Here is a 118,509-nt window from a genome sequence, read left to right as displayed (position 1 = left end):
AACAGTGGAATGCATAGAAGAGAGGCAGCACTGGTTAGCATATAGAGTCTTGGGTTTTTTTTTAAGAACACAGTATAACGCAGACGCTCACAACGCACGCATATTCCCCCCGAGAACGCACGCACGCAAACCCGACCCCTATAAGCACCTCTGAAGACCGCCGGCAAGATCTATAGAACAAAATCTATAGAATAACGAAGTCACCACGGGCACCTCGCTGACGACGGGCACGTCTTCTCTCACTGAAAGCACAAAGCCATTAGAATCCTGGAAAATTCGCTTTAAAAAGGAGACGAACCCAGGACCTCAAGTGCTACTAAGACCTTATGTAACCACTATGCTACAGTCCCTTTCGCATATAGAGTCTTGGGGGTTGGGGGTGTGCGTGGGTGAAAAATACACGTGTAGGTGCAATGTTATGATTGGATTGGATTGCTTTGCACTGCGTGTAGACGGTGTAACGGTGTGATTCTCCCTAGCATTTCCCTATTGATACAAGGGTTAGTCTCGTCCCTGTTCTACTAACTCCATTATCTTTATTCAAAAATATGAATATGTATACACTATTTACTAGAGATTAGGTTAAACATAATACAAGAGTGTCCCTCAATAAATCAGAGAGTTAGGATTGATTCAAATAGAAAAATGGTTAGAATTTAGAAAAGATAGAAAGTTTTATGATATGAAACAGAGCAAAGGCAGTACATACTAGTTAACATACTAGCATTACTATCAAAGTTTGGAGGGGAAGGCAGGAAATAGCTGTTCTTCTGGCGATGCAGTGAACTGAGACATATACAAGTCGATAATATATAAGATACACTGCTCTTCTACTTTGAATTTGTCGTAGGTTAAATCTCTTTAAATTTAATCAAGTTTACAGATAAATATTATTCAATACAAAATAAATATATATAAAAATATATTTAATTATATATTTAATAAAACTAATTTGGTGTTTTTTTACAAACATAACAATATCTTACTTCAGACGAACCTTAATTGAATAAAATTTACTTTATAAACTTCTCTTGGAATCTTTTCACTACAACGGCTAATAGTTAGAGCATTTATAAGAGAATGACTAAAATTTTGATTTTTCAAATCCAAATTTAGCCACTCATGTCAATTTTAGTATCACAAAATCCGATGTGCACTCCAACTGACTATTCATCCTCACTCTCCAAATTTGGCACGAGGGAGGATGATCGGTGGGTAGTCATATTTAGGAGGCAGACTACCCACGGATAACAATATTGTTAGTAGAAGAATGACTTGCTAGATTTGGCTATTGAGAAGCCATGTTTAGTCATTTAAATAGCATAGAAAATCAAATAAATAGTCTCTTAGAGGATATTTTTTTTTACAAATGAACAAAATTTAGTATGTCAACTGAAACGAGTAGCCTCTTGAAGATGCTCTTAGAGCGCAATTTCACAACGTATGTCTCCAAATGAGTTTCTATAATTCTGAACTCTGAGTTGCACATTGTACTTATGTAGTTGTAGAGAGGATTTGGATACAATGCATTTTCTATCCTGACCGTAACTAAATACCCATGCTAACTGGTCGATGGAAATCTAGGAGTTCAAATATTAGATTATCTTCAAGAGATTACTTATCTCACGTATCATACTAAATTTTGATAATTTTATAAAAAAAATCCTCCAAAAGACTACCTATTTGACATAAATGACTAAACATGACCCCTCAATAGATAAATCTACACTAACAAGATTGCTATCTGTGGATGGATAATATGTTGGAACGAGTGTATATCAAATTTAGAGTTACAAACCTGACATGAATGGCTAAATTTAAATTTGGAGAGTCAAAGTTCAGTCGTTCTCTTATAGATACTGTGATGTGATACTGTTTTAAAAAAGGGACGCTAAAATGGATAGCTGATATTTCGTGCAGTACTCCATAATTAACGTGCCGGCCGCTGCAGTTGAAATTACATTAGAACTCAATTCAGTTGTATATAGCAGTACCGATGATAAATAAATTTAAATTTCGATCAAGATCATCAGTAATGCAGAATATCGTAGGAAATAAATTTAAATTTCGGTCTATATCAGGTAAATTAATATCCTGCGCCATTTATGCTATGCTGGCTTGCACGGCACAACTCGAACAAGTAACAACCAAACTTGGCTGTCGATCTCCTGGCTCTCGAGTTCTTCTGGCAACTCCAATCTGCTGCCCAAAATGTTCAAACACGAAACCCCAAAATTGATCTCGTATCAGCAGCTACTCGCCTACTAGTACCACCACCGCCACCACCACCTCCTCCATCTCTTCGCGGCCATGGCCGAACTGGAAATGGCGAGGCTGCAGGAGGAGAAGGCGGCAGAGGAGGTGCGGAGGGCGGCGGCGCAGGCGCCGTGGGTGATCCTAGTCTGCGTCCCGCACGTGGTCCACGAGGAGGGCGACTTCCCGCCGGGCAGGGAGCTCCGGTTGAGCCTCGCCGATCCTCCGCTCGCCTCCCGCCTCACCGTGCCGCTCCGCATCGCCCCCGACTGCAAGACCGCCGAGAACTACCCCTACCTCGCCGCCGCCGGGCCTCACGGCCGGCTCCTCCTCTACGCCACCCAGGGGCCCGATCCGGAGCCGCCAGCCCTCGATGCGTTCTACTCTCGGCCGCTCGGCGTGCACCACGGCTTCGACAAGGCCTACTTCGTCCTCGACGCGTACACCCGCAGGGCCTACCGCCTCCCCGACCCCGACGATGACAACTACTACGACACCACTCTGGCTATCCTCCACCCAGGCAACGTCGGCCTCCTCAGCTACTCTACCTGCTACTACGTCGCCGAGCTCCAGCCCGCGCCCGCGGCCGGGACCGCCACGCTCCTCTTGTACTCCTCACTGCACGATATGTGGGACGACAAGGACCTCATCTACCCGCTGGGTGATCGGCCGTGGGGAAGCAACGGCGTGGTCACATACCAGGGCATGCTTTGGTGGGTTGACCTCTCCTACGGCCTCCTCAGCTGCGACGTCGTCTACGGCCTCCCTCCGCTCCTGCACTTCGTCCCGCTCCCGGAGGGCTGCGAGCTCCCCGCAGGCACGCCGGACCTCGAGAAGATCCGCTGCGTGGGGGTGGGCGCTGCCCGGCTGCGGTACGTGCAGATCGAAAAGCGCGACGGCGACCATGTGGTCACCATGTGGACGCTGATCGATGAGCAAGTCGGGACGTGGCATCTCGACTGCGAGGCGAGCTTCAAGGCGATCTGGGACGACGAGGGCTACAAGGAGACCAAGCTGCCGCGGGAGGTCCCCACGGTGGCGCTCATCCACCCCGCGCACACCGGCGACGTGGTCTACTTCTTCCTGCATTCCCGTCTCTTTGCCGTGGACTTGCAGACTTGCAGGGTCCTCGAGTGGCGCTTCTTCGCGATGCTTCAGCCGCCGATGGCTTACCACTCCTCCCAGTTCGTCCGTGCATGGTGGACGCCACCTACGCTTTACTGGGATTCTGGTATGTTTAGCCATGTTGCAATGTTGGTTCGGAACTTGGGATACTAACAGCGTGCGCTGCGAGCAAGCATAGTGCAGTTATCTTGACCCTTGAGCAATATTGGTATCTACTGATGATGAGTTGTTTTGACCTGTTAATGAAGTTAGTTAAGGATGAAATGTTCCATGATTCAGTATAAAAAAAAATCGAATTCATGCACTATCTGCAGTCTCCGATACATCTTCATAGATCATCTGATTACTCCTGTTGTTCTTCATTTGATCTGGGCCGTTATATGTGACTGCATTCACTATACTTTTTGGCAAATGTACTTGAATACTGATTATGGTTTATCTTTCCCCTGTTTTTACCCTGTTTTGTTGTTCATAAGCTCATCATTATCCTTCTACAATAATCCATGTTAGCTCCAGCAGCATCAATCATAGCAGTGGTCGATGAAATAAAATGGGTTGCTGTGTGCTGTGTATATACGCCCCTAGTAAAAAATATCATTTACAATTCAGCATGAATTATCTGCACATGTATGTATGTCATACATTTTCTTACGCCGAATTGATAATTGTGTTGATCAAGAGTTAGGGCCCATTTGTATTGAGAGAATTTTGTAGGATTTTTGGAGGATTGAAATCCATATAAAAAATCATATGAATCAATGTCCTAAAAAAATTACACTACATTATAAAATTTCCTAAAAAAACTTATATATAAAAATTGTCGATCAATTGTATATCGTACCAAATACTCCCTTCATGTTATTGTTGACTTTTATATTTAAAAAAATATAATTATTAATTATTTTATTATAATTTGATTTGTTATTATAGAAACTTTAAATATGACTTATAGTTTTATATTTAAATATAATTTTTAAATAAAACGAGAGGTTAAACGTAGATCTAAAAGTCAACAAATTCATATAAAAATATTAAAAATATGGAGGGAGTACATGTGAATCAATTGATCCCAACAAGCTGCCCAAGTTGATATGTGCGACATTTCCATCCCTGTTTTCTCCTTTGAAGGTTTCAGTGCTCATATATTTCATATGTCAATCTTACTATCTTAAAATACATCTACATATGCCAAAATTTATATTTAAAATTTTGTTATCTTAAAGTACAAAGTATTATTAGAAGGTATCAAATTTTATATAAAAAATATAGTATTTCCTGCTAGTTTTAAGAATAATAAAATTGCTCATATTCATACGAAAGGATTGCTTTTGAACTCTAAGGATCGGCATTCGTCCTAGAACAGTTCAAGGTCACTTACTCCTTGATGATCCGCTCTGAACATCTAATGGCTGGATGGACATACTCACCACATTTCTGTCATGTTGAAGTTCTTGGACAACGTCCTATTCAGCCTAGTTGACTACAAACTTTTACACGTTCACGGCCGCATCCTTTGATGTACAGAAGTAAGGCTCTGTTTAGTTTCTAAGAATTTTCCCCAAAAACATCATATTAAATCTTTAAACATCTAAATAGAGTATTAAATATAGATGAAATAAAAAACTAATTGCACAGTTATGTGAGAAATCCTGAGACAATCTTTTGAGCCTAATTAATCCATGATTAGACATAAGTGCTATAGTGACCCACATGTGCTAATAATGGATTAATTAGGCTCAAATGATTCATCTCGTGGTTTCTGGGTAAGCCGTGAAATTCGTTTTTTCATTCGTGTCCAAAAACCTCTTCCGACATTCGCTCAAATGTCTGATGTGATACCCAAAATTTTTTATTTTCTCAACTAAACACCCCCTAATTGAAAAACTCGTACTATCCTGTTGCGCTGTTTTGGCTGCTGCGTAGCGCGCGGCTAGAGAACACGGCCCCATGGCTGTGTTCTTTGGAAGGTTATTGAAAAAAGATAAAAGATTATATAATTTTGTGATAGCTATTTAATAGTATAAATAATAAAATTAAGGGTACCTATTAGTCAATGGTTTGAAAAAATTGAATCCATCAATCGATTTTGTAAGACGTTGGATTAAAATCGAACGGTAACAAAGAGAAACCAAACAAATTAGCACGTGGGCAACCAACACAAATCTTCAAGCAAATCTAATGGACAAAAAATTCAATTGATGGATGAATTTTTTTTTAAACGAATGACATATAGCAAACCTGTAAAATTATCTACTACAAAGTTTAAATTCTACTTTAAAATATGACCTATGAACTTCTCTACCAAAATATTTTACAAAAATACACCGTTTAATTATTGGAAAAACATGCGCGCAAAAAGACCGTGAAAAATTCTGGAAAAAAATCTATCCTAAATTATGCAGCCTACGAGAGAACTGGAAAAACGAAGCGCTCCAGATATGCCTGACGGACAGCCAATTGAGGTGTCTGCGTCTGCGTCGTCGGGGTGGACGGCTCGACCTCTAAGCGGCCCCCGCGTCGTCCAGACCCCCAGCCGCCCCGCTCTCGCGGCGTGCGCTCCGTCGTGCTTCTCCGCCCATGACAATTGCACGAGCTTTCAGAGCGCCGGCGCGCTATCGGCTCCCTTGCCCGCCCTGTCCATGCCGTCGGCGCCGTCGCGCACACCCAGTATCGCGGACTGCATGCTCGCCCTCCGCTTCTCCCGTTGCTGACTGCGCGTTCGGTGTTCCCAACCCTGACCATTGCGCTTGCGCTCGCGCGATGAACCAACTGCGTTCGCTCCACGAGCACCGCCACCAAGTGGGCCGGCTCGTGCCGTCCACACCTCGACGGGAACGCCACTCCGAGTAGACAATATATATATGACCCGCTATACGCAGCGGCGACACAGGCCGATTTCCCCTCCGTCTCCACGGCCCGCCTATCCCCCAAGCCAAATAGTAAATCCATTCCGCTGCGAAAGAAAATTCCCAAACACCTCCACGAATCTCTCTTTCTCCCTCCCTCGCTCTCTCTCTCTCTCTTCTCTCCGGCCATGTCGGCCGAAGCGGCAGAGGAGAAGGTGGACGCGGCGGAGCCGGAGGAGAACAGGCACTGGGAGACGAAGGACGGGGAGCAATGGGTGGTCCTGGCTTGCGTGCCGCTCGTCGTCCGCGGCAACTACTTCAGCCCGGGCATTGAAAACAAGATCAAGGCCGCCAAAGCTCCGCGCGCCACCCGCCTCGTCGTGCACCGGAGCATCGCCCCGCGCACCAAGACCATCTACGACCACCCCTATGTCGCCGGCGCCGACTGCCATGGCCGCCTCCTCCTCTACGCCACCCTGGGGTACGAGCTAAAGCCGTCGCTCGTCCTCGACGCCTTCTACTCCAAGCCGGCGCCGCCGTTCGACCACCGCGGCGTACCCGAGGCGTACTTCATCTGCGACACGCGCACACACAAGTCCACCCGCCTCAACGACCACGGCTTCCACAACTTCCACCCCGGGAACGCTGGCCTCGCCAGCCTCACGGAGGACATGTACGTCGTCGCCGATCTCAACCCCGGGGTCGGCACCGACAGGGCCTCCCTGCTCATATACTCCTCGGGTTCCGGAAACTGGGAGGAGCATATGGTGGACTACCCGCCGCACCACCGTCCCTGGGGCAGCAACGGCGTCGTCGTGCACCAGACGATAATCTGGTGGGTGGATCTCTCCTACGGCCTCCTCGCCTGCGACCTCCGCATCGAGCCTCACAACCTGCGCTTCGTCCCTCTCCCGGAGGGCTGCGAGATGCCGCCGAGCACACCGGACCTCGACAGGCGCCGGTGTGTGGGGTTCAGAGGAGGCGACCTGCGGTACATGCAGATCCACGAGCGAGTGTTCGACGGCAAACCAATCGTCAGCATGTGGACGCTGATCGATCAGGATGCCGGGACTTGGCGCCATGACTGCGAGGTGCTCGTCAAGGATATCTGGGACGACAAGGGCTACAAGGCGACCAAGCTGCCGCGGGAGGTCCCCACGGCGGCGCTCATCCACCCGGAGCACCCCGGCGACGTGGCCTACTTCTTCCTGCACTCCCGTCTGTTCGGTGTCGACCTGGCCGCGCGCAGAGTCCTGGAGTGGCAGTTCTTCCAGATGCTGCATCCGCCGTCGGCTTACCACTCGTCCCGATTCGTACGTGCCTGGAAGAGGTCGATCTCTTCAGCCAACGATGATACTGGTACGTGATCGTATAATTTTTCCTGATATTTTGTCTTTACTGCCCTTGTGATCTGCTAGTTCGTTCTTTGGCGCCACCTTGAGCAACGAGTCGCCAAATTTGATGGGACATGACTACACGAGTGTCTTGAATCTTAATTAAGCAATCAAATAAAGTACCTAACGATTCAACTAGATTAAGTATCTCTGCTAGGCCTGGTCATTACAATTTTATGCTAATGCACTGGTATATATATGCCATTACATTGTCCGTTTGTGTTGTTCATTTTTGGAATGTTTGTGTCAATAAGTTGACTATATTTTGTTAAAATAAGTTGAATTTATCGCACAATTCAGAGTTTCATAAATCAAGAGTTCTTTCTGACTGACAAGCTGACCGCCTAACATATGTCGCACAATTGAGAGCTTCGGTGAACGCTAGATTATTATCGCCCAGTCTTGCCCTGTTTTCCTGTTCATATTGCTCGTCCTGACTCCGTTTTAGTGACCAGTAGCTGCATCAGAATCTTTCATCGTATCGTTGACATATCAAGGTAGATTAGTGCCTTTTGTTAGTTTGAATCTGTGCTTAGTCAAGCCAAGCACAATTAGTTTGAGTATATATTCTGGATTCTGCCTATGGATTAGTTCGTTAGCACAGAGTTCAAAGTCAGTTTAAACCGGAATTCAGGGTTTATATCAAGTCTCACGCACAAATATGTTGTCTAGCACTCTAGCTTTAATTAGTTTGTATAACAAAAGTTTGCAGTGCTTGAACCAATAAATTATAAGATACTTGAGGAGTTACCGCACCCACTTGAAACTCTTCAATCATACGTTCCATCTTTTCGATTATAATTATAAGCCAAAATTTACATTTCTAACCTTAAATTTGACCTAGATTTTAAGGTTTTTTTATTGTAGTTTATTTTCAGCACTGGCCTTTAGATCGTTACGAACATGTATATAAAAATTTTATTTATAAATTATTTTTTATTTGTAAATATATCATTTGGTTTTTTTCAAAAAAAATCAAACAATCCCATGAAAAATTTCAAGTACTTTGAGGAGGTACTCCGGGCAAGGGCAGGGCTGTGTTCTACGTAAGGGGTTCCAGGAACCTAGTCCAGAATTTTTTTACATAGAGTTTATCTATTTCTATTATATATAATTCTAAACGCATACCCCGTAATAATCTAAACTTGATTCAAGGCATTAAAAGCAAGTGAGTGACATATTCTTCTATTTTGTTATAGGTCCGCCCATGACTGTGAACATAGCACTTCCCGGAACCACTTCATGAACTTTTGAATCGCTTGTTGCGTAAGTTTGTGGCTAGATGCATTTTCTTACCAGGAAGTATTGATTTCTTGGTTACTACATGTGAGTTATTTTTACATTAGGATATGTGATTTTTTTTTTGAATAACAAACGTGTAGAAGACCTCAATTGAGATGCTACTTCCATGGAAGCTAATTAACCTCGTGTGACATTTCCATCATTTTCTTGCTTTTCTTGAAGGTTCTGTCGAACAGAAAAAAGACGATCCTCCGCCTCCAGTGCGGCGTACAAGGAAACGACCAACTAAGTACTTGTGGATCAGGACAAGGGATACACGTTTAAAGGATCGACGTCGAAAAGATCCACGTTGTCGTGGAACCAGAAGGCCATGAGTGTTGCTATAGGGAACATGACGTGTGATCTCTTTTGTTCGTGTACCTTGTATATATATAGCATTGATCATGGAATCGTGTTGGGATATATGTCGTAACACCATTTTTGTTTCCAAGTGTGCAGATCATGTAAACATCACAAAATGTGTGTGGATTATCAATCCGCTTTATATCTGTTGACGCTTTTACTGTTTGCATGTAATCTTTTGCGAGTAGAAAGCTGGTGGACCAAAGGGCGCCGGGGAACTGCAAGTTTCTGCAACGATGCTGCACGGGCATCCCAGATTCCCAGGTTGTGAAATGGTACAGGTCATCGAAGTACCGTACAAACTGCAGATGCATTATCGAGAGGTTTGGGAGAGGTCCATGCCATGGCGCGCCGTCGCGCACTCACGTGTTCGCGTCAGTGCCGCCGCGCTCGCTCGCCATCCCTCGGCCTCGTGCGTGCGGGTTCCAAACGACCCCTTCTCAATTCTAACAAGCTGCCTGCAACAAACTGAGTTCCCTGTACCGCACTTTGAGCTCGAAACGAAACATGCACGACGTACCACTGACTCGCTGAGTCGCCAACAATAAGTACACGAGTGTACGTAACGAGACAGAACGTGACCACCAACACCAACCCCCGTCGCCTCTCTCTCTTTTTCCACGCTCCACGCACGCCAAGATACCCAAACACCAACCCCCCTCCCCCTCCAAAATCGATCCCCCTCGCCGTCCGGTCATGGAAGCGGCCATGCCTGCAACGCCAATGCAACAGGAGGTGATGGCGGCGACGGGGATCAACTGGATGACGGTCACGGAGGACGGGGTCGAGATGTGGATGGTCTTAGCTTGCGTACCACACGTAGTCCAGGACGGCTACTTCAAGCCGGGATACGACAACAGGTTCAAGCTCCGCGTGGCCCCGGGCGCCACCCGCCTCGTCGTGCACCGGAGCATCGCCCCGAGCCGCAAGACCATCGGCGACCACCCATACGTCGCCGACGGCGACTGCCACGGCCGCGTCCTCCTCTGCGCTACGCAGGGGCCCGAGCCGGAGCCGCCCGTCCTCGACGGCTTCTACTCTAGGCCGCTCGACGTGCACCACGGCCTGAGCAAGGCGTACTTCGTCTGCGATACGCGCACGCACAGGTCCACCCGCCTCCCGGACTCCGGCCGCCCCATCCTCCATCCCGGCAACGCTTGCATCGCCAGCACCTCGCGCGACGCCTACCTCGTCGCCGATCTCCATCCCACGGCCGGCGCAGACCACGCCATGCTGCTCTTGTACTCCTCTGCATCTGGAGCCTGGAGCAACCTCGAGCTCAACTACCCGCCGGGGGGCCGTCCGTGGGGCGGCCACGGCGTGGTCGTGTGGCCCAAGGAGATCTGGTGGGTCGATCTCTCGTACGGCTTCCTCGCCCTGGACCTCAACGTCGCACACCGGGAGCTGAGGTTCGTCCCGCTCCCGGACGGCCGCGAGCGGCCACCAGGCACGCCGGACCTCGACAAGACCCGGTGCGTGGGGATGAACATCGGCGAGCTGCGGTACGTGGAGATCGACGAGCGCGACGGCGACCCGATCGTCAGCATGTGGACACTACTCGATGAGGACACCGGGACGTGGAGCTTCGACTGCGAGGCGAGGTTCAAGGCGATCTGGGACGACGAGGGCTACAAGGCGACCAAGCTGCCCCGGGAGGTCCCCACGGTGGCTCTCATCCACCCGGAGCACCCCGGCGAGGTGGCCTACTTCTTCCTCCGCTCCCGGCTGTTCGGCGTGCATCTGCGCAAGTGCAAGGTCCTGGAGTGGCGGTTCTTCGAGATGATGCACCCGCCGATGGGTTACCACACGTCCCGATTCGTGCGTCTCTGGAAGCACGTTCCGGCGTCCCGGTGAACCTAGCTTCTTGCGTAATCGTACGCAAGCCAGGTTCTCCAAACGGCGGAGGCCTCCCAGGCCATCGCCCAGCGGAGCACGGGTATCGCAGTTTTGTGCCATGATATTCGCGATAACTGTGACGGAGAAGCCATCGGTTTGATGATTCATGAATCTGATTGAACGTTATTTCTTTTTACTATTATGATCGAGTTGTCTTAGAAGTTTTGAACAACGAGTAGCCAAATTTGACGCAAAGCGAATTAAAGTGCACATGCCTAAAAAATACCGAAATACATAGACACTCATTTTTTTACTCCAATTTAAACTAGAATTCGATTTCTAATTTTTAATCCTTATGTTTATATACCTATGTTAAAAAATTATATGTGTAAAGATTATATACTTAAAGTTTATATGTGGAGTTTATATGTGGTAACGTTTATATGTGTAAAGTTTTACATATTAGTTAAATAAGTTGTTCGCATGGAGACAATCCGCACGAACATTCGCTAAATAAACTCACTTGGTGCTGTGACCTGCGACTATTTTGGGGTTTATATGGAACATTAGCACCTTTATCTTTTCGCTTCTGATTATACTTACAAACCAAATTTAAATTCTTAACATTAAATTTAGAGTTTATTTCGAGGGTTTTATCTAGTTTATTTTTAAACTTAGCTTTTAAATCGCTAATAACACGTATATAAAAATTTTATTTATAATATTTTTTAGTTGTAAATATGTCATTGAATAAACCAACAAATCATTCCTGTGAGACGGAGGTGCGCACCTGTTAAAGCAACGACGGTTTCACGTCCCGGGTTGCCCAGGCTTTTCGGTGCCAAACCATCATAGGATTAACAATTATGTGATACAAAACACTGCTGATTAAACAATTAAGAGTATATATTATATTTTAATAATAGTTATGCTTGCCTGTCACCCGAACTTTAAATAATTTCGGGCTCCCCCGCTGCGTTAAAGAGCATATTCTATCAAATTTATAGCAGGTTGATGGCATCACTTCATTCGTTCATTTTTGGATGCACCGCGATTACATTGCACAATTTATCTTCATGAGTTGCGTCACTGTGTGTACATATCGATGCCTTCAAGACTTCAAAGTTAGATTCCGCATTTTTTTTAGCTAAAGTGAGATACTGTATACATCATGTTCCATGTCTACGTGTTCATTGACTCTTTGCAATTACGCTTTTATGGGATGTGTAATTGCGTATTCTGACATTTTTCTTGGGCGCATTTGAAATGCTTATTGTTTTCCTGACAAGTTAATTTCCCGATAATTTTGAACAATGGATCTACTCCCAGTTTACACTTTTCAATCTCCCTTAATTAGGGCCATGTTTAGATCTTTCAAAATGACAAAAGTTTTGATCCTTCAAAATGGCAAAAGTACTTTTTGGCGGTCGAAACTTTAGACAGCCTTCGCCATCTGGTGTCTGTGTACAAAGAGTTTTATTTTCACCCCTTTTTTTTAGTTTTTCCCGTCCTGGTACCCAGAGGTACCACTGTTTTTCTACGTAAAACTTGGTATCTATTGGTACCTACTTAAGGATGGTAAAATTGTCTTTTTTATCTTAAGGTACCGGTAACTCGCGGTACCAAAATAATTTTTGATCATTGAATCAAATAGTACATATCCTAACTAGCTAGATCTAATAGTGAGAAACGAGCAAACCCAAACAACCTTTTCGTAGGCGTCCTCGGATTGGCCCGGGGGATCTGGTATGTCGAGGTACCGAAACAAACGAGGTACCGAAACAAAGGACGAGAGTAAAACTCGTGTACAAAACTACAGAGGACGAGAGCTCGCGGAACGCCGTGCGGCGCGGCGGATAGCTAGCTGTTAATTCAGCCAATAATTCGGCAAGCTGTTACAAGAGTATATATGGGTAGATAAGATTTAACGAGCACCAGCCTCTCCTAATACATCGGTAACAACCTATTTTATCCTTACTGACTCACTCACACACGGAGAGTATGCCGTGACCACCAACTTGCGCGTTACTCCAAACCCAACACGCAACCGCAGTCTCTGAGAGTATAAGAACCCCTCCGCCAACTGCCCACAAGCCAAAGTGCCAAACCAAATCAAATCCATTCCCATCTCATCGTTCTCACCCACCACCGGCGACGCCACCGCCGCCACCACCGCTGCTCCGAGCGTGCGTGATCTGGCGAAGGAGCCCATGGACGAAGACGTGCCGTCGCGTGATCCGGAGAAGAAGGGAGATGATCCGGAGGAGGCACTGGCGGCTGCGGCTGCGGCGGCGCGGTGTAGCTCGCCGTGGGTTATCCTACCAGCCATACCGAAGGTGATCCAAGACGAGGAGAAACACCTGGTGCCGGGCACTGATCTGTCGCTACAGTTCGCCGACCCGCCGCGCTCCACCATGCTCGCCGTGTCCCAGCGCATCCAACCCAACCCTTCCCAGTCCAACTTCATCATCCCCTACGTCGTCGACGTCCTTCCCTCCGGGCGTCTCCTCCTCTACACCACCCACGATACGGTCTACAATGGCGCCTACTACATCTGCGACGCGCACACCCGCGTCGCCACCCGGCTCCCTCCCTCCATCGAGAATCCCATCTGGCCGCAGCGAAGCGTCGGGTTCATCGAGAACCCCCGCCTCCGTGGCCACCACCTGGTCGCGCAGCTTTACCCTCCGTATACCACCCAACACAAGACCCTAGTCTACTACTCCACGTTGAGCGGAAAGTGGGACGTGAAGCAACTTGCCTCCAGCCCAAAGCACCAGCGATGGCGCTGCAACGGCGGCGTACTCGCCCACGACGGGAAGCTCTGGTGGGCGGATCTTCCCTACGGCTTCCTCACTTGTGACCCCTTCGCTGACGACGTCCACCTGCGCTACGTCGCGCTTCCGGAAGGCTGCGTCATGGTCGGAGTGGACACCATCGACTCCGACTGGCGTAAGAACCTCGACAAGCACCGCTTCGCCAAGGTGAGCGAGGGTAAGCTGCGGTACGTGCAGATCCATGGCCTCCCGGACGAGCCGATGGTGAGCATGTGGACTCTGGTCGATCCGGAGGGCCCGGCGTGGCAGCTTGAGTACGGGGTGCGGCTAGAGGAGATATGGGGCGATGATAGCTACAAGGAAGCCGGGCTGACGCCGGGCAAGGTCCCCTCGATCGCCCTCATCGACCCCAACAACCATGGCGTGCTCTACTTTCTGCTGGGCGGCTTGCTCTTCGCTGTGGACATGCGCGCGAGCACGAACCGGATCCTGCACTGCGAGGAGTTCCTGCTGGGGGATGGCCTCGAGGTCTGGGACGAGTACAACAACTCCCGATTCGTTTATGCTTGGGATCTGCCTACGACGCTTCTCCGATTGGAGCCTTCGAGTGGTACGTTGTTGGCAAGCATTCCTTTACCCAATTCTGCTTTGTCTCTGAAATGATCATTGCCTTTGTTTGAATTAATGGATGTGTAGTCTTACACTGCTACACAGTTGGAGCCTCATGACCTAATAAAACGAACACTCGCCTAACTAGGATTCCTCGGCTTAGTATCATATTTTTATCATGCGCTTACGTTTCCTAATTGCATTTATATTGACATTGCCATGTTATGTTGCATAGCCATCCTGAGTGGTTGAGCCTACTCTTTTACAGTTTGTCTGTTCTGCAGCATGTTGCAACACTGGCTAACATAGGCCAATGCGTTTAGGCAGTACATCTAATTCAGTGTTCATAATTTTGCAGCATATCGTAGTCGACTGCTGTACAATTTGAAGCCATAGAAATTTTTAAATGTCTTGAATTTTCGATATTCTGTGGTCTTAAGTTGATGGCTATACATGAATATGTATAGCTTCTGTAGAAAGAGTAAACATGTAATTAAGAAGCCAACACAGTTCATGTTCTTCACTGCTAGCAGAATACATTCAAGATGTCACATACTGTTTTTGGTTAGGAATACTGTAGATGTTCAGTGGTTAGACGTGGCCAACTGATGAGCGATGATATAGTTGATTATATGTTCTTCTCGACTCAACAAGCTATAACTCCTGGATTTTATATTATAAAATATTTTGGTATATCTAAATTTATCCATAAATCAATATATATGTTTTATGTATGCATCTTATTAGCATCTATATGTATTTAAAACTAACTAAAAAAATCTTATAACGTGTAATGGATGTAATATTATTTAATTTTCATGGACAACATGTCCATCACCTTTTGACTTACGTACACCCTTTTTTTTCTTCTGTTTGTGCTTATAAACCAATATTTAAATTTTCAATCTTAAATTTAGAGTTGATTTTAATATTTTTTTATTGTAGTTTATTTTTTAGCCTTGACTTTTATATTACTAAGAACACGCATATAAAAGTTTTATTCATAAATTATTTTTCGTTTGCAAATATATCATTTAGTTTGTTTTTATGAAAAAGTCAAACAAATCACCCGGTAAGCTTAATCTGTGTATACGGTAACTGCTCTATGATACTTTCACTATAGCATCTTAATCGGTAATACTTGTATGGCAACATTTTTCTTTGAGCAATTTTACAGGCCAACAAAAAGTAACGAAAAGTACCTCAGGTACCAGTACCTCGCGGTACCAAATTATTTCTGATCGTTGGATCTAACAGCGCATATCCTATTGAGCTAGATTCAATGGTGAGAAATGATTTGATACCTTGAGATATCGGTACCTCGAGATACTTTTTGTTGTACCGGAGCGAATCTCTTTTTCTAAACTAGACATGTATGCTTGTGGTCTTATTTGATCTGTGCCATTATGATACATTCTGCGTACAGTCGGTCAGGTACAATTTTACAGAACGATAATTTGCTGTCATGCATATAGTTTGATTTGATATTTTTATTCGTGAATCTAATCAATTGAGACGATTAACCAAATAAATAATAACAATTTTACACTTCTTAAAAAGTACCAAGAGATACAATTTTTTTATGTAAATTTTGGTACCTCCTAGTACCATAGGTACTAGGTACCAAATTTTATATTAAAATTTTGGTATCTCAGGTACCTTCTTAAAGACCGTAAAATTACTTTAATCGGTTTTAATTATTCCTTGGACGATGCAGATTACCAAATAAAAACCTGCTTTCAAATTAATTACTCCTACTATTGCTATTTGACGTCGTTGTTTTCAGTTTTTATGGTTCTCTGATTCTCTATGCGCAGGCTTCTCACATTTACTAACATAATTTAACAATTTGTTACTTAAATGGAGTTATTTCAAGGAAGTTGGTCATGTTTGACAGGTGATGAGATGCCAAAATTGACTAAGGAGATGACGAGTTTGTCTAAGGATTTGGCTTTCATGATGAGTCTGGTGAAGTCGATGAAGAATATCCAGGTATCCGCTTCAGGATCTGAATCATCATCTCAGCCGTCCGTTGATGCGAGTGACCAGAATGAAGAAAAGTGAATAAAAGGTTAGATTGGTGAGGCCGTGCTACCGTTATATACCAGGCTGGTTTATCTGGAGAGTATTCTCCTTCTAACGTCTGCTTACGAAATGCTATTGTTTTCCAGATTACACTGGCTTGTAGCAAGTGATCAAGATCTGTATACTCATCTGCTTTGTTGTCCGCCTGGAGCAAATGGCGTATCAGCATGATCTCTTAAGGAACTAGAAACACTCAGCACTGCTCTCAGTTACTGAATTCTAAAATGGAAATGTGATCGAAGTTTTGTAGCTTTTAGCCTTTCTCAGCTCTCTTAGGGATACTTTGGTAGCTGGCGAGTGTTTCTTTCCTGGATGCGTTTTCTGCCTGTGAATTGTGAATGTGGATGAAAACGAATTAACCCTTCGTATTGTATTGTCCCTCTGGTTATATGTTTTTCCAGTCGGTTGGAATGTTGCATTTTGTCTTTTGGTCATTGGTTTAATTTGTTGCATCGTTCTCGTTTCCTGTCCTTTTCTCTCTGATCTATCGTGTTGTTGGTGGCAGTGACAGATTGTATTCTACGGGGCAAAAAGATGGCGTTGGTGACGTTGATTTGGACTAAGTACAGTCTGTTGCGGTGATCACGAGCTACACTGAGACCGAGGTATTTGGAATAATAAATGGTCAACGACAAAAGTTTTAGTGGTAAAAATTTTGGTATTGCATTTTTGTAAGTTACTGTTTAGAGAGGCATGTAAAAGTTACTATTTTTTGGTAAAAGTGAGAGATGGTCCGCGTCCCTAGACACTTTTTGGTGAAATTTACTACTCTAGACTCTCAAATGCCAAATGCAAAGTTGTCATTTTCTTACCTTAGTGTTTAGATCCATTTTACCCAAAAATGCTTCAAAGTGACAAAACTTTTACCATTTAAAAAGATCTAAACAGAACGCAATAAGCATCGGCAATCTAAACCTTTTTGCTCCACGCCGCATGCAGCAGAGCACACCGGCGGCCACGAGGCCAATGCGACAAAAATGAACGACACATGGGCGTGGCATACTGGCATGGCACCCCCGACGCTTGGAAACCGGAAACTCATCCCACCGCAACTAGAGAAACGCAGCAAGCTGATGTCACATGGTTTATATGTCAATTAAATAGCTATCAAAAATATATATATATAAAATATAGATTCATATGAGTTATATCACTTCACAAATATAGTTAAATTTAATTTCTATCAATAATTAACTACAGTAAAAAATATAAAAAAATAAGATAGATTAATATAAATTATATCATTTTACTAACATATAAATTTAAATTCAACTTCTGCCAATAATTAACCACCGTGCGCACCAACGCATGCAACCCACTCATCACCCGGGTTACAGAGCAACACCGACTCACCGAGCGCGGAAGGCTGCCCCAGGCCCACGTCTCTGCACGTACAGACCAGACTGCACTGCATATGTACAGTAGGATACGAGAAATTGTTTTAAACTCTCGAGGGATATCTCTCACATATTATCTAAATATTTATAAAAATGTGAAAAAATTTATGAAAATAGGTTAATATGTAATATATCGCTACACAAACATACAAGTTAAAATATAACTTTTATGATCCATAGTAACAATAACAAATATATGATTACGAGGATGTGTTTATTATTCATAGTTTAATTTATTATTTTTGTTATGTATTGTAAGAGTCATATTTTAAATTACACGTTTGTGTAGTGATATATCACATATTAATCTATCTTTATAATTTTTTTAATATTTTTTAATAATTATTTAAATAGCATGTAATAGCCGATAAGCCGATGGGACGCACCTCAAGAGCTTGGAATGCACGCTCCGTGGGATATGGGAATGGTGCCGCGCAAGAGAGGAGCTGCCCCCTGCTCCTCGCTTGGCGTGCCTGCTCAAAAATCTATTTTTAATGAGCACCTTTGTGTGCACTGACCATTTTTAGACCATTTAATATATCTTAGATCTTATGGTTGATAATTTGTATGGGAAAGAACTTATAATAAAAAATAAATAGTATGTCTTGCATGGTATTAATATAATGTTTTGAATATGCATGGTGAATATTAACATAATATCATATACTACAGTGCTTTATAAGTTGAATGTGACGTGAAAGAACATATTCATGCAAATTCCACTCAGTAGAACATAATTATTCACAAAATTCTTATCTACCATTTTTCTAGAACAAAATTTAAAACTTTCATGAGACCTTCTCCTAATTTTGAATTAGACATCAAACAGAAATTCTCATATGTCAAAATCAATGATTTCTAATTAAAACTACACTTGAAATGATGAATAAAGCCAGATATTTGAATCATATTTCTTTGACTCTCATGTTTTACAAAGTTTAAGAATTTAAACTAAAATATATGCAAACCATTAATGATATAATAGGCTAATGTTGCTAATATGGTTATCTTGATTTCTGCCATGTGTAGTCATGTTTGGAAGTGCATAAGTGCATGTACAAAGGTGATGTGTTTATTAGCTGACGCTACTAATTATCTCGCAAGCAAATTTGGTGACGTGTAGGAAAGAGAGAGAAGCACAGAGAAAAATTGTTCTTATGCATGACAACGGCTTAAAGTTGACTCTTAGCATTTATTAAAGCAAATTTTGTTGTATGAGTGTGAATAAAAAGGAAAGTAGTGTAATAAAAATATCTTATTGTATTAATGAACAAAGCATTACTGACTCTATCATTATATGTATCATTATAAAATAGATTCTTGTTACTGATATGCATTAAACAAAAGTCCATATTGGCTCTACTTTTAAACATGCCCTAATGTGTGGTAGCCCTTTCCTTTTGTGCTATTTCCTTATTAATTGAGACCTAAAAGTATATTTTTATTATAACAATAATAATAATAATAAATTGTTGAGATTAGTTTGAATCTCTTACCTCCGTGGAGGCACTGCACGTACATCTGCACGATTTATCATTTCTACGTTTGCATAGAACCCCTGATTTGGTTTGCTACCAATACCGTACCAATGATAGCGATCCAAAGTTTTGCATAGAAACCGCTGATGATTCGGATTGCTAAGAGTGGTGGCAATTACTACATCCGTTTTATATTACAAGACTTTCTAGCATTATCTAAATTCATTTATTTATGAATGCATATAATTTATATATGTGTCTAGATTCATTAACATCCGTATGAATCTAGACAATGTTAGAAAATCTTACATTTTTAAACAGGGTGAGTACCAGTAAACTGCTTTTTTTACTTATATAAGAACTATTGACTCAGACCGTTATTACCGGTGGTGGTCTAGTTAAAAAACATGATTAATTAACTAATACATCTTGGATATCAGATCGTATTCCTGTGGTAGGGACCCCAGTACAGCGGTGTCTTACATCTGGTTTATCATGAAATCCACACAAAACTAGAAAAAGATTTTGTAAAAATAGGACTCTAATTGTGATGTTTCGTAAATTTGTCACCGAGCCCGTATTTCATTATCTCATGCCGTACATCTGTAGATTATATTGTGCGTAACTCCTTGGAATGCCCATTAATTATTCCATGCATTGCACGGTTCAATGTTTAACTGCATTATCTCATGTGAATACCTGCGTTCGAAATTTCCGGTTCTTCGATCACAAAAAGCCGCATGTCTTTTTTTTTTCTTTTGTGGTGGTGCCAATTTTGCGGAGTTACAGTGCACCTCATGTACGAGCTCAAACATTGGTTGTATTTACCTCTGTATTTTCCCTGTTCACTGCGTTTGTGTGATGAGTGCTGGAAGGGGAATTTCACGGGCTGGAATCAGACTGACCAGAGAAAATTAATGTGAAGGCTTGTTTTGCGCAACTTTTTTTATACTGCGATCTTTTTCTCTCCGAATCACGGTTGAAGATGAGATCGAAGGCTTGTTTTGCGCAAGTTTTTTTATCCTGCGATCTTTTTTGTCTCTCCGAATCACGGTTGAAGATTTGCACACTTCGACACTTGCACACAAACGCACACAGCGAGAGAGAAGGGAACCAACTGGGTACAGTGCGATTTTGTTGTTTGGTTCGAACTTGGAGCAAATCTTTTTCCCTTTGTCGAAAGGCTGCCATCGGTGGACGGAGACGGCAGGTGCTGGAACAAGCATCCATCGGCTGGCACGCTGATACCGAGCGCGCCAAAGGGAAGAAGGACCCATGCGTTGCGTTGTGACGCGCGAGCCTTTTGCTGCAACGTCCCAACAAACGAAGGCCTGTTTGGTTCCCAACAAAATTTGTTTAAACACTAATTAAAAGTATTAAATATAGATTATTAATAAAATCTACCTTATATTTTAGACTATTTTACGAGACGAATCTATTAAGTCTAATTAGTCTATAATTAGAGAATGTGATGTTGCAGTAAATATTTACTAATCATGGTTTAATTAGGCTTAAAAAATTTGTCTAATGAAATAGCTTGATTTATGCAATTAATTTTGTTATTTAATACTTCTAATTAACGTTAAAATATTATAAAAAAATCTCTATCTAAATAGCCACGAAGTCTATGCGTTACGTGTCCTGCCGCCTTGAAAAAAAGAGCAGAAGTCCTGCAAACTGCAAGGCTGCAACCTGTCAAGTCAGCAGGCTTCTCTGAAATCCCTGCACCAGCCAGCCGTTGTGTGGACACCGTAGTACAGTGATCTTCCCGTAGTCCGAGACATTTTATATTTTATTCATGTACTAGTCCCTGTTTAGAGTCATTTCAAATAATAAATGATAAATAAAAAAAGTTTTGGCATTATATTCTTTTAAGCTAGTGGTTAGAGATATGTAAAAATTGCTATTTTTTTGGCAAAAATAAGAGGTGGTCCGCGCCCCTATGCACCTTTTGGTGAAATTCGCTACTCTAGAGTGCCAAGTGCCAAAATACAAAGTTGTTTTTTTTTTACCATAGTGTTTAGATCCATTTTACTAAAAAGTGCTTCAAAATACCAAACTTTTGACATTTTGAGAATCTAAAGAGGGCCTCTGTTAAAAAAAGGTATTTTATACATAGACCCTTCGAAAATACTTAGGCCCTATTTAGAGGCATTTAAAATGTTAAATGACAAATGACAAAAGTTTTGGTGGCAAAAGTTTTGCCATTTTGGAGTACTTTTTGGTAAAATGTATCTAAACATTAGGGTAAGAAAATGGCAACTTTGTATTTGGCATTTGGCAATCTAGAATAGCAAATTTCGCCAAAAAGCGCATAGGGACGCGGACCACCTCTCACTTTTGTCAAAAAATGGCAACTTTTGCATGTCTCTAAACACCAAGGCAAAGTTGCCATTTTTTGCCAAAAGTAAGAGGTGGTCTGCGTCCCTATGCACTTTTTGATGAAATTTGCTACTCTAGACTGCCAAATGCCAAATGTAAAGTTATTATTTTATTACCCTAGTGTTTAGATTCATTTTACTAAAAAGTGCTTTAAAATGATAAAACTTTTGCCATTTTGACGGATCTAAACAGGGCCTTAGTTAAAAATAGACCATTATCTTAGTGTTAGAGTCCCACGTCCAGGTGTCTACAACAATTGTGCCGACACCTTCACACCGGCACTGACTGCGACGCGGATTCAGTGACATTGCACCGTGACATTATCGGTGGCATTCTATCACTGACATGCGGGTCCCATGTGGGTCTAGGCATATACAAGGCCCATATGTCAGTGACAGAATGTCACCGAAAATGTCACGGGACAATGTCACTGAATCTGGATCCCACAGACTGACGTTGAGGAGACCGAAGTATTTATAAATAGATCACTATAAAGCTTAAAAATAAATGAATTTATATAAAAACACAATCTACCTTTTCTCCTACTTATGTTTATAAACTAAAATTTAAAATTTTAATCTTAATTTTAAAGTTATTTTGTATTTTTTTATCATAGTTTATTTTGTAGTATGGCTTTAAGATTACTAATAACACACACACATATATATATGAAGCTTCTATTCTACTACCAGATATAGCTACTCCCTTCGCGTGTAAGGTGCAGAAACATCTCTATATATATTTCTTCTCTCTTCCAACAAAAAGTACAAACTCTATACATATAGTTATATCATTCACATGAGATTTAATAATGTTGATACTTTCTATTGGGTGGGAGCAGAAACAGTTATGAAAATATTTTTCATCATGAACATGCGGGAGTAGCTACACCTGCTAGTAAGATCTAATTTATATATATATATTATTTATAAATTATTTTTTTTAGAAAACATGTCGTTAGGTTTTTTAGGAAAAAAACAAATGATCACCCGTAAGTCCTCCATACAAGTGTCTTTGGCATTATGTATCGCTTTATAGATAGATCATTTGTGTCAAACTCTTTGACACGGACCTCTTTCCTATGAGCCGTCGAGGAAACAAGGACGTCAATGACAACATCATTGATGTCGAGATATTGTATTTCAGTGTTAATGACTATAGCGCTGATGAAAAAATATCCATTTCTAGAATAAGGTTTGTAAGAACCTATTTATAAAACAAATTTATAAAAATAACTAAATTATAAAAATATCTTAGATACATCGAGTGTGTACAGAGGTGATAATAGACCAATGTCCTTGGTTGGTCGAGCTCCCAGTGTCCCACTGTCAACACCACCTATCAATCTCATAGCTTTGTTGATACCGTCGGCTTCACTGGCCACCTGCTCGTTCTTCCGTCTCCCAAGCCCATGAAATTTTCCTCCTTTCGCTCTCGCTGTCTGCAACCTTAATATTTAGAGCCTGTTTGGATGCTACAATGAGTTTCATGCCTGAGAAAAAACACACGCCTAAAAGTAGCCTGCTATTCTGAGATTTTTAATCTGGTCAGGCAGCCCTGAGTTTTATTGTTTGGTTTTGTGCGATGGAGAAGAGTGGCTGGCCTAAGTCAGGCGATGTATTTTGGTCGCCTGAGCCTGATGAAGCTGCCTGAATCAAGGAGCATCTTAGCTTCTTAGGATAGCAATCAAACAACCTACAGACAACTCTCATGCTTGCTCCTAGTCAGGCAAATCTGTTCCAGGGTAGCGGTAGCAATCAAACAACCTATAGGTAGCTCTCATGCTTGCTCCTATTCAGGCAAATCTATTCCAGGGTAGCAACCAAACAAGTTCTTAAACCCTAAGTCCACTGCCATCACCAAAGTTGTAGGAGTTTGAGGTTATCAGAGCATGAATAGTCAAGTAGATATGAATGTTAGAAATATGCAATATTAATCCTGATTTTCTGTTGGATGTGGTTTAGCATGTATTTTATTCTGAATTCAATCACAGAGGGACTAGCTATAAGAAAACTTTTACAAAAATATGTTAAGATGTACCTCATGCAATTAGCGTGAAATTATGATACAGGATAACTACAACACATGATTTCACGCGTGCATGGGAGGAATTATGAAAGAGTCATTGGTACCATGTGAGTGGTACTACATGATATAACTAGTATAATTGGTAGCCGATAGCATCAATATCATCTGGGATCAAATAATATGAACAGGTATTTATTAATAGTTAGTAGTCTAGAAAAAAAAGAAATGTTCTAAAAAAAGGACAAAAAAGGAAGGATCTACGGCCATTTGGCTCATCTCCCTGATAACTTGAGAGCTCGCTCGACGACCTGTGAATGTTCAAAATGCACCACTTGCCTCATTTCACCTCCACACCACCTCGCATCACCGCTGCCACCGTTGTCCCCCTTGGCGACATACGAGTATGCGAAACCACTGCTAGGTCTCAACCACACGCTCTTCTCCTCGTCCTTCGCCTCATATATGGCATGGGAAGGGGTGGTGGTGGCAGAATCCGTTAACCTCTCATTCACGCTCTAGGCACCTCACGTATTTTGCTGCTTACCATCCTGTCGTGGGTCTTCCCCAATGCCATCGTAGTAACTTCTATGGCTAGCAACGTAGGTCATCCGTATGTGGGGTTAGTTACCATGATAATTATCCTGTATTTAAATATTCTTTTAAAATTATGATCAAATTTGATGAGGCACGTGGTCAATACGGTTTAATTTCGGAACTAGGAAAAAATTCAGTGTTTCTAAACATATTCAAATTTCGCTGGAAATTGAGAAGAATTATGGCTTTAGCACTTTTTCAAGGTTTAAAGTCTGAATAACCGATTGATCACAAGACAGTCAGAGTCACAGGCTGACAGCTGGCCGCAACTGTAGGACTGGTTCGCCCTCCAGTCCAAGTCGAGACAAAGCCAAGGAATTCAATCTCGTACGAGCACTCCCCGACCAGCCAATCCCTTCCCTTCTCTGCCTTCGCGCTCGCCTCCGCGACGCCCTCGAGATCAAACCCTAGCCTTTGTTAGGATTAATCTTGTTATTTTAACATTATTGAGTTGTGTGAGTGTATGCGTGAGTTAGTGTGATTAGCGATAGCCATGAGCTGGGTGTATTTGTTAGTGATTGCATGCAGCCGGTGAGTGTTGGCTTGGAGGGGCAGCCAAGGCAAGTCATGGCGTGAGTAGATCAGCTAGCTAGCATGCATGCATGTGTGTGTTAGTGTTCTATATGCAAGGAGTTGTGGCTGCATGTATGGAGACGTGATTAGTGGGTGAATTAGTCATGGAGTGAGTGGCTGGTTGTGCGGTCAACATGGCTAGTGTGCTGCTGTGCGTGTGTGCTATTTAAAGCGTGTAATCAATGTGTGATTAACCCGTGGAGAATAGAAGGAGAAGTGTGTGGTGGTTCACTGGTGTGCAGTGACCAGAAAAATCTCTAGTCTCATTGTTTCCTTGTGTATTGCTTCCTCCTCCTCCATCAGTGTGTTTCTTTGTGTGTGTTTCATCGAGTGAGAAAGAGAGAGTTGTGTGCAAGTGAGTAGCTGGCCATCAGCCTTCTTCCCTCGCTCGCTGTCGTCTCCTCCCACCAGAGCACGGATGTCGTCACCACCGCTGGCCACGCTGTTCGTCGCCGCCGACGGCGTGTCCCACCCCGCGCCGGAGGGCGCCACCGTGCCGCCGTCCGTCTCCCCCGACCGCGCTGACGGGCAGCCCTCCCCACCGCCGCCACCCCCGCTGTCGACGTGGGTCATCCTGGGCAGCATCCCGCGCGTGAGCGCCGCGGATGGAGAGGGCGGGCTGCCCGAGGGCGCCGACCTCTCCGTCGCGCTCGCGGCGCCCCCGCGCGTCGCGATCCTCACCATCTCCCCGCAAGTCTTCCCGGAGCCCCCCACTCCCCGCTTCTTCCCGTTCATCCTCGCCGCCGACCCCTCGGGTCTCCTCCTCCTCCAGGCCAACCTGGGCTGCCCCCTGAGCCACGAGGTCGTCGACGGCCCGCGCCGCCAGTCGTTCCAGTGGCGCGACACCGCCTCGCGCTACTTCGTCCTCAACGCCATCACCGCCTCGGTGTTCCGCCTTCCGGACCCCGAGGAACCCATCCTGCACCAGGCCCTCCTCGGCCTGATCGCCTCCCCTCGCGGCGGTGGCCACTACATGGTCGCCGAGCTCCAGCCCTTCATCGGCTGCGACGAGGGCACCCTCCTCTGCTTCTCGTCCGAGGTTGGGGAGTGGGTCGAGAAGAGCATCCATTACCCGCTCCCGCCCCGCCCGTTGGCCCCCATCTGCGTGATCTCGCATCACGGAAGGCTCTGGTGGGTCGATCTCACCTGGGGCGTCATCACCAGCGACCCCTTCGCCGACAAGCCGGTGCTGGGCTTCGTCCCGTTCCCGCCGGACAAGGTGCTGCAGTGCAGGGAAGCTTGGGGAGTGACCGACAAGTACCGCTACGTGGGCGTTAGTGCTGGCAAGCTGCGATTCGTGGACATGTACACCCGTGCTCGCCACGACGCTGTTCGTAAGGTTAGCGTGTGGACGCTGGCAGATCCGGACTCCACGGAATGGACGCTCGAGCACGAGGCGAGGTTCGGGGAGATCTGGGCCGATAAGAGCTACAAGGCGACTGGTCTGTCGAAGATGATCCCCGTGCTCGCGCTCATCCACCCCGAGAACCCCAACGTGGTGTACTTCTACCTGGAGGAGCACCTGTTCGGTGTCGACTTGCGCGCCCGCAAGGTTGTGGAGTGCGATGCCTACAAGCTGGTCGCGCCGCCGAGCTACTGCATTGCCAATCGCTTCACTCGCGCTTGGGAGCTGCCACGGGCGCTCTCCTCAGGTAATGCATCGTGCATCGCTGCATCGTCAATGTGTGTACCGAATAATTGTCCTGTTGCTCTGTTGCCATGTCTCTGCTCTGTATTGATTGTCTCTGATGTATGTTCAAGCTGTTCCTCTTCAACATTGAAGCTGTATTGTGTACTAATTCTGTCCTTTCTTTCATGGTCATGTAAATTTCCTTTGTGTTTAGAAGCTAGGGCATGTGTGAGGGTCTATGGCCCATCATGAAGGGTGTCTCTACATAATTAAGCTTCAGTAGTTAACTAAGTGCAGAAAAAAGTTTGTAACTTCCAACTAAAAAATGCTTTCGATTTGAAATGTTGATTGCAAAACAAATTTTAAGCTTTTCAACTTGAATATTTAAAGTTTTAACATGAAATTTCCAATTCTCTACATGATTAGCAGTTTGACCTTTCATTATCCAGTGAAAAGCCTGTACTAAAAACCTCCAACTTTCATTATCTCACATTCTCTTTAGGTAAAAAAATTTCCCCCAAACATGACCAGAATGAGCCACGTAATCAGTAAATAATGGCGTTTAGATTCACAAAATAGACTTTATAATTATATTTAGACTTATCTATTAATGAATGTATAATTTGTATATATAACTAGATTTATTAGCATCCATATAAATCTAGAAAATACTAGAAATTTACATTGTGAAGTGAAGCGAGTACATGGAAGCTGAGCCGTTTGATAGATAGTAGAGCTGTAACGGTCTTGAAAAAAAAAAGAGGAGGCTTCTTTGACTGATTAGTAATTCCCTCAGAAGCATCCTGAGACCGAGAAAAAGAAAGAAGGAAAAACGATCGACCATGCTGTTGAAATCAAGGCCCTAATAATTTTATTTAGAATTATAGTCAAACCTTAAACTTCAAAGTAGCGTGAATTAACATTCAAGTCCCTACAAGTACCATAAATTAATTATATATCTATTCAAAGTGAATGTATATCCAACAAAATAAGTAATTTGTGATCATTTTCCTCTATTGCAATTAGTTTTTATTACTTGCAAAAATGATGTGAACAAACAATGAGTAGAATATGTAAAGGAAAGAGAAATGGGCAAAAAAAAACAAACAAATAAACCGTATTGTTCATCGATGTTTCGACATCTATATAACCATAATTTCTTCCTTGCAATGGGTATGCACTCTAAGACTCTACTTGATAACGAAATTATTTCTAAAAAATACTAAACAATTTATAAATTTTTAGAATATATCCTTTAATTACAATATATTTTCTTAGACGACACACATAACATGATGGTCAATAGTCATGCGAATGCATGAGTTCATATATATACTAGTTGAATTGCAAAGTTTCAACTGAAAGTTTCTGTCTTTAATTTATTAATGCTATGAAAGAGTTCCATTGTTACCTAACTAGTGAATAGCGAGGCCCATCATGTTGTTTGATTAGGAAGGTAATTTGCTATCTTGGAACTCTATTCATGTTTATTGTGATGCAAATGCTTTGCTTCATGAATATTGTTCATATTGAGATTAAGCTTCTTGGTTGCGTCAAGAGTTCAAAGATATCTCCATGGTTCCCACTGAAAGTAACTATTATAAAAGATATAAATTCATTTATTAATGTGATACAGTTACCAAAATATCATGCTAGCTAAAAGTGTTTATTTGATTCCAATCCATAATTCCATCTGCATGTCTTCTCAAGCATGTCATTGGGTATGTATGCATGGCTAGCTATTCAGTAATCAGTATTTGCCTTTGCCTTAACCTAGTTAGAGTCTTCATGCACTAGACCTGGATGCTTCATGTAATAAATCAGCAAGTTTTCTTTATTGTGCTCAAGGACGTGATCAGAAAGATTCTTCCATAATAGTTTGGCAAGAGCTACTAAAATTATCCACATTACGATGTTTTCAATTATATAAATTGATTTTATATCTTGTACTAGTGTGCTCTTGATGTGTATAAATTGATGCTGAGATACTAGTATGCTTGACTTGTATTTTGGATAGTAGACTACAAAGCTTCTGTTGGTGCTTATGAACGAGTGTGAGACTAATTATTACTGTATAGAGTAAAGTTATTTACTTCAATATATGTGAATGCAATTATTATATCTTAGGCTCTTAGCTGTACCAAATAGCATCAGAATTTCGACAACCGGCCATTGCGCTTTCCTGTATGTATGTTGTGTAGTTTACTGGTTTAGACTTGTTTCCTATTAATAGAAAGCACTTTAGCAGGTTGAGTATCTAATGCCATCAAAATACTACATTTTATCTAAATTATCTTTAGACTGCACAATTCCAGTTCTGCCTGGCTTGCGTGGTTGACTTCTGTTAATTTTTTTTTTGTGTATGAAGGGATGGCCAATTGGTCTAATGCTATCAACCTGGCTGAAAAGGGTAAAGCTCGATCATCCCGGCGATCTGTTAAGAAGAGTAGCAGGATGATGGGCTCGCCAGGGGATTATCACTTGGTGGGACTCACCAGGCAGACATTCATTGGATGATCGGAGGAACATGGAGCAAGAGGTTAGGGCTAACTGTATCCTAGGTGAGCTAGATTTGTGTGTTATCTTGTTTCTCTAACTACTCCCTCCGTTTCATAACGTAAGATGTTTGACTTTTTTCTTATAATGTTTGACCATATGTCTTATTCAAAAAATTATGAAAATATTATTTATTTTGCTTGTGACTTACTTTATTATCAAATGAACTTTAAGTACGACTTATTTTTTTTATATTTATACTAAATTTTTGAATAAAAAAAGGCCAAACGTTGTAAAAAAAAGTCAAACATCTTACATTATGATACATTATGAAACAGAGGTAGTAACTTTTAATATCATGTAATAGTATCAGCTGTAGCAGGAGTAACTTTCTTCTGCCAAAATCTCCTTCTGATTGCAGGTTTAGTACTGGACTGAAATTATGGAGTTGGGCGTGGGACATGAACATGTTGTTGGCATGTTTTGGCTCTCACTGGGTGCTTCATGCACATTAACTTAAACATGTTCTTTTTTGTGAATCAGATGGCCAAATGTCAACGAATAATGTTGGTTGATTTAGCTGTAATGATGTATCCCTCCTTGGATTGAACGCTGTACTTGGCGTGATGCTGCTTCAGACTTTTCGAGACTTGAGAGTCAATTCAGTGGTCTACTGCTCCTTCACTTGTGTGCATTTGGTGATTGGTGTTCCCTCCTATGCATTGTTTGCTGATCTAGATCTTCACCTGTGGGACAATTAGAACGAAATGTGCTCCCATGCTTTGTCCAGTGGTCAGGTCAGCCTGCACACGTGGGAAAATGTGCTGAATTTTTCAAAAGCGTGAAAATTCATTATCACTTTCAACTCAGACAGGACTGTTTTTCCTTTCGGAAAAAACGCAGCATTTCGAACTTCATTTCAGTTTACGACTCCGCCGCGGTACAAGCAAACAGAACAGCAGCTCCTCGCGGACGGCACGAGCTCCACGATTCGAAGCTCCCGTGTCGGCATCGAGGCCGAGATGCCGCCGCCCGTTCGCCGTGGTTCCGTGGGCCATCCTGGCCGGCGTCCGCGCCGCCCGCCGGGAGGCCTCCAGGTATGGGAGTGGGACACAGGCTGACAGGCCCCGCCCTTCGTCTCGCGGCGCCCCCGAAGGCCGGAACCCGTCACCCTGACAAAAGTGCCCCTTCCGCCCGCGCCGCCGACGCCTCCTCCTCCTCGTCGCCTCCCATGGCGCGGCGTCGATCCTCATCATCGACGACGACGAGCCAGGCCCCATCTCTTCCTCTTCCGCCGCGGGCGTGCCTGTGGTAGCCATTTCCCGAGCAAAGTGCCAGGAGTGCGCTGCGGAAAACAGGGTTTGCCAAGCTGCCGAGAGGGGTTCGTCTCCGCCGGCTTCGCCATGGCTTGCGAGCTCCAGCCACCAGTCCCGATTGCAAGAGGTAGTGCCAAGGTTATGCTCGTCTCTTCCTGCATGGCGCTGTATTGCAGCGTTGAGTTCACTGTAATTGTTTGGTATGTTTCTTTTTGTTAAGCTCATGTCACCTACCCAGCCTGCTGCTTGCCTGTTTGCATATGGCTGTTTGCCTTACTAGTTGCTGCAAGCCTCCTGGGCAACTGCTTAAATCAACTGTGATAGTTGTCACTTGTGAGTACTCAAGTGGGGTCTGTGTAGTTGTCACTCGTCAGGTATAGCTAATCTGATTGAATTGCCATGAGGGATACAATTAAGGTGATCTGCTGGCCCTCGTCGTCTTAAAAAATGATAATGAAATACTGCACATCGGTAACTGGAAACATGCCTTTCAGAAGTAAAACTGCCAAAGAAATGTTTCCCATTCGTGAGGACTGAATTTAGAAGATGCAAAAACCTATATTGGTGACCACGAGTCTTTCAGCATGAGTAGTAGCATAGAAATAAACCTGTAAGATAATTCATCACAGAAATTGATTCACTTGATTGCTCCTTTTTTTCTTTTTAAATTGTACATGTAACTGTAAACATATTGTCTTGACATCTTAGCAATTTGACAATAATTGTATGCTCTGTTGTGCAAGTTGTGTTTGTGGTTCTTGCTTTGGCATGTCTTAGGGGCAAGGGTTTTTTACGCAGTTCTCATCAGATGCATAGTGTGAGAATATACAAAATAAAATGATAACAAAAATAACACTTGAGTGTGTGCTTAGCTGAATATATTTGGCTGTGGTAGGTGGCAACTGTCCTCAAATATGATTATGTGAGCTTATCTGTAAGCTATGACTAATTAAGAAAGTACTATCTTAACCTATTACTGCCGTTGCTATTTCCTTGAATTGCTTATCCATTGCTTAAATTTGCCAAAAAAAAAAGAAGGAAAGGCATTGAAACAGTTGAGCTCTCTTTGGAAGTGCACTATTTCAGGATAATATATATAATACGTGTAGATATCAGTGAGGTTACTAGAATATAGAATATCCGATAATTCCGTGAATGTTTTCCTTTTCACTTGACCAAGCTGTATTTGAAATTGATGTTTCATCTTGAAATAATATGTTTTTTTGTCTTTAATAGTATATGCAGAATGATTGTATGTACTTATAAGTTAATTTTGTAGTCCCACTTTCAAATTCACATGTATTTGGAGAATTTTGAGATGATCATAGATACTGGTTAGTTTATTTCATGACTGGAAAGGAATTTCTTGGGAACCTTCCGTCACTGTTTAGTCCTGGTAACTTTTGTCGTATTGTACCCCAAAAGTATGAAATCTGGTTCAAATAACCCCAAGTATCATTGTTATGTTAGCATCACTGCATATGCACAAAACATCACTACGTATGTGCAAAACATATGTATGATTTATCCCTGGAGAAGCAATTGTTAGTTCAATACATGGTATTATGGTTAAGAGTTAGTTTCTGGTTTGTTTAGCATCACAATAAGTGTGACCAAAGAATTCACACCACAAGCATTGATGTTCTCTCCTTATGTGACCAACCAATAGGAATATGGATTGAAGTTAATGGCTAAAGCTCCACTAGGCGACCTTAAAACTCTTTTTCATGTATAGTCAGCACATGTCTTGCAACAGCATCTAACAGTGGATTTTTTTATGCCTTTTCTTTTATATAGCTGTAGGTAGCACTGAACTCAAGTTACCTGGGTATCGGATCTGATGTTGCTTCTGCTTTCCAATTTTAGTAGAATGGCTTCTTTGTGCACCGAGGTCATTGTTAGTGTATATGAAACAAAACTTTTTGGTACATTCATTCTTGGTTTTGCTTTACATACATGTGCAATGACACAGAATAAATGGTACATCCCTTTTTATCCCACTAACTTGTGATCTTGCTTGTGCTGCATGTTCAAAAGTGTCCTCACGCGCTTAGCAATTGTTGCCTGTAGTGAATGACTAGCTACCAATTAGTATCATGCATCATGAGGTGCTCCCATTTTTTCCTTTTTGTGTGTTTGTGTGTGTGTGTGGGGGGGGGGGGGGGGGGGGTCTTCCCATTTTCTTGTTCATGCAAAAACTGTTAAAAATTGACTGAATCAGGAATTCAATCACTCTGGGAAGAGTGGCAGCCAGCAAGGCATCGAAGCAAAGTCATATATGAAACAGAAAGGAGAAGAACAAGGCACAAAGCAAGGTATGGGCTGCTCACCATGTGTCGGTAAGTGACTGCTGAGAGGCTGATTAGCTGATGGATAGAGGGTTATCTTCTCTTGCACTCCTGCAAAGGGATATATATGGTGAGGTAGTATGAATTGTGGATCTATTACAAAGATATGGAAGCCGGGCCACTCATGTTGTACAAATAAGCACTAGGTAAACATGCTTTTCAGTTTTTTTTCATCCAAAGTTTGTTTCTATAAAGCCATAGGTTAATCCAAAAACATAAATCTCACTCCCATAAAAAATAGGGTGTCAAACTGTCAATAATTGCACTGACAGAGAACTAACTTCTGAAATTTCAAACCAGTTTGAACAGTGGTGCATTGGTGCTTTCCCTGCTATTTTGACTTGCATACATCACAAAGGTCATGGACAGAGGTAACCACGGTTGGACTGATGCTGGATTGCTGGTCAATGTGGGCCAAAATGTTTGTCTGTAGATCAACCAAACTCTGCGATCAGATCAGGCTTCAGAGTTCAGATGCCACACTCAGAAACCAGAATTGTTTATCCTGCTCAAGACCAGGCGCACATGGTAGGTTGCCCCGGGGAGAAGCCATAAACCAGAGTCACATGTACCATGACCATCATCATCAGCCTCCTATTGTTTTCAAGCAGTGGGATCTACTCTACTCAACAAGGCAATCAAGTAGCACCTTTTTTAGCTTTGCACCGTCTATATAAACCAGCCATCTGCACTAGACCCCAGCACTCACCTGTCTCTTTTAGGCCTCCACAGTAAAGCTTGGTACTGGTGCCTGCTCCAGAGCAAGATGGCAAGAGGGGCTCAGCCATCTGCATCCCTCCTGCTCTTCTCTCTGGGGCTTGTGCTCCTCTGCTTCACCTCAGGTAAAGCTCATTGCCCCCTGCCAGTATGTGATCTAGCACTGTTTCTTCAGAAAAGTAAGGTTCCATTTCTGCTGAAGCTAGCCCATTGAACGTTTTTTTCAGTTTCTAATTGTTCTGACTTTATGAGTCTTAATAGAAGAGGTTTTCCCCGTGTTGTACTTGTTGATTTGTTCTAGAACTCAAAATATGGTGAATACTATCATTTCTAGACATGGCTGCTGGTTTCTAGTGAGGACAGAATACTGATCTCAATAGTTCAGGGAAAAGAAAGAACCTAGCTATCAATTGTAGATTCATTGCCAAGATCTGCTTATGAGCTGCACTTGCTTGCAATCCTTCGTCAGAGAATTGTGCGTAACATTTTAAGTTATTTGGACTTCGAAACCTATCTAAAATTGGCAGTCTTCTCTTCTTGCAGGAAGCACCATTCGAACTGTTGAAGGGCAGGTACCTAAATTTAGCCTTTCTTTTTTTCTCTCCTGCTTCTGTTTTGTGCCTGTCACTATTCCTTTCTTTTACGCCTATAGCTATTCCTTTTCTTTTTCCTGATGAAGTGATGATTGATTTGCGAATCCAGACAATAATGTAATGACCGAATATGGCATTAACGAACCTTGTCGTCTACGTCTGTCAGTAGTGAAATGCAGAGTTCTTCCGTAATCTAAGCATTCACGTCAGGACAGTCTAAGCACCTAGTTATGACGTGCAGAACTCCCTAAATTCAGTGGAACCAAACCTGATATAATAATACAAGGGGCACAAGGATACCATCAACTGCATTTTTGAGCCATTCTCGAGACATGATTTGTCCATTACCATACCATCTATATCTTTTAAATCTGAGTACATCTTCAGTGTCGCAACACACTGATGAATCCCCTTTGATCTGTGCCCAACGCAGAAAACTTGGTGCGTGGCGAAGCCATCAGCAGATGACAAGGTTCTGACGGCGAACCTCAACTACGCCTGCTCTCAGGTGAACTGTGGAGTGATCCAGCAGGGCGGCCCGTGCTTCAACCCCAACAACCTGGTGTCCCATGCCGCTGTCGCCATGAACCTCTACTACGCTGCCCATGGAAGGAATGCCTGGAACTGCTACTTCCAGAACTCAGCTCTCGTCGTGCAGTCTGACCCAAGTACTGAACCTCAACGATAGAGATCTTTTAACTTTAAATTGCTCTCTCTAAAATCTTGTCCCTGGCAGAAGGTCTGAATCTGCTTCTTTCTTTTTTGCAGGTTATGGTTCTTGCACGTACTACTGATTTTAAACTGAGGTCGAGGTCGAGGCAGAATCTATGCAGCGATGTTTGTATTAGGATGTCTTTTACTACTGCCATGTTAGCTGTGTCGAGATTCATTGCGATGCCCTGAATCCACTGATGCTTAGTTTATTGATATATGATGGACGTTGATTTGCTCGGCTCTTGGATGCTGTTTGTGGCGTCTGTTCCCATCGCTTTCATTGGACGTTTGGAAATTCAGACTTGTTGATCAGTATCCTTCCTCTCATCATAGCAGTAGATCACTTGTTTTTAGTTTGATTGAAACGGCACATCCATAAAATGAAACACGGCATCGATACCGTAAAGAACAAACTTTCAGGGGTGCATCTGAACACCCAGTTAGTTCTCTGGTTCAACTTTCGAAAGTTGTTTTTTGGACGGATGGTGTATTTGATTTGTCACTTATGCTGACTGATAAATTCAGATCTAGGAGTACTAAAATCTTGAGATTAACTTAAGAAGAAATCAAGATCGGAACCAGGGAAATCGCAGGTATACGTCGTAGTCGATCGCAGAACGCAGTGTATCGTGCCGCAATCCACTCCAATCTGCCGCGCCGTGCGCGTCCGGACCTTCAAACTGCCGGCGTCATTCGCGCCGCGAGGGGCGCGGCATTTCCGCCCACGATGCAGCCCTTCTCGAGGCACGCCGGCTTCTTCGCGTCGCTCAAGCAGGTGGAAGACCGGCTGGCCGCGGAGCAACCGCCGGCGGCGGCAGCGGCGGCGGCGAGACAGCCTGAGCCGCCGCCGTTCTCGGACACCATGACCGCGTCGCCCCTCTTCCTCGGCCCAGCGACGGACGCGACGGCGGCCGACCGCCCAGGCGGCGAGAGCAGCAGCCCGGCGGTGGACTTCCTCACGCTCAGCAAAGACGAGGAACCCAGAGGAGGCGACGACGGGGAGGACGACGACGGGGATGACGAAAGCGGGGAGGACATCGCGCGGCTCGTGGCGCTGCTCGGCTTGTCACCGCCGCCACGGGGCGGGAGTCAGGGTGGCCACAACGACGACGGCGGCGGGTGCGACTGCAGCGGCGGCGACGGGTTCTTGGCCAAGGTCGTCGGCGTGGTCGGGCCCAAGTGCGACAAGGAGAAGAAGAGGGTGGACGGCTGGGTGCAGCATTACTTCAGCGGCGGCGAGTGCAGGGAGCCGGCGAGGCTGGCGCACCTGCTGCTCGCCAAGGCGTCGTGGTCCTGGGAGGGAGAAGGGCACCGGGGTGCATCGCCCATCGTTTTCCCGACCACCGTGAAGGAGTTCTTGGATCGCGACGCCCCGCCGCGCTGGACGGAGGAGGAGCAGAGGTAGTGCTTCTGCTTACCTTACCTGCTTGGCCAATGGCCGTGGTAAAAGTTGCAACTTGCAAGCTGAATTTGTTTGCCCTTCTGAAAGAACAATGTGGTATTAGCAGATTAAACATCATGGCAAGATCCTACAAACGTTGCATGATAAATCTTGTACATGCATTTACCTGAGTTTTGGAAGAACTTTTCACAGTTCACAATATCCAGTGACTTCTTTCCCTTTGTGTCCCCTCTTGTTCTTTGTTTCCTTCTCTTTTGCCAGTTTTATTTGTATGCTTTATTTCACCATAATAGAATGGTTATATGGTAGAGTCTCTGTACCTTTCTGCGTAAAAAAAAAATCAAGTAACAACTCTGGCAGATAGATTAGATGCTACATCTGCCAATGACAAAGATAGCGAAGTCATTATAATCTAGACCCTACACTTTAAGAAGTGGCTTAAGATCCCCTTTTTTTCTTATATTACCGTGAGAATTACTAACCCGTGAGAGTAAACAATGTATTCTTTCTGTCACTTGACTGAGCGGATACCTGTTAGAACTTCCGTAGAAGAATTTAGCTATTTGCAAATGTTAGAAATGCTGTCATTTCAATACTTATATCTTTTCATTTAAAAAACCTCTTTAGCTTAAAAAAATAAAATTTAAATGGATAGCCACATATAAAATCAAATTAAGTTATTTTGTATATGAAAAGAATGGATAAAACAGTCCAGGAAAAATATATTACTTTTATTCGTAGCAAACTAGCCAAGCACAAACATTCAGCTAGTGTCCATAAAAAAATTAGAAAATATTTCTCGCCTATTTGCCACCACCGTTTATATAACGTGTCAACGTGAACTGAGGCGCCACGAAGGCGTGTTGCTGCTGCTCAGATCCAGCAGAATGAACGCTTCACAACTCACAACCCTCTTTTTTTTGAAAAAAAACGTATTGATAGTTTTTTTTAGGTAATTAAAAAGGCTTCAAGAGTTCAACACAATATTCTCTCGGCCCATCAAAGCCCATCAACACAATATTTTAGGTAATTACAGTTGGGCTATTCCGGGATCGAAAAGAACGTCCCATCAAAGCCTAACGGACTCGAGTTCAATACCTCTCTGCCCATGCCTATTTTATTTTAGGCCCATCATGTAACCTGTTTAGCCCACGATATTCTGTTGACTTATGGTGCGTTTGGTTGGTGGTAAAGGTGGGATGAGATATGATATTTATATTTTTAGGGATATAATGATCTAGATCTATATTTGGTTGGATGGATGAAATAAACATATCTAATTATTAATAAATAATAATATTAATTAATCAACATAAACATTATCCTAATTAGTACAAATTAACAATGAAATATATCTATCATCACTAATTAACACTAATTTAAACTTATTAATTACTAATTAATAATAAAACACGCTAATTATCACAATACAATCACTAATGAACATTTGTTAGTAGGGTGGATGAGCTCATCCAATCAATTTGGCCAGATACACCCATCCAACATTTTCATGAAATATTCTTACCTAGGTCACTATATCAGTTTCGTCCGTGAACCAAACACATTAAAAGAACTATGTGGCCATCTCCTGTCCAGGGCCGTCCAGGAGGGTGTGCGAGATGTTCGATCGCATAGGCCTCCAAATTTTGGGGCCCCACCTAAATTTTTTTATTTTTTAAATTTTTTAAGAAATAATTTTATTACTAAACCTTCGGAAAAAATATTTTTACCGTATGAACCTTTTGATCACGCCACCAACATTGGCCGAAAACAAGAACTCGCAAAAAATATGTCTTTTCTTTTGTTTATAAAACAAGAACTCGGGAGTGCTTTATTTCCTCAATTTTTTCATTTCCTCGTCAATCATAATGTATTCTAGAAACATGAAGTATGATTCAGGTGCTGAAAAACGTAAGATACAAAGGTCAGATGTGTCAACTCAATCTTAATTATGTGAATATAATTGAAGATTTATTTGATGGATCGATGATACATTTCAGTAGAAGATGAGGTTAGTAGTACCATTTTTTTTCTTGTAGCATTAATATTTGTACAAAATAACATACTAAAGTTATATAGTTAATTGAAAGTATGTTTATTATATGAAATTTCCAAAATTTAGGGCCCTGATTAGTATTTCGCAGAGGGGCGCCAAATTTTTAAAGACGGTCCTGAGTCCAGCAAACCAAACATATCTAGAAGATAAGATGATGTTAGAGTCAGACTGTTCATGTCGCGAAACGTAAACATTCCTGCATGCACATGCACTGACGTACCGTGTTCCAACCGAAGTTAGGTGAAGCAACTGAAGAACATATATATTATTACTTTATTAGCTTAAAAGTATAGTACAGTAGTCACTAGTCAAGTTAGAGAAAGCTCAACGTTTTATCTGTTCCACGGTGCAAGAATGTTCCATATGCATTCCAGTGGCGTACGCTCTTGAAAGTTGAAGACCAATAGAGTTTATTTTACCGAACTACTCCTACATAGGAGTGGAACCATAAACTAATTATGTGTAAGGCTAAATTAACATATACTTCATTGTTTTTAAAACTTACATGGTAAATTAACAAGATATGAGTGAGATTATTAAGCTAAGTATAGAGCTTAAGCCTTAACTGCCCTACGTTTGATTCCGCCCCTGCTCCTATGTCATTAGGTTAACTATTAGGTCGCCCTGTATTTTGGCAGCTAGACTTTCTTGAAATTTACATCATTCTATAATTTGTAAGCTCTCGATATTATTTTATATGTTTTATATCATATTTCTTCTATCCATAAATATAAATATAAGAGGTTATAAAGATAAATATGGACAAACATTTATCCATATTTATCTCTAGCTTCTAAACGTGGTTAGTATAAAAATACACTAAAATATGGTAATCTAATTGAAATATTACTTTGAGTGTTATATCGGTTATATGTGCTGAAAAATATGTTCGAGTTCTCTTCGCCATTTGCTTAACATTGCAGTGGCATCAAACATAAGGACTTGCATGCAAATACCGACGATTGTTATGATGCTATGGGCATATAGGTACGGAAAATTCCTTAAGGAGTTTGAGTCTCTTCTTTTCATATTTATACTTATAAGTCAATATTTAAATTTTAATCTTAAATTTGATATTGATATTGGAGTTTTTTCGTCGTAATTTATTTTTCAGCAATTGCTTTTAGATTGTTTAAGAATTTGTATATAAAAGGTTTATTCATAAATTATTTTTTATTTACAAAAATATAGTTTGACAAATTATTTACAATATTAGTATTTACTTATTATCTGCTCATTGCTAGGGCTGATACATGCTTTGCAGTGGTATAGGACTATCAGGGTCACTTTTAGCTTTCTAGAAGAAACAACCAAACTACATATTTATAAATAAAAAATAATTTATGAATAAAAGTTTTATATACATGTTTTTAGCTATCTAAAAGCAAAGGTTAAAAAATAAAGCACAATTAAAAATATCAAAATCAACATTTAAGATTAAAATTTTAAATTTTAGTTTATAAACATAAGAAAAAGATGAGACAATGTGTTCTCGACCTTATTGAAAGGCAATAATGCTCCTCCACCCATGGCCTAAGTTCATCGCCAATCGACTTTTCTCAAGTTTCAATTGCTCCATGTCTAAATTCCAAAATTTTACTTACTACTCCATCTGATCAAAAATGTTTGTTATTTAGAATAAGATTTGATCAAACTTTTTAAAATTATAACAATCAATATTATGTTGAAATAAATTTATAAAATCTAATAAGTTTATGATATTATAATATTACTCTTCGAGTAGAATCCACGTGCATCATTTGTTTTGTATTTAAATTGAGCATTTAAGAAATTGTCGATGATCAGAGTTTTTAAGTTTGAAATCTTGTAAAAAAATAACAAATCTTTTCGACGGGAGGGGGTACATATCAGTCGAGATTTTCTGGGTACTTTTAAGTCTAGCACAGTTAAGTTCCTTTCCTAATGTGGAATACAAAGCTTGGATAAATTGAGGCAATTAAGAGTGTGCTGTGCTTAGGGATGCTAGCTGGGAGAGAGCAGGGGGACCCGCTGGTGATTGGCCGAGCAGCGGCTTCATGCGTTTCCTCGATCAGACGATCACCAAAAATTGCTATACATACGATGCTAGTACGATTCACGTACGATGTAGCCGGCCGGCCGGACGAACAATGCTTCAACTTCTGCTGCTGTACGTCAGCGATCGTCAATGCTTCGACAAAACAATGACGTATGCTGTTTGTATCGTACATGAATTGTACGGTAAAATCGTACGTATAGCATCTCTCGACGATCACCATGCTTCATGCTATTCATGCGTTTTTGTTGCTATGCTGTCCATCGATCACCTTGTCTCCAAACTGTCACAAAGCCAGCGATAGCCTTTTATTCCGGGCTTTGCTTGCCCGTCGCATACTCGATCGACAAACTTTTCTCTCCACATGCAACACCTTTTTTTTTTGCTTTATTTTTTACTGGGATGCTATACAGGGATTGCATGTCTTATGTACACAGAGGACTTGGGCACGATCCATCATAGAAAATCCGATAAAAATTCCGGCTGGAAAAGAAAAACATGAAGCTCTCCGATGAGGAATTTGGATAAAAAAACGACCAGCAACCTGCTGACATGTTCCAATTACGTATACGTTACCTACCCTATTCTTTACAAATTGAATTCTTTGCGAGGTTTTTATACACCAATTTGATCTACGACATTGTAATCAAAATCCACCATGATTTAACAACATATATTTTCTTGTTTTCTTCTATTAGAAAAATTATCCGTGTGTTGATGTGTGGTGTGGGACGATTACCAAATGATCATGATTATCATCTCTGTGCCATTTTGCACACATGGGCCACTCTGAACATTATCTAGCAATATTCTTCAAAAAAAAATCCATGTCCATGGATGCAAAATTCGTCCTAGCGACGTACTGAACCCAAGGACCTTATGTCACCTCCAACAATAAAGAGCATTTTAAAAGACAACTTCTTCAGTGGTCTACTCTTAGTAAATAGCTTATAATATAAATGATCCAATAATTCATTCTCACTTGATATTAAAATATATGCAAGGGACTATCTCTTGATTAAGAGATAGCTTTTATCTCTCATTTATTAAAAAATTATATAGTATACCTTATAGATAGCTTATAGATACCTATTGGAGGTGGCCTTAGGACCATATCAATCACTTTAGGGGGTGTTTGTTTCTAGGGACTAAACTTTAGTCCCTAGTCACATCGGATGTTTGAACACTTATTATAAATAATAAGCATAGACTATTAGTAAAACTTAGACTAATTTGTGAGACAAATCTAATAAACCTAATTAATTCATGATTAGTCTATATGGTGCCACAATAAATATTTGCTAATAATGGATTTATTATGCTCAAAAAATTCGTCTTGTGGATTAGCTCTCATTTATGAAATTAGCTTTTTTATTAATCTATATTTAATACTTCAAATTAGTATCCAAACATTCGATGTGACATAGGGCTAAAAAGTTTAGCCCTATCTAAACAACCTCTTACTCACTGCAAAATTGCAACGGCTACGGGTGATTGCATCTAAATGGGAGCCAGACCGGGACACATATACAAGGATGCAAATGTGTACATCTGTTTATCCCCATGATCTCTTCTACGTTTTCAATCTATTTTCGCTTTTATTTATATTTATAAGTTAAAATTTAAATTTTTAACCCTAAATTTGGAGCTGATTTTTAGGGTTCATCGTAGTTTATTTTTCAATTGTTACTTTTAAATCGCTAAGAACAAATATATAAAAGTTTTATTCATAAATTACTTTTCATCTGTAAATATATTGCTGGACATTTTTCTAAAAAAATCAAACAATTACCCATTTTCTGCTCAGAACTTTCACCCAGTCTTGTCAGAATCACGACAAAGTAGAAGCGGTATTAAGTTTTGATCAGAGGGAATGTGTGATACTCCAATTGACAATACTAATGGCATTCCAAAGATTAATTTTTGATGGGGTCAGTAGGACGTAGCAATCACACGCACAGTAGGACGAACCTCCGGGCCGGGCGGTTAGGAGAAGTGGAGCAATCAAGAACGACGATAGGCTACCAAGTGTGGAACATGGATTGTTTTAGATTCGGAGGAAGCTGCTGCTGTCGCCGCGCTAGGCACTATCCTCCGCGCAAACGCACAACTAAAAACTCATGGTGCCACGTCGCCGTGCATTTTTCTTCTTGGTCTTTCTTTCGATTAAAGTAAAGCGCATATACACACATTAGTACGGCCTCTCTAATACTCCCTCTATATTTGATGCCGTTATCTTTTTTATATATATTTAATTATTCGTTTTATTTAAAAAAATATAAAATATGTAAGGCTATATATATATACATAGAAGTATATTTAACAATAAATTAAAAGATATACAATAATTAATAATTATGTAAATTTTTTAATAGGATGAATAGTTAAACATGTATAAAAAAGTCAACGGCATCAAATACTGCATACTCAAAGAGACAGTTCAGCGGCATTTTTTTATTTTACGAAGAAAGAAAAATGCATATACACACATTTATGTGGGCTCTCTAATACATAATTGAAGCGACGGTGATCAGCGACGAAGTTTTTACATTGAGCTTTCTTACGATATTTGAAAGTATGTCGAGGTAACATGTTTTCCAGCGTAAAAATTTAGTATCTCGAGATACAATATATCTTAAGATATTAAAATTATGCACTAAAATTTTTAGTACCTTAAGATACTTCTTAGGATACATACTTATTAGGATACTTACAAAGGAGTGTTAAAAACATTTTTACTTATACCTCACTAGTGTGCGTAATGCTTATGAGTATCACGATTTTAATCTTAGTAAAATTGCATTCTTTGTTAGCTTAATTAGAGGCGGAGGCACAGGACAAAAGACGCTCTGAGATCTCATCTAGATAGTTTCGTGAGTACTAAAATTTTAGTGTAAAATCTTAGTACCTTTCAGTATCTATTTAAATACTATGAAATTGTTCATTATAAAGAAAACAAAATGGCTCAAAGCATCGGGATATATTGTTCGCATATGGATCAGTTTGATACGTATAGAAGATAAATCAGATCCTTAATTTCAGTTATTTATTTAGAATTGCAATGCTGCCCTACGTAATAGTGCGTAGTCGTTTATACAACTATTTTTCTAACATGAAATGATTATGCTTATGGTCAACACGAAGATGGGAGGACAACACCACTGTGCACGCACACGGACACATTGATATCAACAAATTACAAGGCACGGGTGAGAACGATGGGCCTTATCTGATGAACAGAACAGAGCATGCTAACACAACACCAAAGCTCGCCAACCGTGAGCCGAGCCGTGCCTTTAATTTAATTAGCCACCATTATTATCCCTTCCCACCATGATCCCTTCCATTATTTGATTGCAAGGAGCACAGTGTACTATCCTGATGAGATTGTGAGATACTGAGATGGTGATCAGTGCCTTCAGTGGCAGCCGTCTCACTCTTCAAAAGCTGCATGGAGAAAGGTTTCAGCTACTATCAGTGGTGAAAACTAAGCTAGGTATAGCGGCCATATAGATTACCATCTTCCATGTCTGTCTCTATGTCTGTCTGCACTTGGCATTTGATGTTAAACCAAGATCCAGGGCCATCTTAAGCTGTTAATCCAGCAAGTTACTCTGCTACTACAACGCAGGCACACGCTACTCAGTCAGTGTGCCGTCCAACACAGCTAGCTGAAACAACCTATGGCGTGCTACGAAAAGTTTGATTGCCTAAACAAGTCTTAATATCAAGCATATATTATAAAAAGAATTAGTTTATAATTTATCGAAAACATTTAAATTTTGAGCTTTGCTCTGCTCCTTCCTTTTATAACACAATTAATTCTCACTCGTACTATCTACCTCACGACCAATGTATATTATGTTTCAAGTTTACTAGCATATTGTTCATGTGTTACAATAAAAATTTATTATAAAATAAAATTAATAAAAGTGGTTTGATATACAAGTCTCGGTTATTTTTTTAAAAAAAATACGAGAGAGTTGATGATATAATAGATGGCAGATTTACCGTCATCATCACCACTACTCAATTAGGAGTATATATATATTTATATTAGGACAAAGTGCTAATATCCATCCGTCCAGATTTATCGAGTAAGATCCGACGGCCCAGATAAGAGCGCCACGCATCGCCCGATCGAACGGCTGCCAAAGCGAAACGAGCCGAATAATTAAGCCGAGAATTTGGGTAGGAGACACGGCACGCGGCCGTCCCTATCCTCCGTTAAAGCCTCCCTCCTGGATCCATGGGAACCATCCATGCATCCACCGCACCGCACCGCACCGCACGCATGGCGCCGGACGTCGCCGTCAGCACAAGCGCCGGTAGGACCGGCCCCCGGCCAGCACGCACCACGAACGCGACGCCGCACTCGCGCGCGCGCCTCACGCCCCCGTCACTACCGCTGCAACCCCCGCCCCCGCGCGCGCGCGCGGGCGGCAACATGCAGCGAAAGAGGAGAGGAGGGATCGATCGATCGAGCGAGCGAGGAGGAAGACGTACCGGAGATCGAGGAGACGAAATTTATTACTCCAGAGAGACGCCGGGCGGGACGACGCCGACGCGAGGGACGGTGAGTGACCGGCCGCCCGGCCGATGATAGATGCCTCCATTGATAGGGCCAGCGCGCGCGCCTTTTCCCAACTAAGAGCCGTGGGAGACCGGTCGCCGTCGGTCTCGATCGGCCGCCTCCGCCATTAATTAATTCATTAAATGGAGCGAGCGGTCATCGTGCTCTCGTAATTTTTATTATTTTTTAAACTTTTTAAATAAAAAATTTGGTTCCTGAACCTCCGGAGAAAATATTTTCACCCTATAAATCTCTTGGCTACGCCATCAACATTAGCGTGGCGAAACAGTTTATCACGTCATTGTCGGTTTCGCTACTACATATCGGTGGCGTGATAGCATTGTCTTGCCATGCCTCACGCTATGCCATGTCGATCAGACAGCGTTGCAGCGTTGTCTTTACCACGTAACCAAAAGATTCAATTTTACAAAAATTTTATCCGATGGTTTAGTAATAAAATTACTTGTTAAAAAAGTTTAATTAATAAAAATATTTCGCTCTCGTACACATGCATGTGCTCGATCGCTATATGTATGACTCGATTGATCGATCGATGATGGAGCTGAGTAGTGGTAACTGATTGACTGAGGATGCATGTCGTATTCTAGTCGTAGATCCAGTTGCCATCAGATGATCGATCCTGCAATGATACCCACTCATCAATCCAAGCTGCAGAACAACCGGACACAGCCGATCGGTACGTACGATACGTACATGCCCACGAATATTTCGATCTGACCAAGGGAAATGTCGAGTTGCTAGCTGTTGATGATCTCATGGCATTTCAACACTGAAGAGAGATTGAGAGCTATATATACTTATTTCTTCCCCCCAAAAGAAGGGGGTTTGAACATCTGCCTCCAGTTTTTGTCGGCTATATAGCTTAGCTGCAGCTCTGGTGACACTGATCTGAGCTCCACTGTTGCATGATATGTGTCACACAAAAACAATGATTACTGTTTAGTCACCTAAAAATATCGTATTGGATGGTCTAAACTGTGTTAAGTTTTATATAGCTATGGTATTATCTCCGTTCCACGTTATAAGACTTTCTGGACTTAATTAGATTTATTTTTGTGTTAATAAATCTAAACACATATAATATATACATTAATAAATAGATGAATTTAGACAGAAAAACTTATAATATGTAACGGAGAAAGTATATTTTTAGCTTTATATTCTCATCTCTCCCCCGCGGCATGCTATGCTTCTGCCCAGATCAAGAGCTCGTCGGTAACGACGTTGGGCCTGTCTGATCCAACCCAATGATGCTGCCACTCACCACTCTACTTTAACCCTATTCCCTTTGTCCGTCTCACCATCAGTCTTATCTAGGGGTGTCCTACAAAATTAAAGGATTGGTTTAAAAATATTAGAATAAAATGTAATTAAATTTTAAGCTAAAAATATATTATGAAATTACCAACATATTACAACCCTTGAAATGTACACAGCCGACTAGACCACCATATATGTCAAATCACTGCCCCCAACTTTCCCGCCTTCACCACTATCCACTGCTTGCGGCTTTTTATTTGAGAAATTAATGGTTGTCATCGCTGGAAAGAGGAAGAGCTAGGTAGAAGAAGGTGATGTTCATAAGGCCATTCTCAATTACCCATTTATTTCACAGTTTTTAAGTGTGACACGTTAGTGTTTTAGTTTTGTTCTGTGAAATGAAAGGCATCTTTCAGTGGTTTTTTTCATTTCACAGTTTTATAGACTTAGACCGCGTTCGGCAGGTAGGGGGTAAGTTAACTTATCTCAGGCATGGAAAACGTAGTAACAGATTAGTACATGCTTAATTAATTATTAATTATTAAAAAAATATAAAATAGATTAATATGTTTTTAAAACAACTTTCCTATAGAAAAGTTTTACAAAAAATACATCATTTATTAGTTCGGGAAGCGTGCACGCGAAAAACGAGGGGATAAGTTAACTTGAGGGGGGCAAAGAACGCGGCCTTGGTAGAGCATTAAATTCGTGCATGAGAGTGTGATCAAATGTGTTATACAAATTGTAAGTGAAAGGAAGTACTGTCCTCAATGGACTTTTATATAGTTTTTATTTGTTTGGAAACAATACCATGCGCCTTTTCACTAGGATGAAATGGTTCCCTTCTCTTTTCTAATTAAATGCTTGCCATGTCATTAAAAAAATCTGATGTGACACCTAATTAATATCAAATGAAAGGGCCACCGAGAATGACCTAATCTCCGTATTAATTTTCAACTGAGGCTACTTAGCCTCAGGCTGCGTACGGTATAAGGAGGGATGAGGGCTAGTTATTCGGCGCGGAAAATATAGTAATAGATTATTACATGATTAATTAATTATTAATTATAAAAAATTATAAAATATATTAATATGATTTTTAAAGCAACTTTTTTATATATTTTTTTAAAAAAATATACCGTTTAGTATTTTTAAAAACGTGTGCGCGAAAAAGAAGTAATCTGGATAGCTTAGCATGGATGCCGAAAGGGGCCTCGCTGACTCACTCCCTTTCCTTACCTACAGCTTGAAGATGATATTTTGTCTGTTGGATTGATTAGATCACAATCCAACGACCAAGCTCGATCAGGCGATTGAAATCTCTCCCGATCGAGAGAAGAGAGAAATAGCATTAATAACAATGAGTCAGAATAAACTATACATGTATATAGGATTTGTTCACCTGATTTTCCCTAAAAACTCTACCATATACATTACCCTATTTGAAGAGATTTCAAACCCACAGGAACATGAAAAGTAAACGAATTTGATTCAATGCTAAATCAATCAATATGAATTTAAAATAAATTTAAATAGATGCATAATTTTCTACGTTTTTTTCTCTACAATTTGTATGATAGAAAATTTTCCTCTAATTTTACTGTAAATCATCCATACAAACCGAATGATACTTTGTTTTTCTTAGAATCTAAATCAATTGTTTCCACTCCAAACTGAACAAGTACTTAAGAGTTTTAAACTCAAGCTCAAATAAGCTCCCTATATAATGCCGTTCTTTCAGAGGTTTGGCTTAGTTTATACTCCATATTTTAATAGATAACATCATTGATCTTTTGGCACATATTCGATCATTCTTTTTATTTAAAATATATATAATTATTGTTTATTTTATTGTGATTAGAATTATTACCAAATTAATTTTAATTATAACTTAAATTTTTATATATTTCTCCAATTTTTTTTGAATAAGAAGAATGGTAAGATATGTGATAAAAAAAGTCGACGGTATCTTCTACAACCATATGTGATAAAAAAAAAGTCGACGGTATTTTCTACAACCTCTATCACATAATAAGTGTATTTCTAGTATTCAAATTCGTTTCACATAAAGAGCATTTGCGGAGTACTGGTTGTCCCATAAATCACCTTATATTCAAAGTTTTATCCATTTTACCCTAACTTACCTCTCACTACATATAATCTTATTTAATGAGGAACATTTAAGTTATTTTATCTCATAGCTAATTTGGCTCTACCGAACTTCACTTATATTGAGATATTGAGACGAAGGAAGTACTAGATACGAAGAGAGAGTACGTTGTTATCCATTATCAACTTTTTCTATAAAAGAAATTCTATATAGAAGTTACTTAAAAATTAAATAAATTTATTTTTAAAGTTTTTAATATTTAATACTTAATTAAATATATGCTAATTATGTTTCTTTTTTGTGTGTCAAGAAAAGCTTCAGCAGCCAGTAACTGAATCCAACGCCAGCCATTACCTCCCTGCCACATTTATATATGTTGACACACTTTGACCAATTGACCATGGATCGAATACGATACTAAAGTACTAAACCCGCTAACGATGATTGGCTCACAGGTTAGACGTCAATATTGTCAGACGTCAACGTTATGCATGATGGACATGCATGCTGATGGATGCGTAGGAAGATTAATTAAATGGCCCCAGGATAATTACCTAGATAAATTAAACCTCGTGTCACACTAGCAGCCTAGCTAGTAGCTATACCTAGAGCTAGCTAATCCATCATGCAAAATCACCCAGATGATGATCATCCGTTTCTGCTAGGCTGGCGAATCGACCTGAACAATCATATTAATTTAGCCCAAACAAGAAAGTGGGTTTGATCATATGGCTTGTCAGACGTCGACGTGTCGGCACGAGGGATTAACTGCAAGAATCAACTAATCGACCGGAAAGTTCTATCACAGATTAAGATTAAGTGTCGTCTTGTCGTTTTCTTTTTTCAAAATAAAACTTTTATGTATGGTTTTAGCAATCTAAAAATATAGACTAAGAAAGAAACTATGATGAAAACCTTTAAATTAACTTTAAATGTAAGATTAAAAATTTAAAATTTAGCCTATAAACATAAGAAAAATAAAAAGCAAAAAGATAAGACTAGCTGTAAATAAATTATATTTTATAATTAACTATTTTTTCTCTCTATCACTAACTGCAATCAGAGCGACGCGATCGAATGATTAATCAGAGGGGAGCTAGCTAGCGATCTCATATGATTGCTTGGACTTTGCTTGTTGGCGTTGTCGGGAGCTGGCCCTAGCTAGCTTAGCTGGCTGGCCGGCCTGCGAGCAGCTGTGCCTGCATCACGATTCGTGCACACGCGTCCGTGATGATTGATTAACCATGCAATTAGGCTCCATCTGTCCATTGCACCGGCGACCTAATGATTGATCGACCTAGCTAGCTGGCTGCTGATTCAGTGATTCTTTCGCGTCTCGCGTCGACAGATCCAACGGCTGCTTGTACTGCAATATATGCATTATATTTCGTTGATGTATTATTGATCCATTGTAATCATCAGGGAGTGCATTTTTGTGGGTGTGATTAGCTGTTAATGTTGGATCATCAGGGCGACAGAATAATTTAGTCGATCGGTCATCGGTCGATCGATGATTATGTGTGCTACGGCTGCTGCAATCCTAAGAACATGGATGTGGCTTGCCATTAGTTGGGGCTTCAGCACGATGATTTCGTGCGAGTGTCTACGTACGCAGAGACGTAATGCCGGCCGGCCTACTTCTGTTACATTATATGCTGATTAGTTGCATGTTTCTCCTAATTGACTAGCTAGCTAGATGCATTTGCCGTTGGAGCTTGTTAATTTATTTCTAGTAATAGGTATACGATCTATCTCGCCCGGACACGTTTTGTTGAACAACGCAGGTTAATTTCTTTTTCTTTATTTGTTGTTTCACTCGTGATCAATAAGCCCTACACGTAGGGTTTGGTTAAGAAAATTAAACACCACTGTGTACTAGGAGTACTATAATTTACCACGCGGTCGTGCACATGGTTATTAGATTAACTGCGCCGCCCATTCCATTGTCTTTTGATCTACGTGCGTGTGTGTAATCCATTTAAATCACGAAAAGATTAGAACATTTTATAATATGAAACTGAGGTAAAGTAGTAAATAATAATAATCCAGCGTGTTGCGATAGGTTTTTTTTTTTGCATCACAATGATAAATACATGAGGTGGAAGATGGATTTGCGTTATAATTAGATCGTGTACCTCGTGTAATATGTAAATTTAGTCAGGTATCCAAAAGTTAGATTTAAAGTGTGTGTCTTCCCAAAATTGAATTGAACCACGAATGTTATCGCTGTGTACATCGTTGTCAAAATTGAATTGAACCACGAATGTTATCGCTGTGTACATCGTTGTCATAGCTTGTCAGAATTGATCTCTAGCCTTTTAGCCCAACGACTAAAGGGGCCTTGATCGTGCCCTGATCGGGGGCGTCCAGCCCAATAGGCTGGTGAGCCCCTGTCACACTACGCCATATAAAAGGGGATGGAGGCTGGCATTGCATAGGACACGAAGTTCATCGCCGTCACCACTCCACCCGACAAAACCCTAACCGATCTAGAGGGGTGCAGCCAGTGATGGGATCGCCACCGCCGCGCCGCCACCTCGCCGGACTACTCCGACCACCGTCCCTGCCATCAGCCCCAAGGCGCAGTGAGGACGACGATGGTCGGTTCCTCTTCTTCATCTACAAGCTGCTCCACTGGTCTGTACCCACAACCCTAATCCCGTTTTGATACCCATACAATGTCATCGATTCATAGAATAGAAGAACCCTTCTAGAGCTAGAACCATAGATGATCCGAATAGAAATCTAACATTGGTATCAGAGCAAGGCCTCTAGAGTTTAGTTATGTTTTGGGTTTGAAATCCAAAGAAAAATCGAAAGGGATTCGATCCCCAAAGAAAAACCAATTGGAACAGAAAAGTAGATGGATGGGAAGGGGAAACCTTAACCTCCGTCGCTGCCGCCGGTCGTCGTTGACACCGTGGCGGTTGAACCTCCGTCTTCACCGCCGGAGTGCGCGCTCGGGATGGCCGAAGTCGGCCGTCACGAGGACGCCGTCACACAGGGTCGAAGAGGAGGAAAAGAAAGGAGGCAGACAAGGACGGGCGCCGGCCGAATGCCGCTGCAAGGCTTCTCGACAGCGGCGCGCTCACCCGACGGCGAGCGCGCGCGCCGGCGAGTGGCCGAACGACGGCGCCGCCGCGCGGATCGGACGCGCCCCATCTCCATCGCCGCTGGTTCGCTCTCTCTCGCACTCGCACGGTGGGGGAGGTATGAGTTCGGACGGTGGGGAGAGAAGAGAAGGTGGTCGCGGGGCCGGCGCGTGGTCGCCGGCGACGGCGGCGCGGGGGTTGCCGGCGGCGCCGGCACCGCTCGACGCGGCTACGCCCGCGAAAGAGAGGACAGAAATGCTGCTAGGGTTAGGGTTTGGACCGGGCTGCGGCTGAGGGGCGTTTTGATCTGCCGATCCCTCCGCCCGGCCATCCGATCAAAACCCTAGCAGATCAGACGGTCGGCGTCGTCCGGGCCGAATTCGGCCCAAAAAGGCGCGCGCGGCTGGCGGCTTTCTCGGCCCACGCCCAGGTTGCGGCCTGGGTGGGGGGAGGCACGCGCGCGCGTGAGGAAAAAGGCCGATGGGCTTGCTGTTTCGCCCGGAAAGGTCTAATTTTGGTCCCTCGGGGCCGATTTAAATAAAAGAAATTGTATATTTGAATTTTTCTAAGCAATTTGAACCAACGTGAAAATTGTTTAGAGGATATTTAATTGCATTTCCGCTGCAAATAGATTAAAATTGATGAAAGTTAGTGTTTCGAAAATTAAATTTCGAACCAACGGGAGAATTTAATTTTGGGGACATTGATTATGTGCTGTGATATTTGATTTTGACCAACGTTTTAATCACAATATTACAGTTATGGTTTTATGTGTTATGTCTAATTTTACCCAACGGTAACTTAGGCCTAATGCATAATATTTTATTGTTGATTTCTTTTCACCATATATGATTGTTACTGGTGGTTAGTCCTTGATGGGTTGCATCAAAGAATTTTCGACCCTGAAAGGAGATAACTACCTTGAATGGAAAAGAAAACTCGATCTTGCTTTTATCTTGGGAGAGGTGGACGGGGTTATTGACTACCCCATATCCTATAGAGCCTGTTGCACTAGTCAGAGGCGCAGAAGAATCAGATGTTGACTAGCAAAAGAGACAAAGGGACCATGCTCCCCTTGTTATGTCATATGACAGAACACAAAAGTGGTCCTTAGCCAACAAGAAATGTTTGGCTATGATAAAGAATGTGATTGAGCCAACCATATTGGGCTCAATCTCAAACTCTGACACCGCCTCAGAGTACCTTGAAAGAATAAAGATTCAGTTTACCGGTTCTTCAAAGATTTATGTGACACAGCTGATAGAACAGCCTATGACAGAAAAGTACCGTGGAGGTGGTGTGAGACACCACGTCCTAAGAATGAGTGAGATGACTTCCAACTTGAAGCCAATGGATTTGGAGGATATCATTGTCATTTTGGAGACGACAAATGTGAAATATGGTGTAATAATGAACGTATTGGTCTTAATGCTTGCAAGATGAGTTTTATATTGTTATCTCTTTCTAAGAGTGTGAATGTTGTGTCCTCATCGACAACAGAAAATAAGAAAAGAAAGAGAACTCCTAATGTCTCATCGAAATTATGGCACTGTCGTTTAGGCCATATTTCGAGGGGGAGAATTGAGAGACTAGTTAAGAATGAGATTCTTCCTCCGTTGGAGTTCTCAGACTTAGAACAATGCATAGATTGCATTAAAGGCAAATTTGTAAAGAGCATCAAAAAGGGTGTAACACGATCCACGGGAAATTTAGAGATCATACACATAGATATTTGTGGTCCATTTTCCGTGAAAAGCGTGGATGGTTATGACTCGTTCATAACATTCACAGATGATTACTCCCGCTATGGTTATGTTTATCCAATTAAAGAAAGATCAGAAGCCTTGGATAAATTTAAGATATTTAAGGCTGAGGTTGAAAATCAGCATGACAAAAGGATTAAAGTAGTAAGGTCTGACCGTGCGGGGGAGTATTATGGTCGACACACGCCATATGGGCAAGTTCCTAGACCTTTTGCAAGGTTCTTGTTAGAAAATGGAATTGTAGCCCAGTATTCTACACTAGGCGAACCTCAATAGAATGGAGTAGCTGAAAGGCGTAACCGTACCCTCATGGATATGGTACGCGGTATGATGAGTTACTCCACCCTACCATTGGGGTTATAGATGGAGGCGTTAAAAACCGCCATTCATATTCTCAACAGAGTTCCAAGCAAATCGGTGCCCAAAACTCCATATGAGCTATGGACAGGAAGAGTACCCTCGCTAGCTCACCTCCATGTGTGGGGGAGTACTGCAGAGGCTAAAGTATTTTAACCCATCCATTGGGAAATTGGATCCCAAAACAGTTAGATGTTATTTTATTGGCTATCTTGAATAATCGAAGGGTTATCGTTTCTACTATCCCGATAATTATACAAAGTTTGTAGAAACGAGACACGCCGTCTTCTTGGAAGACGAGACGATTAGGGGGAGCTCGGTAGTTCGAGAGATTGATCTTGAGGAGAGGCGTGTGTCAGAATCCGCTCTGTCGACTCAAGAACCTTTCTTTTCTCTACATGCTGATGTTGGGTCAACTCTGTCAATTCCGTTTGACGTTACGGTACCACCTCATGTTGTTACCCCTTCTGTGGCAACAATGAATGAAAGTGAGGAACCTGTCATACAGGATCCAACAGAAACTAGTGCCACACAAGGGGAGGAGCCTCAACAATCTCAAACAGGAGGCCCCTAGAAAGTCTGAAAGAGTCAGAAGATCGGCTATCCGTGATGAGTATGAAGTTTATAATGTAGAAGAGTCTCATATGCAGGATGATCCCACCTCATACGAAGAGGCCATGAGAAGCGCTCGTTCTTCTCAATGGATGGAAGCCATGAAAGATAAAATGAAATCAATGAAATTAAATGATGTCTGGGATTTAGAACAAATTCCTAAAGGAGCTAAAACAGTAGGCTGTAAATGGGTCTACAAAACCAAATATGACTCTAGAGGGAATATAGAAAAGTTTAAGGCGCAACTTGTGGCAAAGGGTTTCACGCAAAGATAAGGAATTGATTACAACGAGACATTTTCTCCAGTCTCATGTAAAGATTCCTTCAGAATTATAATAGCATTGGTGGCACATTATGTTTTGGAATTATATCAGATGGATGTAAAAACGGCATTCCTAAATGGTGATTTGGAGGAAAAAATATATATGGCACAACCAAAAGGTTTTGTCATAAAAGGAAATAAAAATATGGGATGTCGATTGAAGAGATTGATTTATGGTCTAAAGCAAGCTTCGAGACAGTGGTACTTGAAGTTTGATGGGACAATAAAGAAATTTGGGTTCCAAGAGAATATTGAGGATAACTGTATTTATTCAAAGTTTAAGAATGGGAGATTTATTTTACTAATTATGTATGTGGATGACATTTTACTAGCTAGTAATGATGTCAGTCAACTACAGGAAATAAAGAAATTCTTGTCATCGAATTTTGATATGAAGAACCTCGGTGAAGCTTTACATGTTTTGGGCATAGAGATTCACCGAGATAGAAGAAAGTATGCATTAGGACTTTCCCAAAAGATATATATAGAAAAGGTATTGAAGAGATTCAACATGTCCAACTGTAGTTCTTCACCACCTCCTATAGTAAAAGGCGAAAAATATGGGGCATCGCAGTGTCCCAGAAATCAATATGAGCTCAATGAAATGAAAACAAAGCCTTATGTGTCAGCTGTAGGAAGCCTATAGTACGCGCAAGTGTGCACACGACCTGACTTGGCATTTGTTATCGGGTTACTTTTCAGATTTCAGAGTAATCCAGGCCCAGAGCACTGGAAATTAGTAAAGAAATTCTTGCGTTATTTGCAAGGAACAAAAGACCTCATGCTGTCTTACAGAAGATCAGAATCGCTCCAGGTAGTGGGGAACTCTGATTCCGATTTTGCAACAGACAACACATAGTCGACATCGGGATACGTGTTTACTCTTACGGCATGAGCTATTTCATGGAAAAGCTCAAAACAGACGATCACCGCAGGGTTTACAATGTATGTCAAGTTTATAGCATGCTATGAGGCAACAAGGCAGGTGAACTGGCTTAAAAAGTTCATACCCGGTTTAAAGGTGGTTGACAGTATTGAGAAACCACTAAAGTTATACTGCGACAATAAACCCGCAGTAATGTACGCTCACAACAATCAGTCAAGTAGTGCTGCCAAACACATTGACATAAAATACTATGTTGTGAAAGACAAAGTCCGGGATCAAATAATCAGTCTCAAACACATTAAAACAGATAAAATGCTCGCGGATCCGCTCACGAAAGGCCTACCACCCAACGTGTTCAAGGAACATGTAGCCGGCATGGGTTTAAGGGAAGCCTTATGATTCCTGGACTATATGGCCCAAAAGTAAAGCATCTGTTTCTGAATAGAGATGTGCATAGTGGCTATGGAATCCATCGGTGATTGACTGAGACGATGAAACATGCTCTATGTGCAGACCTTTGATGGAATAGAAAAAGCCTAAAAGAAATAGTGAGATCAAGGGGAAGAATGTTAGAATTGATCTCCAGCCTTTTAGCCCAATGGCTAAAGGGGCCTTGATCGCGCCCTGATGAGGGGCGTCCAGCCCAATAGGCTAGTGGGCCCCTGTCACACTGCGCCATATAAAAGGGGGTGGAGGCTGGCATTGCATAGGACACGAAGTTCATCGCCGTCGCCACTCCACCCCACAAAACCCTAACCAATCTAGAGGGGACGTAGCCAGTGACAGGATCACCACCGCCGCGCTGCCACCTTGCCGGACTACTCCGACCACCGTCCTGCCATCAGCCCCAAGGCGCAGCGAGGACGACGATGGCCGGTTCCTCTTCTTCATCTGCAAGCTGCTCCACTGGTCTATACCCACAACCCTAATCCCGTTTTAATACCCGTACAATGTCATCGATTCATAGAACAGAAGAACCCTACTAGAGCTAGAACCCTAGATGATCTGAATAGAAATCTAACATAGCCGAGTTTATCCTATTTTTTAAAAGAAAAAGGAAAGTACATATATATGAAAAGAGAGAGTTTGCATCATAAATCCCTATGTAATTGCTAAAAATAATTAAGGTGATGTGGTTTCTACAGAGAAAAAAACATTAATTACATTTAGTGAGGGCAACTTTATAGGAATATAGTTCGTAGGATCAAACAAGTCAAACGCCGTGCAGGATCGATTAATCCTTCTAGTCAGCAAGAATAATGATGTATATATGTGATGGTCTTTCACGGTTCATGGTCTCCAACTTCTTCCTCTAGTTTTTGTAGATATTATATATTGAGATTGAAAGAGAAAATTAAGTTAGTACTTCATATGTTTCATTTTATAAATCATTTGGGTTTTATACTAAATTAAACATCTTCAAGTTTGATCAAATTTATAGAAAAATATAGCAACATCTAAAACATAAAATTGTATACTATATTTATTTTGTGATGTAGGGATTACTATATTTTTCTACAATTTGGTTAAAACTCAAAAATGTTTGACTTAAAACAAACATAAAATGATTTATAATACAAAACAGATAGAGTGACTAAGTTACGGAAAGCATGGCAAATCTAGTGGCTTTCCATGTACCAAATATATATAAGAACCCTCTAATCATCGATAATCAAAGTTACGAAAAGACGTTAACCCTATCTATAGGAGCTTTTGGTAGCCCTAGCTAGTTTATGTGAGAATCTTTAGCTATTCAAATTCTTAGAATACGAGTGATAAGAATTGATAGCTATAGAATCCAAAATATGAAGGTTTTCTTTGGTTGGGCTTATAAGATGATTTTTAAGCCAAAAAACAAAATCTTAAACAAATAAGTAACATTTTATTAGTTTTTTAAAATCTGTAAACCACTCTTAGATTGTGAAGCCAAAAGTTATGTCCGAGTAGTCTTTCAGTTTATTTGAGGCATAGGCAGTATCCCACCATTAAATTTGAGACTTTTAAGCCGTTAGCTCCATATAAGATAGAAAAGTGAACTTAAAAGCTCAACCCAATAAACCTAACCCAACACAAGGTGGTTTAAAATATAATCCAGCTGATAGAAAATTAACCTAGTTTTTTTTAAGAAAAAAAGTACTAGCTGTCTATTAGCTAGCCCCTTCTTAGAATTTTTAAGCTTTTTGCTAGAGAAATTATCTAAAATGATGGACATTTCTAATCTACAGAGAGTTTACTAACAATCATGCAACTTTTGGTCAAATTAATTGGACAAACAAGTGGGAACGCCGGAACGGAACGGAGTTTGCTTTTTTTTTCTTTTTCCCAAGAGAGCAGAGCTTGCTTTTGAATCCAAACTGTCTTGCACGAGGACAGCATAACATGTGGAAGTACAGTTTGATTATCTGTAGATCGATCAACCCAATTACCCTGTTGGGTCCAAACTCATATATAGTGGCATATATAGTGGCATGCCCTACACCCATCAAATCTCCTATAGTGCAAGCCGGCCGCCGCTTCATCTTCATTGCAAAGCGGGGTTTGATACTGATTAAAAAACTGTGTTTTTTTTTAGAAACCACTGGGACAGATTTGGGAAATAATGAAAGGTTTTAGTAGCTATTTTTTTACAAGTCGACCGAATATCTATTTTTAATGTACCAATATTGACAAGTGTCATGTCCGGTTTTCACCTCGAATAATCATGATGCAAACACAATAAGACCATTAATTACAAGTTACTACAAGCTAGCAGATCTCCTGTCAAACAATAGAGAGACAGAGTACGTGAACAGAGTAGGCGACCAATATTGAGTAGAATGATATAGTTAGGGCCTCATTAATTTAGCGAACCTGTGATAGCTACAATTTCTCCTAAAATCTTCAGTTTTCCTAAATAATTCAGATTTTTACCTAGATTTTGATAATATGTAGTTGTATAATATAGAAAATAAACTAAGAGTTGGAAACTAAAAACCTAGTTTTTCTAAATTCTAAGAGATTGTTTTCTCACAATCTATTTATTATAATTTCAAGCTTACTCGGGTAGAGTAGTGTCCAAGTGTACACCTTTACCATCCTATTCTGCAATAGAGGGGCTTTCTTTACCATCTTTAAAAAAAAGTACATTGATGTAAAAAAAATTTAGTACAAAATTTTAGTATCTACCTTAAGGTACTAAATTTTTATGCCGAAAAATATGGTACATAAATGTAATGTACTTTTTTTTAAAGATGGTAAAAAGCTCACAATAGAGTGTTTTAAGCTCTATATAGTTCCTTTATTTTTTTTATTTCACGTACGTATTGACTTTTAGATATATGTTTGATTATCGTCTTATTTAATTTTTTTATAAATATATAAAATTATAGGTCATGCTTAAATTGTCTATAGTAATAATCAGGTCATAACAAAATAGTTAATAATTATATAACTTTTTAAATAAGATAAATGACCAAACATAAATTTAAAAGTTACTTGTGTCAAATAAATAACATGAAAGGAATATATCGAGATGCTGAAGGATCAATTTGGAGGGTGTCTTTCTCAGACAACCCATGATCCCACCACCACGATTTGATGTGTATATTCACTTGCAATATCATGAATTTTCGATAGATACAAAAAGTCCTTATAAGCAGGCATGTGTAGTTGTGCAGACGTATATATATATAGCATTTTTTATTCTTGAGAAGGTACTTGAGGTGTCACTATCTTTTACGTAAAATTTGGTACTTTCTAATATCTAAGATATCAAAGGTATCAAAAGACACTAAATTTTAATTTTATATAGAAAACAGTGATACCTTCAAGTATTTTTCAAGTACGATAAAATTGCTGATATATGTGTGTGTATATATATATATATATGATTTGCGAGAGTTCAATTCCATATGGACCATGCACATATATTTGTGTGCATGTGCATGCATGGATGGACGGAGAGAGCTGATCAGAGAAGCCTATTTCGATTGACGTCTCTCCCTCGACATGGCACGTTGGGTGCATAGTGACCCGCAACTGTACGTGCTAGTAGCCTGCTACCGACAGATGTGCTGGAGCTTTCTTCCTCCTGCATGCGTCTGCAGCTGTATGCACGCATGTGTATATACGTATTCATGTACGGCTCTATGTATACATATACGTGCGTACGCACGCACGCAAGTGATCGATCGATCTCATCCGTATGAAATACGGTATTGATTAGTTGATAGTATGTCGGATGTACTATCTATATACGTGCGTGCTGCACATCTGCCTGTCTGTACAGTACTGCATGCATGTAGTACAGTACAGTATCACTTTGCCTTCCGTTGTACATTTACAGCGCTACGTATGTGTATGTATGGATGGATGTATGCCAGCTTCCCTATATGATCAATTTTACGGTCTTTGAGTAGACATATCTCCTAATATCTTCTCAAAAGATATAAAATTACTCTTTTTATATATGCACAGTTATACAAGTCAACTAATATATGCGACAACCGGAATAAAAGCGTACCCGTTAAAACTTATTTGACATTGAAGAAGTAAGTTTAGTTTTACTAGCGTCAATTTTCCTTTACTAAATTTTCCTTTACTAGAGGGAGTAATTACTATGGGCTATTGCGCCAAGTGTTTCCCTCGGCTCATCTTGCCGACTTTAGAAGCAAGAAAATGTGATAAAAATGCATATTGAAACGGAAATGATAGATTCGATTAAATTGAAAAGAAAATTAGAATAGAAAAGCTAAAAAAGGACAATTTGAAGACCGGAAGAAAAATGAAAAATATAAAACTCAGGTATATATCAAAACATTTTCACCCCATCTTTTCTCTTATGCTTATATTTATAAGCCAAAATTTAAAATTTTAATTTAGAATATATTTTAGGGGTTTTCATCATACTTTATTTTTTTAACTTGACTTTTAGATTGGTAAGAATATATATATATATATATATATAAGTTATATTTATAAATTATTTTTAATTTATAGATATGCCGTCCAAACAATCACCTTTATTTAAATAACAGGGTGCCTAAATTTTGGTTTTTGACCTAGCTCATGTTGGCTCCTAATAGCGACAACGGTATCTATGTTATAACTGGAAGATACTCCGCACGTTGCTGTGGAATTTTTTAATAATTTTTTATAACAAAAGTTTGTATTGCAAGCACAAGTGATTTTAAGTAAAGACACCCTATGTTTGAATAGCATCCGTGGAATGATTCGGAACCTCATGTGAAAACTCGGTTGAAACAAAAATGATGGAGGGTGGATGAGGAAGTGAATTTGTGTGGGTTGAAGGATTAGCGAAAGAGGAGGATGAGTTGGCTGTTACGTGAGGTAGGGAGTTAATTTCTTTATGGCAGCCATCAAGAGGCGACAGCTCCCCTTTATGGCTGTGGTATGAGGAGGCGAACGGTGTGAGACAGTGTGTTGGGGGCGAGCAAGGAAGGAGAAGGGGAAGGGGCGACCGGAGAGGGAATGGCAGGAAGGAGGGTCTCTGGGGAGGAGAGAAGTCGTCGGACTGCCACCAGGGAGAGGAGGGGTCACCGGAGCTAGCAAACTCGCCGTCCGCAAGGATGGGGGCGCTGGACGGCCGGCGGGATAGGGGAGCGATGTGGAGTGCTGTTTGGATAGCTGACGCAAGGAGGTGGGGCGTGTGAGTGCCAACGGGGAGGGGGCGGCGCGGAGCATCCATGGCGTCTGATTTTGGCCGGCGGCGGCAGCGTGCTGTTCGTGAGAACGAAAGCAAGAGAAAGAGAAAGCGCTCGAATGGCGGCCGGCGGCGGCAGTGTCTGCTGCGTGAGAAAGAAAGCAAGAGAAAGAGATGGCAGCGACCGGGTATGAGATGGGTTGTTTTCTTTGTGCCTCACGACTGGGCTTGATGCTGTTGACGCTTGGGCTTGATGCAGCAGCTAAAGGTCTCATCCTTTGGCCTAAAGAAAACAGTTAAACGGCTGATTACAATAATTTTGTCTATCTTAATGATCAACTAATAATAATGACATGCTTAGGTGAAACAATCAGAGAGCAGGAAAATAAGTCAGTGAGGATCACTCGTATAGGTTTATAGGATAAGAGCACTTGCTTCAATACACACCATCATCTGAATGTGCATGGCATAATGGGTTCCCATATTTAGGCTCACAGGGTCAAGAGGATGGATGAAGATGACTATCGTATCTTTTGATTTATGCTTATGCTTATAGATCAATATTTATTTTTTTAATTTAAATTTAGAATAGATTTTAAGGTTTTTTCTGATAGTTTATTTTTTAACATTGACTTTTAGATTACTAATAACACGTGTATAAATTAAAGTTATATTCATAAATTATTTTTTATTTCTAAATATACCTTTTTTTGCTTGGAAAAGTCAAAGAATCATCCCTTGACGACTCTTGAGCTATTGATATCTACGTACTAATCTGATTGTTCGATAAACACTATTAGCTGTTCTAGAGACTTTGTTGGCTCCACCGCTATTTACCACTACGCATGAATATTCCACGATCTAACTAGCCAGTACTAACCAAACAATGGCCTAAGCTATAGCATATAATCGGAATGATTTTAAGGTTCTTGAATATTCAGTTCTACGATTATCACTATAAATATGGTACCTTTTTAAGGCCAAAACCAAAAAATAAAATCCAGCTAATTAAACTAATATAACAAAGGATACAGAACTAATATAGCTTGATAGACTAAAAGAGTTATGTATTCAATTATGTTTCGCAAAGCTCAAGTTACTTAATTAAGCACCATCCACTTTTAATTAACATATGACTCGAGAATAATTTTTTCATTGTTAAAAAGGTACCACTTTTTTATATGTAAAAAAAACTCATATATACTATATCAATCTAGCTAGAGCTAGCCCGGCCGCCCGGCTAGCTAGCTACGGATACATAGCAAGTTAACAACTAATAATGCACAATCAATAACGACGATGTGGTGACCACATGGACATGATGGATGTCGAGTCCTAGCTGCTAGCTCCCAAACCCAAGTCACCACCTCGATCCGTCGTGCTTCGCACACGCATGAATCTGTGACCGCTCGACCGATGCGTGCATACCGATCGCTCATTGACACGTGATCCATGGCTGCGTGCAAATCGTTAAATAGGGTCCTATGCAGTACGGCCAGACTGATATGTGGACCCTATCACCTATAGATACAATATTAAATGGGATCTTATATCAGCATAACATATGGCCAGGTCTATTGACTATAGATACAGTGTTGTAGAGGATCTGAACTCGCCAATCGCTGGCCGCGTCCTACACACAGCCATGTATCGATGCGTATGCACACATATGCTAGCTTGGGTGCTCCACCGGGCCACCCCACGATCGATCCCCATGCTGCAGTGCAGCACCACCATTGCCCACTGGATGGATCATCACCGATCAATCGAGTACAGCTAGCCAGCTCTATTGGCATCCGCCCTCTTCGATCGCTAGTGCATTACCGGCCAAACGTGGTACTGTTTGTCTGTCATAGCCACAGTGGCTATATATCACGTAGCACCAACTTAATCTCTCTGCTCATTATTAAAGTTTTGCTATGTTTAGCTCTAGAGATATATAAAAGTTATTGCCATGGATGTCCATTAGGCCAGCTCTATGTCTCTTGTTTCAGATAGTGAAGGATGAGTTATTAATATTTTGGTTTTATTTGTCATTGATTAGGCTAGGGGAATTAAGGGTTGATCATAGCAGATGATGAGCAATACACGAGGGGTCGAGGGAAATGGTTGGTGTGGCGAGTGCCAAAATAGGGTAAGAATGAAGACGGTGGAATATGACAATGCCATGGTATTGTACTAAGTTGCTGATGTGATTCCTGTGACAAATTTATTGTATGGCCTGATACCGGTGCATTTTATTGGTAGTAAAATTTAATACATACCGTTGATCTATTTTTATTAGACGACTATGATTAAATTATACTATCAATAATATTAGGTGTAATAGAAATTTGAAGGTGTAATATCGTCCTTTCATTATGATCTTTATTGCAAAGAAAAACAAAATTACAAAATACTACTAATCAAATAATTAACTGAGTAAAAAAAAAACTCTTTTTCTACTAGTAGTATAATACCACCAGTAAAATATACCGAAGAGTTGTCCTTATTGTATTTATATATTTTTTAATAAAATATGTTACCTATTGAAACAGTGAAATGAAGATACATATATATAGTCACAGCCTCACAAGAGGAGTATATATCAAAATCCGATGTACTTTCAGGTGGGGTCCTGCAAATTTTCCCTAGCTGCTGAGCACTCTAGTCCTTGTGACCATGTGAGAATGTGAATGTGACAGCAACCACGCACGAATCCTCCACAGTGGAATGATAACAACAAGGAGAAAAAGGGAAAGCCTCTTCTTTTCCCCTTTTCCGGATTTTGATAGGTCGGTAGCGACGACATGTGACCTGCCGGCCGGATCCAACGTGCTTGCACTGCACCTGCTAAGCTATAGCAGCAGTAACATTAGCTTAATTATTACATTTTATTATATATGATCCATTCTAATTATCTTGGTCATCAAGACATCCTCAACGTGTCATTAGTCAACAAACAGCAGCAATATAAGAGCAGATACAATATTTCGTTATAAACCAACTGTAAGCATATTTTAAAGAGATAAAAGAGGAGAGAGAACAGAGGTGGGCTACTAATTTATAGCCAGCTGTATACAGGTTCCAAGACAAAAAAATGTGTATGACATGTGGGACCATATATTGATATTTTATAGATAACTATTACATAAATTGACTATTAGATTAACTATAGATAAATTGAAACTAACAGTTAGCTATACTATTTAACTATTTAACTTGCTTGCTCTAATGATGCAGCGATCGACAGGATGACCTGACAGTAGCTGGAGCGGCTGATCGATCTACGATCCCATCCCAACATTCCAAATCTACTTACTGCTATACGTACTCAACTACTGTACTGAGCTGAATAGAACCACACATTTGTCTATGGGAGATACAGAGCAAATAGTACCCTTGATGTATAAAGGTCAAAACCAACTAATCTGGATTTGGTGTGCTGCCAAGCTGACTGATCAGTGTTTTTTTTTGAGTTAGGAATGGAATAAATAAAAGATAATTGACAAGTCATGTTAACAGGATAAGGGGATTAAATTAATTAAATTGGATTGAAATAGTGATCATTGGGCTTTGTTTTCCAGTTGTTGTTCCACCAAGAGAAAAATAATGAGCAACCCACTATTCTATTTTTCCCCCTTCTGTTTCTTAACTTGGACACAAAGAATAAAAGTTCAGGGAACTTGAACTTGATTAGATTATTTTTTTTCTCTCTGCTCATGATGTTAGTGACCGGCTTTTAACGATGTTGTTAGATGAAGCTATAATGTCATCTCATCCTTGGGGAATTTCTACAAACCCCAACCATCTCTTTCTAAAGCCTTTTTTTCGCTTTTTCAATAGACAAATTAACCTATCTGTGGTAGCAAACTATGCTATACATACCGATATGATTCAATTGGTATGTGCATGAATTACAGTGGCCCATTTGCCTATATATATAAATGAGCTTATAATTATTTGCTGATAGGGTCAATATACTAATCAATCACCCAAATAGCTAATTAAATGGTACTCGTAGGACCAATCTAATTTTTCAATAGACCCAACCGTAGGGCCATTTTGCTTATCAACAATAAGCAGAAAGGGGGAAGACATGACAGCCAAGACGGTCACGGAGTCCTCTCCAGAAAGCAAAGCTTGGAGACAAGCTCATTCTAAGAGAGGGCGCACATGGAAACCACCAAAAGAAAAAAAAACTCAAACAATCAAGAAAGCAATCTTGCAATGGCTACTAAACTAAACTAAACTAAATTAGTACTAGTGTGTTGAGCATTAATAAACTAATGGAGAGCACAAGATAAAAGAAGGGCCCCCATCAAAAACCTTAGGAGGGGGGAATCACATGAATACACATGAGGCTACCTAGCCGGCCCATCCCCGGCGGGTGGGCCCCCACCCTGTTCACATGTCTCCATCCCACCCCCACTAAACAACTGAAAGGAAAAGAAAAAAAAGAAAATCATATTCCATTCCACACTCATCCCCCAACATAATTTTATCAAACGTTTTAAATAAGAGAGAGAAAAAAACATCTTGTATGTAATACCCATAGGAAGCTTGCTATTCACATGCAGGTATGGGTTTTAGTCTTTTGGACCAAAAGTATGGGTTTGATTTTTGCATTACTTTCGGTACGATCGATCAACAGTTTGGAGGGCATGTTCTTGTGTTGGAGAGCAAAATGATTTCAGACTAATTGTTTGAGAATATATACGAATGACTATATGTATATCCATGGTTATCTAACGTAGTCATATATATAAATGCTTTTTTCCTAAAACACGTTGTTTAGGGGTTTAGAGATGTATTAATCTAGTCCTTTCATTCCTCCAAATGGTATCCTTTAAGGTGGAAGTTGCTAATTTTATCACTAGTGCTTTTTTTTACTATAAACTTAAAATAGTTTCTCAAATTTATATCCATGAGGATAAACCATGCTCATCCTTTAACTTCCTCGTTTCTCTCTCAGTGATTTTAGCTTCAAACACACACAATGGTGGCAGTGTTATCAACTATAAAATATGGGAAGAACGCAAGATGGTTGGAGTTTCTAAAAATCCATTGTAGGTGGCAACCAAAAACATATAGGTTGCGTTCTTTTCTTAACTTTTCTTTTTTTTCTTTGATTTCTGTGTGTACATTCTCATTGTAATTTTTACTAAAAAAAGTTTCTACATATAAATTTATCATCTCACTTTTTTAAATTAGTGTTTTAACTTTGTACTCCTTATGTTTTGTATTATAAGGTTTTTGGCTATGCCTAAATTTATCTATTGACACATAATATATCTGGATATATATATATATATGAATTTAAGTGATGCTGTGAAGTCTTAGGAGAATAAGAAAATCTTGTGTCCTCTATCGTCGGCAGAAAAAACAAAGCCATACTCCTACCGGCCAAAGAAAAAGGGATATCCCCCGCATTCCACCAAAGCGTAGGTGCTCAACTGCAAATTACCACCCCTTACACCGCGGTGCCAACGCCCAACGCCGTGGCACGCTCGCGGGGGAAAGGATCAAAGGAAGGGCCAGGGCCAAGGCCAAGGCGAAGGCGTCGCGCACTCAACAGCGACGACGCCTTTGCCTGGCCCTGCCTACCGCCGCGCGACGCTCACCCGCCTCACTGCCAAAAATTCCACGCCAAACCGAAACGATCAAAAGGCGAGGCGAACACCACACCACACCACACCTCACCACGACACCACTCCCCCCCTCCCATGTCTAATCCACTCGCTAATCACCTCTCTCCCGCACCAAATAAGTAGTACACCCAACCCCAACTACGCCCCAAAAGAAAAGCTAACCTCTCTCTCTCTTTTCCTTTCTCTTCTCTCCTTCCTCCTCCCACCACCACCACCGCCGCACCGCCGCCTTCTTTCTTTCTCTCTTTCTCTCCCATCGCACCCACCTTTAAGCCCGGGGCCGATTTGATTTGCCTCCGGTGTGATTGGGGGTGTTGCGGTTTGGGATTGGTAATCGGGAGGAGGAGGGGGAGGAGGTGGAGGCGGTGGGCGTCAGGATGATCTCGATAGGCGGCTCCTCGTCGTCGTCCTCGTCGTCGGGGGTGAGGGTGGCGGGTGGAGGCGCGAAGGTGCGGGGGAAGGCGGGGACAGGAGCGGCGGTGGGGACGGGGGTGAGGACCAGGTGGAGGAGCGGCACGCAGGAGAGGATCTACGGGCGGCGCCTGCTCGACGCGCTGCGGGCCACGCGGGACGGCGGCGCGCCTGCGCAGCCGCGGGCGGTGAAGGCCGCGGCCGACTCGGCGCTGGCGCTCACTGCGCGGGGGCAGTCGAGGTGGAGCCGCGCCATCCTGCTGGCCGGCGCGGCGTCGTCCAGGCGCCGCGTGCTCGTCAAGGCCGGCGGGAAGATCCGCCGCCACCACCGCCGCCCGCAGGCGCGCGCCGCCGCGGCGGCGGCGGCCAAGGCCGCGGCTGCCTCCTCCGCGGGAGAGCCGCCGATGCTGAAGGAGAGGAAGGTGAAGGAGCGGCTCCGCGTGCTGGGCCGCCTCGTACCCGGATGCCGGAAGCTCCCCGCGCCGGCGCTGCTCGAGGAGACGGCTGACTATGTGGCGGCGCTGGAGATGCAGGTCAAGGCCATGCGCGCCCTCGCCGACGCGCTCGCCGCGGCGCAGCTCTCCTCGTCGCCTCCGCAGCAGGCGGAGGCCACCAGCGACGAGCCCGAGATGGAGAGGTGAGGGTTTGGGGTGGCAATCGTCGTGGACACGATCGATGGTGATTCGGTGGCTTGGAATTGGAACAGCTCGGGGAAAATAATGATGATTAATTAGTGAATTATTATTGCGATGGGGTTGGAATTTGAGGAGGGTAATTGCAATGATTGATGCTGAATTGCTGCTGCTGCTCTGCTGCTGATGATGATTTGTAAATTCCTGATACTTGTATAAGTAATGCTGCTCTGCTCTGCTCCTCTCTTGTTTTTTTCTCCTTAAATCTTGCAATGTTTTCCCCCTCCTGATTTCCAAATCAAGTTGGGGATTCCTGTTTCATCTGGATTATTTGACTGTGATTGGGGATCAGTGTGTTTCTTCCTGTGCTAATCAGGAAATTGGATGTTATTTTTTTTCCCTTCGAAAGAGGCATTATCACCCATACTATCCACTTGTCAGGACAATTTTCTTCAGGAGATAAGGTACAAAAACATCAATTGATTGACAGAATCTGAAAAAGAAACGTCTATGCAGCAATACCATCAGCAATTTGCAACTTTAAATCTTAAACCGACCAAATGCAAAAACGAAAAAATAAAACCGATATCTGAATATTTGGTACTTTGCTCATCACTCATCAGGATGACCAAGAACAACTGAACAAGAAGCAATCCGTGACCATTGCCGTGAAAGAATAGAAAGAGTCCGCACAGCACTAGCCTGAAGAACTCATAGTGCCGTCGAGACACTGCAATCGTGTGGATTAATTAAAGAACTAATGGGATAATAATTAAACAGCAACGCGTAAGGCGAAAGTTTCCTCTGGATTCCCTCCTCTGGTCTCCTGACCCTTCTGCTCTCGTATCAGACATTCAGAGTTTCAGGCCGCCCTGACACTCGTCGCCTCCTGATGAAAGTCCTGTTTCTACGGGTTGGTGTGGATTTTTATCTGCACGAGCGATCGACAGGACGACAGACGGTGATGAGCACTGCATCTTCTTACCATCGTCAACATTTCTCTCGTCTGCAAGAACGGAAAATGGGGCCGTCTGAAACTTTTTTTTTGTTGCTTGTTCATCCAAACAAAACATCTATCACATCATCTAAACAATCTCGTGGTTGAACAGAGATGGGATTTGATTCGCGCGAAATCATGCGCCCCCGAAAAAGTAGCTGAAGTAGTGTCTGGATTGGAACCAAAACCAACCATTGGGGGAAACTGAAATTGATCGGCACCGAGTAACCAGCTAAGGGGAAAAAAATATCTCTTGAGCAAACTACGGTCGAAGCCAGTTGTAGTTCTCTCGTCCGCAAATGAAATTCTCTTGAGCAAACAGCAAAATCATCGAACCCATCCTTCGAAAAGAATAGAGTCGTCCCGTTTATTTGTCTGGTTTCATCATCCAAATGCTATTAGCTTTGTTTGATAATATAAGCATTTCAAGATTTAAATATATATTAATGTTAGAGAGAAAATATTTTGGTGTCACCCGTAATGTTTGCGTGTGAAAGAATGATAAGAGACAATATGTATATTTAGAATTCCGTTCTTTTTTGTGGGCAACATGGCTAGGTTGTATTTGGTTTGCTACCAAAGAGTGTCTCGTTATGGGTTTGCTAATATCAGTAAAATGAAAACTGGATTAGTTAAATTACATTTGATAGGAAAGTAGGACTAAAACTTCCAAATTTCTAACATTAGGATATGCTCTGTGATTCGTGCTTCGCTGACCCCAGCTACTTCTCTAGCTCTAGCAACCTCGACTAACAACAAGTTTAGATTTTTGGGTATGGCTAGAAAGGAGGTCAGGGTAGGCTGAAGAAGGTGGAGTTTACGAGGCTTAGTCCTACGTCACATCACATATTTAAACGTTAATTAGAAGTATTACTGATAATAAAATTAATTACATAAATAAATACTATTTCATTAAATAATTATTCATTTTATGCTTGTCTAGTAAAATACTCCGTAACATCTAACGTAGTACAGTATATCTCAAACAATACTCCGTAACATCTAACGTAGTACAGTATATCTCAAACATAGATACAGTATACCATTGAACTACCAAGCGCCGACCAACGGCCGATACAGGCAAACGTGGCAAGTCAGCGGATGTGTCCCTGGTCAGCGCCCTTGTCCTGAAGCCGGCGCCTCTCGTCTCCTCCTCCTCATGCCGAGGAGGCGAGGAGAGGAGCACGAGATCTCTCTCTCTCTCTCAACCCTACCCGAGCTCGTCCCTCCGATCCATCCAAACCCTAGATCCTCTGCGAGGGCCAGCTCCAGCTCCCGCTCCCGAGCCGAGGTGCGGCGGGGTGGAGGAGTAGGACGAGGCGGCGTCGTTCTCCCGGGAGGGGATCCGTCCCTCGCCCGTTGCAGCCATGGCGGCGGCCTCCTCAAGGATGGCGGCCGCGTTCGGGGCCCCGTTCCTGTGGCTCGTCTGCCTGATCTACTTCATCCAGGTCCGCTTCCTCTCTCTCTCTCTCTCTCTCTCTCGCTCGGCTCCTACCATTTCGTGCGATTAATCCCAATTTTTCTGGAGAACTGGAGCGTTCTCCGTCGGTTTGGTAGAGTTACGCGGCTTGCTGAGAGTGATGACAGCTGTGCGAAAACCTCACGGTTTAATCGCTTTGCATATGCGAATCCCTGATGCCAGACAGGTTTGAGATCGACGTGTTGTACATCCGTGTTGTTGAGGCCGAACTGGTCGCTATCTGTATAGAGATCGAAGAGTGCTGATGGATTTGGTTAGGATGATTAAATGGTCACCTTTTTTTTTATCTTCATCATCTTTGTAAGGCAATTTTGCTTTTCTTTTGTGTGGTTAAACTGTGGTTTGTGTAGGATGGTATCATGGATTGCAATTGTGTGTTGGGTTGGCCTAACTAATTAATTACGTGATTCACTTTAAAAACTGAAGGACTGATGGCTGCATAAAAAAAATTCTCACCATATTTTCTTTTAAAAATCAAATTTGAGGTAGTTAATTTGTCACCCATTAAGATAATGTCGTATGAGTTGAAGAAGGATTGGATTTTTATCTAGGGCATTACGAATTTAGAGTGATTTCTATGCTTAGTGGCTCATTATGTTATATGTTATGATTTAACTTGTTGTTTGGTACGCACAATTAGAGGGTAAAAGTTTATCTAAAATGGAGACTTGATTTTGATAGGGAATCTCAGATTTGTGAAACTATGGAATGTTAGACAAGTTCAGTTTTGGACTGTATTGTCTTAAAACAGCCTAATGTGATAATTTCACAATAATTGTGAGCATTGGTGGTATGTCATATTTCTTAGCATGTCAAGCAAGGAGATGGGGACCAAAATTTTTTATTTGTAGTGAGAGCTCAAGTGGCATGCTTTGGTGACATGTCAAATATTAGGATGCTTTGTTGTAAATTACCTGTCTCAATCAGAACTCTTCAAGATAACTGGAATTTTTTAATAACTAAATATAAAGAAAACAGTTTTGGTTTACCGAAGCTTATTTTTCACCATTAATTGAAAGTTAACAAAGACTACACCTTTTACCTGATAGATTCTAATATATATTCTGCATTTTTTAGGGTTTCAGGTCTTTTGTCTGGACAGCTGTCTCATACCAAATGAAGGACATGATGAAATTGTCACCATCAACATCACAGTTTTTGGTCTCAGTTGCATATTTCCCTTGGAGCATAAAGCCTGTATATGGGTAATGTTACCTTGTGTTTGTTTCTGCTGTGAACTGAATTTTTAATTATGTTCCCTTGAACCTAATCATCTATTTTGCAGCAGAGAAATATTCCTAATGTACCATTTTCAAACATCATATGCATTGAATGGTTACACTTAGTTTCAGAAATCTTACACGAATTATACTTCTTAGAACAGCAGAGTTCCCCTGACCTCCTACTGTGGCTTATTTATGCTGCAAAGGATTAAGTGTAGTTGCTTACTTGTGTACAATCAAATGGGTGCTCAATATTTCCTAGAACAAGTAACATTTATAACTAGTATTCTTGTATAGCAGGATAGCACATTTGTCAATTTTAAATTTACTGCATTAATACAGATTAAAATGAATAATAACATAGTACGAGTAAACTGATCTTACACAGTTTGGCACTTCAATTTCCCAGCATCCATTCCCTTGTTTTTCGCATGCACGAGCTTTAAAAAGTAATATGAATCCATTTTTCAAGTTTTTTATAGCTAATACTTAATAATCATGTACTAATCTGCCACTCCATTTTACGTGCCAAGAGGAAGGGCTCCCAACCCCTCCAAATGAACGCAGCCTTAGGCTGTTTTGTGTTATATATCAAAATTTTTTGGGAAATTTATTTTACTATAGTAGAAAATTGATTAATATGTTCGCTACATTTGGATACCTGATAGTAAATGTGAAAAGGTAAAAATAAGAAAACATTATTGAAAGCACTCCAACATCAGTGGATATTTGTTCTATTGGATTTATTAGTCTTCCTGATGCATTTATACTCACCTGTTGTTTGCTACATACTTTCTGCGAAGCTGTTCATTAGTGCATCATGTGATTCATGTAGCAGATAGGCATGCGTAACATTAAATTCATAGGTCTAAGAAATTTCTTTTATGTTTGAGCGCACTGCTTCTTAACACTGTCTGCCCATTGCTGTAAAACATCTATATGTGTTGGTGCATAACTAAAATATTTTAGGATTTTACTCTACAAACTCAGATACTTCTTACTTACAAATGCATCATTTGTGCCTGCAGGATTTTGTCAGACTGTATTCCAATCAAGCAGAGGAAGCGTACCCCCTATTTGATCATCTCTAGCTGTCTATCTCTATTCCCATGGATAATCCTTGGTATGTCAGAACCTTTGAGGAGCTCAAGCAATTTTCTTACTGCTTTGCTGATAGTGCAGAACTTGGGATCTGCCATGGCGGATGTTGTTGTAGATGCAATGATTGCAGAAGCAGTTCGATCAGCAGGGTGAATATCTTAGCACAACGTTTGTCACTGTTTAGCGACTATTATTTTATTATAGAATATTCTGACTCAAAACCTGACTTTTTTTTCAGGCCAGAATTTGCTGGTGATCTCCAGTCATTATCTTGGTCATCAATGGCAGTAGGAGGGATTTTTGGGAGCTTATTGGGGGGATATGCGCTATCCAATCTCCCAATACATGTTATATATATTATTTTTTCGGCTCTTCCATTGTTTCAACTAATTTCCTGCATATTCGTTGAGGAATCTCCAAAAGGATTTGAGAGTACAGTAGATAATGCTGCACCTAAGCATGTTGTGGATCAAACTGTTGATACTTCTTCACCTGGAAAAGGCTTGAGTGAATCATATAAATATGAAGGTACTAGAAGGCGGAAAGGAGCTAGGAGAAATAGTAAAAGGAAATCATTGTCCAAACGACCTGAGGACCATGATAAGAACAACAAGTCAATTAATTCAAGGCCATACTTGTCTCTGAAATCAGCATTCTTCAGTTTATGCACAGCATTTAAGCAACCAACTATTTTACGGTAAACAACTATGCTACGATTTCTTTTCCTCTGATGTTTACCCTGTCACTGAAGAGACTTATTGATGTCTTCTTTTTTACCTGTCCAGACCTATGGCATGGTTTTTCTTTTCGAACGTAGCAATTCCAAATATCTCAACAGTCATGTTCTACTATCAAACAGAAGTCCTACACTTGGAGGCATCCTTTCTGGGGACTGCACGTGTGATTGGGTGGTTCAGTCTAATGCTTGGCACATATATCTACAACCGCTATTTTAAGCACAAAAAACTCAGGAATATTCTCATGTAAGTTTTTTTTTCCTAAATGCAAGTTACCATCTGCATCACTGGCACACATAAGGAAGTTGAAATGTTGACAGATATGTGCTTAATGTACTAATGAGAATTGGTACTGGATACTCTGCTAAGTTGGCTGTTGATGATCTCTGCTTCTAGCTTACAACCAAGGACAAATTCCAAAGCTCCCTCTTACTATCTGATATCCTCTTTGTTTGTATTCTCCAATTTTGATATGTTCACCTTAAATAACCCCAAGGATTACCTTGGGAGTGTTTAAGTTGCAATAAACATAAGAAGCAGGATGCCTGCTGGAGTACATCCATTTGTGTGAGGGATATATTACGCCATTGTCAGTTACCTTTTGGTCTGACTTGCCATAATTAGTGTACTTTTGAATTTTTGTATTTCTTACTTTTAACATTTGCTGTTCTTATCTCCCAGGTTTGCACATATTGGTCTTGCCATAATTAGTGTACTGGACATTCTTTTGGTATTACGGTTGCATGTTCACTATGGAGTTGCAGACAAATACATGGTCTTGTGGGGTTCTGCTTTGGCTGATGCAATCAACCAGTTCAAGTATATACTTTCATCTTCATTTTATTAATCATGTAGCTATCACTTAACTGATTACAAACTAATGCATTGTTTTGAGAACCAGTTCTGGATAGGTTTCTGCTATTTCACTTTGTCTCATTGTGCATTGGTTAGGCACTACTCTGAAACTAACTTATTATCAATGGTTTGGGATAATAAATTACATAACCTTAAAAATAATTTTCAACTTAATATTAGTCAAATGGCTGAGGTCATGAACTTCATACGAGTAACTGCGACCTTTCATCATTAATTGTTTTCCATCAGTGCGTTTTATTCCAGATGACAATATTGCTCTTTTTTATCTAGTACCACAAATGGTTAGCAGGGTTCCTAGTGTTCTTCTGAGATCCCCATTTATGGATCTTGTCAATCTATAACATCAAAATATTGATATTTTATTACCGAATCAGCACTACGAAACAAACTCATAAAATTAATCTTTCAATTTAGGGCCTGTGGTACAATCATGGGCATCGGTATAGGTGTTTGGCATTTAATATTTTCATTGTTGTAGATTGAAACCTCAGCTGACATTTTTTTAAAAGTTCATATGATGTTATACCCCTCCTTATATGAAAAATATATACTCTCCCCGTTTCATATTATAAGTCACTTTGCATTTGTCCTAAATCAAAACTCTTTAAGCTTGACCAAGTTTATAGAAAAATATAGCAACATCCGCAGCACCAAATTAGTTTCATAAAATCTACCATTGAATATATTTTTATTGAAACTTATTTGATGTTATGGATGTTAGTACATTTTTATATAAATTTGATCATACTTTTCATATTTTTATAATATGAACTGGAGGGAGTACTAAAATACAATTTCTGACCAGAATCTTCTCATTTGTCAGGATGATGCCGTTCCTTATCCTCTCTGGGCAGCTTTGCCCTCCTGGAATTGAGGGAACATTGTTCGCTCTGTTCATGTCCATCAACAACCTTGGTTCGACTTTAGGTTCATTCTTGGGAGCTGCTCTGGCGTCAGCTTTAAGCATCTCATCAGCACAATTCGACAATCTGGCACTCGGCTTAGTTGTACAGCTAATTGGCACTCTCCTACCAGTTGGATTTTTGTTTCTGATACCAAAGGAAGTTACAGGGCTAACGTCGTAGGAAGAGGGATGCACATACCTGACCATACAATTTTACCGCATTGGTTTCTGCTCCGGAGTACTAATTCTACATTTTCATGCTTACGTAAAGCAAATTAAGTTACTAAGTTAGTCAATTTTGTTGAAAGATGTATACATTAATATGAGCAATTTTACCATCCTTGAGAAGGTACCAGGAGATACTACTGTTTTTTATGTAAAATTTGGTATCTCTTCGTACCTTAGATATTAGAAGATACTAAATTTTATATAGAAAATAGTGATACCTACTTAAGAATATAAAAAATGCTCCATTAATATACTAGAGATAGAGAGGAAAAATACAAATATACAGTAGATGGCTAGCCTTTCCATATGTTGAGCAAAGATTATGTTACCCGTGTAATATACTATGGTTGAAGTGACGATTTTTGTGGAGATAATGACATTTACTGACAATGGAATCTCTTTCGTGCTTTTGTTTTCTCTGCTTTTTGTTGTGTTTCTAAGGGCACATACAAAGATGACTATTAGCTGACTCTCTCAATCACCATGTAAACAAATTTGGTAATGTGAAAGAAAGAGAGGAGAGAAAAGCTATTGTCATGTATGGTAATGGCTTAAAGTTGACTTTTAACATTTATTAAAGAAAACTTTTTGGTATGAGAATGTATAAAAAGGAAACTAGTTTAATAAAAAATATTTTATTGCATTAATGAAGAAATAACATCTGACTCTACCTTTGTACATATCATTATAAAATACACTTTTGTTGCTGATGTAGCTTGAGATAGAGTCCATAATGAGCTCTACCGTTAAACATGCCCTAATAGATAAATCTCCTTTTTTGTGTGTGTTTTACTGTGCCTTGTCTGTTTATTGGCTCATATCACATTGACACTATAATGTGTGGCTTCGGTCACATATACTATTGTTCGAGAGCTCTTGGTATATATACTCTTGAAACCATATATTATTTTTTGTAGCTAAGATTTCACTGCATAAACAGGCATTGCAAAATTCAGAAGTATTTATGACAATTTGAGACAGTGCTGCTCGCAATTAAAACCCATTCAGGGCCGAATCACTTTTATCTATTGCTTTGTGTTAAGAAGTATGCAACGCCTCACAATGCAAGACAAGTAGGCAACCGCTGTTTCCTCTTCCATCTTACAAGGTCCAATTTTTAGAACCTCTTAAAAAGTGCCGGTTGTTACAAAGAATGTAACCGATCTAGATGTACCCTACTCTGATCATACAGGGGAGCTACAGTCACCAGTGGCTAGGAAGAATGTTTCAGCCTTGTCAAAGGCTTGTTCCTCTGCTTGAACCCTGAAGTGTAACTTTCTGGTTTCTCTTCAGACTCACAACCATCTCTTCGCCTTCACTGCTGGATTCACCGGGGGTGGTGTTTTGGCGCCTCTTTTGTCATTGGAACCTGCCAACCAAAGCAATTGCCGTTTCAGCAAGAACTGACAGTCATCACACAAAACTTCATTCGTTTTAAGAGGGCGCAGAAGGATCTAAAGCAAAATAGATCAGACTGGTCTCTTGTTTTACAGAACTTTTTTTCTTCTTGAGAAAGCAGTTCGGAACATATAAAACCCAGTTCAAATCATCCGTTACGAGTTAACAATATTTTCCAGAAGACTCATAGGCTCAAAGGGTAATGGCAGGAATCTGATGGTGATGAAACCTTCGATGTATGGTCATATATCTATCAAGAATCAAGCATTACTATGGCCCTGATTGAGGGAACTTAAGACTCTGATAAATAACTGGTGAGAAGTCAGCTTCTCATAATCTGAAAATTGGATATTTTTTTTAGCTTCTGACTTATATTTCATTTTCTGGTGTCTGTAACTATAGATTCTCAAAAGTTGAGTTTTGTTTGGGAGGCTTTTGACTTATGGAGATTCTATGAAAAGTTACAGCCTCAAAAGCTCCCCTAAATAGAACCCATATCTCATCAGAAAAGGGGCAATGCAAGCAGGTTTAAATGGTAATAGTGGCACAGGAAGTTAAGGATCAGTCAGGAAAAAAAATGGAGAATAGGCCTGGCGAAAAAAGAAAGAAAGAATGAAGGATTCACATTGATATTGTTCAGGCCATCGGACCCAGGAGAATGGCAGTGGCTTGTACTCGCTGGCAGCACATGCACTGATTGGGCTATTTTTAGCACCTTCCATCCAATGACAAGACAATAGAAGTTTAGTTGACTCAAATCTCTACACACGGCAGCCTTTGTCATCATGATTTTAAGGATCTGAACCAGAGAAAATAGAAAATAAGAACTTTCTTGATTCAGAAACTTACCTATGTCTGACTTCCCTCCTAGAGATGATCTACGTGACATGCTCGATGGTGTTGGTGGGAGGCCTGTTAGTGATTGCCTTCTCCTTAACCTTAAATCCGCTGTAATTGCAGATGGGCCATCATAGTTTGCGTTACTAGCAATTTTATCAGGAGTTACTTGTCCTGAATGTTGAACATTCCTGAAACAAATAGCAAAGAAAGATTAACACACAAGAAACATTGTATACCTGTCTGAAAGAAACATACTGAAGTTAAGCATGAATGCCATCAAACGTACCTTCTTTCAGAGCCATGGATCAATTTCCCTATGCTGCTTTGAATGGATTTTCTTAAATGTGATCCTCTCTTCGTTGCATTACTCAAGTTCATTTTCTCCAATTTGGCAGAAGAAGAAGGTTCATTGGTCCGACCAACTTCCAAGTTCAAGTTCCTTGATCTACAAGGTGTTCTCAGGAGAGTATGCAATCCTTGTTTGGACGTAGTATTAGCATCAGGGGGTAATCCACAAAAGGGAACTGTGTCAACTGTAATTATCTTCTCGTTCTCTTCTCTAACAGGGTCTTCAGATAATGTCGCAGACATCTTTTATCACAATTGGTGAAGAAAGGTAACAGGTCAGTTGCTACAGCACTAGACAATATGAAGCTAGTAAGACATAAGAGCAAGAGTACCTGCATTATTGATCCTTGGTGCATGATGTTGTGATTGAAGCCATCAATGCTGCATTCCTTATCACAAATTGTCGCATGATCTCTGTTCAACTTAATCAGTGAAAGAGGGGACTTTGGTCCCCTTCTGTCAGGTATGCTACCTTTGCCAATACCAGTGTTCTCTAGGCTTAACCTACGTGGCCTTGGAGGGGTGCGCTCTGGTACTTGTTTAGCTCTCTCCCTCACCACTGTATTTTCCTTCAATTTAAGTGATGATTTTTCCAGTTCTTTGGTTGCAAGTGTCCTTTTAAGACTGTCTACCTGAAAATAGGTTGCACATTAGATATATTTTCTTATGTATGAAAAACAAATGAAAAAAAAGTCAGATATAAGTATGTGGAAAGTAGAAAATAAATAAACATTAGTTCCACAAAGATATATGCAAAAAAAAGTTAGTAGAAACCAAACTTCACTCAAGCATATCAATCAAAATAATAATTTAGCTGCATTACAATTTCTTAATAGGATGGTCATTATATTATTCATTGTAGCAAACTAGCATTAATGTGCTTAAAGAATGTTTATCTGGCAACAGAAAAGTGTACCTGCTCTTTAAGCTCTCTTATTTCATTACTTTCTTTGTTTGCATGGGCAGTTCCAAGTTCAACGCTAGAAGCCCTTTGAGCAAATTTCAGTGTGCTAAGAGTTTCTAAGTATGAATCTGCCTCTGGACTTATGTGGGCAAACATTAAAGTCTTCGCATTTCCCCCTATTATTGGCAAACAGTTGGTCAGTTATTGCTAGAACTTGTATTATGATGCTAATAAAGTGCCAAACTATTAAGACAAGATATATACTGTCAAGAGGGACGGATCAGTGTGTTGATCAGTTAGTATCCATAGCTAAAACAATCCATGTGAATAACATGTTCAAAGAGATAACCATATACCTAATGAACTTTGTAGCAATTGGGTGAGTTTGCTATTTCTGTAAGGAATGTGAGAATTCTTCTGAGCTAAGGCAGTGATGACATCTCCTAGGCAGGAAAGTGACTTGTTAATGTGCTGAGCCTCCTTCAATCTGTCTCCTGTGGCTTCTGACCTATCAACTCTTTCGCTTCCTGCAAGATCTACTAAATGCAAACTGCTCTGGGTTGCATTTCCAGACATGTCCTTCCCATTAACATGCACAATCAAGATACTGCAAAACAAAAAGGGGATTAAAAGTCAATTGCGACAAATATTAGAAGGACAGAAAACCAAAATGATAATTAGCCAGAAGATAAAAAAAACCTATGGGAACGACTGCTTCTATGGTTCATTGCTGTTGGACTGGAAGCCCTGTTCGTTTCACCCAACAGCATCAAATTGATAACATCTGAGGGAGACTGCACTGGGCAAATCTTTGCATCTGGAAGGTTCAACAGACCATTGCTAGAAGAAGTCCTTATATCTAGCGTAAAATCAATGTCAGGGACTAACAATAACAAATTTTCCACACGGAGTAAAATGCCCTAGTGCACCATAGCAAATTGGACAGTACTGGAAGGAAATTAGCAAACATCAGCACAGAAGGCATAAAAGGATATTTTGTGATTGAAGTGCCTTCACTTAGAAGATCACGAACTTGCTCGTTGTATATTTCAACCATCTGCACATGTATATCATACTTTACATCTTCCCTAGATGTTGATATATTGAAGAGATCGTTCAGTGCCATGTAACTGATTCCCAAATCTTGGGATGACAACCCACCAGATGGACCACACTAATCATTGTATGCACCGTAAAAGAACAATTAGATGTGATCAAATAAGTTGTCAAGCAAATAAGGAGCAACTGTGCAAAATATGGTTTGATTTATACCATTGTATGAGTTTTGCCGGACCCTGTCTGCCCATAAGCAAATATGCATACATTATAGCCATCCATTACAGATCTTATCAAAGATTGTGTCTCCTTATAAACCTCATCTGCAAGAAAAAGCAATATAAAGACAAAAAGGACGAATAATGGCCAATGCATCTATCTATAGTTTAGACCAATGTTACCTTGAGTGGTTGTTGGCCCAAAAATTTTGCTGAACTGGAATATCTTGCGTGTAGTTTGCGATTTCAGTGGATCAAAGACCATTATTGAGCCATCATTTCCAATATGTTCGATTGAAGAAATAGACTCTAAGTTAATAAGTGGTCTAATCCGACAGAATACACGGATATTTCCTGAAAAAAGAGCTCTCAGAAATCATTCCAACAAAAACATTAATGGTCAAAAATGAACTATACCATGTGGTACCTCTCAGCTCTTGAAGCATGTTATACAAGTTTCTGTTTTCTTTCACCGCTTGGTTATAACCAAGAGCTGCTTTGGAAAGCCCTTGTATATTATCACCTGTATGTTTCAGTTGCATCGTTATACCACACCATAATTGTCAGGGGTAATTTTATCATCCCTGAAAAAGTACCTTTAGGTACCAAAATTTTGAGTCTAAAGGTATAAAGTAACTGGAGGTATCAAAATTAACATTAGAAATTATGGTACCTACCGGTACCTTTTCAAGGATGGTGAAATTACTCTATTGTCATATGTCGTTTACTTGGAACACCTAATAATAGTAATTGTTAAGACTAAGCTCAAGCGTTGTACCTAATTTAATTATATCATCTTGAAACTGGGTCTTCAAAGACTTAAAGTCAACTTTAACCTCTTGAAACATTGTCTTCAGATTCTGCAAAACAAACCATTTCTTTTTGATTAAATACCAAGAAAAACACATTTAAACCAAGTAAACTACAAAGAGGAAATTAGAACATTAAGTACCAATATAAAACACCAAAATGGACCTTATATGGTAATTAAGGATTTAAGAAACACAGGCTATAAAATTCATAATGTAACTGGTAATAATTTATATAAACAAAAAAAGATAAACAATGAATTAGAATAAAAAGAACTCAAATGGATGATGATAATAACTATTAAATTTAAATGTAATACTCATAGAAGCATGATATCTCACCAAAAGTTCAGATTCCTGTGTTTGCAAGAGACGCCGTCTATTTTCGACATGTGAACTTGAAATCTACAAGGCACAATGGAATAATGTGTCATAATGATGTATAGATTGACTACTTGAATGCTCACGTGTGCTTGTAAAGACTGAACACGCAAACTCAGAGAAAAAATTGTTTTCTATTATACATCAATGTTTTAAAATAGCTTCCAGATTTTAAAATGAGATTATTTTTACAACTTCCCTACATTTACAGATCAATACAACTAAATGCTTAATGCAAAAATGCCAACATAACTGCAAACTATTAAGTGTCCATGTGATATCAGTTATGGGTGATTTTTTTAAAAAATGTGTTTTAGAAAGATCATCATCATATTTGCAAATTGTCTAAATCTGATTTTTGCTAAAAAGAATAATTACCGCACCACAAGCCTTATGAATGAAAGGCCTATCACCCCACAACCAATTTTTAGGCCTTCTCAGTTGTATTTGAGCAGAAAAATGCCCTTGTCAGTTTAACAAGAAATTGAGGAACTCTTGACACAAGGATTTGAATAGCAGAAAAAGGACTTATTCAACAGAAAGGTGCCATGAAAAATAGTAGTCCCTCTTCTAATAAAGTATATTTCAAGGCAAATCTACATGTATGATTTACGTGCATCCAATCTAAATGATTAAAAAGATATGTTAATTCAAAATTTTAAAGTTTCACCACAGACATGCCCAAGACAACATGTTTACATGTCCATAAGAATTATTATGTCTACTTGTAAATTTTTTACTCCCTTCATCCCGAAATAAGTTCTATTATTTTGAGATAGGGGAAGTAGAATCTAGAGATTTAACATCTATAAACAGGGTATGAATTATTCCAATCTTGGATTTCTTTAGTACTGGAATTTATTATGCATCTCACTTGTGTGGTGTGCTAGTATGCCTAAAATAGCATGTGAATAAAATGCAAAACAACTAATATATTTTTACCACAATGACAAAAGAAGAAACTACTTCAAGCTAAGAGCATGCATCACTGCTTAAATATGAAATGTTGCTCTTTGATTGAAGCTGCTAAAAGTTAAATGGATGCCATTTACTACCAAATGCAAAGGCACGTCGCAGTTTTCAATTAATGAATGTAAAATAGTACCTCAATGGGCAGACTTGATCCAATTTTAATTGTAGCACCTTCTGGAGAGAAGAGTTGAAGAAGTGGTTCAAACTGCAACAAAAATAACCATTTCTGCTGTAGTTAACCTTAATGAAACATAAGTCAAGTTCAGAAAGTACTTATATACAATGGTGAGCAGATGAATAAACTAACTACCACCTAAAAGGTCATAATTCATTGTGCAAAATACACAAATTTAGCAACATAAACAAGAAAAAAACTGGTAAAACCACTTTGCAAAAATCAGAATACCAAATGTAACAGATCAGACATGTTAATTTCAGCTTTTTACCGTATGTTACCATTAGTAAAACCAGACACAGTATTTTAGTGCTTCATTTGATTTTCATTCCATGGAACTAAATTATGAACAATACCGACAAACTAAAACATTCATCTTTACACAGCCCAGCAATAAAAAAAGTCCCATCTTCCAAAAAGTATTGGGTGTATCTTATCTTGCATATTGAACAAAAGAACAAGGTGACCCCTAGTTATTATATCTGAAGGGTATATTGAATTCATGTACGTATATAATACAAAGTAAACTGGATATCTGTTAGTGGTATAGACAAACTTATTTTGCACTGAAATATGAAATATGCCCTATACAATTATATTTCTTCAGAAGATTATTATAAGCAATACATGCTTTTTTTGACAGGAGTATTTCTAGTTCTATGTTCTGCAAAGAAAGTACTTAAGTACTTGCAACAGCTCTTCAGATATCAAGATGTGATTAGAGATCTAGACAAGTTCTGATCAAAATATGCAATATAGCTGATCATCTGTGGATGGCAAAGTTAGACATCACATAATGCTGACACTGTACAATAATTGAAAAGGAATACAAGATGCATGGAAACAAATGGGATGGAACAAATTTAGTTGAGATGATGATTAGAGAATAGAAAAATATTTGGTACAACAACCATCTGAATAGACATGGATTTATGATTTACGAGAAGTGTCAAAAGCTCTGTAGCGAATAATAGCACTTGAACTAATAGTGGTAGGACCACAGCTGCAAATGGCAAAAATCATTTGACCAATTGTTTAGCCTGCATATAGTACTACCACCGGTCAAATTAACTTGACACTATGTTCCAGTGTCAAATAAACGTGACTGGATGGAGTAATAAGCACTAGAAAGATGCGTTTATAGTTTTCTATTTGCAGCAGAAAGTACTCAAATTAATACCAAAAATTGCCTGAAGATGCCTCAAAAGAGTACCATGGTCATAGTTGGTACTTCAACTCTCATGAATTGCAGGTCGAAACTAATGTTGTTTGCAAAGGTGCTGTGATAATGATATATTACTATACTTTAGGTAACAAGTGACACCAGACTTTGCCCTTGCAATTATTGTGTAACATGATCTTTCTTTTTTTTGTGAGGATAGCAATAGCTTGTATGTCTCAATTCTCGTATGATATCAGCCTACCAATATCCATGTTTCATAGGTCAATTCACTTGATTCATATGATAGGGGAATAAATGTTGGTAACAGGATAACCCACAGGTTGAAAATAGTCTAATTAAACAAAATTAAATGAAAACTATGGATGAATAGCGTTGCTGACATAAAAAAAATAGATAAAATTGCAGTTTACCTGTTCCTTTTCCAGCTGACGTGATAAAATAGTTCCAACTAGCTTTAATGGATCCTAGAATAATAATGAAAACTTTTCAGAAACATGGATCATGATTTAAACAGTACAATATATGTAACTGGAATTCTCATATATTTTTTGCTTACTAACCTTTTTCAGAGAGTGATTATCCAAATTTTCCTTACAACTTATTATGCAATCCAAAATAACCTTCTGAAGTCTTTCCATTGCCTCTGCAAATGCACAGTGTATAGCTGGTTACATTGTTCATGATGTTGTATATATTTACCAAGCCAAAGAAAACAAGTTAATGTGTACATATAACAAAAACAGTGTCAAATTGATAGCTCAACTAAAAGGGTCCAAATGAGGTGACATGAGCGATTTATCAGGCAGCAAAAGTTAATACATAAAGTGCATCATGTGTCTCAAGAAAACTGCAGCACAAACCTTCGATGTTACGACCCACATTTTGATCTGATTGTCTCTCGGTGTTAGTTTCTGTCAAATCTAGACGTTTTTGGGTGGAAGAGGTTCCGGAACAAACATATTCAGACTGAGCATGACTGGCAGAACGTGCTGCAAGAGGTGATTTCAGGTGCTTGAGGGGCCCATTACTTCCTCCCCTTTGCTTCCACTCATGGTAAGACTTCAAGGAAATGACACAATCGACAACCTTGCCCACAGACCCAGCATCAATATTTTCCTGCAGAAGAAACCCAATTTTCAGGTTGACTAGACATCCCACCATCAGGATTGACTAGCTAAGCATAGTAAAGCAGCAACCTTTTCCAAATCAGAGGCCTCAAAGCTTGGAAGCTTCAGCTCTTGAACAGCAACCAAGAAGTTCCTGATGTTCTCAAAATACTGGAAAGCCGTCGATGGCTGGCTATCAAAAGAGGCATTAGCCACGACCTTGGGCACAGAGCCTGGTTGTATTTTGTTGATTGCCTTGCATAGAACAATGCCATTCCTTACAGCAGCGACAAATTCTTGCTCCGATGGGCACCGGGAGAGGCCGAAGGGCCCTATCAAGCTTTCAAGCCAGGCTGCAGCCTGGTGCCGTCTTAAGGCTTGCAGAAAGAAAAGAAAGAAACTACAATCAGCCAATGAATTTGACAAAAAGCAAAACCAGCCAGCTTTAGAATCATCAGAGAAACTTTTGAAGGCAAGGATGGCGTCCATGCGTTAGAATTAGCAAGCTATCTACATAAGAAAATGGTAAAAAAAAAAGTATCTAGCAAAGCATTCTTTTTGCATACACGTTGTTAATAGAAATTTATGCACTGCACAGGTTATTGGAATTGAATTTGCACAATGTAGCAGCTACAGGTTGGAGAACCACTAAAAACTAATAGCTCTATAAACACATATCTTGCGGAAACCACCGTTCAGGCAGAACAACTAGATCTTATAACAGCAAAGACTATCGCAATCTAATCAAATAGTAGAAGCAAAATCAATGCATCAGATCGCGCACTTGTTAGTAAGATTCTGGGTCTCCACAGACCCGCCCAAAAAGGATCACGAAATGGAACCGGGCGCGCGATTCTCACGAGTACTCCACCTAGGTTGGCAGAAATGCATTCCCCCCCAAGAGCTGCCGCACAAACCTGTCTAAAACTCTAAACCCCAAACGGAGCAGCAACCCTCAAGCAAGCAAAAACCATGGAACCCTCGACGACAAACTCTACGAGAGCGATCAACCGATCGAAGAACACTCCCCCCCCCCCCCGGGGGGCTTCGATCGCTCCCCAGAGGAAAAGAGATCTACCAGCCTCCTCCGCCTTCCGCGACGCGAGGCGGCCGTCGCGGAACGACACCCTCCGCGGCTCCGCCGCCATGCCCCCTCCCCACCTCCGGCCGACCCCCTCCCGCGAGCCGCCGCCGCGCCCACGAGACGCCTGGGCTCTGGAAGCTTCGATTCGAAGAGAGGGAAGCGAGACGGGGAGGAGAAGGACTCGTTTGAATTCGAAATGTGGGGCGGGGGTGGTGGGGGCCCGATTGGATCCTCTCGCTTGCCTCGCCTGATGTGAGTCCATGACATGTGGGTCCTCCGTTACGCGGGCCCACGTGTCGGTGACCCAAATCCAGAGGGAATTAGGTCTGAACTGGTTCCGGTGGGGCCCGGCGGTGAAAGCTGTCCGATATCTCGACACGGATCGGACGGACACCGTTCGCTCCGCGGGTGATCGGGCTCGGGCCGTGCGCGCGCGCGGCGCCGACACTCCTCTCTAGGTGGGAGGCACGAGGGCGGAGGCAGAGGCTTACATGTGGGGCCGCGGGTGGTGGGGTCCGTTTGTCATGGGCTGTTGTGTCGAACGGGCCGACAAGGCGACACGGTCAGGTGCTCCGTCGCGGCCTCGCGGGTGCATAGGCAACAGCTTTCCACACCGACCGTCGGCCGACGAGAGACGGCAGCTCGGCACCGAGTGAACACTGTGGCTGACATCGGTCTGTGCCTCGGTGTCTAGGGCGACGGGTAAATTTATTATTCTATACTCATATCCACTAGTAAAATTTTGTACCATTAAAATACTCATACCCGTCATGGGTAAGAAAATTTTCCCATACCCATACCCGCTTGGGTAAAACTTACCCGTCAGGTTACCCATATACCCGCAAAAGTTCAAAACAATCTAAATATCACGGTTTCCATATAGTATATGCATAGACACTATATACTTAGGACATCACACATCCATATAGTGTAGTGAAAAATATATGAATAGTTTAAATACATATGATTTTGGTTAATTAGGCTAGGCTAATATGATATTAGGCCATGACATGTATTTAAACTTGTGGGTATTTATTACCCATGGGTAAACAGGTATGTGGATCATAAGAACATTTCCATATCCGCGTACCCATCGGGTGAAAGTATTTGTCCAATTACTTATCCACGGGTAATATATTTAGCTCATACCCATACCCTAATGAAGTAAATACCCATCGGGTCTCGGGTCGTGGGTCCCCGTTGCCATCTCTATCGGTGCCTTTGCTTTGTACTACCTCCTCTATTTTATAACATTTTTATTATCATTCGTCTTATTTAAAAATTTAGTATAAATATAAAAAAAATACAAGACGTGCTTAAGGTTCTTTTGATAATAAAGTAAGCCACAAACAAAATAAATGATATTTTCATGATTTTTTAAATAAGATAAATGGTTAAACATTACAACTAAAAAGTTAAACATCTTACATTATAAAAGCGAGGAGTATTTTTTATTCTTAATTTTCTGAGACAATTTATTTTTTGATACTCTGTGTTCTTTTTATTCGATAGTTATTTAATTATATAAATCATAAAATTAACTATAATAAAATTAAAAAACTAATATACAAAAATAAAATAATTAATTTCTAAAAAATACTCCATTCATTCCATAATATAAAGCATAACACCACTAACCAAAATACAAGAAAGAGTTATCACTACCTTCTCGTTTAGATTATCTAGGTGCATGTACATATGCATGTAACGTGGTTGGATGTTTTGACGATGAAAAATATGCTAGTTAATACATACTTGTATGCACGTCTTATATTATGAAGCAAAGAAAAAGTTATTGTGAATTATATTATGGAATGGAGGGAGTATCGATTAGAGCAAGGCTAATAATATAGCCAACAAAATGGCTATAAGACTTCTTATAGTTTTCTCTTAGCCCACTTATATAGTAGTTAGCTCTTCATCATTAATACAAGACCCACATGTCACTCTCATATAGTTTCTTGGTTCTTGTGTCTAAGCTGGCTATAAGATTACAGCTCGCTTACACTTTCTCTCATCCCATCTTCCATCCACATAAGCATTTAGTCAGCTTATAGTCTTCTATTATACTTGCTATAGTAGTTCAGAAAGCATGCGCAACAGCCGAGGAATAATTTAGGAGCAAAAGGCAGTCTTATTAATATTGACTTGTGTTACCTTGGGCCAACTGTCTAGCACTTGAATTCAAATGTGCCAAGCGAGAAGAGAGACTGATTCATGGTTGTTGTTTTGTTTATACTTACTATTAGGCCAATCTTAATGAGAGTTTTATAGGCAATAAATAAAATGTCATGTAGATATTTTTGATGATGTGATAAAATATTAATGAAGAAAGAGATGAAATGAGTTTCATGGAGATGAAATCTTATAAGCACTGTTATCTAGATAGTTTGTGTCTTGCATGTAACCTAGGAAACAACAATTGATGAAACTATGCATTGAGAGTGGGGTGTTTTATTTTAGTTTCAAACTTTTTAGATGACATGTCACTCTAGGTAATAGTGTCCATAAAACTTACATTGAGAATGACCTTACTTCCTTAGTTTCTGAACAGTTGTCACCAACCATTATTCATATTTAAACTTTTATTATTTGTCTTCTTTTGCAAAAATTTACTAAATACATAAATAAATTCGTGTCGTCGAAGTATATTGCATACTTAAACATAAATATTAAGCTTTTGTTTATTGTAATCTAATTATTTTAAGTTATCAGTGGTCAAAGTTACAACAGTAGAGGTCAACGGTGACAACTAGGAAGGAGTAAAAACAACTTATTAACAACCAAAAAATGATTTATGGTTAAAGCGTTTGTATTCATACACTAACGATCTAAAATCAAATATTGTAAAATAAACTATAATAAAAAAATTAAAATCATCTAAAAATAAATTTTAAATTTCGCTTATGCTTACAAGCTATCGCCGAAATTTCACTCCTATCGATTTCGCATAGCACTGTGAAAGCTTGTTCGTCATTTATTTTAAGTTGTTAGGGAAACCATACGTTGTGTCTAATTAAGAGTAAGGCAGGAGTGGGCATTCGACTATTTCGTTTAATTAGGTCTTGGTATTCGATCTTCAGCTAAATTTTAGTCATTAGAAACTCAGGACCGGTCAGTCTTAAGAAAAAAATAAGGACCAAACCATAGTGACGATAAGAACATTGGATAATATAATTTTGGGTGTCCATAATGGTTCCTATCTATTTTTAGAGTAGTTGTGATGTATATCAATTGCTTTTGATGAAAATGTGACTACTGGGAATTACATGGACATGAGTATGTATCGAGTATCATTTAGATAGTTGGAGAAAACTGTTTGGATCGAGTTGTTGGGGTATGCATCTTAGTCTCCACCTTGAGTGGTGGACATGTGTCGGGGTGGACTAACAAGTTATTCTCATAATCATCTCCATTATACTTTTTCGGACATTTCAATTGTTATATCGAATAATATCAATCATCGTCATTACAACCTAGGGTGGCAAGTGATGATAGTGCGTGGATCTTACTTGCATGAGCCTATGTGGTGATCATGAGGGATATTGGACAATATAACTCTAGGTGTTCACGTGAACAATTCAGTCTTAGTCTCGCTCATGACCAAAAGTCAGCAACAATTCCTTATATGCAAAAAAAAATCATTTTAATACAAAAGTCCAAAAAAAAATTATAAGTACGTCGAGTGAAGACTCTTATTTGGTTATACTTTTAGGAGTAGAATATAAAAATTAGAGGTTAATCGTATTGTAACTTAGTGTATTGTATGCCGTATTTTGAATATGTCTTAATTCAGTCTTTTTAATTAACCGAGAAGACTAACCGAGTTGGTTGAACAAAACTGGATAACTCGAAATAAATTGTTTATCGAATTCCTTTATCTCGTTTTTTTTCGATTCGGTCTCGGTATTTATACTTCGGATTTTTCTGCCTATCCTATAGGCGAGGATGAATGGGGCGAGGATAAATACCCTATCGAAATATTGCTCGTGAGCACATTGGAATTTACCCATATTTATCACTAAAAAAACGATTCGAAAATCGAAACAACCCAACACCTGCGCCCATACCCAAAATCCTGGCACGGTACACCCAAAAAAGGCTATTTCTGTTGATTCTGCTTGTTTCCTAGCTATGTACAGGAGAGCGCGCCACGCACCGTGACGTCCTGACCGTTTGACCTCGTAACCGAACACGCAAAAGTACAGTAAAAAAAATGACCTGTGGGGCCAGCGCGTCAGCGGCTCAGCGTGCGAGGTTTCCCAATTCCCACCCACAGACCGCCGCGTTGCCGCCCGAATATCCACGGATCGATGAATCGATCGACCCACCCCCTTCCTTTTCGCCGACGTTGACGAGCGCGGCCACGCGAGCGCCTCCTCACTTCCTCCTCCTCCTCCTCCTCGGCGCCCGGCGCCGCCCCTGCCCGCGCTTTCCTTTCCTTCCCGGCTAATCAACCGGTGGTGCGGCGAGCGGAGGCGGGGTGGATCGATGGGGAGCAGCGGCAACGGCGGCGGCGGCGGAAAGCCGGCGCTGACGTCGTGGGAGTTCCACGCGACGGGGCCACGCAACCTCTCCAACCCCAGCTGGAGGGACCTCATCCGCTCGAGCTGGTTCGCGACCGTTCTCTTCTCTTCTCTACCCCGGATCCCCTCCTCCTTCCGCTCTAGCCGGATCTTCCTTCTCCTCCTCCTCCATGAACATGCATGCATGATGCATGCTGCCGTTCTTGGTCACTCGCGTGCGGTTTCTGTTTACATATCTGACTGAGCTGTTGTTGGAGTGTTGGGTACTTGGGTTTGGGTTGCTTGTCTAGAACTCTGGATTGTTTTGAGATTTTTACCTGCGTACGGAATGGTGACTCTGCAATGCATGGAGGTCTGGGATTTTTCGTGCTCTTTGATCGAACCTCATGTACATGGAGCTGAAGGATTTTTGGTGTGCCTTTCATGATACCTATAGATTTAGTCCTAAAATATATATAAATAGACAGTTATGCATTGAAATGGCTATGGCTGAATTATAACTTGAGAAATCATACAAAGTTGAAAAAAAACAGAGCAATGTAATGCAAACAGCTGTCACAACCAATTGCCGAGGTAATGCGTGTTCGTGAAATTTCAGTATGATGACAACTAGATATACTATGCCAAAAATCATGTTTGTATCACCGGTCAAGGCTGTAAAAGAAATTAAATGAGGTACGGAGTAGTAACTAGGATGGTTAGCAATGTGGAGCCTCATTTGGTGGACCTATTTTCAGGTGAAGGGGCACGTGGATTTTACGGCTTTAACACGATACGTTAAACCAAAAAAAAAAAGAACTACTCGATTATGGTGCAGTGTTAATGTTGTTGAAATGTAGCTGAAATTCAGCCTATATCTGTCCAAGGAATATCCATTACTGGAGGTCCCTTTTGAAAGTAGTAATGTGTGGGTAGCAATGATCTAACAGCATCACTGATGATTCTGCAGGACAGATCCCAACTACAGAAGAATTGCTGCTTCATGCTTCGTGCAGGCTGCGTATCTGCTGGAGCTAGACAGGCAGGAGAAGAGGACCGGTGAGAGCGCTCTTGCTCCAAACTGGTGGAAGCCATTCAAGTACAAGCTGGTGCGTCCTCTGATCGATTCTAGAGATGGGTCCATATATGGAGTGCTCCTAGAATGGGACCAGCTCGCCGCACTGTCAGACTTGATAGTGTTGAGACCTAATGGTGCCCCAAAGGTAGTTCTTGCCATAAGAGGAACAGTGCTTAAGCAGTCGACTGTTGTTAGAGACCTGGAGGATGACTTCCGGTACTTCACCCTGGAGAGCTTGAGGGGCTCCGTCAGGTTCACTGGCGCCCTCGAAGCGCTCAAGTCGGCAATCGACAAGCATGGCAGCAACAATGTGTGCATTGCTGGGCATTCCCTGGGGGCAGGCTTTGCCCTGCAGGTTGGCAAGACCTTGGCCAAAGATGGGATCTTTGTAGAGTGCCATTTGTTCAATCCACCGTCAGTCTCTCTTGGCATGGGCCTGAGGAAACTTCAGGAGAAAGCCGACAAGGTCTTGAAGCGATACATCAGTGGCAGCTCTTCAAATGCCGGTGAACTTTCTCAGCCAAGAGAGGGAGGAGGAGCCACCTCTGAAATTGGAGAAGAAAAGCTGATCAAGGAGGTGAAGAGATGGGTGCCGAACTTGTACATCAACAGCTGTGACTACATTTGCTGCTTTTATGCTGATCGTAGCGGTGTCGCCACGGTCACTACCGAGAAGCATGAGGGTCATTCTGGCACTCATTCCAAGCTCTTTGTGATCGCCAAAGGACCAAAAAAGTTCCTTGAAGCTCATGGGTTGCAGCAATGGTGGTCTGATGATTATGAGCTCCAGTTGGCTGTGCATGATAGCAAGCTCATGTATAGGCACCTTAAATCCCTGTATGTGAATGAATCATAGCAAACCCAATGTCATATGTCAGTGCATCGTGTTCTTATCTAGTCAAATCTTCTTCTGAAGGGTCAGGGTGCGTTTCCGGCAACTTTCTCAGCTCTGCAGTATTCTGCTTTTACGCATGGCAGTAAGGCTCAGGCATCGTGTATTGGTAGTAACTGTGAATATGATTTTTTTTTCTTAATTGCAAGATAACACAAACAGCTAATCCTGAGAATTTTTTATTTTTAAACATTTTTAATAAATAATTTTATTACTAAACATTAAAGAAAAATATTTTTACTGTATAAACCTTTTTGTCACGCCACCAACATTGACGTGTTAAAATTGACGTGGTAAAATAACGCTGTCATATAGAGTATTTGACGTGACAGGTTTATCACTCCACTGATACTGGCGTTACAACGTTGTCTTGCCACGCGTGACAAGATTATCATGCCAACCATGTTGCGTGACAGCGTTGTCTTGCCACACCATCAACACTAGCATGGTCAAAAGGTTTATACGGTGAAAATATTTTTGTTCAAAGTTTAGTAATAAAGTTACTTATTAAAAGTGTTTAAAAATAAAAAAAAATTCTAATCCTGCTCAGTGTTACTAGTAATTTTGCATTTCCATTTAAAGCTCTGGGATGGAATGGCAAATCTGTACTCTTCACCAGATATATTTTTGTCAGACCAAACGAGTTAACATTAGATCACCAACGGACGATGATAAAGAGTTAAAACCAAGCCACAGATTATATTTTTCTGATGTTCCAAGTATTCATAAGGAGAAATTGTCTCCAACTGATTTATTTATGACCATGAACGACCTGATTTATTTATGACCATGAACAAGGGCATGCGTTCTCCTTGTTAAACATTAAAAAAAATCAAACAGAATGCAGACGACATATTAAATCTCTGTGTAAATCCATGAAATTTACAGTATGTACAGTAACAACACAATTTAAAATGTAACTAAGCAGCTCCAGCGGTAGCCCCGATGATTATAGCAATTGTGGCAAGGACAGCCTGTTATATCATAAAAATGCCATTAGAATGAGCGTTAATTCAAAAATGCAAGATATGAAGATGTCTGGATGCTCGAAAACTGATCAAATTTATTTATCCATCAAGGCATTTCCACATATTATTACATTAGCTGTTGGTATTACCGATAGAATATGCATCAATTAATGCATTGTATTAAAACTATGACAGCATTCTCTGGACTTCATCCTTATTGTATATACATGTTCTAGCTACATACTAGTACATTCAAAAGCTCATGCACAAATTACAATATGGTATTGGCTCAAGCAAGCATGCAACCAATGAAGACAGCGATGCTTGAAGCACGAAAAATAGTAACCTGAGATATATACTGTATATGACTCAGTCACTGAATGAAATTAACTATATTATTATATTATTTTTAGAGTGAAGTGCACCAGCGGTCTCTAAAACTTGTGTGCATGTGTCATCTGGGTCCCTGAACTATCAAAATGTATTTTTAGGTCTCCGAACTTGTCCGGGGGTGTCATATAGGTCCAATCGGGCTCCGACCCGCTCCATCCGCTGACGTGGCATGCCACGGTGGTGCCTACGTGTTGTTGGGGCCATGTGGGTCCCACATGTCAATATCTCTCTCCTCCTTATTCTTTTCTCCCCCTTCTCGTAGGCGCCACCGTGGCATGCCACGTCAGTGGATAGAGCGGGTCGGAGCTTGATTGGACCTATATGACACCCCCGGACGAGTTCAGAGATCAAAAAATACATTTTGAGAGTTAAGGGACCTAGATGACACATGCACACAAGTTTAGAGACCACTGGTGCACTTTACTCTTATTTTTATGAATCAGAATTAAAAACATATCAGATACAACAATGAAAAGTTCATTCTTGTAGGCTATTTATTGGTATTTTTTTCCACTGGAATCATAACTGTAACATGAACAGGTCATCACTCATCAGTCGAACACCTAGTTCAGTAATTGCTCCTGATGCATAAGTTGGTATTTGCACAACATAATCTGAAAGTTGCTTTGTTTTTAGAAACCAAACTTCATGTCTTACAAGAGCAAAATGGACAAATAGTCAATGTGATCGACCATTCCTTTTTTCAGTTTATGATGATTATTCATCTAAACAGCTACATGAGGAAACAAGAACAAAGCGTACACGAACTTCATGTACAACCATGAGGTAAACTAACATTAATAGACTACCCAGGAATTTGACCCATTAAAGAGTAACATCAGCATGTCATGAGAAATATAATTTCAACACAAGTACGATAAATGGAATTATGTATTGGTTGTAAATGACCAGTACTAATCCTATAAGTTTGGTCTCTCTCTCTCTCTCTCACACACACACACACACACACACACACAAAAAAAGATGGAATAGGAGGCATAAATACCACAGTGAGACTGTAGTAAAAATCAAAAGAAATTCTTAAACTGTATCTGATGAACTCAAGAATAAGTTATGTTACTAACCGCTATAGTGCATGCTACATATCCTGGTTTCTCCCTGTAGTCCACTCTAGAACACCACAGAAGGAATGCTCCGACATACCAGGGAATAGCACCGAGGAAGAAACCGAATATGAATCTTCAAAACAAGGGTTTGTCATGAGGATAAGCAGGTATAGGTAAGAAATGGCAGAGTGCACCAAATTTTTTTGGCGTACTTCTACAGATTTCAAAGGCGATGTTTCTACACTAAGAAATGGAAGAACAAAGCAATGATCACTTACAGAAACCAGCCAATACCAATTCCACAGCAAGGAAGGCGATCATGGCTATGTCCACGACCTGCTCCGTAATCTTGAACTGAAAGCAAAATAAAGAAGATTAGATTGTAGTGGTAAAACCGTCCAACAGAACTGGTCTGGATAACTACAATAGTTAATTTGGAATATAAATACACAAACACAGGATCAGCTGCTTAATGTCAGACAAGACGAACTCCATATTGTGCTAGAAAAAAAACAAGCATGTAATCTTGCACCATTGGTTGCACCACGGAACTCCATTCCAAGCTAAGATATTAAAGGTGCTAACTGCATTAAGCACCACCCAGTAGTCATTACACTCGCTGCCCAGGTTATGGAGAGATGAGGGGGTAAAACACAGAAATAATAACTGTTCTACAACATGATAACCAAAGTTTCAAGCAGACCACCTAATATAGAGCCAAATTTGGACCAAAAACACGAAAATTTTCGCATAATCGCAGTATAAATTCAATCCCACAAAACCTAGAAAATTTCACGTGGAAGTCAGATCCCCGATCCCGTGATCATGTCAAAGATCCGTAGACTGTAAGCAAGAATTTTGCCCCTCTAGTCCTCCAATTCGCACAAATTTCTATCAATCTCTCATAAACCGGTGCTGAACGACTCAGATCAACCAGAACCCCCTACGATTTAACCCCCGATCACACAGCTCCTTGCGAGGCCAACCTGCGGAATCCTAGTTCAGACCTAACCCCGACCCCCCATCCCGCTCAGGGATCTCCCCAAACCAGGTAGGCCAGGACATTACCGGGAACGGCCTGGTACCCGCCGCGGGGGCGGTAGTAGGCATCGCCCTGCGGCTGGCCGAAGAGCCCCGGCGGCGGCGCGGGCTGCGGGTACCCGACGACCGGCGGGCGCGGGGGCGGGTAGCTGGGCGGGCCCTGGAACGTCCCGTACTCCCCTCCTCCTCCGCCTCCCCCGCCGCCGCCGGCGGCGGCGGCCTTGGCCTTCTCGCCGTCGTCGCCGCTCATCTCCCCCTCTCCTCCCGCTCCCTTTCTTGCGCGCTCGCACCGGTGACGGAAGCCGCGAGTGCGCGAGGTGGCACGGCGTTCGGCCAGGTCGGGTAAACAGCGACGCGGTGGGCGGCCTCTCGCGTGTGGTCGTCGGCCCGATGCGTAACCGACGGTCCAGATCGGTCCATCTTGACCAGGATGTTTACAGATCAGAGAAAGAAAACCCGACATTTTTATATCAAATAATAGACGAACTAAGGGGCTGCGTGGATTTTTTTTTAAGTTCAGGTTAGTTCAGACACTAATTAGAAATATTAAATATAGCTTATTAATAAAACCCATCTCATATTTGGGACTATTTCACTTGACGAATCTATTGAGCCTAATTAGTCAACGATTAGCGAATGCGATGCTACATTAATCATTTGCTAATCGTGAATTAATTAGACTTAAAAATTTTGTCTAATGAAATAGCGTTTATTTATGCAATCAATTTTATTATCCGTCTATATTAAATACTCTAATTAACGTCTAAACATCCGATATGATAATTACTAGAAAAATGTTATGGATTCAAACAGACTCTAAGACACCTTTACACTCTGAAAAATAGAAATGCGGAGATCGTAGCAAACTAGCAACCGCACAAAAACAGTAATACCAGCGGCAACGACAATCACAAAAATGGTTACCGAACAGCCCTAAAATAATAAGCGACAAAATTATTTTGTTTCATGAAACACAGTAGAAAGCAAACACTCGTGACGCACGGTGACCCATTGAATGTGTACACATGCATGCCACTGTCCCTTTGATCATGCTTGTACACTTGACCGATTACGTCTTAAGACCGTCAAAGTCATCGCAAACACCTCCTTATCGATACGTATATCGTCTATCACTTAAAAAATTATAATTAATTATAAATATGAGTACCGGTGTTAAATCTAAGATTTAAATATGAGTGGGTATAATCAGCACCACTCCTTTGCCATGATGGCTAATAGGGTTTTTTAATTGCTTGCACTTTTTAAAATATTTATTTTTAAATAAAATAATTCATCAAAAACTTACTTTTAAATAGGTTTCATTTGATCATGTTGATCTAGCTAGTGTGGTAATATAAGCGGAATCAGCGGGTCCAAGCTGTGTAGTTTCGAAAATAGGGTTTATAATGAATTATTTTAAAAATTAAAATTACAATAGTACTAGATTATAACATTTTCTAGGTTTGACTAAGTTCATTTATGTACGTAATGTTTTGGATATGTGTCTAAATTTATTAGCACGAAAATACATCTAGAGTCTTATAATATGAAACGGAACAAATATTGTAGTATAGAACAGAGATTTACAAGGAGTAGGAGATAAAGATATTCCCTCCATTTCATAATGCAAGATGTTTGACTTTTTTAGGTTGTAATGTTTGATCATTTGTCTATTTAAAAATTATAAAAATATCATTTGTTTTGCTTGTGACTTTCATTATTATAAAAATACTTTAAACACGATTTATCTTTTTTTATATTTTTATTTAATTTTTAAATAAAGCGAATGGTCAAAACGTCGTTAAAAAAACAAACATATACTAGTAGATGCGCGCGCCGACCATTTTGACTCGTACTAGATATTCGAACAATCTGGCTCTCGAAAGATCATGGACACGTGCACGGTGTTTGTCTCCTGGATGCTCTTTCTCAAAGAGCCCATAAACAGAAGGAAGTTTGCTCAGTCACAGTAAACGTCAACCAAGAACTTGCAGACTTGCGCACCACAACCAAACCCAACAATTAACGCCAGATAGCACCGAGAGAATTTATCCTCTACTCCTCTAGTGCTCCATCGCTAATACATCACCCTTCACGGGAGTGCGACGACGCTTATATTCGTAAATATAAATTTAAATTTTAGATGTTGCAGAGAATTAGATAAATTTAAATTTAGATATTGCAGAGAATTAGATAATCGTAGTTTATTATTTAAATTAACTTTAAGATTATTAAGAGTATATATATATTAATTTTATTTATAAATTATTTTTGTTTATAAGTATATCGATTGACCTTTTTTCGAAATCACTCGAACGATCACTCCCTTAATGCGGCCCTCCACACCTGCTGGCTCAACACGGCAAATGCATGCAAGAAGCCATCGATCGATCGCTTTCTGGAATCCTGACAATATCTCCGGCCCTGTCTAATTAAGTACAGCACCAATCGTACGTGGACCAACCCACGACATGCAGCGTTGAGCGTTTCCGGGTATAATCCAAACGTGGACGATATTATCGATCGTCGACAACAATTATTGTTCAGCTTGATGAACCAAGTCGAAGTAATCACGTAGCACTAGCGGTAGTATTGTCGACTGAAGGGACTAATTAACTTGTTTAGCTTAAGGTGGCCAAGGTTTTTTCTTTTTTAAACCAAAGGAAACGCTCTAGGCTCTAGCTAGCGTCGGCACGTGAGGACGACGTGGGAAAGCAGGTGGGGTGATGCCAATCGCCGTGGAATATCCGTGTCGGTAAGATAAAACAAGTCCACGTCTCTGGTTAATTACAAGCTGAACAGAACACAACTGATCCTACGTGTGGACGTGTGGTTAGTGAGATTAGTATCGTGCGAATTTTTGGGTTAGCCAGTCACACATATGTGATTTTACTTAAAATCATGTTAAAAGCACAACACATCTGTAATATCCGTGACATCAAAAGTTAAACCCACTAGGATCTACTTAAATTTCAGTAAGAATCGTGTACCATGACACTATCAGACCTACCTTTTGGCTGTTTAAAATTATAAACGGACCGTTTATTAATGGTTACAAATTAATTTACGAGTAAAGTTTTTATATATACGTTCTTAGTGATCTTAAAAATAAAGTCGGGAGAATAAATTATAATAAAAACTCTAAAACTAACTCTAAATTTATATTTTAAAATTTATTTTGGCTAAGCATAAGCATAAGCGTAATAAAAGGACAAGGTCATACGTTGTATGACTGTCTCTTTTTTACCAGGTGCATATTTGTTTGACAAGGCTGACTTCAGTGCATATTACTTGTAGTATAATTTAATCCTGACCGCTGATATAATTTTGTTGGACGGTTTTGATTAAATTATACTACCAACAATTTTAGGTGTAGTAGAATTCTGGGTATGATAGTAAGTGGGTCTTGCTGGGCTTTTTTATCCGTGCATAATGTGATAAAAAATAAAAAATACAAATCTAATATTAACCAAAGTACGAAAAACTCTTTTAAATCAATGGACGAGATTAGTTCTATTAGCAGTTACAAGAAATATGCACCGAATCGTTTGTTTGACACTTGCAAGTTACCGAGTATCATGCTTGCAGAATAAAACCAATCATTGCAAGGTTATTTAATTGATTGATCTGTTTAACAACAATTTTCCATTTTTGACCTACCGGATTACATTATTTTTTTCATGTATTTCGAAGGGCTCGTTTAAAATAAAAAAGCATAGTATTATTTAAAGTGTTTTTAATTCATCTTATTGTATAGAATTCCCCTTTCCCCTTACATGGCTTTGATTTGAGATGATTTTTTGCCGTAGTTTGTATGAGTTTCCATGTAAACCATTCTCTCTCCTTACAAAGGAGTCAAACTTTCTAACATTTCCATAAATTTTATCTGCATTCCACAGGCTTTGCGTGTGTACAGACGGTTGTGCAGGAGGAGAGATCTCACAAAGTGGAGTGCGCACCTGAACCTGACCGAGCCAGCCCAAGTTGGGTGGTGCCACCTTTTCTTCGATCGGTTGACGTCGGGTGCTTTTCTGGCAACAGTTTCTCACTTCCCAAAATACTTTTCCGCACCAGGCCTCTCTCGTCGGCTCGTCGCCTTGTCCCCTTGTCCGTGCGGCACCGTTTCCGCCCAGATTCGCACGCGCCACTCCCCGGCTTCCTCTGAGAGAGAGAGAGAGAGAGAGAGAGAGAGTTCGCCGGCCGGAGCGGGGGGTTTCGCGGCGGAGCAGAGACAAGTACGGGGAGCGCGGGGATGGACGCCGGCGAGCTGCCCATCGTGTACCACATCGGCCTCGTGCTGGCCGCGCTGTGGGCCGCCGGCTCCCTCGGGTTCCGCCACTCCGTCCTCTTCCTCCTCGCCTTCCTCTACCTCTACATGGTATGGGTACTACCGTACCGCCGCACGACGTCGCTGAGTTCGTGTGGTGTTATTTGTCCTCTTTTTTTTTTTTCATTCGTTTCCAACAACCGCCTTGCCCCGTAAACAGTTGTGAGATGGATGATGCATCGCTCTCTGGAAAGTTTCCTTTGCCTTTTGTTTCTATCAGAAAAATCCTTTTGCCCTTTCTGTGATGTGGTAACTGGTTCGATGACTGATTTCGGATTGCCGGTTACGCTTTCTCGACTGAGAGCGTATAATTTCTTACTGCGTATTGGAGAAAATGATGTACGGGGACATGTTAGGGAATAGTTGAACATGCCAAGGTTGTTTCGTGTGCTAAGCTATGGTTGGTTGATCGCCATGGGACATGACTCTGGTTGATAATTCTCTCTCCATGTTTGCATTAGCTGGTACAATGGAAGGCATAGCAATAATACCTCATTAATCTTATCAAGTACTCCCTCCATATTTCAATATTTCAATAGACGACACAGTTGATTTTTTGGCACATGGTTTAACCATTCATCTTATTTAATTTTTTAAGATATGCGAAGTCATAAGTTATAATTAAAATATATTTAATAATAAATCTAATCATAATAAATTATATAATTATTACGTAAGTTTTTTTAATTAGACGAATGATTAAATATGTACCAAAAAATCAACATGTTATATATATATAAAATATGGAGGGAGTAATAGTTTGTATTTGGGCCCTTATTCTATGTGCTAAACTATATGTTCTGCAGTGAAACCTCTTACTTTTTTAAAAAACAAATAGATGAAATGTTATACTTCCACACTTCCAAGATAGATAAATCTGACATGTCACATAATCGGAGTGACAAAAAAAATTATATAACTATTTCATCCCCAAATTAAAGCAAATATTTTGTTACTTCCATTGTAGGTAAATGGCCGATGTGCGATGAGATTGCGAAAGAGAATACAGCATGAGGAAATAAAATCTGCCTACCAGCGAAGAGTATGTACCTATCTATGCTCTATGATTTGTGCCTCTAAATTTTGCAAGGGTGAACCTGGTTTAACTAGGCTCTTACATTATTTTGCTCCTTTTCTATTTCTACTGAAACGTCTGAGAACGCTTGAGTAGATTCAGCTCATTTTGTTTTATGTACCAGCTGCTCTCTGATGCAGAATCAGTACGCTGGTTAAATTATGCAATAAAAAAGATGTGGCCTATCTGTATGGAGAAGATCGTATCACAGCTTCTACGACCCATCATACCATGGTTCTTGGATAAGTTCAAACCTTGGACAGTTGTATGGTTCCTTTCTTGTCTCTTGTTTTTCTAATTGATTTGTCTATTGTATGAGTTGTACCTTGAAGTTCTTCTTATCCCATGATTTTTTATAAATTTATTCTTATTTCTTTAAGCAGGCATTGCCTTCAATAACTCAACTATTGTAATTATTGTGCAGAGTAAAGCAGGTATTCAGGAGCTTTATATGGGTAGGAATTCACCACTGTTTACTTCAATGAGAGTTTTACCCGAGACATCAGATGATGACCATTTGGTGGGTACTAATATCTTTTGATCTGAATATTTCTTTTTCTTGTATGGTAAATATTTGTAATGACTTTGTGCCATCTGATGGCCAGGTTCTGGAGATAGGGATGAATTTTCTATCTGCTGAAGATATGAGTGCTGTACTGTCTATGCAGCTGCATAAGAGTGTGGGGTTTGGAATGACTGCAAACATGCATTTGACTAGCATGCATGTTGAGGGAAAGGCAAGCTACCTACGTCTTTTAAGGGGTTGCAAGTTACCTACTTAGGTTCATTACTCTATCACTAAAAACATCAACTTAACATACTAGTATTAGAAATAATTAACTTTTAATGCTGTTACAGCACATGACTTTTCAAGTTCTGTGTTGTTTGTATCTAACGGTAAGTTTGATGTTGGCAATACTATACTAAGTCCAATCATTAGATTTGTTTATGTCTTAACAGCCTGCTTCATTTAGGTGCACTTAACTTTTGCAGTTTCCTCAGTCTACTTCGATCTTGAAATCATCCAAGTTTAAATTCATCTATAGTTCGAACATAAGAAAGCTCCTTTCATCCTAGGTGGATTGAAATTCATTTTATAATAATGTTGCCTCTGATATCCAAATAGACAAATGGTATGTGAACAAATCATAAAGATTACCAAGATACACATATTGCAGAAGTCTCAGTCTTCCGTGTTCATTGTATCCACATGAACATACTAACTCAAAACTATACTAATGACATAATTCTCCAAAATATATTGATGGCATAAGAAATATGACACCTCTTGCTAAAAAATGGCCAACATTCTCTGCTATCCTTTCTTGAAAAGAGAAATAAGGACATATATTGACTATGATGTTGACCCAACAAAATGAACAGAACAAATCCCTTGTTATATGGAGGCAAATAATTCTAGAGAATCACCACCTTTGTTGCTTGTGTAGGTTGTTTGTAGTCACTCTGTTCTGAGTGTTTTAATCTGATTGTCCTGCTCACAAATGGGAACTTTATGGTCAAGAAAGGATATACATATTCTTCTTACTTTAATAAAGTAAAATAGTAATGGGAGATCATTATCTAAAAAGTAAGTAAAGAGAGATGCTTTCTGAGTGTGTTAGTAACAAAACATTGCTGTACACCCCAGTAAAAAAGAATAAAAAAAGTTAATTTAGAGTTTCCACAAATCTTCATTATAGTAAGCAGTTTCTTCCCTTACATTGTACTCAGAACATGCATATGTTCATCATGCAGATTCTAGTCGGTGTGAAGTTTGTTCGGAGTTGGCCATTTCTTGGCCGTGTAAGGCTATGTTTTGTGGAGCCTCCTTATTTTCAGATGACTGTAAAGCCACTCATTAGTCATGGGCTTGATGTCACTGAGTTTCCAGGAATTTCAGGATGGCTGGTGATTCTCCTGTACCATAATTTTCGTTTGTCTAATGTTTGGAATCACTCGAGATGTTTTTTAAACTTTAGCTTGGTCCCTTGTTTCTTTTATAGGATAAGTTGATGGATACTGCATTTGGGCAGACACTAGTTGAGGTTCGACTTTTACAACTACCATCACATATTCTAGTTCACTCTTTTTATGAACCTTGGCTGAAGGTTGCCGATTGTATATTTTTTCCTTGCTGATGCAACGTTTCTTCTTCCAGCCCAATATGCTCGTTATCAATGTGGAAAAATTTGCATCCACTCCCTCAGGTAGGAGGAAGCTTTGCTTTCTGCATGTGTTTTAGGAACCCCCTTTTCATTCCTGTTGCTTTCTTTTCAATCCTCCTATAATCAGCCTCTTTAGGCTTTAGCCAAGTATTCTATCAAATGCTAATAGGACTTTTAACCTACCCTTTTTAGAAGAAGAGTATTTCTTTCTTTAACTGTCTGTGATGACAAATTTCCAGTATTGTTTCAATGAAAATAAAAGATGATTTATATGCTTGCTGCTTACTTTGTGCGGATTTCACATTCTGCAGAGAATGACTGGTTCAGCATTGAGGAGAGACCTCCTGTTGCATATGTGAAACTTGAGATTTTGGAAGGAACTGACATGAAACCATCTGATATGAATGGTGAGAACTACCTGCATTAATCTCTGTGTTGCTCATCCTTTATTTTTGACACGCCTTAAATTCAATTTTATAGGACTTGCGGACCCTTATGTGAAAGGTCGCCTTGGTCCTTTTAAATTCCAAACAGAGATACAGAGGAAAACACTATCCCCAAAGTGGTTTGAAGAATTCAAAATACCCATTACATCATGGGAGTCATTAAATGAACTTGTTATGGAAGTGCGTGATAAGGACCCCATGTTTGATGACTCTCTTGGGTATGTCCTGTTTACTGAACTCGTGTTGGGTTGGTACATGATGTCTTTGGTCAGGGAATCTCTAGGACACTTTATGTACTGTTCACATTAATCTATATTTGGTGTTAACTTATCCTGTGATTCACCTGCACTTTGTAAAAGGTGAAATTGGCATTTGTTTTATCTCAGCTTTAGAGTTAACTTTTTCGATGTTTCACATGGAATCGATCTGTTTGGTATTTTACTAGAAAAGAAATAAAAAGTTACATTGCATTCCATTTTGTTTACAGAACATGTTCTATAGATATCCATGAGCTGAGGGGTGGTCAGAGACATGATAAATGGATATCGCTCAGGAATGTCAAGAAAGGAAGGATTCACTTGGCAATAACAGTTGAAGATATATCAGAGGTTGGTAATAACATTTTCATTTTTTGCCGTATTTGGTCTGGACCATGTGTGGTCATTTCATGAAGGTACCAAAGTTGCACCAAAATAATCGATAACACTAGGCACATACTCTTCATTGGAATATTATCTAGTAAAACAGCTGTTGAGCTAGACTATAAGCATGAATCACTGTTGAAGTTCACCCCTAAACAGCTAAACTCAATCCCAATTGTTTTTGCAGGAGGATGTAGCAGGTTCGGAAGAATCGTCGAAGCAAGTTAATGCTGAACTACCAATATCAACCTGTGCCAACAAGTTGGAAGCTGATGAACTGCCCGATGAAAAGAAAGTCTTAGTAGACGAAGTTGAGCAAATTAATATTGATGGGCAAGAACAACCTGGAGGATTATATGTATATCGCCCTGGCACTGGAGTTCCCAAGACATGGGAATCCCGGAAAGGACGAGCACGTAGTCCTGACACAGAGATTTACAAAGAAGTTGACAAATCAAAGGACGTGCCTACCCCAAAAAGCAGTGGACAAGGGGGTCTGTTCAATCTTGGATCCTTTTTCCGGAAGAACTCAAGGAAAGGAAGTTTCCGTGATCTTGATCCCAGTATTCCTACAACCCCAGGGCCTCAGAGTGCAACAGAGCTTGACCCAAAAATCCCACAAACTCCACGTCCAAACCTCAAGGAGGCTGGCGAGAAGCGGACATCGATAAAGATAGTGGTCGATGAAGATGCGAAGCCAACAAGCAGTGTGGGAGATGCAGAGAATTTGACAGAAGATGTAGCAAAGGTAATCGAGAAAAACGCAGGTGAGCCAGGCAGATCACTGACAAGCATACTGAGCAGAAAGATTTCCAGGAAGAAACCGGAGGACAAGTTGTCAGATATCCCAGAGCAGATTGAAGCTCAAGGACCTGAGCTGGTGAAAGGACCTATTCCAGTTGAGGGTAAACCTATTGATGGTCATCCGACAACAGAAGATGGCAATGGAGGTGGTGCTTCAGGAGAAGCAGTTGAAACAAAAACGTAGGCCAGTGCTCACAGTTCAGAATGGTTGCAAGAACGGCAGATCCTGTTGCTGTAGGTTTGCTTTGTTGTGCTTGTAGAAAAACACGTGTGAAGAATAACATTTACTCGAGATAGATGAATCTTGTAAAATACAACACAGATGCTCATGTTGTAAAGTTTAGTCAGATTTGCACACGTCCATGTAAATCATAAGTGCATGCCGTAACTTATAAAGTATGTGAGAGTGAGACCATGAGAGGTTTCAGGGTACCACCTTCCTCATGTTTTTGGTGGCAAGCATATATATATTTTGGAGGAAATATTGTCAAAATAGTAATATACGAACATGACTAGCATGTTGCTCCATATTTCGTCAGCTTTTGAACAAATTTCACGAGAAACTATCAAAACTTAACTCAGTAGGAGTAACAGCAAAACGGCAGTAAACCAAGCCAAAACTTCAACCTGTTCTGATAAAGCCCGGCCCACATAAGCCCACCAGAAAGCGTGGACAATTTCCTCGGGCCATCGTCTATCCGCCTCACCGGCTCCGTGCTCCGGCCACCACCACCAGAGCCGCCGCCCGAGGGTGTCTCCGGCGACTCACCTCTCCAGTCCCGTCGCCGCACGCGAAGCCCAGAGACCCGGCGCGGCGGAGGGGAGGAGGAGGAGGGAGATGAGGGCCGTGGTGCAGCGCGTCCTCTCGGCCAGCGTCGAGGTGAGCGGGCGCCCTCTCCTACTCTCTAGCTAGGAGGAGGCGAGCGCCGATGCCTAATTTGGTTGGTTTCTGTGGGCTTGGTTGCAGGTGGAGGGGCGGGTGGTGTCGGCGATCGGCCCCGGCCTCCTCGTGCTCGTCGGCGTCCACGAGGCTGACACGGACGCCGACGCTGACTACATGTGTGTACCAGTACCTCCTCTCCGTCCATGATGCTTATTGTCACATCTCATTGGAATCTGTAATGTGTTAATCTGGAATCTGGAATATGTTGATTTCTATATGTTCGTTCAGTGGTTAGTTATTTTTTTTGGGCGAATAATTAGTGGAGTGAGTTATCATCATAGAGAATGGGTGGAAATGGTAGCTGTTGATTTAATGGATGATACTAGTAATTTATTGCTACGTTTGATCTGAGAACATGTATGCTCTGGAAAATCTTGAGCCAATTCTGTTCCTTTCCAAAAGTTAACCTTATGTTCGATTACAAAAATTTCAACCTTTGTGTTTCCTTACATTTTATCTTCAGTCTGGTGCAATTCTGCTTAGGGAAAAAGTATGCTCACATCTTCAGTAAATGATCCTGTTATGTTGTCATTATCATACTAACATGACATTGTGCAGTTGTCGGAAGGTTCTCAATATGAGGCTATTTCCTAATGAGAAGACTGAAAAGGCATGGGATCAGAGTGTAAGTCCTGGTGTTATCTCGGTACTGTATAACAGAAATGACCTATTTAGGCACACGTGGCTTTATGTCGAACTTCGTTTGTGGTTTGAAGATGAGAGTAAACATTTTTTTCTTCCTGCAGGTTATGCAGCGGAAATTTGAAGTTCTATTAGGTAATATATGCAACATCCTAGTCCCAGATTCGACAATTCATAAGCTCTAGTAGCTTTGTTATTATTTATTTTGTGTTCTAAGATGATATATTATTCAGTCAGTCAATTTACCTTGTATGGAATCCTGAAGGGTAACAAGCCAGATTTTCATGTTGCTATGCCACCTGCTAAAACAAAGCCATTCTATGCTTCTGTAGTCGAGAAGTTTCAGAAGTTCTACTCAACTGATGCAGTGAAAGGTAATTTATAATGCATATCTAACATATCTTTGTGTACTATGCATCTAGCTGTCCTGAGTTCCTGGCTATCAAATTATTTGATGTTCTCACAGTTGATTCTTTTGTAATTCACATGGATATGCCTATGTTGGTTTGTTGCAGATTATAAGTGATGTTTCCCATGTTTCTCATGTTCCCTAAACTAAAGAATATACTCATATGTACTGCCAGTGTTGTAATTCACCATAGTAACTTCTCACAATATTTTTGATTGTTTGCTCTTTAACCCCCCCCCCTTTTCCTGATATTTTAATATGAACCTATGAACCTGTATGTTTATTACTACATATTTTTCCATCGTAAGCTATCAGACGAACATATTTCTAACGTCTCTCTACTTTGAACTCATTTTGGCAGATGGAATTTTCGGAGCAATGATGAAGGTGCCTATAACTAAACATATGCTGTAGTTTCCTTTTTATGCCATAATATCCTTTACATATCAATTGGAAGCTTTTGTAGGTTTCTTTAGTGAACGACGGCCCTGTAACAATGCAAGTTGACTCACCCTCATTGCAAAATCCTGCTCAGTCAAGGTGAGCTTTACTAAACTGTTATTCTGATATACTTGCTGATTCGCACTCATAAGGACTTGGCTGAGTTTATTTATTTTTTGGATCTTGAGAAGCAACGGTGATGTTGGCTTGGTTGGGGATAATGAAGCATGAATTCCTAAAGCGAATTGTTAAATCTCGGTGTCTGATCTTCTACACTCACTGCAGATGATTTGGACCTGTCCATTGTCCCACATTGAGTCAAACAGAATTTTGAGTTTATTGTTGAGGGTTGAGCTCTTGGCAAGCGCTACAACTCATGTTTCCATTTATCCACTGATATGTTGATTACTGGGGACATATTGTAGAATTATTCCTTGTGGATTATCATTGATCTTCCATTTATTTTCAGATCTCAAATTTGTTCAACTAGTCATAGTGTTTTGTCATTGTCCGTTAGCTCCAGCATTTCTTCAGTCTGTGTAACGGAATCTGTGGTCACCGATTCCTCTCACGCGAATGCAATTCAATCAAGTTGTGCAACTACAGTTCAGTCACTCCAATAGCTTAAGAGTAATTGAAATTATGCTATTCATTTCTTCTGCGAGATTATATATATATATATAGCATTATTAGTCTGAGAACCCCATACATCGAAGGGATATGTTGATGCATATTATTGCTTGAGCCTTTCTAGTCTGCTTCCTAGAACTCAATTTGTACTTTTTCAGCATGCTAAGTCGCGACTTGACTTAATTAAATCTACTTTTATACCATGAAATTCATCTCTGATGCTGATGAACGTACCAGAGCCTTTACCCAAAGGCCATTTGCTGTCGGCATATCACCTGCAGTTGCAAAACACAACAGCAGAGAAGCCAACACGTCCACCGTTGCAAACCCTGAACCCTTCAGCAAAAGAAAGAGAGCTCTTTCAGCTTACCTCGCGTCGCTCTTGTCCCTAGAGTCACCCTGCCCTCTGACAGCTGCGCCGGACCTCGGCACTGCGGCGCCACCGCCGCCGCCGCCGCCGCTCCCTCCGTTCGACGCCGGGCAGATAGACACGACGCGGTAGCGCTCGTCCTGCGCGACGAAGCCGGTCACGGTCTGCGTCGCCGGGGGAGCTTGCACGAGAGGCGGCGGCCGTACGGACATCGCTCCATTGCCGTTGGCACCGCGGACGCCGGCGAAGCCGGCGGGCACGACGGCGCGGCCGTTGCTGGCGTTGTGCGGCACGCTGCCAGGCCTGGCGGTGGTGGTGCCGTTGCCGTTGTACGCCGAGACCAGCAGCAGCTGGTGCTGGTGGTGGTGCTGCAGCGCCGCCGACGAGGTGTGCCTGGCGACGGCGACGGCGCCGGCGCCGCCACCGCAGCAGCAGGCGCACTGCTCGGCCTGGCGGCGGAGCGCGGCGTTCTCGGCGCGGAGCACGGCGTTGTCGCGGCGGAGGCAGGAGACCTCGCGGTAGCACCCCTCGGAGGGGTCGCGCTCCCGCCAACGCGCCTCCCACGTGAGCGTCTCGGCGGCGCGGCGGCGCGCCGCCTCCGTCGCGTTGGCCTTGATGAGCTTGGTGAGGTTGGCCACCCCGAAGACGAGGTGCAGCGCGCGGAAGTCGTTCATCCTGTTCGCCGGGAAGTAGGCGGCCAGCTCGCAGTTGGGCTCGCACTTGCGCCGCTGGTGCTTGCACACCGCGCACGCGCCGGCGCCGCTGCCGCCGCCGGTCATGTCGCACCGCCGCGCACGACGATCGCTGCTACAACTCAGCTGCAAGAGCTCCAAAGCGTCGCTTGCATGTATGTATACAGGACGCGAGACAGCAAGGAGAGAGAGAAATGCATGTACATGCATGTACACGTATATGTACACTCACAAGATGGTAAGGTGAAAGTAGGGTTTACGGTTTTGTAGGTTGCTCACAGGAAGATTTCACCACAGAAACAGGGGCATGGAAACTTCTAATGCATCATCAGTAGTTCATCACTACTTCAGATCCTGACACTCCCAATTCCCAACAATGTAATTCTTGTAATAAGCTCATGTACCATGCTACAATGTGAGTTTGGGGTACAAATAGGATGTAGCTGAATTATATGCAATACAAAAAAAGGTATACAGTTTCGACTTTCATGCTACAGGGCAAGATGTAAATATGTTTTGTTCTTCCAGAATGGAGCTGCGCAAAGGATAATGTGTGCTTGCATTTAGTTATGCTTAATTAATGCCCTTTTTTTTTGACAATGCAAAGCTATCGATATGCGTGTTAGCAAAGTAAAATCACATTCATTTTTTTACTCTTTCAAATTTTTTCTATGGTTACTTACCCAGAAGTAACCTACATGACTTCTTCTATACTTAGGCTCTATTATTTCAGGTGTATATGGATCAGCCGACGTATATTTTGATCCCTACACCTAAAGAATGGACATGGCAATGAACTGCCACAGAAGAATCACAAAACAGATAAGTGAAATGTTGAGATGCTCTGGTCTGTACGCATCAACCTAACAACACAATTTCCTGTTTGCGGTTTGCGGTTTGCCTGAACTAAGTTGATGCGCTTAATCAAGCAGGTGCTGCTGCCTTGCTGCTTTCTGCTCCATGGACGCCTTTGAAGTTCAGGATTCCTGAAAGGCCTCGTCCTTTAGCGAGTCGCTCAATTTCACCGAGCCTCAGTTTAAGCTCTTCCAAATCTTTAGATAAACTCTCTTCCCGCTGCTTCAATTCCTTGAGATCAATAAAAACAGCCGTTAAGCTATATTCTAGCATTAGATATAAGGAACTTGGAAAGCAGACCCAACACACCTAAGCACATTGCTAATTTGCCGTGTAGTATTAATAGAGTTAAAACTTGAATGATCTATTTTCAAGTAAACAGATGATCATGTTTCATAGAACATTTCATATTAAAAATGATGTAAATTACAGATTCTACTAATATTCTAGTTGTTAGTATGGTTTTAAATTAATAATAATAAAAGATACAAGATCTGCAGAACTACCATTCTTGGTTAGCCCAATAATAAAGGAGTGTAATAATCCTTCTCTTCAGTTTCACAATATTTCCTAATTTTACTTAACATTCCACCAGTCCACCCCCTAAATAATATTCAGAAACAGTGCGTCCCTTGGTTTATGTTTATGGTAGACAACTTCAATTTAATAGGGTGCAAATTATGTAAACCACTTGCCCGCTCTTTCGCCTGATATTTTAGATTTGTGTACTGCATTCACCTAACAGTACGAGTCTATGACCATTGCAGTTGGAAAAGCCATTGATACCTTATGGTCCACAGTGTTTAATACATACTACAGAGGTAGTTTGAGTTAATCCTTTGGTTGTCATTTGTCAAAGCGTCCTCATTCTGTATGCAAAGTTTCACCAAAGAAACTGTGATTTTGCACTTGATAATGTTTCCAAAGGATGGCAATCAAAATGTGGCTGAAAGAACACCTAGTAGTTTAAAAATATTTCCGTATAATACAATTTAGATACAAGTCTGTATTACATGGTCCTAGTACCAAAACATGTGTTATTATCTGATACAGTATGCCATTGATCATGATCAATTCTGGTGATTAAGATAAACTGGGGTGCCACCTGACAATTGTTTTCTGGTAGAAGATTCAGGCCACGCTCTTTTCCGCGGTGAACCTTCCAAAACCAGGTGAAGTGTTTCTGATGTGTCCTCTGGCAGCTAAGCAAATTACGATACTAAGGCCACGTTCGGCACACCATAAGTTAACTAAGCCTTCCTCGTTTTTCGCGCGCACGCTTTTCGAACTGCTAAACGGTGTTATTTTTTGCAAAAATTTTCTATAGAAAAGTTGTTTTAAAAATCATATTAATCTATTTTATATTTTTAATAATTAATTAATCATGTACTAATCTATTACTATGTTTTCCGTGCGAGAGCATAAGTTAACTTATGCCCCCCTGCCGAACAGGGCCTAAGCACATTAATTTCCTGTTGGGTTGGATGAACCCAAAATGAACAAACCCTAGTCGTTATGATACTAGAGATGTCTATCTCTGTGGAAACACATCAAATTTTTCAGAACATAAACTGCAATTATGAACTATCAAATTGAAATTACTCTGGCTACAGCCTAAGAACTTAAAGATTAGGTTTCTTGATATTCACTCATCCGTGTAAGACTCAACAGAGAATGTGAGGTATATGGCTGTTAACTGTTATTAGCATATTTGTATGAGTTTATCTCTGGGAAAAAAAAATAGAAATCAGCCAATGTTCGACAGAATCACATTAGTAATTACTACCTCAAGTTCCTGTTTACGAGCTTCCTCCTTCCTAGCCTCTGACCTTGCACTTCTCTGCACCTCAAAAATTAAAGCAGCAACGGCAACCTATAGCCAAAAAGATGCAGGGTTTTATTTCCTGATATTTCAATCAATTTCTTTCTTTAACGTAACAGAACAAGTTTACTCTTTTTTTTTAAAAAAAAACCGTAGATGAGTTACTTCAACCTAGCAAATATATTCATGTGTTAATACAAATCTAGTTGCATAAAATAGTTCATCATAGGTTAAGTGAAGTACCGAAAAAATAAAGGCTTCTCCGATGAGATCTGTAGCAGCTTGAACAGCCTTTTCCTCATTTAAAGGCCTGATTTCCACATCTGTTGCATGTCCATAAATGCGCCTTTGTATCCTTGTGGTAATACGATGGTTAATCTGTAACAATTGTTGTAGCTACAATCAGTTCCCTATGGAGTATTTCAGACCCCAGCAAGAATATGGCCACAACCCTCAAATACATTAGAGAGCGCTCTAGCACATTTACTATAAGCTTAGAAATAGCCAGGTTACAGATTTCCAACATAAAAAACTTAAGGGCAAGGATAAATCTCCCCGAGGTCGACGCTCCCTGCATTCCTTATTTTTCTAATTAAAAGGATGTATGATATTTATTCCAAGTCAGACATGTGAAACATCACAAGACAGAAACCTATCATAAATCTGTGTCCGGGCATTTCTGAGATGAGCCAGAAGCCCAGAACCAAACAACTTCAAATGGGAGAAAACACTTGTTGATGAATCTACCAGCTGATGAACCACACGAGCTGACCTACAATTAAACTAACAGTTCATCGTCCTAAATTCTTTGAACCTACTGGCAACTAATAACTATGAAAATACTAGTCCAACACCAAGCATCTATCCTTCATCTTGCAGTGTGTTGAACTCCGCAAAATCCCTTTTCACGGGCACACATTTTCCTTTCCTCTTCACGGAGAGTACATGCGGCTACGCGGGTTTTCCATTGCCCATGACGTTCGAGTATAGCCGCCCCTAACCAGATCCCCCACCTTCCCACGAGCCCAACGGAAGCTTGCTCCGATCAATTCCTCTCGAAAGAACGAGCATAGGAAGAGGAAGGCGACCTGGGCGATGCTGATGATGAAGTTGCGGAACTTCGGGTGGACGGCCGCCTGGCTCTTGAGGCGGCTGGCGATGGGCTTGGACAGCGTCCGCAGCGCCAGCGTCCCCAGCTTCGCCACCGGCAGCGCCATTAGCGGCGGCGGCGGCGGCGATCTCCTCCTCCTCCTCCTCGAGTGGAGGATTGGTGGGATCGTGAGGGGGATTCGATTCGATTTGGATTGGAATCGATGGAGGGAGCAAGCACAAGGGGGAGTCGCTGATTGGTCGGGCTTCCCGTGGAACGGAACGGAACGGAGATGGAGCCGGACGCGCCTTGAGAAAGTGAGACTTTTTTTGGGGGGGTTTGTTTGGTGAATGCCTTTTCGTGACTAATTCGTCTGCCCCTTTTAAAATTCCAGTTCAAACCGTGCTTTCTTGTCAACGAAGCCTACAAAATTTATCTTTTTAGAATCAAAGGGATCATTGGTTGTGACTTGTGAGCATTCGGCCACATTTCATTTGCATATTGTGTTTGAGCCATCTTCGATACCAATTATGGAGTTTTATCTTTTCGCTTATTCTTGTGTTTATAAGCTAAAATTAAATTTTAACCTTAATTTTAGAGTTTTTTATTGCTTTAGATGCTACAAACACATATATAAATATTATATTCATAAATATTTTTTGTTTATAATCATACCATATGCCATTTTCTTTTGAAATGCTAAGAGATGAGCCAATACGTTGTTCAATTTCGACGTAACCATTAGCCAATAGGACTAACCTAACACATGAACTTAAGAAAGCATACATAGTCAGAGCATATTCTAATTTGGAGTCCTCAAAAAAGATTAATATATGTTCATCAGTTACTTTGTTTTTTTGTCGCGACAAGTTGTTTCGATTATTCTCAGGCGTGCACCGTCAATCTTCAATGGCAGCTTGACAAAACTAGGCAATATAATTGAATAGCTGGGAACAATAGTTCCTAACGAAATATTGTAAAATCCATATATAATTTACTTGGGACTCTTAATGCTTTATACTTTATTTGTTTCATAATATAGGACCTTTTGGTTTTATCCTAATTCATATGTATGTTCTATACCATGTTTATTGATTAATGAATGAGTCTTGAGTGACATGGTTAGAAAATCCGGTAATATAGGGCCAATAGAGTATAATAGAGTAAATCTCACATAATTACAGATACATTGATCAAACTATATGTGTATCATGATATTACAGATACATTGATCAAACTATATGTGTATCATGATATTACAGATTTAGCACTCAATTTATGATAAACTACATATTTAAGATATGATATCACAAAACTACATATTAGCATAAATCTTATCCCAAAACTATAATTTTAGTAATTTATAATAGTGCTATGCATGTAAACTCTAAAACATATAGTTCCTTAACAATTTGACCACTAAAGATCTAGTTTTATGATACGAGATCTTAAACATATGGGTTGTGATAAATTTGTTGTTAATTAAATATATAGTTTTGTAATACATATTATCAAATCTATAGTTTTGCGGTAATTTGGTGATAGTTTTATATAATTTACTATATAGAACAATGAATATCTTTAGAAAAAGAAAATGATTGACATAATTAAGGTGATGACAACTTATAGCAGTGTATTTTCGCAGTCATATAGCCACATAGGTATTATAAGTATGCATGACAAATACATACATATATACCAATTATAAACATTAGACTTTTATAGAAATCCATTAGTGGTGTAGTTATCAAATGTAATGCATGGATTTCTTGTAGCAATTAACTTGTGGCACCTTGATAAAAAAAATCAAAATTTAATCACATATGTCTTATGTTGAAAGCCTCTCAAACCATGCTAGAGCTAACAACACATGCTATTCCTAGCTAATTCCATACATTAGCCTTTTGGCTCTTTAGCAAAAGTTCTCGCCAGCTAGTCTAGGTGTATATAGTTCAAAGCTGATAGGGACTAAGTTGCCTTGTGTAGCTATTTTTTCTACCAAGTGTAGTAGTTACCTCCAATCAAGGACAGATTTTTAGAAATTGGAGACTCAGTGTCACAATACACTACTCATATTTAATCAGTACTGAAATCTTCTATGTATTAAGCATTTTAACCATAGCTCTCACCTATAATTAGGATTGTTACTTTCTTAGAGGGTTGGTTGCGACATATCCACTCGATCATGCCTCCAATATATAACACCGTCACACTATATTGGCACCTTTTGCTATATTTTATCTCAATACAATTTGTAGCCATGCGTACTGAGGACATTATGCTTCCCAATAACAGTACTCCTGCAGTCTTTAACAAACTAATTAGTGGAAATATATATCTCCGTAGCAGATCCTGTATCAACACACCTTCCATTACAACTAAAATGCACTAAGCATGCAGACAAATAGGCAATTAAGTTAAGTAGCAAGCACTAGACAATGTGTGGGATGTGCATCACTAATCAAATGCAAATTTCTGGAAGGCCAAAACCAGTGGCATCCTCAACTGGATAACCACCTCCCCTGGTTGGTAGGTTATTGGGCACCCCATTGCTATGTTGCAAGCTCCCCTTTAGCTTACTTCAACCTTAGACCATTTGACATTTGGCTAAGCACAGCAAGACAGCAACTTAAAAGTTGTTTATTAGTAGGGGCAAAGATCCTCCTTTATAAATATGCCACTAAGGCTAGAAATAAAAAGTCACATATATGTTAAAACAGGATCAAGCTAGCTAGCTGCACTGAAAAGGTTATTTGGTTTGTGCAATAATAGAGTTGTAAAGTGACATGCCCAATTGCCTTTTTCCTAATAACAAAGTTGTAAACTAAGGGGTGCTACTCTTTGATCAATTAATTGTTCTTGAGAATATGCATAGATCTGTTGCCACCTTTTTGTTTGCCAGTTACAATTGCTTCCCTTCTCCTTGCTCAATGTCCATGAACCCATCCAGGAGCATTTGCAAATAACCATGCATGAACTCCCTTGATTAGTTATTGCAACCCTAACTAATTAATGCAAGGGCTTTTTTTTACCATATTTGAGAAATATCTTGAGGTATCTAAAAATTTTAGTATAAAACTTTGGTACTTTAAGATACATTATATCTCAAGATACTAAATTTTTACACTTAAAAAATATAGGACCTCAAGATATTTTTTCAAGTATGTTAAAAAAAACTCTTAGTGCAAACCCTATCATCATGGCTCAAGTTCCATTCAGTGCAAGTAAGAAGTGACATAATCAAGAGCATATAATGTCTGTGAAAACAAGAAATGGAATTTTAGTAAATTAAATTGGGTGCTCTTCTTGAGCCCATTGCGAGCTTGCATGCATGCTTCACTCCACTGTAGCTGACTTTCTTACATAGGTTCAAAATTAGCACTAACTAATCTCTCCATGGCTACAGAAAATGACATGCAAATTAAGGCTTAAACAGTTAAATCCATCCATGTATGGACGACGAGCACAGTGCTTGCACGCCAACGCCCAGGAAATCCCTAGTCTCCTCCCTCCCGACGCCGGCGTCCTTCAGGCCGGCATGGCGCACCGCCGACAAAACGTCGTAAGGCACGTTGCCGGCGGCCGCCGTGAGCTCGCTCATTGCGCTGCCGAGGTTTGCGTTATGATGGCTTGCGGCAAACATAGCTGCACCGTCGAACTTGCCGAACGCATCGGCCGGCGAGGCGGTGGCGCCGGACTTGGTCGGCTCGAACGCCCCCACCAGCGGCACCGCGGCAGTTGACGTCACGGCGCCGATCTGCGCGGCCTTCTGCAGCAGAGCCGTCGCGGACATGTCGGTGGGCGCCGCGGGCTTCGCGTGCTGCTGGTTGCTGAACACGGACGGCACGCTGTCCTCCGCCTCCTTCGCCGCCGCTGCCGCGGCAGCTGTGGCGCTCGTCAGCTCGCTGGAATTCGACGACGACAGCTTGCCGTTCCCGTACAGCCAGCTCAGCTGCGCCGCGTCGAACTGTGGCGGCGCGCCGGAGCCCGGCGCGAAGAGATCCGCGTACAGCTGCGGCGGCACTGGGGCCACGCCACCATTGGCAAGGACGCCAATGTGGCTCATGGGTGGCAACGCGTCGCCGCCCCACAGCGACAGCCCGCCGTGCCGCGCCACGCCACCGTCGCACAGGTCCCCAACGCCGGCCGCCGGACCGAGCATCTGTCCCGGCTTGAGGTGCGCGCCAGGAGCCGGAGGCAGCATCATGTTGGGCCGCGCCGCGGCCATCCCCGCACCGCCCGAGCCGGCGAAGAGGTAGCTCTGCCCGCACAGCGACGTCGCCGCCGCGGCGGCGGCGGCGGTGCTGGACGCGGCGTTCAGCCTCGCCGTCTCCTCCGCCAGCGCGTCACAGAACGCGCGGTGCGTGATGAAGCTGTCCCTCCTGCATGCATGCATCGCGTTAAGCTACACCGTCATCGCCATCGTCCCGAATCCCGATCGATCATATCAAAGCACGGCGGCGGCGGCGGCGGCGGCTGCATGGACGTACCTGGAGAAGAGGGTGCCGCAGTCGCAGCGATACTCGCGGGTGCCGCAGGTCTTGGAGTGGGCCTTCCAGTCGGACTGAACGGCGTAGCGCTTGGAGCACTTGTCGCACTTCCACTTCTTCTCGCCGTGCTTGCGGCAGAAGTGCTTCTTGATGCCGGTGAGGTCGCCGAGCGCGCGCGACGGGTTGTGGTGGACGCAGCTCTTCTCCGGGCACACGTACACCCGCTTCCTCGGCTCCTTCCCGCTCCGCTGCCGCAGCTTCCACGGCAGGTTGTGGCCTCGCCGGTGCAGCTGCAGGTTCTGGTCGCGCTGGAACCCCTTCCCGCAGATCTCGCACACGAACCTGTTCGTCGCCAGCAGCGTCCTCGGCGACAGCGCGATCACCTCCGCCTCCGGGTCTGCACCACCACCACCACCGCCATCGCCGCCGGCCGCACCATGCGCGTCAGCCAACGCAGCAAAAGGAAAGATTTTTTCTGCATCGATCCTCTCTAAATCAAAAATGCTAAATTGCACTTGCCTGGTGTGCCGGGGAGGTTGCGCTTCTTCTTGGGAGGAGGAGGAAGAGGAGGGTGTTCTTGCTGCTGGTTGGTGAGAGGAGCGAAAGGGTTGGAGATGGCTGCTGCTGCTGCTTCACTCGCCATTCTTATCTTGCTAAGCTTGTTGCTCCTCTCTAATTAATGCTCTCCTGGATATCAAACTACTTGCTCTCCCTCTTCTACACTGAACTGAATTAGTTCCTTTGGAGACAAAAGGGCAACTTTTGTTCTTAGGTATGGGTCATTACCCCAAGCTTAATAAGCTTGCTAGTTAGTGGCAACAACAAAACCAGCAAGACAGGATAAATATAGAGCTTGCTAGTGAGAGTGAGATGCAGATAGAGAAAGAGAAGAGTGTGTGTGTGTATGTGTGAGAATAAAATATTTGGAGTGGTAAAAAGGTGAAAGTTGAAAGGTGTGTCTTTAGGTGTTTGTGCAAACAGCAAGACCCAGCTAGTGTTGGTGTGTGTATGTGGGTGTGCAAATGTGCAATGCATGATGACACATATGATGAGGAGAAAGATAGG

General features: G+C 41.0%; 17 protein-coding genes and 1 long non-coding RNA gene across 25 annotated transcripts; 12 read left to right on the top strand and 6 right to left on the bottom strand.

Annotated features, from left to right (window-relative positions):
• Positions 1 to 2,235: 2,235 nt before the first annotated feature.
• LOC102709130 lies at positions 2,236 to 3,801 on the top strand. The gene has a single exon (XM_006645640.3). It carries the CDS (start codon positions 2,311 to 2,313, stop codon positions 3,529 to 3,531), a length of 1,221 nt encoding a protein of 406 aa, XP_006645703.1. The 5' UTR covers positions 2,236 to 2,310; the 3' UTR covers positions 3,532 to 3,801.
• Positions 3,802 to 6,282: 2,481 nt separating this feature from the next.
• On the top strand, positions 6,283 to 9,407 carry LOC102708854. 3 transcript variants are annotated; one of them, XR_001550816.1, is made up of 3 exons: positions 6,283 to 7,583; positions 8,818 to 8,944; positions 9,083 to 9,171. XR_001550816.1 is itself a non-coding variant. In XM_015840338.1 (3 exons), the coding sequence occupies exons 1-2, from the start codon at positions 6,413 to 6,415 to the stop codon at positions 8,862 to 8,864; spliced, it is 1,218 nt and encodes a 405-aa protein (XP_015695824.1). In that variant the 5' UTR covers positions 6,283 to 6,412; the 3' UTR covers positions 8,865 to 8,884; positions 9,083 to 9,173. The 3 variants fall into 3 exon arrangements, 2 of the variants coding, with proteins under 2 accessions (XP_015695824.1, XP_015695818.1); XM_015840338.1 differs by having other exon boundaries at positions 8,818 to 8,884; positions 9,083 to 9,173; XM_015840332.1 differs by lacking the exon at positions 8,818 to 8,944 and having other exon boundaries at positions 9,083 to 9,407.
• Positions 9,408 to 9,827: 420 nt separating this feature from the next.
• On the top strand, positions 9,828 to 11,378 carry LOC102708576. The gene has a single exon (XM_040520104.1). The coding sequence runs from the start codon at positions 9,959 to 9,961 to the stop codon at positions 11,114 to 11,116; it is 1,158 nt and encodes a 385-aa protein (XP_040376038.1). The 5' UTR covers positions 9,828 to 9,958; the 3' UTR covers positions 11,117 to 11,378.
• A 1,827-nt stretch (positions 11,379 to 13,205) lies between these two features.
• On the top strand, positions 13,206 to 17,393 carry LOC107304498. 3 transcript variants are annotated; one of them, XM_015838777.2, is made up of 3 exons: positions 13,206 to 14,485; positions 16,382 to 16,555; positions 17,075 to 17,393. In XM_015838777.2, the coding sequence occupies exons 1-2, from the start codon at positions 13,309 to 13,311 to the stop codon at positions 16,546 to 16,548; spliced, it is 1,344 nt and encodes a 447-aa protein (XP_015694263.1). In that variant the 5' UTR covers positions 13,206 to 13,308; the 3' UTR covers positions 16,549 to 16,555; positions 17,075 to 17,393. The 3 variants fall into 3 exon arrangements, with proteins under 3 accessions (XP_015694263.1, XP_015694254.1, XP_015694258.1); XM_015838768.1 differs by lacking the exon at positions 17,075 to 17,393 and adding an exon at positions 16,656 to 17,040; XM_015838772.1 differs by lacking the exon at positions 17,075 to 17,393 and adding an exon at positions 16,656 to 17,040 and having other exon boundaries at positions 16,382 to 16,564.
• Positions 17,394 to 24,792: 7,399 nt separating this feature from the next.
• On the top strand, positions 24,793 to 30,037 carry LOC102708296. Its single transcript, XM_015843803.2, has 3 exons — positions 24,793 to 26,673; positions 29,020 to 29,212; positions 29,569 to 30,037. The coding sequence occupies exons 1-2, from the start codon at positions 25,440 to 25,442 to the stop codon at positions 29,166 to 29,168; spliced, it is 1,383 nt and encodes a 460-aa protein (XP_015699289.2). The 5' UTR covers positions 24,793 to 25,439; the 3' UTR covers positions 29,169 to 29,212; positions 29,569 to 30,037.
• Positions 30,038 to 32,673: 2,636 nt separating this feature from the next.
• On the top strand, positions 32,674 to 35,146 carry LOC102713946 (glucan endo-1,3-beta-D-glucosidase-like). 2 transcript variants are annotated; one of them, XM_040520127.1, is made up of 5 exons: positions 32,674 to 32,957; positions 33,245 to 33,653; positions 34,072 to 34,100; positions 34,555 to 34,789; positions 34,890 to 35,146. In XM_040520127.1, exons 2-5 carry the CDS (start codon positions 33,578 to 33,580, stop codon positions 34,913 to 34,915), a joined length of 366 nt encoding a protein of 121 aa, XP_040376061.1. In that variant the 5' UTR covers positions 32,674 to 32,957; positions 33,245 to 33,577; the 3' UTR covers positions 34,916 to 35,146. The 2 variants fall into 2 exon arrangements, with proteins under 2 accessions (XP_040376061.1, XP_006643985.1); XM_006643922.3 differs by having other exon boundaries at positions 33,112 to 33,653.
• Positions 35,147 to 35,248: 102 nt separating this feature from the next.
• Positions 35,249 to 36,572, top strand: LOC121053317. The gene has a single exon (XM_040520126.1). It carries the CDS (start codon positions 35,563 to 35,565, stop codon positions 36,238 to 36,240), a length of 678 nt encoding a protein of 225 aa, XP_040376060.1. The 5' UTR covers positions 35,249 to 35,562; the 3' UTR covers positions 36,241 to 36,572.
• Positions 36,573 to 43,516: 6,944 nt separating this feature from the next.
• Positions 43,517 to 45,077, bottom strand: LOC107304757. The gene is made up of 2 exons (XR_001550783.2): positions 44,835 to 45,077; positions 43,517 to 43,775 (listed from the first exon to the last, which is right to left on the bottom strand). It is a non-coding gene; the product is annotated as an uncharacterized LOC107304757 (long non-coding RNA).
• Positions 45,078 to 66,480: 21,403 nt separating this feature from the next.
• LOC107304686 (transcription factor bHLH150-like) lies at positions 66,481 to 67,732 on the top strand. Its single transcript, XM_040526298.1, has one exon. It carries the CDS (start codon positions 66,973 to 66,975, stop codon positions 67,645 to 67,647), a length of 675 nt encoding a protein of 224 aa, XP_040382232.1. The 5' UTR covers positions 66,481 to 66,972; the 3' UTR covers positions 67,648 to 67,732.
• Positions 67,733 to 69,716: 1,984 nt separating this feature from the next.
• Positions 69,717 to 75,352, top strand: LOC102708016 (probable folate-biopterin transporter 4). Of its 2 annotated transcripts, none has more exons than XM_006645636.3 (7): positions 69,717 to 70,083; positions 71,193 to 71,320; positions 72,367 to 72,588; positions 72,678 to 73,136; positions 73,225 to 73,422; positions 73,858 to 73,995; positions 74,876 to 75,352. In XM_006645636.3, the coding sequence occupies exons 1-7, from the start codon at positions 70,003 to 70,005 to the stop codon at positions 75,135 to 75,137; spliced, it is 1,488 nt and encodes a 495-aa protein (XP_006645699.1). In that variant the 5' UTR covers positions 69,717 to 70,002; the 3' UTR covers positions 75,138 to 75,352. The 2 variants fall into 2 exon arrangements, with proteins under 2 accessions (XP_006645699.1, XP_015690651.1); XM_015835165.2 differs by having other exon boundaries at positions 70,046 to 70,083; positions 71,201 to 71,320.
• A 768-nt stretch (positions 75,353 to 76,120) lies between these two features.
• Positions 76,121 to 85,722, bottom strand: LOC102707732 (kinesin-like protein KIN-14A). Its single transcript, XM_040529135.1, has 20 exons — positions 85,653 to 85,722; positions 84,665 to 84,951; positions 84,329 to 84,584; positions 84,029 to 84,111; positions 83,879 to 83,932; positions 82,244 to 82,315; positions 81,100 to 81,162; positions 80,727 to 80,808; positions 80,376 to 80,471; positions 80,132 to 80,302; positions 79,947 to 80,053; positions 79,670 to 79,848; positions 79,374 to 79,538; positions 79,031 to 79,281; positions 78,687 to 78,850; positions 78,103 to 78,402; positions 77,709 to 78,013; positions 77,432 to 77,610; positions 77,208 to 77,297; positions 76,121 to 76,553 (listed from the first exon to the last, which is right to left on the bottom strand). The coding sequence occupies exons 1-20, from the start codon at positions 85,720 to 85,722 to the stop codon at positions 76,480 to 76,482; spliced, it is 3,048 nt and encodes a 1,015-aa protein (XP_040385069.1). The 3' UTR covers positions 76,121 to 76,479.
• A 4,191-nt stretch (positions 85,723 to 89,913) lies between these two features.
• Positions 89,914 to 92,300, top strand: LOC102713674 (GDSL esterase/lipase At4g10955-like). The gene is made up of 2 exons (XM_040528127.1): positions 89,914 to 90,271; positions 91,134 to 92,300. The coding sequence occupies exons 1-2, from the start codon at positions 90,150 to 90,152 to the stop codon at positions 92,095 to 92,097; spliced, it is 1,086 nt and encodes a 361-aa protein (XP_040384061.1). The 5' UTR covers positions 89,914 to 90,149; the 3' UTR covers positions 92,098 to 92,300.
• A 553-nt stretch (positions 92,301 to 92,853) lies between these two features.
• On the bottom strand, positions 92,854 to 95,906 carry LOC102707451 (60S ribosomal protein L18a-like protein). The gene is made up of 4 exons (XM_006645634.3): positions 95,630 to 95,906; positions 94,840 to 94,915; positions 94,580 to 94,694; positions 92,854 to 93,107 (listed from the first exon to the last, which is right to left on the bottom strand). Exons 1-4 carry the CDS (start codon positions 95,850 to 95,852, stop codon positions 93,054 to 93,056), a joined length of 468 nt encoding a protein of 155 aa, XP_006645697.2. The 5' UTR covers positions 95,853 to 95,906; the 3' UTR covers positions 92,854 to 93,053.
• A 3,770-nt stretch (positions 95,907 to 99,676) lies between these two features.
• LOC102713405 (C2 domain-containing protein At1g53590-like) lies at positions 99,677 to 105,415 on the top strand. 2 transcript variants are annotated; one of them, XM_006643920.3, is made up of 12 exons: positions 99,677 to 99,980; positions 100,897 to 100,971; positions 101,129 to 101,269; positions 101,429 to 101,524; positions 101,610 to 101,741; positions 102,760 to 102,912; positions 103,008 to 103,049; positions 103,163 to 103,211; positions 103,481 to 103,576; positions 103,650 to 103,833; positions 104,103 to 104,223; positions 104,444 to 105,415. In XM_006643920.3, the coding sequence occupies exons 1-12, from the start codon at positions 99,855 to 99,857 to the stop codon at positions 105,242 to 105,244; spliced, it is 2,016 nt and encodes a 671-aa protein (XP_006643983.1). In that variant the 5' UTR covers positions 99,677 to 99,854; the 3' UTR covers positions 105,245 to 105,415. The 2 variants fall into 2 exon arrangements, with proteins under 2 accessions (XP_006643983.1, XP_015688171.1); XM_015832685.1 differs by lacking the exon at positions 99,677 to 99,980 and having other exon boundaries at positions 100,896 to 100,971; positions 101,145 to 101,269.
• Positions 105,416 to 105,730: 315 nt separating this feature from the next.
• Positions 105,731 to 107,981, top strand: LOC102713127 (D-aminoacyl-tRNA deacylase). Its single transcript, XM_006643919.3, has 8 exons — positions 105,731 to 105,940; positions 106,028 to 106,119; positions 106,562 to 106,628; positions 106,750 to 106,780; positions 106,879 to 107,019; positions 107,416 to 107,441; positions 107,521 to 107,594; positions 107,687 to 107,981. The coding sequence occupies exons 1-8, from the start codon at positions 105,899 to 105,901 to the stop codon at positions 107,724 to 107,726; spliced, it is 513 nt and encodes a 170-aa protein (XP_006643982.1). The 5' UTR covers positions 105,731 to 105,898; the 3' UTR covers positions 107,727 to 107,981.
• Positions 107,982 to 108,164: 183 nt separating this feature from the next.
• On the bottom strand, positions 108,165 to 109,394 carry LOC107304306 (protein ASYMMETRIC LEAVES 2-like). The gene is made up of 2 exons (XM_040525612.1): positions 108,496 to 109,394; positions 108,165 to 108,400 (listed from the first exon to the last, which is right to left on the bottom strand). The coding sequence occupies exons 1-2, from the start codon at positions 109,272 to 109,274 to the stop codon at positions 108,397 to 108,399; spliced, it is 783 nt and encodes a 260-aa protein (XP_040381546.1). The 5' UTR covers positions 109,275 to 109,394; the 3' UTR covers positions 108,165 to 108,396.
• Positions 109,395 to 109,557: 163 nt separating this feature from the next.
• Positions 109,558 to 113,239, bottom strand: LOC102712856 (optic atrophy 3 protein homolog). The gene is made up of 4 exons (XM_006643918.3): positions 112,953 to 113,239; positions 112,108 to 112,242; positions 111,829 to 111,915; positions 109,558 to 110,273 (listed from the first exon to the last, which is right to left on the bottom strand). Exons 1-4 carry the CDS (start codon positions 113,079 to 113,081, stop codon positions 110,112 to 110,114), a joined length of 513 nt encoding a protein of 170 aa, XP_006643981.1. The 5' UTR covers positions 113,082 to 113,239; the 3' UTR covers positions 109,558 to 110,111.
• Positions 113,240 to 116,173: 2,934 nt separating this feature from the next.
• LOC102712579 (zinc finger protein MAGPIE-like) lies at positions 116,174 to 118,220 on the bottom strand. Its single transcript, XM_040519926.1, has 3 exons — positions 117,964 to 118,220; positions 117,445 to 117,841; positions 116,174 to 117,336 (listed from the first exon to the last, which is right to left on the bottom strand). Exons 1-3 carry the CDS (start codon positions 118,085 to 118,087, stop codon positions 116,391 to 116,393), a joined length of 1,467 nt encoding a protein of 488 aa, XP_040375860.1. The 5' UTR covers positions 118,088 to 118,220; the 3' UTR covers positions 116,174 to 116,390.
• Between the last annotated feature and the right edge of the window lie 289 nt (positions 118,221 to 118,509).

This window comes from Oryza brachyantha, chromosome 1, assembly GCF_000231095.2.
Source record: "Oryza brachyantha chromosome 1, ObraRS2, whole genome shotgun sequence".
In the NCBI taxonomy this organism is placed as follows: domain Eukaryota; kingdom Viridiplantae; phylum Streptophyta; class Magnoliopsida; order Poales; family Poaceae; genus Oryza; species Oryza brachyantha.
The sequence above is the reverse complement of the archived record's forward strand: the minus strand, read 5'-3'. Positions and strand labels throughout refer to the sequence as shown.

Bases quoted from the DNA above. Each gene is read 5' to 3' on its own strand.
- LOC102709130 (XM_006645640.3), top strand. From the start codon at position 2,311: ATGGCCGAACTGGAAATGGCGAGGCTGCAGGAGGAGAAGGCGGCAGAG.
- LOC102708854 (XM_015840332.1), top strand. From the start codon at position 6,413: ATGTCGGCCGAAGCGGCAGAGGAGAAGGTGGACGCGGCGGAGCCGGAG. The intron at 7,584-9,082 runs GTACGTGATCGT...CTTTTCTTGAAG, and splicing joins TTCAGCCAACGATGATACTG to GTTCTGTCGAACAGAAAAAA.
- LOC102708576 (XM_040520104.1), top strand. From the start codon at position 9,959: ATGGAAGCGGCCATGCCTGCAACGCCAATGCAACAGGAGGTGATGGCG.
- LOC107304498 (XM_015838777.2), top strand. From the start codon at position 13,309: ATGGACGAAGACGTGCCGTCGCGTGATCCGGAGAAGAAGGGAGATGAT. The intron at 14,486-16,381 runs GTACGTTGTTGG...CATGTTTGACAG, and splicing joins CCGATTGGAGCCTTCGAGTG to GTGATGAGATGCCAAAATTG.
- LOC102708296 (XM_015843803.2), top strand. From the start codon at position 25,440: ATGTCGTCACCACCGCTGGCCACGCTGTTCGTCGCCGCCGACGGCGTG. The intron at 26,674-29,019 runs GTAATGCATCGT...TTGTGTATGAAG, and splicing joins GCCACGGGCGCTCTCCTCAG to GGATGGCCAATTGGTCTAAT.
- LOC102713946 (XM_040520127.1), top strand. From the start codon at position 33,578: ATGGCAAGAGGGGCTCAGCCATCTGCATCCCTCCTGCTCTTCTCTCTG. The intron at 34,101-34,554 runs GTACCTAAATTT...TGCCCAACGCAG, and splicing joins TTCGAACTGTTGAAGGGCAG to AAAACTTGGTGCGTGGCGAA. The intron at 34,790-34,889 runs GTACTGAACCTC...TCTTTTTTGCAG, and splicing joins CGTCGTGCAGTCTGACCCAA to GTTATGGTTCTTGCACGTAC.
- LOC121053317 (XM_040520126.1), top strand. From the start codon at position 35,563: ATGCAGCCCTTCTCGAGGCACGCCGGCTTCTTCGCGTCGCTCAAGCAG.
- LOC107304686 (XM_040526298.1), top strand. From the start codon at position 66,973: ATGATCTCGATAGGCGGCTCCTCGTCGTCGTCCTCGTCGTCGGGGGTG.
- LOC102708016 (XM_006645636.3), top strand. From the start codon at position 70,003: ATGGCGGCGGCCTCCTCAAGGATGGCGGCCGCGTTCGGGGCCCCGTTC. The intron at 72,589-72,677 runs GTGAATATCTTA...CTTTTTTTTCAG, and splicing joins GAAGCAGTTCGATCAGCAGG to GCCAGAATTTGCTGGTGATC. The intron at 73,423-73,857 runs GTAAGTTTTTTT...CTTATCTCCCAG, and splicing joins AAACTCAGGAATATTCTCAT to GTTTGCACATATTGGTCTTG.
- LOC102707732 (XM_040529135.1), bottom strand. From the start codon at position 85,722: ATGGCGGCGGAGCCGCGGAGGGTGTCGTTCCGCGACGGCCGCCTCGCG. The intron at 81,163-82,243 runs GTACTATTTTAC...TGTGCCTTGTAG, and splicing joins GATCAAGTCTGCCCATTGAG to ATTTCAAGTTCACATGTCGA. The intron at 79,282-79,373 runs GTTTTTTTTATC...TTTGTTTTGCAG, and splicing joins AGAAGCAGTCGTTCCCATAG to TATCTTGATTGTGCATGTTA.
- LOC102713674 (XM_040528127.1), top strand. From the start codon at position 90,150: ATGGGGAGCAGCGGCAACGGCGGCGGCGGCGGAAAGCCGGCGCTGACG. The intron at 90,272-91,133 runs GTTCGCGACCGT...ATGATTCTGCAG, and splicing joins GACCTCATCCGCTCGAGCTG to GACAGATCCCAACTACAGAA.
- LOC102707451 (XM_006645634.3), bottom strand. From the start codon at position 95,852: ATGAGCGGCGACGACGGCGAGAAGGCCAAGGCCGCCGCCGCCGGCGGC. The intron at 94,916-95,629 runs GTAATGTCCTGG...TTTTGCTTTCAG, and splicing joins CGGGTACCAGGCCGTTCCCG to TTCAAGATTACGGAGCAGGT. The intron at 93,108-94,579 runs GTTAGTAACATA...ATGATATAACAG, and splicing joins ATGTAGCATGCACTATAGCG to GCTGTCCTTGCCACAATTGC.
- LOC102713405 (XM_006643920.3), top strand. From the start codon at position 99,855: ATGGACGCCGGCGAGCTGCCCATCGTGTACCACATCGGCCTCGTGCTG. The intron at 102,913-103,007 runs GTGATTCTCCTG...TTTCTTTTATAG, and splicing joins CAGGAATTTCAGGATGGCTG to GATAAGTTGATGGATACTGC. The intron at 104,224-104,443 runs GTTGGTAATAAC...TTGTTTTTGCAG, and splicing joins CAGTTGAAGATATATCAGAG to GAGGATGTAGCAGGTTCGGA.
- LOC102713127 (XM_006643919.3), top strand. From the start codon at position 105,899: ATGAGGGCCGTGGTGCAGCGCGTCCTCTCGGCCAGCGTCGAG. The intron at 106,781-106,878 runs GTAATATATGCA...TATATTATTCAG, and splicing joins GAAATTTGAAGTTCTATTAG to TCAGTCAATTTACCTTGTAT. The intron at 107,442-107,520 runs GTGCCTATAACT...AAGCTTTTGTAG, and splicing joins TTTTCGGAGCAATGATGAAG to GTTTCTTTAGTGAACGACGG.
- LOC107304306 (XM_040525612.1), bottom strand. From the start codon at position 109,274: ATGACCGGCGGCGGCAGCGGCGCCGGCGCGTGCGCGGTGTGCAAGCAC.
- LOC102712856 (XM_006643918.3), bottom strand. From the start codon at position 113,081: ATGGCGCTGCCGGTGGCGAAGCTGGGGACGCTGGCGCTGCGGACGCTG. The intron at 111,916-112,107 runs GTACTTCACTTA...TTTTGGCTATAG, and splicing joins GAGAAGCCTTTATTTTTTCG to GTTGCCGTTGCTGCTTTAAT. The intron at 110,274-111,828 runs GTAGTAATTACT...ATTGATCTCAAG, and splicing joins CTCGTAAACAGGAACTTGAG to GAATTGAAGCAGCGGGAAGA.
- LOC102712579 (XM_040519926.1), bottom strand. From the start codon at position 118,087: ATGGCGAGTGAAGCAGCAGCAGCAGCCATCTCCAACCCTTTCGCTCCT. The intron at 117,842-117,963 runs GCAAGTGCAATT...GTGGTGGTGCAG, and splicing joins CAACCTCCCCGGCACACCAG to ACCCGGAGGCGGAGGTGATC. The intron at 117,337-117,444 runs GTACGTCCATGC...GCATGCATGCAG, and splicing joins TGCGGCACCCTCTTCTCCAG to GAGGGACAGCTTCATCACGC.